This window comes from Equus asinus, chromosome 13 (genome assembly GCF_041296235.1).
Source record: "Equus asinus isolate D_3611 breed Donkey chromosome 13, EquAss-T2T_v2, whole genome shotgun sequence".
Lineage (NCBI taxonomy): Eukaryota > Metazoa > Chordata > Mammalia > Perissodactyla > Equidae > Equus > Equus asinus.
Window position 1 is genome coordinate 14905279 of NC_091802.1, and position 102994 is coordinate 15008272.

Genomic DNA, 102994 nt, shown 5'->3' on the forward strand with positions numbered 1-102994 from the left:
CAACTAGGACCCACAACTAAAAATATACAACTACGTGCCGGGGGGCTTTGGGGAGAAAAAGGAAAAATAAAAAAATCTTAAAAAAAAATAATAAAGAGCTCCATCTTGTGTGTGTCCTGTGTTTTAGCCCCAATTTAAGAAAAACTATGAAGTACTGTACCCCTTCTGTTGGATGCTGTATCTACATATAATCTCATTTAACTGTCACAACAGTTTGGGGCATATTTTCCCATTTTAGTGACGAAGGAACTGAGATTCCAGAGGGTTAAGTGGCTTACCCAAGGTCACATGTGGTGTAAGGGGCAGAGCTAGCCAGCCGGAAACCCAGGTGTGTCTGATGCTGATCATGCTCTCCCTCAGTTTGTAATTACTTCTTCCTCCATGGTCAGAGCTGGTAGGGTCTTGGAGACCCTAACGTCCCACCTACGCTCTCCTCAGATGGGAAGAGAGGCGCAGAAAGGGGCCAGAACTAGCCCAAGGTAACACAGGGAAGAAGGTGCAAAATCAGGACTCAAAGCAAAAACTGACCAGTGGCGCCCACTGGAAGCCTAGAGGACACTCCTGCTCTCCCAGCCAGGCTCTTGTTAGGAATGTCTCCAAGAACCCACGCTCAGGAGTCTGCAGTGGACCGAGCCCTTGGGAGTCAGGAAATTGGGGTTCAAGCTCCGGCCTTTGGGCAGCTCACTACCCTCTTGGAGTCTCAATTTTTGTCTATGTAAAGTGGGTCAATTATTGGGACGCTCGAAAGAGACAAAGGTTGGCAAGGCAAGTACGCTGTAAACCTACAGATTGCCCAGAGGCTCATTCTGGGCTCTGGAGCCAGACCACCTAGGCTCAGATCTAGGTCTTACTCGTTAAACAGGCTGTCACCTGGATAAATTTGTATGCCTCAGTTTCCTCATAATAATAGTACCTACTTCATAGGGTTGTTCTAAGAATTCAACCGCTTGGAACAGTCACTGGCACGTGACGATCGCTCAGTAAAGTTAGTTTTCATAACAGGTCTGCTGCTCGAGTAATAGCTATTTTCAAAGCCCAGACCACACCGATCTCCTTCAGGCTCCGCCCCCTCGAGCAGTCCCCACCCCCATCCCCACTGGGTCCCACCTCCTCACTAGGTCCCTCTCCAGGCGTCCAGGGTTCCTCCGTCCACCAGGGGGCGGCGGCGCTGAAGGGAGCCTCTAGCCGAAGCAGGCGACGCTCTAGGTAGCGGCGGCGGCTGCTCTGTGGCCAGTGGCGGCGGCGCTCTAGCCAGCGGGTGTGCGGGGCGGGGCTCTCAGTGGTGCGGCCGGCGGGCGGCGATGGCGGCCGTACGGGGCCTGCGAGTGTCGGTGAAGGCGGAGGCCCCGGCGGCGCCGGCCTTGGGGCTCCCGTCGCCTGAGGCGGAGTCCGGTTTGGAGCGTGGCGAGCCGGAGCCCATGGAGGTGGAGGAGGGCGAGCTGGAGATCGTGCCGGTGCGGCGCTCGCTGAAGGAACTGATCCCGGTACGGGGGGCGAGGAGGAGGGCGCCGAGGGACTGCCCCGCGCCGGAGCGGCCGGAAGGGGCGGCGGCAGGCGCCCGGGCCGGGGAAAGTCGGGGGAAGGGGGAGAGGCGAGCGAGCGCCCGGGGGCGGGGGCGCCGGGCTTGGGGGGAGGCGGGGAGAGGCAGAAAGGACGCCGGGACGCCCGGAAACGGGTGTTGAGGGGCCGCGGAGGTGGGGGAGAGCTGGGGTGCAGTTGAGGACACCCCCTTCGTTGCGCCCCGGAGCCAATCTGTGCGAGGGGTGAGTGAGGAGGGGCGGGGATGGTCTGGGGCTTGAGATAAAGGGAGAGCCCGGGCGGGAACGGAACCAGGAGCGGCCCCGAAGGAACTAAGGGCAGGCGCCGGCATCCAGGTCCCCTGCGGGTCCGGCGCTGGTGGAGCGGTGGCTGTTAGACATCGCGCGGCTGGTTTCTCTTGGGAGGGCTGGGCTTGTCAGCAGCAGAAGCTCGGTGTTTCCGTTGTCACTTTAGGGTCCTCTTGTCCCCGCGCAGCTGCACTGCTGGGTAGCACCTACGCCGGGGCCCCAGCATCTGACCCTTAATGAAACCAAAACATGAGCGAACCGGCAGTGGTGCTTGGTCCTCACAATGGGATGCTGAGACGTGTTTTGCTTGTGGTTTGGTGGTCCTCTGTCTGGTTCTTAGGGCTGGTCTCAGGCCTGCATGGCTCCTCTCGTATACTTAATTTCTCACCCGACGCGAACGACTTTTTAACCACATGTCAGCAAGTCTTGCTTTTAAACTGAACTTATGGAAAAAGGTGAAGGTAAGATCACAAATGATAGCGAATGATATATAGAGATAGCAAACGATAATGACTCTGTTGACAAAATTAACGTAGTGGCATTTTACCATTTGCTATGTTAGATCATTTAAATGTCACTGCAGTTGTGAAGTAGATATTATCATCTTTTTGTTCATGCAGTTCAACATGTATTTATTGTCTCCTCCACTGTGTGCCAGGCGCAGTCCTCAGCGCTTGATCAAGATCAAACTCCCTCCTGGAGTTTATGTTTCAGATGGGGGACACAAGTAAAGAAATAATTTCTCATAGTGATAAGTGCAATGAAGAAAACAAAGCGTGTTAATAGGATTGAGAGCGTGGAAGTTTGGGAGGGTGTGCAGAGCGGGAAACAGAATGGGGTAGGATGGTCAGGGAAGTCCTCTGAGATAGTGACATTTAAGCTGAACCCTAAATAACAAGCAGGAGCCAGCCATGGGCAGATTTGGAAGAGAGTGGTCCCAGCAGGGGCAACAGTAAGCACAAAGGCTCTGAGTTGGGAACAAGATTGTTTTGTTAGAGAAACAGAAAGTTCTGGAGTGCAAATGGGAACGCAGTAAAAGAAATCAGGAAGGTAGGCAGATACCACGGAGGAAGATTAGGCCCAGAGAGGCCAGGGGAATTGTACAGTGTCATGTAACCAGTGAAGCTTAGAGCTGCCTCTCGAGTCCTGGGCTTCCAAATCCTGTCCTCTTTTCATTGCCCTGTACTGTTTTCCCCAGGAGGTCTAGGAGAGTCTGGACTTTCTGCATTTTGGTGAAGACTTGTGCTCCACCTGGTGGCCCGGCATGATGAATTTGTTAGTCTGGGTGGGGGAGATAAGTGACTGTGCCTCATCCTGGATATTTTTCATGGAAGCCTTTAGATTTTCATTTACATGGACACCTTCAGTAGGTGGAATTACTTAAGGTTTTGGACAGGCTCTGATCTAGAAAAGACTTCTTGTTAGAATGGTTTCCTCATAATAAGGGGTTGTCAGGCTGGGGGAAGGATTGCTGAAAAGATTGACTGTCCAAGAGGAATCAGTTGTTGGGCTGTCTTTTATCATGAGTTTTTCCTCAGTTGTTGTCAGCCTTTCTCACCCTTCCCCTTCGTGTTAGGACACAAGCAGAAGATATGAAAACAAGGCTGGCAGCTTCATCACTGGAATCGATGTCACCTCCAAGGTAAGACAGAGCATGATTTATTCATTTTGATAAGCTGGTGAACTTAATGAACCTGGTCCCTAAGACTTGTAGAACAGCAATTATTCTTTACCTCCTTTTTTCTTTGGTTGCTGGATTTAAAAAATTTTTTTTAATTTAAATTTTTTTATTACACAGTGATGCCTTCACGCATCCTGGAAACATCTGGGCAGCATTGGTATGTTCTCACATCCATGAAAAGATAAAATAACTGTACCTAGATGCCTGTGCTTAACCATATCCAAGCAAAAGTTCTGCACTGGGAATTCCTTTTTATGTTATGTCCGTTCTCTCAAAATGTGTATACTCTTTCCACTTTAAATGAAACAAAACATGAAAAGTGCATGGCACATAGTAGGCCCTTAGTAAATGTCTTTATTCCTCACTAGTTGCAGGCTTACAAAAATAGGATTTCCTGATTGTGTGGCTGTCTAAACTTTGAAGACCAAGTCAGCTGGATTGCTCTCAGTACCTAGGAGTATTGCCTTTATCTAGTGATTGCTGTTACTAGATTACCAGCTGCATTGTAACTCCTCACAGAGCCAAACTGATTATTTTCCTTATTATAAACAGTTAATACATATTTGTTGTTTTAATTGGTGATATTCAACTTAGACACTCTTTTAAATTTTAATATGTGCAGTTAAGTTTGGAACAGAATTTGAATTATAATGCTGAATAATAGTACTATATTAGACGTGTAAAAGCAAAAATAAAAGTAAATATGTCATGCTTGCCTTTTTCATATTTTATCTGGGTCTCAGTCTGTTTCAGATTGCTTAAAGGCTGCAAGAAAGAACTGATCATTTTTTAGACAGACAAGAAAATAGAATAAAGTGAAGATGTTTTCTTCTTGTAATTGGAAAAGAAGTAGACTACTGTTCTGTTTTTTTTTAAAGATTTAAAAAATTTTTCCTTTTTCTCCCCAAAGCCCCCCAGTACATAGCTCTGCATTTTTTAGCTGTGGGTCCTTCTAGTTGGGGCATGTGGGACACCACCTCAGCATGGCTTGTTGAGCAGTGCCATGTCCGTGCCCAGGATTCAAACCGGCGAAACCCTGGGCCGCCGAAGTGGAGCACGTGAAGTCAACCACTCGGCCATGGGCCGGCCCTTCTACTGTTCTTAATCCTGTACAGTTTGCCATTGTATGAAACAAATTTATGGGGGAAGGTAGCCCCGGAATTGGCACTTGTTACTAAAGGAAGGTAGATTAGTTGTTTGCACTGGGAAGACTTCAGTGAAGAAAATTAGCATAACTATTGGGAAATAACAGAAGTGTTGCTGCTTTACCAATCCCCACAAGCTTTCTATAGTTAGACCTTCAATTAGTGTGGCAAAGTCAATATGCAATTAGGGAAGGGTTCCTAAGAGCCATCAAAAACCCACAGTTGGACCTGGATTTATTTTAGCTCTTGGAAAAAAACTTAAGAAGCTGATTACTTTGTTTTTCAGTGAAGTGTCAATGCTTCTTGTCACTTAAAGATGAAAACTGGCAATTCCATGGACACAAGCCTAGAATAGAGGAGAGAGTTTCTTTGCTTCAATGTTATTTTTAAACCAGGAAAAAGCTTTAGGGAGTGGACTGCTCAGGCAGACATAATGTGATAGGTGTGATTATCATGCACACAGACTATGTGAAATGGGGGTGGTGGAGGGGTTCTAGAAATAGCACTGAGATCAGAAGATCTGCCCCCTTACTAGCTGAAGTACCTCCAGCTAACCTTGTAACTTTTTTGTGCCTCAGTTTCTGCACCTGGAAAATTGGGATGTTCACATCATTTAGGTGTAATTTGTCCGCATAAGGTTGCTAATAATAGATGAAATGTTGGAGAACTAAAGCATTATTCATTACTCATTGAATCAATAAATATTCATTGAATTCCTACTATGCCCCAGACACAGTGATAGGCATTGAATCATCATGGAGATTATTGCAAATTATATCAGTATGAGTGTATGCCCTGTTAGTCATTGACCGTGGATAGCCATTTCTCTGCAAAAATTACAAAAGGCCTGATGTTGCTTATTTCTTCCGATTTATTTTAGGGTTGTCACTAATGCATCATGTTGTGTTTGTGATTTAACTTTCCTCCTCCATTCACTTCTTTAACTTCTTCTCTATCTTCTAGGAAGCAATTGAAAAGAAAGAACAGCGAGCCAAGCGCTTCCATTTTCGATCAGAAGTAAATCTTGCCCAAAGAAATGTAGCCTTGGACCGAGACATGATGAAGAAAGGTACAGGGTGTTTTGGGGGAATTTTTCCACATTTCCCCAAAGAATGACTTCCCCGCCATGGCCTTGTGCTTCTGGCCTTGCTTTGCATGTCCAGTCCTCAGCCAAATGCTCCCAAAGGAAGGGACTTGTGAAGGATCTGTTTCTGAGGTGACTTGTTAAAGCTGAGCTGCTGTTAGCTGTGGCTCAGATGTTAGAGCTGCAAAAAGAAGAGATTGTCTTGTCTGATGAGGCCCAGAGAAAGTCACCAGTTAGCAGCAGAGCTGAGATTAGAACCTATGCTTCTGCGGACTCTTACTCATTTTCTGAGTTTATCGTATAAGTGTTAACTTCCCTTTGCCTTTAGACGTGGTGGAAGTATGTCACAGTGAGGCTTTCTTTTAGGAGACTCAGAGCAATATTGAGATTGGTGCAGGAAAGCCATTAATACCTCTGTTGATACAGGCTTGTGATTTTATTTTGTTTTTGTGTTTTATTAGAATACTTTGCTTCCTAGAACTCACCCTGAATTATCAGATATAGTAATCTGCCCTAGTCTTCCAAAGCAATTTATAAATACAAAAGGAAATTATTTTTACTTTTTTAGTGAGTTCACAGCCATATTTATTATCCCACTCTAATAGAAGTCTATGAATTCAAAAGGTCTCCCTCTATTGTGTTTGCACATTTGGGTGTTTGTAAAGGGCTTGATAGTTGGCCCTCTGAATGCATGTTAAAGGTCTCTGCTTTGCTGTGTGAGTTTCTCTAGGCTTGTTTGGTTGATAAAAACATTGAATGAATGAAAGTAGCTACTATTCCTTGAGAACTTGCTCTCTTACCAGGCATTGTGTTAATTAGCAGACTACATATTTATTTCTTATTCATTTCTCGCAACAACCCCATGAGGAATATATTTCTATCGCTATTTTACAAAGAAGGAAACAGGCTCAAAGAAGTTTAGCAAATGCCCAGGGTTATGTAGCTAGCAAAAGTGGAGTCAGGATTTGAACCCAGGTTTATCTGACTCTGAAGCCTTGCTCTTAACTACTTTGCTCTTTTGCCTTATATATGTGATATGATACCATAGACCCAAACCTCCTCAGTCCATCCCGGTGGACAGAGTAGCTTGGATGCAGAGTTGAACTCTGGATGCCGCTTTGCTGTTTTTCTGCATCATGAGTTCAAGTTGGAAATATGACCTTGCTTCCTTTGCAGGCTGGGTTTCCGGGCATCTGCTTGAGTGGATTTCTGTTTCAGGAAAAGTCCTGTGAAGGCCAAGCACAGCTGTGCAGCTTGGCATTCATGTGCCAACACAGTCTGGGCCCAGGTAGACCCCTAAGGCCTCTCTCACAACTCCACCTTGAAAGCACCGTAGTTTTACCACCCTGTTTACTTCTAGTCCTGTGAACATTCCTTGTGATATCTTGCCTCTGATTTTGTTCATGCCTTTCACTCTGCTGATTTGCCCTTTCTTGTCCCCATGCTTTGTCTGGTTCACATGTCTCTTCCTCCAGGAGGCATCGCTAATCAGCTGCTCACGTTTCTGTCTCGCCTCTGTTGGAGCCCTTTAGGGCGCTAAGCCCTCCTGGAATCTAGTTTCAGTTTTTTTGTGAATAAACCTTTTTAGATCTCAGTCTCCTTGTCTGTAAAATGGAATGTGATACCTACCTGAGTAGGATTACTTTTGGAATTAAATTTTAATTAAACAAAAAAATTTTTTTTTTGGAAGAGCAATCTTGGTCTCATAGTTCTAAAGATATTCCTAAAAAGCAATAGATCTGCCTGTGGCAGGTTGCTCATTACAACTTGTTTTTCATCCAAGAGGCACCGTGGCCTAGGATAATGTTTCTGAACTTTGGAGAACCCTGTTGCCTATCCCAGATTAATTTAAATTAGAATAGGGGGGCTAGATAGGTCTCAGCAGTAGTTCTTATTTTTTATATCTCCCCAGGGAGTTCTAATGTACAGTCAGGATTGAGAATCATTGGTGTTGTGGTTAAGAGAATGTGTTCTGGGCCGGCCCAGTGGCACAGTGGTTAAGTTCGCACGTTCTGCTTTGGTGGCCCGGGGTTCACCGGTTTGGATCCCGGGTGTGGACATGGCACTGCTTGGCAAGCCATGCTGTGGTAAGCGTCCCCAATATAAAGTAGAGGAAGCTGGGCACGGATCTTGGCTCAGGGCCAGTCTTCCTCAGCAAAAAGAGGAGAATTGGCAGCAGATGTTAGCTCAGGGCTAATCTTCCTCAAAAAAGAAAAAAAAAAAAGAGCATGCTTTCTGAAGCCTGACTGCCTGTATGTAAATCCTGACCTGTCACTTTCTAGCTCTGCTGACCTTGGGCAAGTTATTTAGCCTCTAAGAACCTCAGTTTTCTCATCTGGAAAGGCAGATAACAATAGTTCTTATAGGGTTGTTGAGAGGCTCTGACAAAATTTTGCAGTTCTCAGAGTGGTGTGTGGCACATAGTAAATTCCCAGTAAATGTTAGTTATTATTTTCATTGTTTGGTGTTCTCCATCTTCCAAGCAGTCATCTAAGTGGCCTAGCCTCTTGGGAGAATGGGGAAATTGGAATAAGCACCTTGACTCGTGCAGCTGTACCAGGTGTCAACTTATTTCTTCTTTTTATTATTAATACCAGCAATAATAAAAGATACCATTGGGTAAATGCTTACTATATGTCATTCACTCTGCTATGTGGTTAACGTATCCTTTCAACAACCCTGTGAGGGGAAAGTGTTCATCATTTCTGTTTTACCAATGAGGAAACTAAGGTGCTGAGAGGTTGAGAAACTCGCCCAGCCACAGCTGGGTAAGTAGCAGGGCCGGGATTTGAAGGCTGATTTGACTGAAGCCTGTGTTCCTAACCTCTCTGCCAGCAGTCAGGGACGTCGTTTGGAATAGGCTGCACTAGACCGTTCTGCATCAACAGTGACTTGCTGCTCTTGAGTGATTCAGTGTCAAAAAGGTTTGGTCTCCTTATCCCCAAGATCAAAGCTGTCATGGTTGGAAGGGACTTTAGAGATCATCTGCACCAACCTCCTGCCCGGTGCTGCAGGCCTTTTGGCAAAGTTCTCAATAGTCTTTTGGTCTCTGCCTGAAGGTTTCCTAGTGATGGCACAAGAATTATTTATGAGGCAGGCAATCTTGTTTTTGGATTCCTCATGTTGAGCAGAATTGCTTTGAGTAATTTCTGTCTGTTAGTTACTGTGTGACTCTGAGAACAACGTCAAGTCCTTTCCTCATTCACACAATAACCCTTCAGGTGAGGGAATGAGCAGCCCGTCCCTAAACTTTATGCGACGTGACTTTCTGGTCTCCCTCCTCTGGCTCCCTCCCACCTCCTTCGTCAGGTGAGGTGTAGATTCCAAATATGGTTGGATACATGCAGAGTATGGCAAGACTATTACTATAGTCTCTATCCTACTCATTTCATAGTGTTATATTCATCTTCTGGTCCACTAAAGGACCCAGGTCTTTTCCCCAGGAGTTGCACTCATCAAAACAGTCTTTCTCATTTTGTACTTGAGGCACTTTAAAGAAATTACTGCTTTTTATTTGTCTCTATTAAATTACATCTTATTGATTTCAAGACTCCATTTCGGCCTGTTGAGTGAATTTTCGTCTTAATTCTACCTTTCAGCATTTTAGCTGTACTACTCACTTTGGTATGCATGGCTCCTGCATCTTCATTCAGTTGTTGGTAAATGTGGAACAGGATAATCCTGTATTATGCCATGAAACATAGATGCATGAATTGTAGGTCTTATTTTCTTATCAGGCCCACGTTTCATTTTGTCATGAGGAACTAGGTTACATGCCTTAATGAACGGAGGGTAGGACACCATCTATGGTAGTCTTTGCATTTCTTGTCCTGGTAATCCCATCAAAACATAAAAGAGGTTTAGTGTGCCTTGCTTCTTAGTGAGCTCATATTGTTTCTTAGGGGAAAGACTTGATCTTAAGGGATCACAGGTTCTGTCTGATAAGCTCTTTCTTTTTAATTCCGGAAAATGACATTAATCTTTTCAATCTGTGGTTTGGGAATTTCTTTTTCCTCTTTTATGAAAATCAGACAGGATTAGTCCTTCTCAAGGCTTTAAGGTACTTCACTCCTTCTTTGCAACTTTTTAGAGACTACCTACCTAATTTCTACTTAATTTTGAAGTCACAGCTGAGTGTTTGAGTCAGTACATTGGGATGTAATTCTGGACTAGAAGATTTAAATCTATTAAAACTAATTCTTATGCTGTTGTCACCTGTCGGGTTTTAGTTCTTAATAATACCTATTCTACTGTCAATTAGTAAAATAGACAGCAAAACAGATCAACAGTTCTGTGTTATCTTCCCAAAACACTGTTGCTCCAAACACTTAAAAAAAAGAAAAGCCATCAGCATTTTTGACGAGCCTGTTTGCTCTGGACTATAACTTTTTCTTAGTTAGAGGTTATACAAACAATTCATGTTCACCAATGAAAATTTGGAAAGTAGAGTAAGAAGAAAAGTCACCCACAGTTCACCATCCAAGCCCAGGCATTGCCAACATTTTGTGTATTTCCTACTAGTTTTTTCTGGGTGTGGACTTTTTATTATTCCCTTTGTAGTCATACTGCTTTTTTCCTTTTCACTTGACAGCCTATCATCAGCATTTTCCATATTGCTGGATAGCCTGATGTTAGTCTTTCAGATTCTTTCATTTCTTTTTTTTTCCCTAAAGATTGGCACCTGGGCTAACAACTGTTGCCAATCTTTTTTTTTTTTTAAGGATTGGCACCTGGGCTAACAACTGATGCCAATCTTTTTTTTTTTTTTCTGCTTTATCTCCCCAAACCCCCCCGTACACAGTTGTATATCTTAGTTGCAGGTCCTTCTAGTTGTGGGATGTGGGACACCGCCTCAACGTAGCCTGATGAGCAGTGCCATGTCCGCGCCCAGGATCCGAACCCTGGGCTGCCGCAGCGGAGCGCGCGAACTTAACCACTTGGCCATGGAGCCGGCCCCAGATTCTTCCATTTCTTACATTCATTCTCTTGCCTTTGTCTAGTAGTTTGTCATTAGTAATTATCTCCCTTATTCATTGGCGAGTTGTGCTCACCTAGGCTTTGCTGCCTTCCCTTTCCTTGAGATCACCTCTCATACTCTGAGTTACTGGATTTAGTGACTGCCCAATTTTATGATCTGAGGCTTTGGGATTGGCTACTTTTTCTCTGAATTTTCAAGAATCTCCTTTCCTAAAGACTTGAGTTTGATGTCCTACCACCTGTCATTCATTGTCTTCTTTCTTGTTAGAAAATACAAGATGACCTTTCCGCCTTCCTTGTAGTCAGCACTCGGTAGATGTCTGGTCCTCCTTCCCAGTGCGGCTGTTCACTGCCACCTCGGCAGTTAGCCTTTCTCATCGGTTGGGCATAAATCTAGACGTCTCCTTTGTTGCTTTGTTTTATTTACTGACATTGTCAGTAAGGTGAGGAAGTATTGAGCGTTCTTCTTTGGCAGTCTTCCATCAGGTCTCGAGCTTAACAAAGTTCCCGTGTCTAGTGGATCTTGCCTCTGTCAGTCAGTTTGGTTCTCTTTTGCGAATGAACCTTTCTCAGTCCTCCAGCTCGTTAAGACTAGTTTATCTCTGCGGTGATACAGCTTTTGCATCTCTTTTTTATGACTTTACTTGCTTCTTTTGAATAAGATTGTACACTGCCCATTTCTAGATGTGTATACCGTTCTCTCTACATTAAAATGTAAACATCTGAGGCAAGTTTTGTTCCATACACTCTTTTCTCTTTTGTCTTTAAGCTATCTCTTCACCTTTTTATTTTTAAAAATTTTGTTGTAATGTTTTATTAGAACAATGCTATGATGCCGTTAATATTTATTTTTGTCATTTCTTTGGTCTTTATTTTCTCTACTTGTCTCATTTATGATTAAATCCTTGTTATCAGATCAGCCAATCTCCTACACGATGTTTTCTCCCTGATCCTCCTCAGTCTGTTCCCTCTGCCATCACCAGGAACTCTCCCTGTTGTTTGTTTCCTTCTTCAGGACCATCTCTTTACTTCCCGTAGGATCTAGTTCTTCCAAAGTCATGGCTTTTAGCTTGAAGAACTGAGAAGGCTCCATGGGCCAAACTGAATTTCCCATCCTGCATGTTAGAGTTACTCTGGGTGTCTATTGGGGACATCCATCTTATTTGGGCCTCTGTTCACTGTTGCACTGCTGGGCACTAATAAGGACTTGCTGGGTTCATAAATCTTGATGGTATCTCTGTCTTCGTCAGTCTGGCTGGCAGAAGGGTGCTCACCTGATTTCATCTGGTCACACCTACGGCTCCCATTGAACCTGTCTTTTACTCTTCAAAATGACAAAATAACTACTAAAAAATTTTTTTTATCTGCAAGTATTCACATGTATTTTAAGTTATTTGTTTTAAATAAGTGAATTACTTGGGAGGAGGGAGCTCGGAGAGAAGGGATGTGGGGCGGTTACACAGGCCCCAGTTTTGTATGTAATGTTTTATTTATTTGCCTCAAATCTTTTAAAGAAATTAGGCATAAAGCTAGGTGGTGGAGATACAGGTATTTAAAAAATTTTTTCTTCTTATTGATCTATTTGCATATTTCACAATTAAAAGGATTAAAGGAGATATCATACTTATTTAGTAAAAAATTAACATGATCCTGGTGATGCTGAAGTTCCTTTTTGACCACAGCGTTCAACCTTTCTTCTTCCCCAGAGGTAACAACTATTAGTCTGTAGTGAATCATAGCAGGCCTTTTTCTAGGTATTTGTGTACACGAATATGTACCCTTAGAAAATGTATGGTGGCGTTTCTATTTTAATATTTTTAGTGTTATCACATTGTATGTATTTTCTGCGTTTTGCTTTTTTCACTCAATAAGGTTTCTTAGAATCTTTCCATGGTATATGATAAATTATTGTTTTTAACTACATAACGTTCTAGAATATGGGTAAACCATGATTTATTTAATATGGATAAACCGTAATTATTACTCTGATAGCTGCTGGGTTGTTAGATAGGGCTGCAGCTAACATCTTTGTGTGAGCTCCTCTGTGAACCCACGTGTGTTTAGGGTGGGTATTGAGGAGTAGAATTCCTGCACCTATAGGGCATGTGGGCTCCATTATGTCTGTAATAGACGCTCCCAGTTTGCAATTCAGAGTGAGTGCCTGCACCAGTTCACACTCCCACCAGCAGAGGGAGTGGCTCCTTCCTCCCACACTGCCAGCAATTGATATTAACAGACATAAATTTAAAAAACAATCTGGTCACTGAAAGTTGGTATCTTGTATTCATGTGCATTTTCCTGATTATTAAGGAGGTCACCCATCTTTTCATGTTTATTGGCCTTCTGTGGTTCCTTTTGTGTGAATTGCCTGCCCATGTCCTTTGCCCTTTTTTTGGGGGGCTGTTATTTTCTTATTGTTTTGTAGGATTTCTTTACTCTAGTTTCATCCTTCGCTTTATATCCAGGGGCACTGTCTCTTCTTCTTTTCAGAATCATCTTGACTATTGCACATTTCTCTTTGACATACATTTAAAAATTTTGGAATCAGCTTGTGAAGTTCAGTGAGTCATCCTGTTGAATTTGATATTGCTTTAATTTACAAATTACTGCAGGCCGATTTGGGGAAAGGTATCGTGTATTTTACCAAAACAGTGTGTTTAATCTTTCTCAGCTTAATATGCTTATTCTGAATTAAATTATTTGTTTCACACTGTTTGTGATAAAAATTATAATAGTTTACCTTACTGCCATCTTTTTCTTTTGAAATAATTGTCATCTCTTTCAGCATATTTCTTCTCTAAATACACTTTATCTGAACCGTTTTAAGGGTAATGGTAGGATGTACAATAGTGGGTAGGAAAATTCTTTTAGAAAATCATCTTTTCTGTGTCTTGTTTTTCTAGCAATCCCCAAAGTGAGACTGGAGACAATCTACATTTGTGGAGTAGATGAGATGAGTACCCAGGATATCTTTTCCTATTTTAAAGAATATCCTCCAGCTCACATTGAATGGTTGGATGATACCTCCTGTAAGTACACTCCAGTTTTTGTTGAATATGCTTTTGTTTATGATTTTAAGAGTTCTTGCCATCTCAGATGGTGAATGATTATGGCTCAGACTGCAGACGGTCCCTGACTTATGACAGTTCGACTTACAATTTTTTGTCCTTAAGATGGTGTGAAAGCGATACGCATTCAGTAAAAACTGTAGTGCTTCGAATTTTGAATTTTGACCTTGTCTGGGGTTAGCGATATGCTGTATGATACTCTGTCGTGATGCTGGGCAGTGGCAGCGAGCCGCAGCTCCCAATCAGCCATGCGTCCATGAAGGTAAACAACCGGTATGCTCACAGCCATTCTGTTTTTCACTTTCAGTGCAGTATTCAATAAATTACACGAGGTGTTCAACACTTTGTAAAAATAGGCTGTGTAGACTTGGGACTGTGTTCTCAAGGCTTTACTTTGCACCTTGCCCTGTAGCTTGCCAGAGCTCTGCTTCTGCCTCAGTGTCTCTGACCTAGAACTAAACCAGAACGTCCTGACACTGTACCATACCTCTCACCGCTGCTTGCTTTGGAACTTCACCTGCTTGCCCTAACATGTGAGCTGTCCGACTTGTGAACTCACTGTAATTTTTAACTTGCCTCCCCACTCCAAGTCTGGCCTGCCCTCTGGTAACCATTCTGCTGGCTTCTTGTCTTGACTCACTTGTAGTCTGGCTTTACTTACTGTCAGCTTTCTGACCTACGAGGTTGTACCCTGATAGTGGCCTGGTTTTCACAACTGTTTTCTTACAGAATGTTGATTCAGGGTTTTCATTGAAAGAAGAAGAAATATGACGAAGTAAAAGATTTTTCTGCTTTTTTCTTTTTACTTAACTTACACCATCCAAATCAGGGGTTGGCAAACCATTTTCTACAAAGCACTAGATAGTAACTATTTTGGGCTTTGTAGGCCATAGAGTCTCTGTCATGTTTACTCAGCTCTGCCATTGTAGCATGGAAGGAGCCACAGACAATACATGATTGAATGAGCCTGGCTGTTTTCCATAGAACTTTATGTACAAAAACATGGTGGATGTGTAGTTCATTGTATATTAATTATACATAAATAAAGCTGGTACAAATATAAATAAACAGACAGGCAAATCAATAAATAACAGCTGGTGGGCTGGATTTGGCCTGCAGGTTGGTTTGCTAACTCCTGATTTAAGTCATTAAAACCGTAACTAAGGGATATGTGAGTCAGAGGGACCCTTAGAATTACCCAGTTCACCTACCTCTCATGGTACATCAGAAACTGAGAAACAGAGAAGGGAAATTGTTTGCCCAAGGCCATGTGGCATGTTAGTAACAAAAGTGAGAATCTTTAGACCTTCATTTCCCAAACTAAGATATAAGGGTAACATAAGTTTGAGAAATGCTGGGGCGTTTTTTTGTTTGTTTGTTTTGTTTTTGGAGGAAGATTAGCCCTGAGCTAACTACTGCCAATCTTCCTCTTTTTGCTGAGGAAGACTGGCCCTGAGCTAACATCCATGCCCATCTTCCTCTACTTTATATGTGGGACACCTACCACAGCATGGCTTTTGCCAAGCAGTGACATGTCCGCACCTGGGATCTGAACCGGGGAACCCTGGGCAGCTGAGAAGCGGAACGTGTGAACTTAACCACTGTGCCACCGGGCTGGCCCAGAAATGCTGTTTTAAATGAGACTTCTCATAAGCTTTTTCTTGCTAAATTCTCTTCCTTAAAGAAGCAAAATTAAATTAGTTGCTACAAAGCCAAGTGGCTGTCATACCTCCATTGTTTATATCCCATGGATACCATCATCATCCATGCTACAGTGGGGAACATCATTTAGCATGTCCAAATGACAAGGAACAGTGGAGGGCTTCCCTGTAGGGGGTAGTAGTATAAAGGATAATCCATATTTATTTGGTAATTATCGTTATCGAGAACTGCTAAGACTACATAGCACTCACTGTATGCCAGGCAATTGTAATATACAGAACTCTTTTTCGTGGCATACTTGACCATTATTTTGTGGAACCCAGTTTGGGAATGCAGCTCTAGGCTAATTTCATCAAAGAGTGTTTAGGACTACTTTCTGTACTTCCTGTCATGAGTTGGTTTGTATGTTTACTGTCATCAGTCTGTAGCTAGATGAGGCTGTAGCAGTGAACATGATGAAGTCTCTGCTCTCAAAAAACTTACCATTGGGATGTGATGTAACGTTTTATTTTAAATTTTATTTTAGGTAATGTGGTTTGGCTGGATGAAATGACAGCCACACGAGCCCTTATCAATATGAGCTCTCTGCCCGCCCTGGATAAGATAAGAAGCAGGGATGCCAATGAGGACAAGTCATCTGAGAAAAGTAAAAAAGGTAACTGAACACAAAGGAGAGACTTTAGGGCTGAAAGTCCTGTTGTTTACACAGTCAGTTTGGGTTTCTGTGCAGAGCATTATGTGACATCTCATCGTCAGTTATTTCTGAAATAAGCTATGATGTGTGTTGGATCAACAGTAAATAGGAGGGGAAAATATTGGACTTTTAAATTATATGAGATGGAGTTATGTTAAGGTTCACCTTGTCCCTCACATTCCATTTTAGACAAGCAGGAAGACAGTTCAGATGATGATGAGGCTGAAGAAGGAGAAGTTGAAGATGAGAACTCAAGTGATGTAGAGGTTAGTAATAGGGCAAAGATACATGTAAGGTTTTACTGTAAAAAACTGCATGCTGTCTTTTTATTTAAGGCTTAAAGACATGGTAGATTTTGTTCTTCCTGTGGCTTTCACCATTAGACCTTCCGAGGATGCACCAGGCTCTTGGCCTTTAAGTTCGTGTGACTGTAATGAATGATTCGTGTTGAGATCTTAGAATAGTACTCACACTTCTGTATCAAAGAAAATGGTTTTTTTGAGAAATACTTTGAAGTGTTATCTAATCAATAAAATTAAGAGAAAACAAGTAATGGCATATTTCCTAATGGAGTATGTACTGTTGTTGGAAATATTAAAATGTATTCATTTAAAAATTATTTATTGAGTGCCTACTGTATACCAAATTCTAGGTACTGGGGATATAGCGTCAAGCAAAACAAAGTCCTTGCCCTCTCGGAGCCTACGTTCTAGTGGGGAAGACAGACAATACACAGATATGCAGATAAGTGATGTCAGGTCAGGAAGTGATGAGTGCTGGGAAGAGAAGTAAAGAGGGGAAAGCGGGTAGAGGACCATGGAGGCTGCTCTTGTAGACAGGCTGTCAGGGGCCACCTCTCACTTAGAAGTTCTGCAGAGGGACTAGTGCTGTGATGCTGACGAGTATTATTAAAGTTAGGACACTTTCTTCATCAAGGGTAACTTTGCTACTGAATAAATATGAAAAAGGCTTTGATTTTTATATTGAAAATGCTCTTTTTTCTTAAGTTGGACACGTTGTCTCAGGTAGAGGAAGAATCTTTGCTAAGAAACGATCTCCGTCCAGCTAACAAACTCGCCAAAGGAAATAGGTTGTTCATGAGATTTGCTACGAAAGGTAAATGTGGTATTTGGAATTGATTTTTACTTTTCATCAAAGTGATTTATTACTGAACGACATCCTTCTCTTTCGGATCAGCAGTTAGATCAAGTAGTCTCAAAGTCCCTTCAACTGTAATGTTCTGTGCTTAAGAAATGATGGCTTGCTGCCTGACTTGAATTTCGGACTTTGAAAGTGAATGTTAGTATTTGTATACTTTTGTGATTTCTGCCTAAAGTATGTTATTTTCTGTTAAATTGGTTTGCCCCATGTGCTTTTCAGCCAATTTGTCATTTGAACTAGGAACACTTTTTAAAATTGTATGTTTTTATTTATTGTAGTAATAATCTCCTAACATTGCCAATAGTGCCATCCAACTCTTGTTCTCTAAGGAATTAAATTAAAAGCCTCTTACAGTTTGTAAGGCTTTTTATGTACGATGATCTTGGTGTGCATTAAAAATATATGTGTGTGTGTGTGTATTGGCTTTTTGAATCATTTGAGAGTTAACTGGAGACAGTAACCATTCACATCTGAATACTTTCAGTATGTATTTTTGAAGAATAAGGTCTTTGTCTTACATATAGTTACCAAAATCGGGAAATTTAACGTTAATACAAGACTATTACCTAATCCGCAGTCCACATTCATGACAGTCTGCAACTGTCATCAGTTGTTCCGATAATCCCCCCGCTCTGTAATTTAAAATTGCCTTGCTCACAGTGAGTGCCGCGTAAGTGTTAGCAGTTCTTGATGATGATGGTGATAGTTATCAAATAGATTTGGATTCTTTATACTACTCCCCCTCTAAACAAGGAACCACTCCAGGACCGAGTATTTAAGTATGCCATGTTTCCTTGGTCTCCCTGAATATGGAACTACTTCTCTCCTTTGTTTTCCTTGACTGAGACATTTTTAAAGAGTATAGGCTCTTGATTTTATAGACTGCTCCTCAGTTTTGGTTTGTCTAATGTCTCCTCCTGATTAAATTTGGGTTGTGCCTTCTAGGCAAGAATACCACAGAAGTGATGTGTCATTTTCAGTGCTCGATATCAGGAAGCACATGGTATTTATTTGTCTCCTTCCCACGGATGTTAACTTTTATCACTTAAGGTGATGATCACTAGGTTTCTCCACTGTAAAGTTACCCTTTTTCCATTTGTAATTTAAAGATTTGTGGGGAGATACTTTGAGGTTATGTAAATAGCCTGTTCCTCATCAAACTTCCATGCAATAGCTTTAGCATCCATTGATGACTTTTTAACTCTATCATTTCTTTATTAGTTGGCAGTCCGCTGTAAGAGCAAGCTTTCCCTTTTTACTCATTTATTTACTTACTTATTTAATCAGTTTATGCTCATGGCGTCGTATTTTATTCAGTTGGTTATCATCCATTACTGTCATTACTTTGGTTCACTCATTGTCTTGGATTTGGGCAGTAGAGCCCCTTCAAGCGGTGTTCTTTTGACGTGCCTCCATGATTCTTTGAGCACTTTCTTACTTTACGGCACAATAAAACATTTTGTTTTTCCAGACTCAACTTGTGCTTTCCCTGCCCAGATCTGGAATCAGCCATTTCTCCAAGGAGCTGCTGGGCATGTTTTTTTGTAGGGTGAACATACTGGTTTGTGCTACTAAGTTCATCTGTAGCACTGGATACATTCGCACTGGTGTTCGTGCTTTGCGGTCAGCGAGTGTCCAAGGATTGTCGAAGACCTTTATGTCACGAAAATATGTGTGATCACTGACCGTCTTTCCTGTCTATTAACTGGCATTTTAACTTCATAAATGGGATCCTTTCTACATTTACTCGTTTGAGTGGCTGTTTGAGTGCATTCTAGATACCTGGTACTCTTTTGTTTTCTTTAAGCCATTTTGAGAAACATCATGATAAACTGGAAAAATGGTTTACCAAATATATGGAATTATGTATAATCTCTTTCTTTAACTCTGATTCTGTGTTGTTGGAGTGTTGTCATTCAGAAATAAATACCATCTTTCAGCGGGCAGTGAAAATGCCATCTCTTCTAGAAGCCTTTTTGATTCCTGAACACCTGTAACGGCTGAAGCTCTCTTGTGCTTCTTGGAACCTTGTGTATTGTATTTTTTTTCTCTTTAGTGTTTTCTCTGTGAAGTTGGTCAATTCCTTAACAGCAGCTTAACCTCATTCCTGTCTGTGTTTGGTCCACCCTCCTCACACTGCTCGGCCTCAGTAGGGACTCAGGGAGGGAGCGTTCATAGTGCATCTTTCCCTCTTGTTGGCAGATGGTGCTGATCTGATCCCAGCTATGGAAAACATTCTTTCTTTTTTATTTAACCATTCAACATTGTCTTCATACCCACAGAAAATCCTAGGTAATTGTTGTAATTAATTTTTAGATGACAAAAAGGAACTTGGAGCAGCCAGAAGAAGTCAGTATTACATGAAATATGGGAATCCAAATTATGGAGGCATGAAAGGAATTCTTAGTAATTCTTGGTGAGTCCAAAACCTTAAAATATAATAGTTTAAATAGTACTTAAGCTTTTCTTAATCCTTCAGTTGATATTCTGCAGTGGAATGTCAACACCATGTGTGGACTCAAAGGAAGACAAGAAGAAAGAATTCAAGATTCTTAACTGTGGTAAATGGTGTGAAAATGCTGAGTTTCAGTTTCATGTAAATGTCTCTGTTTCAGCACCTAACATTGCGTCAGTGCATAGTTGAAATTAATTAGTGGGTTTCAAGGTCCTTCCTGTTGGTTTTTCATTATGCGCTTGTTTTGGCAATGTTGCAGGAAGCGAAGATATCATTCCCGTCGCATTCAGCGGGATGTGATCAAGAAGAGAGCCCTGATTGGGGATGACGTTGGCTTGACGTCCTATAAACACCGACATTCCGGTAGTTGCCTGCTCAGCTCTTGGGTAGACACATGTTTGGCTCCCGAAATCATATTTTTATTCTTAATACAATCTTTTAAGGTTCCAAACTTTATCATCCTCTCTTCCTTGCCCTCACCCTCTGCCAACATATAGGAAAGTAAGTCAAGTCACGATTAATTTTAAATTGCCCATACAAAGAGGTCAAATGATTTTATAAAAGCTATTCTAACAAAAAAGGCCGGATGTGACTTAGGGAAAATTAAAATAAAACTTTTCTTAGGAATATAATGTTTCTACTATTAATATCAAAGGCTGCATGAAAAAAAGTTTTAAAGATTATGTTGTCAGATGAGCTGATTTTATTTTTTCTTTGGTAAAGAAAATAGGCTGCTTGCTATGTCTAGTGTTTACACTTGTTGGCATGTACATGGATGCCTCAGTAACGTGGGGTATCATGACTTGCATTTCATTTCTTCTTTCTTTCTTTCTTTTAATGCTTATTATAAAGAACTATTTTAATTATGTTTTATAAAGATTTGCTTTTATTTTGAACCCAACCTGTGGAATCTTCTACAGGCTTTGTAGAACTAACCAAGTCAGGATACAGACGTGGGAGAACATGCATACACATTCATCATTGTAACAGGGATGGGGAGAGTGAAGTCTATATGTTTTTATTTAATGCATGTATCCAAAATTGTACATTTGAAGTCTGCATCTTAATAATGTACATACTTTTCTGTTACACAGTTAAACTTTTCCAATTTCAGTTACTCTAAGATACTTTTCATCATATAACCTTTATATTCATATTAAATAAATTAAAAAGCAAAGTGCTCCTAATTCTAGCACTCTAATATGACAACTGGTTTCATTTTACATTTTTCCTATTTGTCTTTTCATATTAAATATGATAATTTTTGTGGACATATATTTTATGTTCTGCTTTTACCACTTAGAGGCATTTTTCTGTGAACTTTAAAAGCACAGTTGATTTTCATTATTTGTGGTGGTTATGTTCTATAAAGTCACGATGATCGTTGAAATAGCAAATACTAAACCCTTCAGAGACTCTGGTCATGTCATTTTCATAACTGATGAGTATATATCCTTGTTTGATGGGTGTTTCTGTTTAAAGACACCTTATTTAATACATATTGTTGATTCATTAACATTGGGCTCAGTAGCCAACAGCACTGTAACTTGTGCCTGAATGAAGCTTCTCTAACACACGTATTTTCTCCATAAGGCACATCACAGCCTTCTTGCACTTAGGAACACTAGACAGCTTTGGCAGTACCCTGGGAAGCCATTTTAAAGAGTGAAATCACCAACAAAAGCCGCGAAAATGTGGAAAAGTAGCACTCAATAGACTGCAAAAAGGACGCTTGTTTACAGTATGAGAAATGAAACGAGAAGGCGGAACATTGCTTGTTTGACCTCAGCTGAGAACTTGCATGTCTAGTGACTCAGATTTTTTTCTGCTCTATGCATGTCCACAGTTGACCATGAAAGTGCCATGAGTATTGATTCTGGAGTTACAATAAATTTGGAAAATTCACAAATACAGAATCTGTGAATAATGATGCTTGACTGTGTTTTAGATGAGTTTGTGATAGTGCATCAGGCTGCTGGGTCATTTTACCCAGCCATTCTTCTGTTGTGGGTATCAGAATGGTAACCAGATTAGCACTATAGATAATGCTCCAGTAAAATCTTGGGTGTGGGAACCCCATCTTTTAAAAAAGTTCACCATCATAGAATGGAAAATCAGACTTGTTATAGTGCTTTTCCTAATGTGTTTTGGTTAAATTCCTTAGGACTAGTGAATGTTCCTGAGGAACCTATAGAAGAGGAGGAAGAGGAAGAGGAGGAGGAGGAGGACCAGGACATGGATGCAGATGACAGGGTGGTGGTAGAGTACCATGAGGAACTCCCCGCTCTCAAGCAGACCCGGGAGCGGAGCACGTCTAGGCGGTCCAGTGCCAGCAGCTCAGACTCTGATGAGATGGACTATGATCTAGAACTGAAAATGATTTCCACTCCTTCACCAAAGAAGAGCATGAAAATGACTATGTATGCTGATGAAGTGGAATCTCAGTTGAAAAATATTAGGTAAAATATTTTTTCTTTTTATCAATGCTAGCTTTTAATTTTATTTTTAATACCAATTACTAACTTCTTAATTTTTCTTAATTTTACAGTCACTTTTATCTGATCTAATTTCAGTCTTTTGTAGAATTTAATAAAAGTATCTGATTTTCCCTCTAAATGTACAAGAAGTGATCCTTGTTATAAAAACTATAGACAATATACAAAGTAAAAATCACCTGTAGTCTCATCCTTTCCTAAGATAACGACAGTAGCAATTGGGTGAATAACATTTCTATTTGTTTTATGCACATACATAACACATGGAGAAATTACAGATATATTTGTACAAAAATGAAGTTATGCTATATACATTGTTTTGCATTATGCTTTTTACATTTAATGTAGACATCTGCTATTTTTTCAACTGTGTATAGTCCATTGTTTAGAAGTATTGTGATTTGTTTAACCAATCCCTTGTTGGTGGACGTTTAGGTTTCCATTTTCTTACTGTTGCACTGCTAGATAAATTCGTTGAATTCTAGTTATTACATAAAACAATTGTGCATGTTTTAAAATGTGGTATTGCTAAATTTCCTTCCAGAAAGATTTTACTCACTCACATTACCACTTGTTACCTATATGCTCACCAACCTTAGGTATTATCACTCTTCCTAATTTTCACTAATTTCATGGATAAAAAAATAGTTATTTGTTTATTTTTTAAAGATTTTATTTTTCCTTTTTCTCCCCAAAGCCCCCTGGTACACAGTTGTATATTTTTAGTTGTGAGTCCTAGTTGTGGCATGTGGGATGCTGCCTCAGCATGGCTCGATGAGCAGTGCCATGTCTGCGCCCAGGATCCGAACCGGCGAAACCCTGGGCCACTGAAGCAGAGTGTGTGAACCCAACCACTCAGCCACGGGGCCGGCCCCAAAATAGTTATTTTAATATGCATTTCTTTGGTGGCTAGTGGGGATGAGCAGATTCCTGAGGGCAGATAGCATTTGTACAACTCAAAGGGTTGGGGTCTGGGGATGTTCTCTCTAAGTGTTCTTGGTGGTATGTGTGGGGAAAAGAGAAAAAACATTCAAGCTGGTTTGTTCACATCTGTATTTTTAGTTTTTGGAGAACTTTCTGAAGATGAATGCTACCAGAATAATGCTGGTCCCCAGCATGGTAGCAGATGTCTTTGACAGAGAAGTCTGCCCTTTAAAGAAGGGGGTTGTAGACTGTGTTGTACCTTAACTATAGCCAAATCACAGCCCGGGTGAGCAGAGGCCTGGAGCCCTTTGTGGGCCTCTGCTCAGTGTTTGTCCCAGGAGAAGCAGACACAGTTACGTGCTCTGTGCTAGCTTTCAGATATCATGTCGGCAAACCACTCAGGAAAACTCGGGAACCTGCTTACCCTGACTGCCCTTTTTACAGCAGGCTGATCAGGATTTTTGTAAGCAAATAGTTGCTGATGTGTGGTGTTTGTAAGTGAATGGTGGCCATCTTAGATTGGGTCTCTTAAATTGTTTTCACTAAGATTTATAAGATTGTTCTGTGGGCACTGTCCCACAGTTCAAGTTGATTCACTATGCTCTTTTTTTTTTTTTTAAAGAAACTCTATGAGGGCAGATACTATATCCACAAGCAATATCAAAAACCGAATTGGTAACAAATTGCTGCCTGAGAAATTTGCAGATGTCCGACATTTGTTAGATGAAAAACGTCAGCACACACGTCCGCGGCCACCAGGCAGCAGTGCTAAATCAGGTATTGTTGTTCAGTGGTGTTTCTGGGCTTCATTCTTAGCTCCAGAAAGCAAATTGAGGCAGGGATAGGTTCTTGGATCATGTTGCCATTTGTGGACCTATTTAGTTGTCCTGGCTCATCACTTCTAGATTTTGGGTTAGGCATTGGCACTTGAGGACAAGAGAATTAATCAGACTTTTGCAATACTAACTTTCAATATTTTTGTCCCAAGCAATTTTTACTCTATAAGTCATTGGTATACTTTATACATAAGGATGGTAAAAATTAAGTTGGGTTGTTGTATAAGTGGTTAAGAATTTGAGCTAGATAGTTTACATGTACACAGACACATACAGTGGCTACTTGGCTATGCCTGCTATGTGCCAGGCCCTGGGCTAGGTGCTGGGAGTGTTAGAAGTCTTTGGAGAGGATGCCAAGTCATAGAATTCAGATGGAGAAACATGAGTGCGCACATTCAGATAATTCCACTCCAGAGCAGAATGCAGTAAGTGCTCTGGTAGGTCTGTAAGTGGTGGACTGTGGGTGCAGAGAGGGGAGGGTGGTCTCCTGGGGGAATTGTGGAAGGCTTCTTAAAGAAAGTGGCTTTAGGGCAAGGCCATGGGGAGGGAATAGGATCTCAGTTGGCAGACCTAGTTTTTTGAGGTGATAAGTAACCTGATCTTATATCTGTGTTAGGTGGCAGAGTAGGGTTGGGTAGAGAGTTAAGTAAGGAGGCCTGAACTAGGGTCGGAAACAGTAGAGACAAAATGAATGAGAACATCAAACCTTGTGAAGGAAGAAGACTTGGCAGTGGGAAGTGAGGAAGGAAAGGGAGAAAAGCCAATGGGCCCAGGCCAGAGGGACCGGAAAGATGAGGATGCTTGCTCTCCGGGAGAATGAGCAACAATCTGAGAGTAAGAAAGCCCTAGCACAATGACTTGCTAATAAACATATTTTCCTTGTTGCTGTTAGTGTTAGAAGGAGCGCAAGAGGACAGGCAAGTTTTTGGGGGGATTGGGGAAAAAGCAAAGTTGATTTGAGACATCTTCCCTTGATCCTTTTTTTTTTGCCAATCTCATTACCTTTATTGTTAAATGTAGTAAGTTTATTGAGAACTTAAATGTTCAAAGATTGTGGCTTCTGCCCTCAGGGAACTTGCAGTATTACTTGTCAGCCGAAATGTTTGTAAATTATTTGCTCTGCTCAGTTCTACTGAAAAAACAAAACAGTTGATTCTGCTTCAGAAATTCCTTTCTGGAGCAGTCAGCTGAGATTATTTTGCTCTGAGAACCTCAACGTCTGAATTTTCCTAAGGGATCCAGACTGATTACAGAGAGACAAGGCTTTTAGAAGCCTGATTGTGTCCTCACTAGAGGAGATTTGGCACCAGGTTCTGCAGAGATCTCAGGCTGACAATCCGGATAGCAAAGCACACACACTTGGTCACAGTAGTACTTTCTTTCTTTTTCTAGATATACGCCAGCGATTAGGAAAAAGACCATATTCTCCGGAAAAGGCTTTTAGTAGTAACCCTGTTGTTCGGAGAGAGCCCTTTTCTGATGTACATAGTAGGCTAGGTGTTCCCAGGCAAGACATTAAAGGCCTCTACTCTGATACTCGGGAGAAGAAATCAGGTTGGTAACACTTAAAATTGATGGGGATGGGAATTGGGTAAGAGCAAGGACAATGGGTGTAGCATAGAAATACTTTGTTAGCAGGAGACAGGAAATAGCATATGCCAAAAATAAATTATTTTTCCTCTTCCATTATCATCATCATCATCATGACCACCGTCATGATAACAATATGGAAAATTTAGAAAAGAGAAAGAAAACCACCCCTGGTTCTGTTTAGCACAAATACTTTTTAGTTTCTTGTATGCTATTCCAGTCTTTGTCCATATACATAGCCCACTTTTTTCATATAGCATTTTATCGTAATCATTTTTCCGCTTGTTATATTCCTTATGAATAAAGCTGTTAAGTGCCTTGTAGTGTGGCTATACTATGAAATTCTAAATACATTTCTCTGTTGTTAGGCATTAATGAAGTATATTTTAAAAATTAGTGGATAGTGGGCAGAATCTCTGAAAGTTTACAGTGTAGCAGGCCCTTCAGTTTGCAGAATGTTACAGCTGGGAGTGATCTTGGAATGGCTTGCTCCTGGCAGAATGAAACTACACAGGATGGTGAGTCTCACCAGGGTGGGGCAGGTGGAGCATTGACAGCCTCCCAGATGATTCCTGTATGCCTAGCATGGGGGACATCAGTCCCCTAACTGTTTGAGTCTCCCACTGGATCTAGATCCCTCAGTTTGCAGGCAGGGGACTTCAGCCAAGGAGGTGAGGTTACCTGCCCAAGACTGCACAGTGGTTGCAAGTCCCACAGACCTCCCACTGTCTCCTGCATGTTAGGTGTTGGCAGTGCCCCTGCTTCCTCAGTACTACCCTGTGTCTCAGCATTGACTGCCAAAACTGAAATGCCTTCTCACCCAAACAGGTAGTTTATGGACTCGCTTAGGATCTGCACCCAAGACCAAAGAAAAGAACATGAAGAAAGTGGATCCCAGGGTGCCTGGCACTGAGGAAGATGACTCTGAGCTGCAAAGGGCATGGGGGGCTCTGATTAAGGAGAAAGAACAGTCTCGCCAAAAGAAGAGCCGGTTAGATAACTTACCATCTCTCCAGATTGAAGTTAGTCGGGAAAGCAGCTCTGCTTCAGAGGCAGAGTCCTGATGCCCCTTGGGGCCGATGGCAGCTGCCCTAAAGCCTGACGTTCTTGTGCAGAGTGGGGCGCACAGTAGGACCCTCCCCCTGCAGGAGTTGGCGCCCGTCCTGCTCTTACTCATACAGTCACCCTCAGCTCTTGCTTCTTCAGCAAGACATCTTAAGAATGTGACGTGTTTTGAAGGGCATCTATCTATTTATCTTTTGCTGCAGAGTTATAGTTCTGGGCCCTCAATTCTTTTCCCACCACCCCACAAGCTTTACCCTCTGAGGAAGAGGCAGCCCTCCAGATTTTGTAGACGTTTTTCTTAATATTTTTAACATTGTGTCTTTTAAAAGAAATGTTTTACACAGTTCATCCAAAGAGCAGAGAACTGAACTTCTCACTATTGCCTTGGCCCTGACAGCTGTTACCAGCACCCTTTTCCCAAGAAAAGTCAATTCCCAGGTGCTTATTGGACAGCCTTCGAGGGGGAAGATGAGGGAAGCTGCCAGCTCACCCTTCCAGGACCCTAGTGTGGGGGCCGACTCTCATGGACCTGACCGCAGAGGTGCACCAGTGCTGCCCAGGTAGATAAGAGATGCAGCGTCGATCGTGCTTCTGGTCCTCCCTGGGGATTTCTGTTAGGGGCCTCTTGTTAGTGATCAGCATGAAGTGAAGATCAAGTTCAGTGCTGTGGGATTTTTAGGAACAATAAACTGTGACTTCTGGATTTGGGGTGGATTTTTGTGCTAGGGGCAGGGTCATGGGTTAATGTTAAACAATTTTTAAGTCTGTATTATGTTTAAAAAATATTAATGATTTAAAAGTTTAAATTTTTAATTTTTATATGTGAAAATACTTCCTGTTGGCTACAAGGGAAGCTCAAGTGGTGTCTTCTTATGTGCTGTTAAATATATATTATATACTTTGGAAGAAGGCAAAGAGAGGAGTCTCATTATTTTTAAATGACCCTAATTGTGTAATTTGTCTGTTGTACATAGAGTTCAACTTGCTTTTTGGCCACTGTAGGAAAAAATCCATCTGTCTGAGATGGGGTTATGTTTATTATCACTTTAGAAGTGATACATTGATATTTATTCTTTCTGTCTCCAAGTTCTAGCACCTGAAGACATCCTCAAAACTGGCAAATAAGATAATAGTTTAGAAATTGTAGTTCATTTATTTCTAAACTCTCTTCAGATTATTTTACCATGAAAAGGTGGTAGATCATTTTGTCTTCCTGTCTGATTTTTATTTTGAAGTATTTAATGTTTGTATTCCTCTGCAGGCTTAAAAATAGTGTTTCACTTGAATTCACTAGAACTTAGGCATTAGAGAGAGTAAACATTTGCCCCTATTGTGATGTCACAGATCCTCACCTGTCTGGAGTGTTTCCATACCCAATGCATCCTTGGATTCTAGAGATCTTTACTTGTGGCTGAGCTAATGGTCACATTGATGCTGATTACACTGTGGTGCGATTAAACGCAGGACACTGTTGTTAATAAAGGAAGTAAAGGGCTGCGAGACTTGAGAGCTGCAATAAAAACTGTATTGTCCATACTTTATTGGTTAACCTGCTGGTTTCCCTCCCTTTAAAGAGATTAGAACATATAATTGTATGTTTCAGCTTCCTAATAGGATTCTAGGGAAGGGATGGCTCTGGTTTCTCTGCCACTTCAGACGTAAGGTTTCTGAGGGTTCTTAGCTCTTCTTGCTTTGTGAAGCATGCACCTGAGACCCAGGTTCTTGAGGAGGGTCAGGGTTTGGGAGTTGGTAGAGTGAGAAGTACAGGGGCCTGACAGTCAGGGATCTGGATGCCAACTCCTGGCTCTGCTCCATGAGCCTGGGCCTCAGTTTCCTTATCTAGTAAATGAATGGGCTGGAACCAGAGCTTCTGGCTTTGTTGGTGTATCTTAGTGGTGTTTTACTCTTCCCCAAGCTATGGCTGCAGTGGGCTGGCAAGCCCTAATTTCTGTTGCAGGCCTGGGGTTGGAGATGTGTCAAGGAGACACTGAGGGTGTGCACAAGGTTATGGACAGAGACTTAGCCCCATCCCATTTCTGTGATAGTCTGTAGGTCTACTAGTGGGACAGAGATGTCCTTGTGGTCAGGGTCTCAACTGACATGGTCTCTGAGTGTTCAGAAAATGCCCCTTCTTAGATTTTCCTTTGTTTTTCCCGGTTGTGACCCTTTCCCACCAGTAGTGCAGGCCCTTTTTCCCCATGGCCTTTCAGCTCTTACCAGTCTCCTGCTAGAGATCGGGGTAGACTTTCTGGAAGGGTGGTGGTGTGTAGTCAAAACTGGGTCTTTGATCTAACCAAGAAAAGTGCCCACTTCAGCAGCCTTGCAGTTCCCACAAACACACAGAACCCAGAAAAGTATCTTTAAAGATTTTAAGTGTATTTCCCAAAGCTGTTGGCCTTCTCCTCTCTCGCTCTCCAGCCTACACTCAGATCTTGCAACATCTCATGGGTGCCCTGAATGCCCAGGCCTTTTCTTTGGAGTTTGGGAGCGAAGACAGACAGCTGGGACAGTCCCCTGGTGGGCAGCTCAGCGTGCTTCTATCGTGGGCATTCCTCATGTATGTGGGCAGCAGGCTACACACTTTTCTGTATTCGTCTTGGTCTTTACACATATGAGATTTTAAATGTGTTTCTTGCTGCTTGATGATAATTGCAGATACCTCATTTCAGTTTCCCACTTGGAGAAACTGAAACCTCTTGGAGAGGTACCAGCTACCCAGGAGAACTTGTGGAGCCCACCACAAAATGTAAACTCTCCTCCCCTGGCCTCCTCTCGCCTGATCCCATGAATCCCTCCCCTTAGATGAACACTCTCTTCTCCCAGTCCATCCCTTTAGCAGCCTCTTCCCTGGTCTCTGCCCCATCTCTCCCTCTCCGTTCTGTGCACTGCAGCTGGCATGAACTTTTGTTGCTAGCAGCTTTACTGAGATATAATTTACACTGCATACAGTTCACCCATTTGAAGTGTATACTTCAGTGGCATTTAGTATATTCACAGAGTTGTGCAACTACCACCATAATCAATTTTAGAACATTTTCAAACACCAAAAAGAAACCTTGTACCTATTAGCAGTCACTCCCCGTTCCCTCTTCCCCCGGCAACCACTAACTACTTTCTGTCTATGGATTTGCCTATTCTAAACTTTTCATATAAATGCAGTCGTACACTCTGGGGCTATTTGTGACTGGCTTCTTTCACTAAACATGTTTTTGAGGTTCATCCATGTTGTAGCATATATCAATACTTCATTTTTTTTCATTGCTGAATAATGTTCCATTGTATAGATATACCACATTTTATTTATCCATTCATTAATTAATGGACATTTGCATTGTTTCCAGTTTTTGGCTGTTACGAAGAATGCTGCTATGAACATTCACGTAGAAGTTTTTCTGTGGACATATTTTTTTTTGTTTCTCTTGGGTATATGCCTAGGAGTGAAATTGCTGGGTCTTATGGCAACTTTATCATTAACCTTTGGAGAACTGCCAGACTATTTTCCCAAGTGGAATCATTTTCCATTCTCCCTAGCAATATACGAGAGTTCCAGTTTTTCCACATCCTTGTCAACACTTGTTATTTTCCGATGTGAATGGTATCTCATTGTGGTTTGATTTGCATTTCCCTGATGACTGATGATGTTGGGCATCTTTCCATGTGCTTCAGGATGAACTTTCTGAAGAAAATTATTCCTGTTGTTCCTCTGCTGAAAACCTTTCCAAAGCTTTACTGTTGCCCTTGGAATAAATTCCACATTCCTTTGACAGCTCACAAGGCTGGTCAGGATCCAGCCTCCGGCATGTCCCTGGCTTATTCTCCTGTCCTCCCTGTCCTCTGCTCACTGGTCCCCTGGGCCCATCTGGATCTCACCAGCCTTCCAGACTCTGCTCAGTCTGTTACACACTCTCCTGGTCCTCTCCCGTCCCACCTCAGCCTTGCCTCCTCTTTTCCCTCATCCTCAAGGACTTAGAGACTCCTCCAGGAGTCCACCCTCAACTTCCAGGCCAGGCAGTCAGCCCCTGTATGTGTCCTACTGGCCTGCCATGATGAGTCTTGGCTCATTCTGGGGTTAGGTTATGAAGTCACGCCTAAGATAAAAATGGAATGTAAACAAAATTCCTCCTGGAAACCCTGAGGAAGGTGCCATGTTGAAGACCGGCATCGTGAGGTCCAGTGAAGTTGGTTCCTGCCCATGTGGGAACCGATCATGGTTTTTTTGGTTAAGTACCAAGTGAAGTGGTTGTTGGGCTGTAATTAGGGCCATGTTGTGCAAAACCCACTTATTTTTAGGTGTTAGACTCACAGTCAGATGAGCAGCTCACTTTTGAAAAGGCCCTTGGGAACTGAGAGAGGCCGCAGGAGCAGCAGAGTCACAAGCTTGCCTCAGGCTCTGCCTGTCTGCTCGGTGAGTGGAGAGGCAGGCGGAATGGCCCAAATTACTTAAAATTGGGGAGTTTTTTTCCTTTTTCAAAAAACTTTTTCAGACAAATAACGATTGTGTTTGCCTAAGTGAACTGTGTGTATAATGCCAAATCTCTGTACCCCCCAAGCCAGCACCCCTATGCACTGGATTGTAATTCCCTCTTCCTGCTTGTCTTTGCTAGACTGTAAGCTCCAGGAGAGCAGGGCCCATGTCTGGCTTGTTCAGGGGGGTTTCCCTAGTCCTAGGATCACGCCTGGCACCCAGCAGGTTGTCCGTGAGCAAGTGATGAGTGTGTAAATCCCCCCGCTGCAGGCACAGCTCTGTTCTCCAAGGCCCCAGGGTCCTCGAACAGGCTAGTTCTCGTTTTCCTGCTTGGTACCCTCAACACTTTATTTTCATGTTTTATTTTCCCCACTAGCCTGTGAGCTCATAATGAGCAGGTGTCTTCGTGTTGTTGTCTCTATATCCTCCCACCAGGCCAGTCCAGAGTAGGAAGTACCTAAAAAGTGTTCGGTAAATGAGTAAATTGTGGTAACTCGGCCCAACTCTGGCACCTTTGTCTGCAGGCTAGTCTGCTTCTAGCTGAGACCACCAGATTTCAGAATGAGGAAGATTACTCAGAAGTGCGTAAACTGTACTTACATAAGAAAAAAATCTCATTAATTAGACCTCCATAAAATTCAAATTTCAATGATCTGGCCATATCTGAGCTGAAGCTTACCTAGCTTTATAAGGAATTTGCTAGAGAATCATATAAATAGTCCAGAATATTTTTTAGAAAGCATTCATCTGCCACAGGAGAGCAGGATAGGAAGCTGGCGGGTGAGTGAAAGACCCCAAAGAGGGACTGGTGAGCCAGTCCTCAGCCTCTGGTCCTGTTGGTGTGGAAGGGACGGCAGTGCAAAGAAGGCGAGAAGCAGCAGCTCGTTCCTGGAGCAGCACTTCTGCGTAAAGCAGCATTCCAGCTCTCAGGGAACATGCCTGCAGTTATGGGACGATGCTCACAGGCAGTTTGGATCAAAGTGAACAGCAAATGATGGCTTCACACATTGATTAATTGCTGCACAACTAAGTTTGCTGTGTAAGTATTTGCTTTTAAACCTTACGTAACAAATAAATTAGAAGTTAAGCCTTTTTTTTTCTTTTAAGAACTAAAAGGACAGAATGTTTTTGGTAATCTTGAGAATAGCACACTTGCTTTAAGGCAGATTGTTATTGCATAATCTGACCAACAATAAAACTTTTCTTACATGTTTGTAAAATAAATCTTAGAAGAAAAAACACTGTAGCATTTTGTCAAATGAAATTCTAGGATCTCCTCACAGAACTTTGATGTTCCTTGCACCAATTAGAGGAATGCTGCCTCAGAAGCCTATTTCAAATAGTTGTGAGGCATCAAAGTGGGATTTTGCTGTGCTTTAGATAACACTCTGGAGTATGGGTGGTATTGAACCTGCAAAGTGAGTCCCCTGCGCCAGGGCTCTCACCTCTGTCTGTCTGAGTGGTTCTGAAGGCCCTCTCTGGATGACCAGGGCCTTCAGTAGTTGAGACTTCGTGTTTCCTCAGACTGTCTGTCACCTTGCTCCTGGGCCGGTGCAGGTCAGTGAGGATGAGAGGCCCACATCATGGGCAGGAGAGGAGACAGGGCCTTCTTGTCCCTTCCTGGGGTTGTCATGCTTAATCCTGTGATGTGCCCCCTTTTGTCAGTGGCAAGGATTTCTCGGAGGGCCTGTGAGCAAAAGGCAGCACTTTTAGCTCAGGTGGTGTCTTTTGGGAAGAGTCAAAGAGGATGGTGGCTGGAGCTGGGCATGGAGCGATCTCACATACAAACTGGAAAAGACTGAGCAAGTCTCTTCACCTCTCTGGGCCTCAGTTTCCCTGTCTGTCAAATGAAGCGCTCAACTGGGCTGAGCTCCAGATTTCCTTCTGGTACTAATGTCAGTTCTAGGGTCTTTGCCATACTTTCCCAAGGAGCATGGGGGTGTAGCTGGACACGAAGGAGGTGGGGGCAAGCAAGAGGCCTAAGCCCTTGGACCTTTGGTTCCGTGACCCAGCGTAGCACCTCCCTCCCCAGCCCTTGAGGTAGGAAAGGACAAGAGGATCCTCTCCCTTGCTCTGTCCCCACTAAGTCCCCCTCCCCCAACACACACACAGATACCATTCAGTGTTTTATTTGGGAGATTTTTTACGAGGTAGCCCAGTGTATTAGTCAGCGTGGACTACCACAACAAAATACTGTAGACTAGGTGGTTTAAGCAACAGAATTTACGTTCTCAGTCTGGAGGCTAGAAGTCCAAGGTCCGGGTACCAGCATAGTTGGGTTCTGGTGAGGCCTCTTCCGGGCTTGCAGACCTCGCTGTGTGCTCACATGGCCTTTCTTTGGTGCATACACGTGGAGTGAGAGAGATCTCTGTTCTCTTCTAAGACCACCAAGCCTATTGGATGAGGGCCCTACTTTTATGACCTTAATTATCTCCTAAAGGCCCTATCTCTAAAGATAGTCACCCTGGGGGTTGTGGCTTCAACATATGGATTTGGGGGGACACAGTTCAGTCCATGCACCCAGTCATTGCCAGGATCCCAGTGTGTGTTTGTGAAATGAGGTCCCTGCTTTTTAAAAGCTCAGGAACTGGGAGGGATTTAGGCCCATGGGTCTGAAGGCAGTGGGGTTTAGAGTGGTTCAGAGTCCTGGTTCAGGAGGAGACAGACCTCTTGCAGTCCTCATTCTGCCACTTACTGGCCACTGGCCTTCGGCAAGGTACTTAACCTCTCTTTGAGCCAACATCCTCGTCTATGAAATCGGGACAACCGAATCGGGTGTCTGTGAGGATCAGATGAGGGCTTTGCGTGGACGGCCCTCGGCCCTGAGTCTGGCTCTCCCTCCTGAGCTCTCAGTCAAGGGTAGTGGTTACTACTGCTCTTCAATCTCCACAGCTCCTCTTTGCCCACTCTGTCCTCCACTGCTGTCCTCGCCTCTAGTCTCAGTAAAGTCCTCGCTTTTCCACATTTTCTCCCCCCAGCTTCCTAGGACTCGGGCAAGTGAGTAATTAGGAACATTTCCTGCCTCTTCAGGCTGTGAGGCAGGACTGTGGGAACAGCGCCCACCTGCTGGTGAGTGCAGACATCAGTGCTTTGGACTCACTCTCAGGACGGAACAGTTAATCCTTTACCTCATGCTGAATGTGTCTCCTCCATCCTGTAATTTTTATAACTTTTCATTTTGAAATAATTTCAAAATTACAGAACAGTTTTAAGGGTAGAAGAAAGAACATTTTGCCATGTTTTATCATTCTTTCCCTCCCCTCCCACCCCGAACCATGAACTATTTGAGAGTTACTTGCATACATCTTGTCCCTTTACCCGCTAAACATTGTACATTTCCTAAGAACAAGGACTTTCTCTCATATGACCATAGTATAGTTATCAAATTCAGGAAATGTATAATTTTATCTAGTCAGTACAGTAGGATCGAATCTGTAGTTCATGTTTCAATTTTGCCAACTGTTCCGATAATGTTTTTTAAAGCAGTTTTTCTTCTGGTCTAGGATCCAATCCAGAATCATGCACTGCATTTGGTATCCTCTCTTTAGTCTCCTTTAATCTGGAACAATTCCTTAGCCTTTCTTTGTCTTTTAGGATATTGACATTGTTGAAGAGTCCCGTCCGGTTATGTTGTAGCATGTCCCTCATGTTGGTCCCTTAACATTTGTTTAAAGTAAAATGAGTTAGGAAGCCACTTTCACATTCCTTTTGGATACGCGTGTACTTCCTGAACACCCAACCTTGTACTAGATGCTGTGAGGGGGAGCATTACAACACAGCCTGGTCTGCCCTTGGGATCTTAAGTTTGGGTTCGTGGGCACAGCAGTTACTGTCAGGTGTCAGGGGCTTGAAGGGCCCCTATGCATACTCATGATTAGGAGTCTGCCATGCTGGCACCAACAAGCTTGGGTAAATACATCCTGGATGGATGCAGCATGAATCAGCATTCTAGGTCTCCAAAGATGCAGAAAATGGCCCTGCACCCACTTCAGCATCCAGTCATCAGCTTTGCCTGGCCTTCTGAGGTGTCCTGAAGTTCACAGTCCAAAAGCGAAGTCCTGCTTCTCAGCAGTCTCGAGCAAGCTGTGTCCTGGGTTCTAGGCTGTCTCCGCTGGCCATCTGTTCTGTGGCCTGAGGCTACTCTCTTCACCTTCTGGACCAGTGGTGGGGAGAGGAGCCCCTCTGGCTCTGCCAAGTGCCCCTGGCACTCCAAACAGCTGTGGGGAGAGGAGAGTCACAGCCCTGGAAAGATGGGCAGACAGGCCAGGACTCCCACCTGTGACTCAGGATGGGCCTCCTCGTAGTCTGGCAGGCGAAGCATCAGACCTGGAGCTTCGCTTTTTCAGCTGTTTACCTTCTCTGTTGGGTGGTACAGTGTGAAAAATGGTGAATTATAATTTCTACTCAAACAACCTTGTCAGGTCAGGGCACTCTCATACTAGTTATAGGTATTTTGTCAGACCAAAGCAGACACGCAAAAGTGTTTTAGGTGTCATTGATCTTTACTAAACTTTGGCCAAGCAAGGTTTCAGTGTGAGAAACAATGAAGTTGATTTTCATCTAGTCATTAATTCAACACCATTGTCTGCTATGTTTTAACACTTATATTAACACATCAAAGTGCTCTCTCCCTGGGGATGCAGATAGTCCTGTGAGAGAGACTAGAGTCCCCTGCCTTTTTGAATGTAAATTAATTAAAATTAAATGAAATGTAAAATTCAGTTCCTCATTTCACTGGTGACATTTCAAGGGCTCAGTAGCCACACGTGGCCAGGGGCTGCCGTATTGCACAGTGCTGAGCTAGAACCTCATCGCAGAGTCCTGTTGGTCAGCACTGCTGTGCACGTCCGACAATCTGGCATGCAGGGGTGCAGGAGAAACTATCTTCTGTGACAGATGGTCATACAGGGAAAATTTGAGAAATCAGGAAGTTAGCGTTTAAATATGACTGCAGCCTGTTGGCAGTATATCCCCTGGGATGCTGGGTTGGGTCAGAGGTATGCCAAAAGATTTATGGAACTTCTTCCATTTTTCTGGTAGCTCGGAGCTCTGTTAGATTAGTTCCAGCATCGTGGTACTGTAGCCAGGTTTTAAAGAGAATGCAGCCAAAGCTGAGTTGAGGCAGTGATTCCAGTCAATACATTGGGTCTTTCCACTCACCTGCCCTCTGCAGCCTCGGGACCGTGAGTGCTCCGGCCAGGTGTAGGAGCCCAGTTTCTAGCTGTGAGGACACCTCCTGTAGGGGGAGACCCCATTCTCCCCGCTGAGGTGACCTCTGCCAAGGACCCCCGGGCTGGGTGCTGGGCTTGTGTCTGGTGGGGATCCTGGAGCAGGGCCGGGGACTGGGCTTCACTCACGGATGATAAACAACAGCCGGATTAGAACTGCTCCTGCACCTCCAACGTCTGCTGCCGAGGACATCCAGAGCTGTTCCCAGGCCAGACCCCAGCTCACTGTTTCATGAAAGTGTGGGTGATGGAGCAGGGCTGACATGTGTCTCTAAGCTCCCAGGACCCAGCCCACAGCTGCTGAGGAAGCCACGCAGCCAGCTGTGTACGAGTGGGAGCGTCTTTGAATACTTGAAAGTGCCTGTGGGCCCTTGCCTGTGTGCGTGCCTCTGTCCCCGCCTCCTGGCCGCTGAGCTGAGGGGAAGCTGAACAGGCCGAGGCTCACACCGCTGCCTCTGCTCCAGCTAGGATGTGGCTCTTCCACAGTCTGCTCTACATGACCAGTAAGTCAGCCTCACCCCGTGCCCCGAGGCACTGCTGTACCCTGAGCGCAGCCTTGCCCGTCTGTCTCTCTGATGGGGCTCAGTCAGAGCCAGAGGTCAGAGAAAGTGTGGGAACTTCCCCAGGGGGATGCTCTTGCTCAGTGGGTCAGATCCCCAGGCTTGCTCGGAAGGGCTTTTGAGGCTCTGTCGACACTGCTGACAGACAGCCTGTGGCTTCAGATTCCAGAGCTCTACCACCCTGCTCCTCCTCCAGCTGCCTCCCCTTCCCCACCCTGGGCCCTCTCCCCACAGCACCCACTCTGGGAGGTGCTGGGGTCTGTGCCAAGTTTGTCCTCAGAGCGTGGAGGCCGATGATGCCCACCCTGGCTGGCAGAGCACCCTTCTGTTACAGCGCAGGGGTTCAGCTGATGAGGGTGAGGACTGTGAGAAGGTGAGCCTTGGTAGGAACTGTGGGGGCTGTGTCTGTGTGGTAGAGGGCGAATGCACTGGGGGAGCCTGCTTCCTGTTCCTGACGTTAGGGCCAGTACGAGAACCTGTGTGTGGGGAGAGGGGGCACTTTCTCTTCCCGTCACCTGAGGGGTCCCATTCTGGCCTTAAACCTCCCATGGAAGCCACTTGGGGCAAGCCAAGCCATGAGTCTTGCCTGCCCCCAAGGCCCCAGGGATGAGATTGAGCACTTCAGTGAGCCCCTGGAGGCTGCTCAGATCAAGCCTGAGGCCGGGGTGGTCCTGCCTAGTGATCTGGGCAGGCTTCCCGGGGATCTCCTGCACTGGTCAGAAGCTGACAGAAGAGTGACATGAACCTCAGGCAGATGTGTTTCAAGGCTCCTGGAGCCTGAGTTCTCCCTGAAGGATGGGTGGGGGCCGGCAGGTGAGTGCCAGTGTCTGAGAGAGCTGAGTCCATGCTGGGAGGGAACTCAGAATTAGCATCCACCATGAGGCCTGACCACCCAGGAGGCAGGCCAGACCTGCGTAGAGCACCAGCAAAGCATATGTTTTGGGACACATTTTAATATTTGATATTTCAAAAATATCAAAATAGTCATCATGGAAAGGTCAGCAGTTTGTTGAACTTCCTTTTCCTTATTTTACAGTTTAGACTTACCTGTATTTTCAGTTACGTGGTGGGGGTGGAGTGGAGAGGGTCTCACGCTTTTTTATGGCTTAAGGCTTTGATCCCCCATCACCAAGAATGTCCAGAGAAGAGTCTTAGACTAGACTCTGGTCCCCCCCTCCCGGCACTGAGGAGGTGACTGAGGCCCAGAGAGGGGCAGTGACTGTCCAGGGTTACAAGCAAGAACCAGTAGAAACGGGACTCCAGCCCAGGCCTCCCTCTTGCCTTCAGCTCTACAATACCCCACGGCCTGGGACACTAACCCCGGCATCACTCTGGGCTCCTGATCATGTGTCTCCTGTGGCCTCTGGAATGACCAGCCATCGCCCCAGCACCTTTTTCAGCAGGTGACATTTATCTGACGCCTTCTGAGGCCTGGGCACTCTGCAGGCTGGTGGACAGCAGACAGCAGGATGAAGACAGGCTTGCAAGGAGGTCTCTTAGCCTGCAGCTTGGCTAAGCTACGGGAAGAGGGTGAGAGCAGGGCCCAGCAGCTCCAGTCTGAATGGGAGAAAGGAAGCTGTGGCAGTTCTGCTCCAAGCTGTGGGGTCCTGAGACTTAGGGAGGGACCAATCCTAAAGAGCTTCCTGGAGGAGGTGAGACTGGCACTGAGTCTTAAGGGCTGGGGAGAGTCTGAGAAAGTGACAAGAAGATGGCGGGGAGGGTAGGAGGAACCCCTCAGACTGTGACGCCAGGCCCTCGGCTCTGATTCCTGTGCCTGGCTGGGCCTCCCTAGGCTGGAGAGACTCCTGGCCTGCCCCTGACCTTCCACCCTTCCCAAGCCACCCCCTGTAGTGATGTCCACTTCTCATCCGTGGGAGCAGATGAGAGAACTCCAGATGTCAGAGAAGTCTTGAGTCAGGGGCAGACACACTGAAACCCTGCAGCTGCCCATAGCCCCGCCCCTAGCCGCGTATCCTACAGCCTGTGGTCCCAGGTCAGTCTTCACCATCCTGTGACCACAGCCGCTCACTTCTCCCTACCGGGTCTCAGAGGTTGAGTCTGCATCCCTCGTGTGAGGAAGGAAACTGTGCTATCAGCTTATGAAAGCTTACAGTGGTGAAGGAGCCAGAAGTCCAGGTCCTGCTCTGCTGTTGCCCCAACTTCAGTCTGAGGCCTGTGGCCCTGCTGGGGGAGTAGGGAGGTGGCAGACCCTCCTCTGCCAGGGGCACAACCCCAGACCGGTGTGCAAGTGTGTGACAGAAAACCTTCGTCCCTGGGAATAGGAGACTGAAGTGTCTGAGGTGGCTCTGAGGATGGGGAATGTCTTTAGGAAGCACAGACTTGGGGGGGCTGGGGGAGACTTTCTGTGCAGGAGAAACATTATGGATGAAGATGTGGGGTCTGAGGAGTCTGTTCAGGAAGATGCAGGCTGAGGATTGAGTGGGAGCAGAAGGCTCTCTGCTCTGACTTGCCTGTCCCCCACAACCAGGACATGCTGGGCCCTGGGGGTGAGGGCGCACTGTCCGTGTCCTTGGGCCCCCGTGTGAAGAGAAAGCAGGTCACACACATTCAGTGATACCTCTAGCCCCAGCCCGAGGGGCCACTGTGGATGCCTTCATGTCTCGCACCCGGGGTTGGGGAAAGGGTGCTCCAGGCAGAGGTACGATGCCAGAGAAGTGCAGTGTTCAGGGGCAAGCCTTATGGAGCATGGCCATGGGGGAACCAACGTTTCCAACCTTCTCTGGGTGGCTGGTTCGTACGCTGTGTATGGGGGGATGCGTGGGCAGTCAGGCTGGAGAGGTCCAGGGTGCCAGGCCGAGGGAGCTCGGACCTCACCCTGAAGGTGGTGGGAAGCCACAGCAGGTGTGGAGCAGGCAGTGACAATAAGACTTACATGCTGCATGGAAGGAGGAGTCCTGGAGAAAGGGGAGGCAGAGAGGCCAGAGAGGAGGCTTCTGCGGTGGTCCTGTCCGGGGGTGTTGGGGTAGGTGGGCTTGGGGAGGAGGAGCCACTCCTGAGAAATATTTAGGAGGAAGATCCACAAGTGCCTGGGGCAGTGCTCAAGACCTGTGGGCCATTGTTATTGGGTTGACTGTGGAGGGGGCGGGAGGGGAGGGCTTGGGTGACGAGGTTGGGGTAGACGATAAGGCTCCTGTGTGGAAGGCTGAGGTGGGTGGGCCACCGCAAGGGACAGGCACCCGACAGATGCCTCTGAAGCCTGGCCTCTGCCTGGCCTTTCCAAGTGCTCTGGGCCAGGCATCACGACGCCCGAGTCTGGGCCCAGCTCTACAGCCGGCTCCTGGTGTAAATTGGGGCACCGTGCCCCCTGGGCCTCTGTTGGCTGTGAGAACGTGCATTTAAAATGCCCAGTGTGCTGGGTGAGATGGGGTTGAGCGGGGAGGTGGCGGTGGCTGACAGGATGGAGGGAGGGTCAGGGTCTGACTCCGTCAGCACATGACTGGGGACAGCTTGGGGAGGCGGCCCTGTGGTTAGTGTAGTCACATGCTGGTTCAGCGGGGCTCTCGTGTCTGACAGCACACAACGGGGGCTTGAGAAGGAGGGCAGGGCTGTCGGAGAGAATGTGACAGGCCTCCCTTGTGGTTATGACACTAATGTCAGCACCCACATACTGCGCCTCCAAGGTGTCAGATGCTGGGCTGGGCATTGCCCCATTTGATCTGCACAGCACGATGTCACAGATGGGGAAACTGGGGTGAGGTGACAGCCCGAGGTCTTTCAGTGACTCTGTGGCAAAGCAAGGATTTGAACTCAGGACTGTCTCCCTCTGAGGCCCATGCTGTTTTCTCTGAGTCTCGGTGGGAAGTGGGAAGGGAAGGGGTTGCCCGATCTAGGGGCAGCCCAGGCAAAGGTAAATGTGAGGGGCCTAGAGGGCGTCTGCTGGAGCAGGGTGACCCACGCCTGGCAGATCCCAGGCGCGAGCTGGCTCTCAGCGGTGCTGCGGGTAACTGGGAAAGCTCAGCGAGTACTGTGACCCCTCACACCTCTCTGCTGCCACAGGAGGTTCTCGCTGACCTAGTCACCAGTTCTAACCCAGAACTCTGCCCCAGCTCAGGGAGCTGCTGGCACAACGGGAGCCGTGCCCAGCTTCTGCAGACCATTTGTGGCCCTGCCCTCTCTCTGTTTACCAACCCCTCCGTGCCTCCAGTTTTTACTAAAGGCTTTGGAATTAGGCAGACCTGGCCCCAGGCACAATTATTCAGTTTGCTGATGGGCCACGAGCAAATCACTCGCCCTCTCTGAGCCTCAGCACCTGGCATGGTGCCTGGAGGACAGCGGGTGCTCCAGGAGGGTAGATGTGATTGTCTCTCTGCTCATCTCCTCTCTTCCCCCTTAGGGATCTCACACCAAGATGAACAAAGTGAAATGGGGATGGGGGGTGGGTGGGGAACAGGAGTCTCTGGCCCCCTCTGACATTTCCAGGGTACCTCTTCTGGGCCTGGCCCTGTGCTGAGCTGGGCTTTGCTGTTGGGGGGTATCGCGGATGACTCAGATCAGATCACAGCTTGGGGTAGACAGACTTAATCACAGATCACTCTGACCCAGACAGGGTTTAGTCAGAGCCAGACAGAGACACCACAGGATGTTGGGGACAAGTGAGTTACTCTGGCTGAGAATCTCGCTTGGCTCCTGGGGCAAGGAGTGCCTAAGCAGGGCCCTAAAGGATGGGGCAGAGTAGAAGAGTGGTGAGGAAGTCATGCTGGGCAGAGAGTACTGCTTGTGCAAAGGCCCAGGGGTGGGAAGGGTGCAGAATTCAGGGAGTGTGGTGTAGAGGAGCTCCACATGGCTGAAGAGCAGACCTAGCAGATGGGGCATCGGGCTGGGCAGGGAGGTGCTACTGATGCCCAGTGAGGAGACGGGACTTATCTCAGGGGTTTCAAATCATGTCTGTCAGTTACATGTGGAAAGGGGGAAAGGAGGCCTTCCAAACACCCCGTGTAAGAAGCTGGTGGTCCTCATGTTTTAGTTCTCTCCTGGTCAGTTCACTGACATCCTCTCTTTTTTGTTTTTGAGGAAGACTGGCCCTGAGTTAACATCCACCTCCAATCCTCCCCTTCTTTTTTGCTAAGGAAGATTGGCCCTGAGCTAACATCCATGCCCATCTTCCTCTATTTTATATGTGGGATGCCTGCCACAGCATGGCTTGTTAAGTGGTGCGTAGGTCCGCACCAGGGATCCGGACTGGCAAACTCTAGGCCACCATAGCAGAATGTGCGAACTTAACCACTGCGCCACCGGGCTGGCCCCTCGATGATGTCCACTCTTACCCAGCCTGGCTGAGCAGGAAATACAGGGCTCAGCATGAACTGGACCAAGGAGCCTGAGTCCAAACTCCCTGTCAGTTATCCTTTATCTGAGCTCTGTGTTCATGAAGGACAGTGCTCCCCACTCCCCAGCTGGGGTCTTGATCTGGAGCCCTTGGGGGCCCATGGGCTGTCCACAGGAGTCTATGAGCCCCCTTGCCCATCCAGCACCTACCAAGTGTGGCCGCTGCACCAGGCCCTGGGGTGACGCGGTGAACTAGCAGACACACACAGTCTTTGCCCTGGGGGGGCTCACCAGTGGGCAGACAGTCACCGGCAATAAGCAAAGAAGGAGATGAGCAAGGTCATTTCAGATTGTGGTAAGAGGCTGTCGGGGTACGGAGTGCCCAGGAGGGGGTTCAGCACTTCAGGGAGAGTAAGATTTGTGTAAATGTGCTCTTGGGGGGTTGGGGAGAGTTCTGACGCTGTCATCAGATTCGCAGAGGCATCCATGGCCCCCAGACAGGGAAGAGCTCATGGTCTGGAGGCATTGTCTGCATTTTACTTTGGGGTGACGGCAGGGAGGACACAACTGACAGCGCTGTCAAAACTGGGGTGCAAGTTTGTTCATTCTATTTCGTTGTTGTTTGTTTTTTACCCCACCCTGCCCCCATTCTTCTAGTGTTCTTGCTAAGAGAACCCTCAGGGAAACTTTTTTCTGGTTTTCTGTTTTTTTTCTGCTTCATCAACATAGTTTTTTCCCAATTTTGTGGACACTGTGAATGGTATAACCAATTGTTTTCATCCTTATATTGGCTTCAAGAGAATTCATTCATTTATTTATTTATTCGGCAAATAATTTTATTAAGTGCCAGTGCTGTGTTCAGAGACTAAAGTGGGACCCATCATAGAAACTACTTGTTGATAGACAAGATAGCTGAGCCTCCTTCTTGGTTTACTCTGAACCCTTCCTTTTTTTCAGCCGTCTTTTTTTTTTTTTTTTTTTTTTTTTGAGGAAGATTAGCCCTGAGCTAACATCTGCTGCCAATCCTCCTCTTTTTGCTGAGGAAGACTGGCCCTCAGATAACATCGGTGCCCATCTTCCTCTACTTCATATGTGGGACACCTACCACAGCATGGCTTGCCAAGTGGTGCCATGTCTGCACCCGGGATCCGAGCCAGCGAACCCCAGGCCACTGAAGCAGAACGTGTGCACTTAACGGCTAAGCCACTGGGCCAGGCCCCTCACCCGTCTTTTTCTAACTATTATTTTCCTTCTGTCCTTTTTTTTTTTGCCTGCCCCAGTATTTTAAAACAAGTTTTACCTCAGTGTATTGTGTATTTTTATGCATCACCACAAATCATTGTGGGAAGGCAGAGGTGTGGAGGGAGGCGAATGGAGTACAGAGCCAGCTGTGGGCCAGGCACAGGGAGAGGCACTGGGAATGCAGAGATGGGGGAGTAGACACTGCCCCCGAGCCCCCTCACAGTCCACCTCCTCCTTGAGCCTGTGGAAGGGTGGTTTTTGGTAACAAAATTTTAAGCATGTACAAAAGTAGAGAAAATAACAATAATCAACCCAATACACCCATCACCCAGATGACACGATTATCAGGATTTGCCACGCTTGCTGCAGTTATTTCACTGTCCCTTCCTGTTTCCTTTGCCAACACATTTTAAATCCTTGCTGCTCAGAATTTTCTCAGGGGACCAGCAGCATGGCCCCATTTAGGAGCTTGTCAGACTAGATCTCAGCCCCGCTGCCTCACCTACTGAATGGAAGTCTGCATTCTAAGAAGACTCTTGGGAGATTGGTTTGCATGCTAATGTTTCAGAAGCATTATTTTATTTTTTTAACTAATTAATTTATTTAGTTATATTTTTTTGCTGAGGAAGATTCGCCCTGAGCTAACGTCTGCCGCCCATCTTCCTCTTTTCGTCTGTGAGCTGCTACCACATCATGGCCACTGACAGACGAGTGGTGTAGGTCCACACCCAGGAACGAAACCTGGGCTGCTGAAGCGGAGTGCACCAAACTTAACCACTAGACCACCAGAGCTGGCCCCAAAGCATTATTTTTAAAAAAACCCACACATCGTGGAATTTTCATCAGAGTCATTTCACCCCTAAATGCTTCAGTAGGCATTGAAGTACACGGGTTTTACTTGCAGGGCTGCAATGTTCTTATCACCTAACAAAATTAACAATAATTCTTTGGTATCATCTAATACCCAGTTCATATCCTTTTCTTCCTGATGGTCTCCAAATGTCTATTTTTTAACAGTTGGTGTGTTCATATCAAGATTCAGATAAGGTCCACACGTTCCCTTTGGTTGTAATGCCTCTTAGTCCAGAGTGGCCCCCTCACCCATTTTTGGGATTGTGTGTTTTTGAGTCTCTGCTTTATTGCAGAACTTGGTCGCTTGTCTTATAGAACATTGTCATTCAGGATTTGTGTGTTTGCTTCCTCTTGGTGTGATTTTTCTTTCTATCTCCTGAATTTCCCAAAACCTGGAAGTTAGTGCTAAGGCCTTTGTTAAATTCAGGTCTAACTTTTTTGGGGAGCATAGTCTAAGCCATGATGAGGATTTTGCCATGCTTCCTGCATTTATCTCACTCCCCCTTTTTGGTTCCTTGGCTGAAGTATTTTAAAGACTTGCTACTCAAAATCTGGTCTGAGGACAGCAGCATGGGCATCACGTGGGAACTTGTTAGAAATGCAGAGTCTTAGGCCCCCGTATCCTTCCCAGGGCCTCACACCAGGAGGTGCATGTGCCTGGGACCCCTCTTGGGGATGCTAAGCTTAACTGGTGGGCTCAGGGGGTGTCAGCCTAAGGGTAAACTTCTCTATCAAACTTCCATCTAGTAGTTTCATCCATCGATGATCATGGCCTGAATTAATTAGTGTTCCTTTATGGCTTGCAAAATTGTGTTTTTGTGCTTCTATTATTCCTCCCACATTCATTAGTACTAATTCTTCTGTAAAGAACTTTTTCTCATCAACTAGGACTATTTGGTGACCCTGAAATGCAGTTTATGTATGAAATGCAAGAAAAGTCCTTCTCACCTTCCCTTTACTAGTCAGTTTTCAGAATAAGGGGATGGTGCCCTTGTTACTTTCAATGGCGGCCAATGCAGTGTTCTGATTCCTTTTGTTTTTATTTTTTTCTCTTTCTTTCTTTTAAATATCATTATGAACTCATGGAATTTTATATATTCAATGTGTCTCAAACACTTGCAATTATTATTTTTTAATGTAAATGTTTTTTAAAGTACGACATACAGAAAAACGGACAAATTCAGATCAGTGAATTCTCAAATTAAATCAAATCCGTGTCACTAGTACCCGTTTCAAGAAACAGAACATTACCAGCACCCCAGAAGTATCCTCTGTCATCCCCTCCAGTCACTACCTTACCCCCAAGGTAACCACTTTCCTGACCTATAATACCATAGATGAGTTTGCCTGTTTTAAATTTTATATAAATGGAATTAACAGTATATTCTATTTTATTCCTGGTGTGTTTCACTCAACACTGTGTTTATGAGGTCCATCCACCTTATTGTAGATTATTTTCTTTGCTGTAGAGTATTCCATTGGTAACTATACCACAACTTATTTATCCTTGCTATTGTTGGTGGGTATTTGGGTTGTTCCAGTTCAGGGTTATTATGAATAGTGAGGCTATGAACATTCTTGTACATGTCATTTTGTGGACATATAAACACATTTCTGTTGGGTATATGCCTAAGAGTGGAATTGCTGGGCCATGAGTTATGCATATTCTCAGCTTTAATCGACACCAGCAAATGGTTTTTAAAGGAGTTGTACAAGTTTACACTCCTACCAGCAGTAGTTGAGAGTTCTAGTTGTTCCACATCATTGTCAAAACTTAGTATCGTCTTTTTCATTTTAGCCATTCTGGTGGTTGTGTAATGGTGTCACGTCTTGGTTTTAATTTGCCTTTCTCTGAAGTCTAGCGAGTGCCTTCTCATGTGATTATTTGCCATTTGGATCATCTCTTTTGTGAAATGTCATTTTTCTGTGGGCTTGCATACCTTTTTTCTTATTGATCTATAAGAATTCTTTACATGTCCTGATATAAATCTTTCATCAGATGTTTGCATTGCAAATATCTTCACTCACTCTGTGGCTTGCCTTTTCACTGTCTTGATGGTTTCTTTTGATAAACAGAAGTTCTTAAGTTTAACGAAGTTCGGTTTATCAATTCTTTCCTTTACGGTTAGTGTTTTTTGTGTCCTGTTTAAAAAATATTTGTCTGCTCCAAAGTCCTCTGTCTTCTCTTAAAAGCTTTATTGTTTTATTTTCCATGTTTGGATGTACAATCCATCTAAATCCACTTTAAATCTTCACTCCATCTGGAACTGATTTTTTGCATACGATGTGAGAGAAGAGTCAAGAGTAATTTTTTTTCACTGTTGATATCCAAGTGACCCAGCACCACTTATTAACAAGATCATCTTTCCTCCCTGTTCTTCACTGTCACCTTTGACATAAATCAGGTGACCATATGCTTTTGGACTCTTTTGTTCCTTTGGTCTATTTGTCTAAGCTTGTGCCAGTATACTTCTGTCTTAATGACTATGACTTTATAATAAGTCTTGGTAAATGATAGTGTAAGTCCTACAGGTTTGTTATTCTTCAAGAGTGCCTTGACTATTCTTGCTCTCTGCATTTTCATATAAATTTTTAAATCGACCTGTTAACATCCCCTCCCCTCCAATAATTTGCTGGGGTTTTGATTGGGCTGTTATTGAAGCTATAGATCAATATAGTGATAATCGATAACAATATTGAGTCTTCTAATTCATCAGCACGATCTGTTTCTCTATTTAGATTTTCTTTAATTTCTCCCAATATTCTACAGTTTTAAATGTAGAGGTTTTGTATATCATTAGTTATATTTATTTTTGGGTGTTTGATTTCTTTATATCTTTTGTTAATGGCATGTTTTAAAATTTTTCATCCTTTATTTTATCATTGATGGTCTATAGAAGTCCAGTGGTTCTTTGTATGTTGCCTCTTTATCCAGTGACCTGGTAAAGGCACTTATTAATTCTCAATGTTTGTGGATCTGTTGGATTTTTCAATCTACCCAATGATGTTATCTGCAAATAATGACAGTTTTTTTCCTTTTTAATCTTTATGCCCTATGTTTTTTTTCTTTTCTTACTGCTTTAAGACCTCCAGTAGGGGCTGGCCCAGTGGCACAGCAGTTAAGTGCACATATTCCACTTTGGCGGCCTGGGGTTCACTTGTTCAGATCCCGGAAGCGGACATGGCACCGCGTGGCAAGCCATGCTGTGGTAGGCATCCCACATAGAAAGTAGAGGAAGATGGGCATGGATGTTAGCTCAGGGCCAGTCTTCCTTAGCAAAAAGAGGAGGATTGGCGGCAGCTGTTAGCTCAGGGCTAATCTTCCTCGGGGCGGGGGGGGGAAAAGACCTCCAGTAAAATGTTGAATAGAAGTGGTAGGATTGGGCATCCTTGTGCTCATGCCTGATTTTAAGGGAAAAGCTCAGGGCCGGCCTGGTGGCAAAGTGGTTAAGTGCACACATTCTGCTTCGGTGGCCTGGGGTTTGCAGGTTCGGATCCTGGGTGCAGACATGGCACTACTTGGTTTGGATCCCGGGTGCGGACATGGCACCGCTTGGCACGCCATGCTGTGGTAGGCTAATCTTCCTCAAAAAAAAAAAAAAGTGGGGGAAAGCTTTCAATAACTCAACATTAAGAATGATGTTTGTTGAAGGACTTTTGTGGATATTCTTGATCAGATTAAAGAAATTCCCTTCTATTCTTAGCTTGCTATGAATTTTTGTCACAAATCAGTATTAAACAGTTTGTATAAGATCAATATTTCTTCTTTAAATGTTTGGAACAGTTCATCAGTGAAGCCCTCTGGCTTGGAATTCCTCCTAAAGTTTTTATTTATTTATTTTTTGAGGAAGATTAGCCCTGAGCTAACAGCTGCCGCCAATCCTCCTCTTTTTGCTGAGGAAGACTGGCCCTGAGCTAACGTCCGTGCCCATCTTCCTCTACTTTCTATGTGGGACTCCTGCCACAGCATGGCTTGCCAAGCGGTGCCATGTCTGCACCTGGGATCCAGGTCACTGGACCCCGGGCCGCGGAAGTGGAATGTGTGCACTTAACTGCTTCACAACCGGGCCGACCCCTAAGGTTTTTATTTTAATAATGGATTAAATTTCTTTTATATGGGATTATTCAGATTACATTTCTTTTGTCAATTTTCGTAAATATTTATTTCAAGGAATTTGTCCATTTCACTTAAATTGTCACAGCTTACTGGTATAAAGTTGTACATACTATCCTCTTATTACTTCTTAGGATCTATTCTGATGGCCTCTTTTTCATTCATATTGGTAATTTGTGTGGTTTCTTTATTTTTTTCTTGATCAGTTGCTAGAAGTTTATCAGTTTTATTATTGTTTTTAAAAAACAAACTTTAGCTTTGTTGATTTTCTCTGCCATAGGTTAGTTTTCTGTCTCACTGATATATGCTCATATTTTCATTCCTTCCTGTACTTTCTTTGGGTTTGATTTGCTATTGTTTTAGCTTTTTGAGTTGGAAGCTTAGCTTCAGCCTTCCTCCTTTTTTAACATATGCACTAAGGCGGTATGTTTCTCCTAAGCACTGCTTTAACTGTATCCACAGTTTTCGATTTGTCATATCTTTAATTCTCATTCAGTTCAAAGTATTTAAAAATTTCCATTGTATTTCACCTTTGACCCTAGGTTGCTTAGAAGTGCATTACTTAATTTCCAAGAAGTTCAGATTTTTCTAGTTTTCTTTCGTTATTGATTTCTAGTTTAATTCCACTTTCGTCGGAGAACATAGTCTGAACCATTTCACTCCACTGGAATTTATTGAGGCTTGCTTTATGACTCAGCCGTACGGTCAATTTTGGTAAATGCTTCATGTGCTCTTGAAAAAATGTTTATTTTACCATTGTTGGGTACTGTGTTCTGTTAGTTAATTAGATCAAGCTTGTTAATTGTGTTGTTCAGACCTTCTATATCTTTACTGATTTTTTTGGTCTGCTTTTATAACTAATGTGAAAGGTTTGTTAAAGCATTAACGTCTCCCACTTTGGTTGTGGATGTTTGCATTTTTCCTCTTAATTCAGTCAATTTTTGCTTTCTATATTTTGAAGTGATGTTATTGGATACATACAGACTTAAAATTGCTATATCTCCCTGGTGAATGAAGAACAACACTTTTGTCTGTGTGTATTTCCTTCTCTTCCTCATAGAGAAGATAAAATAGTCTGTAAACCTATCCTTTGCCTAATGATTTAAATTTATTCCTAAAATTTCTACAGCTAAGTGAAAAAAAATTAACTGGAAAAAAATATTTCCATCAATTTCAATGGAAAAATTGTGATGCATTCCATCCAACCCAATACCCACACAATTTTTACTGATGGAAAATTTACTGATTGACCAATGAAAAAAGTTTACATTAAAAAAAATAATTTGAGGGGCTGGCCCCGTGGCCGAGTGGTTGGGTTCGCGCGCTCCGCTGCAGGCGGCCCAGTGTTTCGTTGGTTCGAATCCTGGGCGCGGACATGGCGCTGCTCATCGGACCACGCTGGGCCAGCGTCCCACATGCCACAACTAGAAGAACCCACAATGAAGAATACACAACTATGTACTGGGGGGCTTTGGGGAGAAAAAGGAAAAAATAAAATCTTTAAAAAAATAATAATAATTTGAATATAAAAATACAGTTTACAGGTAGAGCTTATTGTAATGAAGGTTTATTGTCCTCCTTAAAGGAGAAATTGAAGAGTTCATGGTGGGTAGTGGAGGGTGGGTGTGAGGGAGTCATTCTTGGGAAGGTTCATTTTTCTTTCTGCACTGTTTTGTCCTTGCTTTTCAACCTTTTGGAGACTCATGTCTATCTTGCACTCAAACTACCTTTAAAAATAAAGTTATAGCACAGAAAAATACCTTGAGGACAAAACAAATACAAACCCTGAAAGCACTTCAAAACACGTGGAAATAACTTGTGCACTCAAAGATTGCGAATCAGAAAATACTGTGTCTTCAGCCCCCTCAGTTGGCATGCATTTGCAAAACAAAGCATTTTGGGTTTATCCAAACATGGTAAGCAATGCGCATTTGTTTTGTACGATATTGTTGGGCTAGAAACTGTTGTATAAAGTAAGTTGACGAATGTGTTTTTGCCTGAAAGCGTGATCAGAATATCATTGCATCTTTGTTTGTTATATTCAGGGATTAAAAAGTCATTATACCATCGGAAAAAAGGAGAGTTATCCAAAAACTGGTATAGCTTTTCAAGAGCCATTATGGCAGAAAGTTGTTAATTGAACAGTAATTGAACAGATAAGTCTGTGGACTGAACATCTGCTTGCCTTTTTTGTGTGTAAATATACATTAGAATTTTAAGCAGTGGAGTAACATGATCAGACCATGCTTTTAAAAATTCTTCTGGCAGCTGGTATGGAGAGGAGGTATCCAGAGGGACAAGTCTTGGAAGAGAAAGATCAGGAGACTAATGAACATGTCCAAGCAAGAGGTGACTAGGTCAGTGGAGCAGAACTGAGTCGTGACAGAGACCCAAATGCATATGAAAATTTTGAGAATGATGAAGGTGGTATTTCAAATCTATGGGGATAATATACGCTCTTCAAGAAATAATGCTGAGACAATTTCATTTGGGGGAAGAAAAAATAAAGCTGGATCCCTATTTCACTCCACATGCAAAAATAAAGTCTAGATGAATCACAGATTCAAACATAAGAAATGGAACAAACAAAATATTGAAGGAAACATGAATGAATTAAAAAACATAATCTCTTAATGGTGAAACATAATACAAAACTCAAGAGTCATAACGGAAAAATAATTTGACTACATACAGAACACAGACCTGGGAAGAAAATATCATATGCAAGCCAAATACACAGCTAAATTGGAAACAATATCTGTAACACATTGACAATTTCTTATGGATACAAAAAGCTCTTACAAATGAATAAGAAAAAAAATAGCTCATAAAATGGTTAATGTATATGAATAGTCAGGAAACAAACTTGTAATAAGAGGCTTGATCTCACTCATAATTGAAAAACAATTTTGGAACAAAAAAACAAGGATGAGGGGCTGGTCCTGTGGCTGAGTGGTTAAGTTCGCGCGCTCCGCTTTAGTGGCCCAGGGTTTCGCCAGCGTGGATCCTGGGTGTGGACGTGGCACTGCTGGTCAGGCCATGCTGAGGTGGCGTCCCAATGCTACAACCAGAAGGACCCACAACTAAAATATACAACTATGTACTGGGGGGATTTGGGGAGAAAAAGCAGAAAAAAAAAATAGAAGATTGGCAACAGTTGTTAGCTCAGGTGTCAATTCTTTAAAAAAAAACAAACCAAGGATGAAAAGGTCTGCACACAGTCAGTTCAAGCAGTGCTGCAAGGAACAGACCTTCTCCTCTTCTGTTGTTGGAATGTGAATTGGCACAGCCTCCATGGGGGGCAATCTGTCAGTATTTCCAAAAGAATTTTTAATGAAAAATTTCAAGCATATAGAAAAGTTGAAAAAATTGTACAGTGGACAATCACATACCACACTTAGATTTTACAATTGTCCACATTCTGTTACATTTGCATTATCATGTACCTATTTTATATATATATAATACGTATTTACATATATGTTATATATTTTATATATACAAAAATATATATGTCCATCTACATGTATCTATCCATATATGTCCATCACTATATATCCATCTCTCCATCCATTAAGACGTCTTATATTTTGATGCATTGCAAAGTGAATTGCAGGCATCAGTAACTTCATCCCTGTACATTTTTTTTTTAGGTAAAACTTGCATTCAGTGAAATTCACCCATTTTATTTGGACCATTCAATGTGTTTTTGACAAATGGGCACACCTTTGTGATCCAACCTCCTATCAGGATACAAGCTATTTCCATCACCCCAGGAAGTAACTTCCTGTCCCATCTCATTTAATCCCCCTCCCCAGGCAGTATTTCTTACTATAGATTAGCTTTGCTGGTTCTAGAACATTGTATATGGAATTACACAGTAGATACTCTTTTAGGTAAGACTTCTTCCACTCGGCATAATGATTTTTGTGATTCACCCATCTTGTTGTGTGTGTTGCTTGTTCCTTCCTTTCTCCTCCCGAGTAGTATTCCATTGTCTGAATATACCACAGTGAGTTTCTCCCTTTCCCAGTTGATGGGTATTTGGGTTATTTCCAGTTCAGGACTATTACAAATAAAGGTGCTATAAACATTCTCGTGTTGGTATTTTTGAGGACATAGGTTTTCTCTTGGGTCATTTGATGGAGGGTACATGCATAGAATATATGCAGAGCCTATCCCTGGGCCTCATAGTCTAGTCTAACTTTGGTACAAGACACAGTGATGGGTGTGTGCTACGGGACAGGTACAGAAAGTGCACAGAGGGAGGTGTGATAAGGTGGGAAGTGCTTCTGGGGGAGAACCAGGGAAGGCCTCCTGGAGGAGGGGGGTCTCAGTGCTGACACAGCTTGGTTTAGTAAGAAAATCAGGGGCTGTGGGTGAGATAACACCTGCATTCCAGTCGTATTCCCATGGAAAAAAGATCCTTGGGAGTCTCACTTTTCTCATCTGTAAAATGCGGATGATGACTGCAGGATTTGATGGAATAATGGGCATAAAAGGCCCAACCACGGCCTCAACAGGTGACTTTGTTAAATATTCCTCTTCTCTCCACAGGCCTGGCTCCCCTGGAGGCCTTCAATGTGGATGTGGCCTGGGCCTGGGTGACTCCCGAGGGAGGCGCGCCTTACGTGCTCAGCTCCCTTCTGCACCAAGACACCAGCACCAACCAGACCTGGTGAGTGGGGCCCGGCAGACGAGTGCGTGAGAATTGAGGGGGCCTGCAGGGAGCCTGAGAAAGCCCCAGAGAAGGCCTTAGGACCCCACCCCCACAGTCTGGGGAGAATCTCCTTTCACTTTCAGAAGGGCGCGCAGGAGAGAGAGAGAAGAGAGAGAGAGGTGGTGAGCACCAGGCCAGTCCACCAAGCCCCGGGCCCTCTCCCCACCCTGGCCTCTCCTGTCACTGCCAGGGGTGGGGACCACTGAAAAAACTACTTTAAAATAAAGTTTAGTAAGGCTCTTTTGCCCCTTATAAAATAACACATGCTCAATACGGAAGTTTTGGACAGTGACAAAAAATACCAAAGAAGAGATGGAAACTCTGAGGCAGGAGGGAGAAGTAGTGGTTGAGAGGCAGGCTGCGGGTCTGTAGCCACGGTTCAGAGACAGCGTCACTCTGTATTTATAGCAAGGCGCTCAACCCCCAGCCTCAGTTTCTCATCCCTGTGATGGGGCTGCTGGTTTACCTCACGGGGTTGGTGCAAAGACTGTTTGAGTTAAGGCACATAAGGGTTTACCACAGTTTGTGGGCAAATTAAAGCTCAATAAACATCACCTTATATTTTAAAAATATCATCTGTATGCACCCATTTGATCAGCAGAAAACGTTAAATCTGCCAACATTCTGCTGGTAAGGATGTGGTGAAACAGGAGCTTGTGGGGGTGTAAATTTGTAGAAGCACCTCGGAGAATAGCGTTGCCATATCAGGTAAAGCTGCGCATGCACGTGGCCTCTGACTCAGCAGTTCCACTCCCAGACGCCAGGCACGTGGACAGACGTTTCTTGTGTCATTGTTTGGAATAGTGAAAGACTGGAGATGGTGACCATTAGCAACGTGCAAGAAGTGAGAGATGAATCATCTGATGCAATACTAAGAGCAGGTAAAATGAATGAATTGTGTGCAGTGGTTATTACCCTGCATCAGTCTTGGAACATATTAATGTGAAAAAGGCAGGCTGTGGAGTTATGGGTACAGCGGTCATTCACTCAGCAAATATGCACATGGAGCACCTGCTATGTGCCGGGTCCTGAGGACACAGCAGTGAGCAAAGCACACAACAGTCCTGATGCTCGGGGAGACAGAAGACAGGCCAGGAAAATGTGTCTCATGTCAGATAGTGATCGTGGTGTGCTGATGTGGAAGCTTGTCCTTAGTTTTAGGGGAAGTGCTGGAGTGAAGGGTCACGATATCCAACACGCAGTCCAATTTCCCGTGTTGTCACCAACATGACTTTAGAACTTCTTTCTTTGGAAGTCAGGATCCAGTCAAGGTTCATTTGTTACATGTTGTTGGTGTGTCTCTTTAGTCTCTCTTATTCTAGAACAGTCTCTCTTCTCCTTGTTTTGTTCATCATGGTCACAGGGCTTTTTCTGTGCTTGTCTGTGACCAGCCTCGCTCAGGCCCTGACCCAGGCTGGTTCCCTCCCTGTCCCCACCCCTGCTGCTTTCCTTCTGGTCAGTGGTCAGGGGTTTCCTTCATACAGAGCACACCAGAGCCATGAGCCCAGGGTCCGGACAGACTTTAGGACAGAGCCAGGTGAGCCACTCAGTGTTCCTGGCTGAGTGGAGCTCCGCATCTCCCGGAACTGAGCAGAGCAAGCTCTGTTTGTGGAGGATGAGTGGGCAGTGGTGGCTCCTGAGGCAGCTTCATAGCCCTGGGCCTTGGGCTGTGACTCTGCCAGCCAAGCAAGCTTGGAGCCCTTCCTGGACTGTGGTGTCCTTATCTGTACAGTGAAGAGGCTGGTAACCATTAGATTAAAACGGTGAGGGCAGGGCCAATTCATTCATTCATGTACTTACAGAGCATCCACTGAGTGCCAGGCAAAGTTTGGGGGATAAGACAGGGAAGAGGACTCAGTTCTTGCCCTTGTGGAACTCCCAGGCTCATGAGGGAAACAGACAAGTCAGGTGGTGACAAGAGGAGTGATGACTACTCTGGTAGGGACATCTAGGGTGCTTTGAGGACGTAGAGGCAGGTGTGTCCTTCAGCCAGAGGATGTGTATCCACTCTGGACTTGGGGGGATGAGCAGGAATTAGGAGGGGGAAGTCCTGGCTGAGAACAGCTTGGTCAGAGCCTGGAAGCTGGCCTGAGCACGGTCAAGGAACTGAGAAAATGTTGGGTGGCTGAAGCTGAGCGTGGTGAGAAAGAACATGGGGGAGGTGGGTGTTGCCTAGTCACCCAGGCACAAGGGTTAAGGGGGCCAGAAGGATCTGAAGCAGGGAGGGGTGGTGAGAAGGTTGTTGGGGAGTTTTTGGCTGCAAGAAGATAATTTAAAGGTCGGTGTTTGTTGTTTTCTTCTGTTTTGGTAAAATTTCATTAACATGTATCATATAGAAAAATGCACAGATCATAAGCATGCAGCTCAGTGAATGTTTACAAAGTGAACCACCTGTATAAGCAGCATCCAGATGAAGAAGCAGAGTATTACCAGCTCGCATAAGCCCCCTCCAGGCTGTGTGCTCCCTTCCAGGCACACTCCCTGGCAAGAATTAACCCCTGCCCCCACCTCCCTCTCCAAGGATTAGTCTCGCCTGTTCTTGAACTTGTGATGATCGAAGCATACAGTATGTGCTCTGTTGCATGAGGCGCCTCTCCCTCAGCGTCCAGTCTGTGAGTTTCATCCATGGGGTCGCCTGAGGCAATGATGCTCCTTCTGTTACTAGAGTTTTCCACGGGTGAAGGTTCTGATGATGGGTGTTGGGCAGTTTCCTTGGGCTCTTGTGAATAGCACTGCCCTGCACTTCCTTTTGATGGACCAGAGCTTCCTTTATCAGGCATGTGCCCAGCAGTGGAACTGTTGGATCATGGTTTATGTGTTGGGTTAGCCTTCGGTTTCCAAATTTCGCAGTGCACGAGCGTTCTGATTGCTCCACGTGCTTGTAAAGGCCGGGTTTCAGTCCGAGTTATTCGTGACCATCTCCTGTCCAGTCCCCACCCCCAACACACGTCCCAATTTCCCCTTTTGTCATCAAAATGACTTTTAGAAGTGCCTCTCTCCTCCAGAAGCCAGGCCGAAAGGCCACGATAGATGACGGGAGTTTGAAGCTCTGAGCCTGTCGAGGGGTGGGAGGAAGAGCCCAGCTGGGCTCCTGAGAAGCTCCCCCAGTACCTGCTGAAGCAGAGGGGGGCTCACAGGAGGATGTGGTGGGAGGCACTGCCGAGTTCCTACCGCAAATGATGGAGCCCGAGCCCACGGAACCCAGGGGCCTGCGGGCCTGCTGCACGGGGCAGGAAATGGGCTACTAGCCTCCCGGGGCCGCAGAGAGAGGAACAGACCACTCTCCCTGTGCCAGGATGATGTGCCCCCCACTCTCTCATGTTGTTTCTCCCCAAGATCTAACAGCCAGGGCGGGCAGCATCCTGGCTTTGGCTGCTGCAGGAGGAATGGAGTGGAACATAAAGAAGGCCTTCTCCCCCAGGGAGGGTTGAGAATAGACCCTGAGAACAGAGACAAGTTAGAGCTGGTTAAGGCAGGAGACGGGCTGTACCCAGCCCGGGGTATAATAGGGTTCCTGGGTCTGTGAGCTGATGGTGAAATGTTCAGTTGTTTAGTTAGTTTGTCAGTCACTCAGTCAACAAACCTCGCGATCAAGAGACCACCCACCAGGGGGGAGGGTGTTAAGGAGGTGGGGAGCAGAGGCAGCTCAGACTGTGCTCCAGGCCATGGCACTGTGTGACTGTGATATGAATGGTAATCTTGGGTTCTGCAGTGCACAGCCTGTGCAGCTATATGTGGTAATCTCTTGGGAATTTACAGTCTAGGTGGGAACAAAGGCCAGGGATGGGGTGGGTTCCAGTAGTCAGGGCCACCTGGAGGGCTTGGAGGGGTCAAGTTGCTCCCTCTTTTGGAAAGGCTTCCTGAGGAGCTGGTGTTTGACTGTTCTGCAGGAAAAGGAAGAGAAAGGCACTGCAGGCAGAAGAAGGAGCTTGGGCAAAGACCTGAAGGAGGAAGGGGAGCTGAGGCTATTCCAGGCCTGCACCCACCCCAATCGGGGCTCTGGGGTGGAGCCCAGTTCTGAGCCTACCTTCATAGGGGAGCAGGGAATGAGGTGCTGGGCCTGGGGCTGAGGCCCAGGCTGGGAGGGGTCTGAGGAGAGAGGCAGCATTGCTGAGCAGATGACCTAATTTAGGGGCTCAGCTGCAGAGTCCACAGAGCTCAGCTGCACCTGCTCTCTGCCCCTCAGCCCTGCCCCAGTTTAGCCCCCTCACCTGCTGCCTGGACTGTTGTTCAGTCATCGTTCAACAAATATTTACTCAGTCCCGCTCTGTGCCAGGCGCTGTTCCAGGCTCTGGGAATAACCTGGTGGACAAGATAGACACGATCCTTGGGGAACTTACAGTCTGGGGAGAGATGATAATCAGCACATAAACACGTACACAGGATACTATCAGATGTGACAAGTTCTGAGAAGGAAATAAAACAGGGTAACGCGAAGCAGAGTAACTGGGTTGTGAGGTGGGGCTGGTTGGAGAGAGCACTTATGAGGAGGTGACAGTTAAGCGAGGCCTGGGAATGAGAAGGAGCTGGCCTAGGGGAGAGTGGGAGGCGAGGGTTCCAGGCAGCGGGCACGGCAAGGCGCAGGGCCCAAGGAAGGTAGGAGCTGGAGGGTGTCTAGGAGCAGAAGCCAGCCAGTGTGGGGCTGGAGCTCAGAGAGCAGAGGAGCAGCAGGGGCGTCTCAGAGGCAGGGAGGTGCTAGATCGTGCAAGGCCCCGTGGGCTGCAGTAGAGGGTACGACTTTTCTTCTTAGTGCGTGGGAGGCTGCTGCAGCAGGGGAGTGACATGGTGTAAATTACAAGAGTAAATTGAAAAACCAAAAAATAACAGAGAGGAGGCTATTGCTATAGACCAGGCAAGATGATGGCGGCCAGGATGGCGGCAGGGAAAATGGAGAGAAGAGATGCTCTCTAGGTATATGTTGGAGGAAGACCCAACAGGCTTTACCGGTGGACTTGATCTGGGTGATGAGTGAAAAGGTGAAGCAAGGATGCCCCCAGGCTCCGGCTTTAGAACGCCCTGGTTGGTGGCGCCCTATGTTGCTGGGAAGAGGGAAAGGCGCAGGCATGGGAGGACAAGACCACAGCTTCCGTTTGGATGGTCTAAATTTGCGATGCCTCTTAGTCAATGGGCAGTTGGTTATTGTATTAGTTTCCTGTTGCTGCTGTAACAAATTACCAAAAGTTTAGTGGCTTAAAACAACACAAATGTATTATCTTCTGGAGGTCAGAAGTCTCCAGAATGGGTCTTACTGGACTAAAATCAGTGTCAGCAGAGCTGTGTTCCTTCTGGAGGCTCGAGGGGAGAATCTTTCCTCGCCTTTTTCAGCTTCCAGGGGCTACCTGCATTCCTTGGCTTGTGGCCGCTTCCTCCGTCTTTAAAGCCAGGAGTGTAGCATCTTTAAATCTTGCTCTGACTCTGATCCTCCTGTCTCTTTCTTATAAGGACCCTCATGATTACATTGCCCCTCTCCCTGCCCCTGGTAATCCAGGATAATCTCCTCATCTCAAGATCCTTAACTTAAATCTACAAAAACCCTTTTGCCATAAAAAGTAGCATATTCATAGGTTCTGGGGATGAGGACATGGATATCTCTGGGGGACCATTATTCTGCTTTCTACAGCTATGCTGGTCTAACTTCTGGTGGAGGGGTCCTAGGGCCGCAGATGTAAAGGTAGGAATTTCAGCATTTATGGGTGTATTGAAGCTGTGGAACTGGAGGGGATCACTAGGGGGAGTGTGCTGGCAAGGAAAACAAGGACCTGGCCCCAGGACTCCAGGGACATTTTTAGAGGTCAGACAGTGAAGGAGCCAGCAAAGAAGTCTGAGAAGGAGTAAGGAGAGAGGTAGGAGAAAATCAAGAAGAAAGTGTTTCAAGGAGGAGGTGGTCGCTTATGTCCAGAGCTGCTGAGAGGTGGAGGAAGATGAGGACAGAGAGGTGTCTGTTGGATTTGACAACATGGGGACCACTGGTGACCTTGACAGGAGCTGTATCAGAGGGTGGGAAGTCAGCCGAGTGGGGCACACACACAGGTATAGACTTTATTCTTATTCTGCAAACATTGGAGATAAAGTGAATGATGTATTTCATAATTTTAGAAGATGTAGAGGGATGGGAGGTGAGGAAGTGGAGACAGTGTCTCGTTCCTGCCCCGACTCCCAACCCACCACAGCCGCATCATGACCTTTGGAAAGCAGACTAATCGTGTGCTTCCCCTTTATAAAAGTCCTCTGTGGCTTTCTACTGCCCTCAGCATAAAGACCTTGGACTTGGTTCACTGTTACCAAGCCCAGACTCAGGGCCTTTTCCCCAATACCCCCTACTCATAGCCCTCAGGACAGGGAGCTCCCTCCCTGTCTCTCGGCAGCCCAGTCCTCCCTGGGCAGCGTGGGCAGTGAGAATGTCCAGGCTGACACTGGACTCTGCTGTCTCCATGGGCTGGGCTTGGGGCGGGGGGCAGAGTTTGCCATTGGAAATCACATCTCCTGGGGCTGCCTTAATCAGGCTGAGGCACCCACCCCGGAAACCTCCGGTTCTGACTGACTCAGGAGAGGGGCACCGGTGTCACTGAGGCCAGTGGGGCAGGCCCCCTGGCGGCCACTAGGAAAACAGCACTGTCTCCAGCAGAACCAGCTGTGCTGCTGGTGGCTTCCTGGTTCCCTCCACAACACCAAAGTGCAGAGAGTCTTTATTTACCACCAGTGTCACCCCATCTCTGGGAGGCTGGGCCAGGAGGCAAAGAGGGGTTGCATTTCACCATTTCCTGCTGGAGCTGTCAAAGATAGAGGTTGAGCAAATGCCTTCTGCATAATGCATGGTCTGCCTGCCTTTCCCAGGCCTGGGCCTTCTCCACAGTTTTCCAGACAGGGAGCCTGTGAGTCTGTGGGCCTGGAATGGGAAGACGGTGCCTGGGCAGGCAGAGAGGAGAAGGGAATCATCAACCAGCTCAACTGTGCTGTCTACCCTCCCACTCAGGCTCCTGGTCACCAGCCCTAGAACAAACAGGACAGCAGAGCCCCTGCATCGATGTTCCCTCACCCAGGACGAGCTCTTTTGCCAACCAGTAGGTGAGTCAGCCCCAGCTCCAGGGAATGCTCCCAGGACCTCCTTTCTAGGATCCCGCTCATCTGGCCCAAACCATTCCAACCCCGGCCCCACCTCATCTGTCCCTCTTCCCTAGTCTCCACCACCATCCATAGCAGGCTGTCAATCCCAGTGCCCGGCCCCATCCCAACCCAACCCTAATCCCCAGCCCGCCTTTCCCGACCCAATGCTAAAACAACACCTAAAATGTAATGTGTGCTCACCATGTGCCCGGCACTCCGCTAAGTGCTTCTTCATCCACTTTTAACCCTCAAAACCACACCGTTTTACAGAAGAGGAAGCTATCATTCAGAGAAGTCCTGGGGTTGCCAGTATGACTAAGGTCACGCATCTAGTATTGGCGGCACCACAGATGCAAACACAGCTCCACCTGATTCCAGAACCCAGCCCATCCCAACTCCCCACACCTCAATGGAGTCCAACTCTACCCCTCCCAATCTAACCGTGGCTATCCTAGTGTCTATGGGGCCTGGCATATACTGGGCGCTCAATAAATGCTGTTTGAATGAGCGAATGAACAAATGAATGGACCTAATTCACTTGTTAACCAAACTCTACCCATCCCACCCGATCTGACTGCAGGCACACATTTGCTGATGACCCCTTGGCTATGCAAGCCAGAATCCTTGTCTCTGTGAGGCACTGTGTTGAACAGCCTCAGAAGGGGATATGGTCCAGCAGGGTGACTGGGTGATTTTGTGGCTCAAAAATGGAGTCTCCTGAGGCCTATACTGGGAGGGAGAGGAAGGAGCTACCACTTCTGCCCCCAGGGTTGTAGGGCAGTAAGATTCCCCAGAGATGGGTCTTTGATGGGTCCATACAGCCAGTCCCTCAGCATCTTGCACACCTCCCCAGTGCTGCACACACCCACCAGCTAGTGTTTCTCTACTCACCTGCCCCACAAGACCAGGAGCCCCTGGAGGAAAAGCAGCAGGTCTCAGTTACTTCGAGATCCCCATCACCATCTGGCACAAGGCTGGGTACAGAGCAGACATCACCGGGCGTGTGTTGAATGAGTCAGTGAATGAGCCTAGGGGATAGGCACTTCACCCTGGGTGTGTCCAGACCTGTTCTCGAAGGCCCCCATCCAGGTTCTAGAGGCCGCTCTGAGTGGCCAACAGTTCCTCATGGGGCCCTGACCAGGTGGCCATGTGCCCTCTGACCTTGGCTCCAGGGTTGCCTCCCAGTGTCCCTCCCTCCTTACGTGGACTTAACGTATTTTTCAGAGCATGTCCCCATCCCCAAGGGGAGGCACCGGGGAGTGACAGTTGTCGGAAACCACCACGGCGTTTTGGTGAGTGTGCATGGGGTGGAAGGGTGGAGGGCATCGGGGAGGCTGGTGCTAGCCCCTGTGGTTGACTGGTGTTGACAGCACTCCTGACTGGCATGTCATCCTCATGGCTGAGCCCAGCAGTTTCCCTGGTACCAACCCCAGGGCTGACCGTGGCTCTGATCCGGGCACTCCATGTGACCCAGCACACTGCTCCCAGCACTGACTCCTACCCCTGCAGAGGGTGAGCAAGCTGTTCCTGCATACCCTGTCTGGCTGAGGCACTTGGTTCTAGGATGGGGGTGATGGTGTGGTTGTGAGCAGGGAGGCTGGGCTGGGGGTGACCCAGGCTTCCCCCTCCCTTTTTCCCTCTGTCCCCCAGATCTGCATCCAAGTGCTGGCTCGGCAACCCCACAGCCTCAGCTTGGAACTCACAGGCACCTGCAGCCTACTGGCCCCTGACCTCCGTCCCCAGGCCCAGGTCTCCTTCTCCGACCTTGGTAAGGATTGGACATTCGCTGGCCTTGGACAGCTCTAAAGAGGTCTCTCAGGCCTCCAAAGAGAGGCACCAGCCCACGGCAGATGTAGCAGGACACAGAGGCCCAGAGAGGGCAAGGCAGGCCTAGGCCTCCCGTGAAGGGAATCAGGGCAGAGCTAAGTGTGGGCTTGCCTGGAGGGGAACAAGGAGGCCGTCTGACTCTGAGCTCTTCCATGTATATTTTTTAAAGAAAATCTCCTGGATCCTGAAGCACATGTGGATGCTGGAGACTGCTACAGGAGCAAAAAAGGCAGCACAGAGAACACAGCCAGGCGACGCCGGGCTCTGAAGCCAGATGACGAGGAGGAGGAAGAGGAGGAAGCAGCTGGTGAGAAGAGGCAGATCTGGGTTGCTCGCAGAGACTGTCAGAGCTGACCCCTAGGCTGGCTGGTGACCTCTAGGGGTGAGGTGCGCCCAGGTCTGGGAGATGGGGAGCAGTGGCCGGATTCTCCAGGCCTGGCCAGTCCCAGTTCTGCCTGCCATCACCCTACAGATGGGGAAACTGAGGCCCAGAGAGTGGGAGTGATGGGAGTGACTCACACGGCAAGTCAAAGCAGGAGCAGGTTCTGGCTGTCTCCCTGCCTCTGAGACAAAGGCTTCACCCTTGGGAGCTTCACCGACTTCCTCCCAGAACTGAGCCCTCGGGGCTTGACTGCAGTGGGTGCTCACAGGGCAGGACATACTGCCCTCACTCCTACCCAAAATTCCATGCCCACTCCTGACCTGCTCCCTCTTGGCCCAGGCACTGAGATCGCCATCATCCTGGATGGCTCGGGAAGCATTGATCCCCCCGACTTCCAGAGAGCCAAGGACTTCATCTCCAACATGATGAGGAACTTCTATGAGAAGTGCTTTGAGGTGGGCTTCCCTTAGAGCTGGACTCACACAGTCCATCACTTATCTATTGCTGTGAGCAAACTTTCTCGAAACAACCACCATTTATCTGCTCACCGTTCTGTGGGTCAGCTACTTGGGCTGGATTCAGCTGGGTGGTTCTGCTGCTGGTCTTGCTTGGAGTGACTCTCGCAGCTGCAGTTGCCTGTTTGCTTGACTGGGACTGGACGGCCTAAGATGGCCTCACTTGTCCAGGCCATGTGTCTCTAGCAGGCCAGCCCAACTTTGTCATGGCAGCAACATTCCAAGAGGGCAAGACCCAATGTGGGCAAGCACTTTTCAAGTCTCTGATTGTATCACATTTGCTGATGTCCCATTGGCCAAAGCAAGTCACATGGCCAATCCTATGGGGACTGTCGGGGAGGGAGATACACAGGGACGTAGATTAAGGGAGAAGTCTGAGATTCACCAGGAGCCATTACTGTCATACCTTCCTCTACCCCTACCTGCTTAGAGATTTCCCTCAGCCTTAGCATCTCCTCCTGCCTGGAGACAGGAGGGCTGAGAGGATTCTCCCACTACTTCCAGAGGGAGCTATCCAAGGGGCATGGGTGGCCTTGGGCATGGTGACTCTGCCAACCTCCTCCCCACCTCGACTGACCCCTCCCCTACAGTGCAGCTTTGCCCTGGTCCAGTACGGCGAAGTGATCCAGACTGAGTTTGACCTTCAGGACAGCCAGGATGTGATGGCCTCCCTGGCCAGAGTCCAGAACATCACTCAAGTGGGGAATGTCACCAAGACTGCCTCTGCCATGCAGCATGTCCTGTGAGTGTGAGAGCAGCATGTCCTGAGCACCTCCCAGGCGCCGGCCCATGGCCCTGCCCAGAGGCTCTGAGACACCCTGCCTGGAGAGGGTAGCTGGACAGAACTGCGAGGAGGAAAGGACCAGGGTTCTAGCTCTTCCTTGGCTGAGAGGGGAATGCGAGGTCTTTCAATCCAGCCTTGGCTGATGGATGACACCCCAAGACTGTCCTCCATAAATTCTTCCAAAGACTTCTCTTGTGAGTGGCGGGAGAGCACAGTGCTTACAGGGATGGGCTCAGGGGCAGGCTGCCTGGGTCCGCATCTCAGCTCCAGTTTGTACTTGTGAGACCTTGGGCAAATTGCCTAATCTCTCTGTGCTTCAATTTCCTCACTTTTAAAATGAGAATAATAACAGTACTTGCTTTCTAGGATTTTGCGAGGATTAAATGGGTTAAACTATGTATAGTGTTTATAACAGTGCCTGGCACATGGTGCTTTGTAAGTATTAGCCATGGTTATTAATATTATTCCTATGCATACACATAAGGAATAGACTCAAGTGCTGTCCAGCACCTTTCTCTTAGGAGCAGGTGCGGGGCAAGAACACCTCTGTTGCAGCCCTGCCTCCACCCGCCATCACCACTCATCTTTGGGCCTTTATTCCCCATTTGGGAGGGCTCCTTTATTCTCGCCAATTCGAAACAGGTCAGGGAATAAAATCTCCTAGAGCTCGGTCATCCCACTGGCAAAGTTCTCCTCTTCATTTACTCTCCCCTACTTAGAGACCACATCTTCACGCCAAGCCACAGCTCCAGAAAAAAGGCATCCAAGATCATGGTGGTGCTCACTGATGGGGACATATTCGGAGACCCCCTCAACCTCATGACTGTCATCAACTCCCCAAAGATGCAAGGTGTTGAGCGCTTTGCCATTGGGGTAAGAGCCAGGAGCAGGGGGCACCTCCTGACCCTGTATGGCCTGGGTGGGGAAGAGCAAGGTTCTTGATAGGGGCTTCTGTAAGCGGCTCCCCCAAACCCTGCTCTGTTCACGCTCACTCACCACTTCTCCTCCCAGCCAGACCCCTGCAGTGGGTCTCCCCACAGAGGGCTCATTTCCCAATGGTGGTCACAGCTCACCTGCCCAGCAGTGATGGGAGAGCAGTGGACACTTGGGGAGCCCACAGGAAGGACATCAGGGAGGGGTCCTGGATGTCCAAGGGGGAGATGGTGCTGGACCGATTCTTGGGGGACAAACAGGAGGAGCTGACCTAGGGCACAGGGGAGGTGGGACAGGCTCTGCAGTCAGAGGGAACAGGAAGAAGGAGGCAGGTGACAGAAGATCCTGAAGGCCAGGCAGAGGGGCTTAGCCCTCTCCCTGGGCCTGGAAGGCCCTCAGGGCTTGGGAACTGGCCAGCTCTCACAGTGCTGACCCATTGCCCTCTGTGCAGGTGGGAGAAGCATTTCAGAAGGCTAAGACTGACAAGGAACTGAAGCTGATCGCCTCGGACCCCGATGAGACCCATGCCTTCAAGGTGACCAACTACGCAGCACTGGATGGGCTGCTGAGCAAACTGCAGCAGAACATCATTCCCATGGAAGGTGAGGGCTCCTGGGCCCTGGCCACCCTGTGGCAGCCCCTCGGCATTCGGCAGAGGGCCCGAGCCCTGGGCTCCAGCCCCACCCTCTCCTACGTCCATGTGGCACTCTGGGCAACTCCCGTCACCTCTCTGAGCCTCAGCTGTTCCATCTCTAAAAAGGCAACAATCTCCCAGCCCTCCTCACTTCCCTGAAATTCCATGAAGCTCTGATGAGAAGCTCTTTCTGGTGCCAGAGAAAGAGGCATGATTCCTGCTCCCAGAGCTCACAGATGAGGAAACTGAGGCCCAGAAACATGCCCAGCTATTCTGCCAGTACTTAAGCAGGACCCAGGTCTCTACTCCCAGCCTGGTGCTCCTCCCATCACACCAGACATGGTTTCCTCTGGGGGGCAGGTGAAGTGGACCCTTCCCTGGCTTGGCTTCTCCCTTCACCTGGCCCCATAGCAGTGTCCCTCTGGGCTTCTTGGCTTCCAGGCACGGTCGGAGATGCCTTCCACTACCAGCTGGCACAGATCGGGTTCAGTGCACAGATCCTGGATGAGGTACGTGGCTGACTCAGCACCAGGCAGGCTTGCCACTGAGGCGGGGTCCCCGAGACACCCAGGGACTCAGGGATCCCTGGCTCACAGTGCAGGGCTCTGCCCTCCTGTTGTGGTGCCATTGAAGGAGCCATTTGAGATAAAGGAAACACTTCTGCTTGCTCGCCCAATCTGGACCTTTGAGGAAGACAAAAGAGTGGCCCATATTTATTCCAGGAAGTCGTTTTGTTCTTTGTGCTCAAGGACTGAGCAGTTTCCCTTAATACAGACTAAACACAGGCTTTGTCTTGGGTCAGCTTGCCAACCAAATTGAGGACTTCTCCCTAGTGGAGGCAGTGTTGCCCACAGATGGGGAGAGATCCAGGACGGTGAGGACATGGTCCTTTGCGTGGTGGAAGCATGGTTAGCACCATCATGCAACACAGGTGGGCCGGTGTGCCAGGCCCCGACTGGGCAACCTGCAGCGAAGGAGATGAGCACCGTCTTGTTCGATCATACTTTTTAAATGCTCAGTATCTGGGCCCTGGGTCGGCTTTCTGCTCTGGGGGTGGTTGGTACTGGAGGGACAGCTGTCCTGACAGGGTAATGCATATCAGGCGGGAACCCAGTGTTTGCCATCTCATCTTCCTCCTGCATCTCTGGCTGGGTGGGCTCAGGGCCACTGAACGCCCCCCCAAGGTCCCTGTGCTGGTTGGTAGACCCGCGCCCATTGTGGCTGGCCCCTCTGATGGCCTCCAACCCTGGTTCCCTGCAGGGGCAGCTGCTGCTGGGTGCCGTTGGGGCCTTTAACTGGTCAGGGGGCGCACTGCTCTATGACATGCATGGTCTCCAGGGCCGCTTCCTGAACCAGACAGCGGCAGACGCCAACGCTGCGCCATTCAGCTACCTGGGTAAGGGCGGGGCCTGGAGGCTACCTGGGTGGGGGCGGGGCCTGATGGCTACCTGGGTGGGGGCAGGGCCTAGACAGGGACACTGAGGCTGTGCATTGGGCTGCACTAGGCTTCCTAGTCTAGGCAGGCCTTGGTCGGTCACATGGAGTGAGGGATGGGTCCTAGTAAGGGTCCCCAAGGCTGATAATTAGGCCTCCTGGGTGGCGACAGGGACTGCTCGGTACTTGAAGGGATGGGTGGCCCTGGTTACCTGGTTACCTGCCTAGGGAAGGGGGGGCCTCGCCATTAATAATAGTGGTGGATGACCCTTCGCCCCTCACCTCTGTCCTCATATGCTGCGTGTGTGATGAATGTGGGTGGTGAATGTATGTGAATGAGGGTATTTTGAGCGAAGCTGTAGGTATGATAATGTGTATATATCACATCTGTGTGATGGGGCACTTGTGTGTGTGACCGGCAAGAGTGGGTAGGTGGGAGCACTCACTGATGCCGATTTTTAAAAGAATGAGAAAGACAGTCTCTCCTATTTTGCCCTGTGCCCAGGCCACCTGGAAACCGTGGCTGGGAAGGTGGGGGCCAAAGGATTGGCCAGGTGGGCGCTCTTGTTCACAACCGTACCACCCCCGCCCCAGGTTACTCTGTGGCTGTTCTGCACAAGGCCTGTGGCCTCTCCTATGTGGCGGGGGCTCCACGGCACAAGCAGCGAGGGGCCGTGTTTGAGCTCCAGAAGGAGGGCAGCGAGACCAACTTCATGCCAGTGCTAGAAGGAGAGCAGGTACCTGCAGGGAAGGTCCCTCCCCCCCTGCTTTAGTACAGATCAGGGATCTGGAGGCCTCAGAGGGAAAGGGATGGGCCCAGGGCTCGCAGTGGGTTGGGGACCCAGCCTGGGCAGAATTTAGGCAGAACTCAGTGGCTCTGCCTTGCTCTGCATGTCTGATCACCAGCTGGTTTCCTCTGTCGTGGGGGATCAGGCTGCTCACCCAGCCCCCTGCCTTGATCTGGAATGACCCAAATTTGGTGGTCCAGGAAGAGCAAGAGCAGGCATCTAGCCTTGCTGAGGGGTGGTGGAGGGGGCCTCCCCAGCAATCTTGTGAGCTGAGTTCCTCCTGGGCTGTAGATGGGGTCCTATTTTGGCTCTGAGCTGTGCCCTGTGGACATTAACATGGATGGGACCACGGACTTCTTGCTGGTGGCTGCTCCGTTTTACCACGTTCATGGAGAGGAAGGCAGAGTCTATGTGTACCGTCTGAATGAGCAGGTGGGAGAGTCTCCATCTTTGCAAGCTTGCTGAGGCTGTGGCTCCTCAGCCTGGTGCAGAAGTGACAGAGGCTGGGAGCGCCCTGGCCCTGCCTTGCACAGGAGGGCAGGGATGGGAGGTGCCCTGGGTGGATGGCGGCCTGGTGGGGCAGCTGCTCCACGCCCTCTCCCACCTCGCTTGCTCACTTTCCCCACCCCATCATCTCATGCTGATGATGATAATACCCGAAATAGCTGTACAGTTGACAAAGCACATTTGGTCTGTGATCTCACTGTTTCTCACAGTGACTATGGGAAGTAGCCGTCACTCCCATTTTGCAGATGAGGAAGCTAAGGCTCAGTGACGTTGAGGCTTGCCCAAGTTTACATAGCAAGTGTGTGGTAGAGCCACTACTAGAACCCAGGCCTCCCAATTGCCAGTTCAGTACCCACAACTGTGGGAGCAGAGTGGGGTGGGCTCTGGGTCCTGAACTGCAAGGTAGGAGGACCCCAACTTTACCACTGGCTCGCCGTGAGATCTTGGGAAGGTCCATTGCCTTTTCTGAGCCTCAGCCTCCCTGCTGGAGAATCAGAATCAGCAAGTCCAGTGAGCATGCGTCCTGGGGTGGCAATGGGGTAGGCCCTCTGCATCCCTGTCTTCAGGGCTGAGCTGCCTGTTTGCTTTTCAGGATGGTTCCTTCTCCTTGGCATGCATGCTGAGTGGGTACTCCGGGTTCACTGAGGCCCGATTTGGCTTTGCCATGGCGACAGTGGGGGATATCAATCAGGATGAGCTCACCGATGTGGCCATCGGGGCCCCCCTGGAGGGTTTGGGGTCAGATGGTGGCACTAGCTTCGGCAGCGTGTACATCTACAATGGACATCGGGATGGCCTCTCCACCAGCCCCTCACAGGTGACCTGCAGGGCTCACTCCTACTTCTCCTCTGGGGCTCCGACCTCCCCCTAATGTGATGGCCTGAGCCCCGAGTCAGCTCCCATCCTAAGTGCCAGGCAGGTCCCAGGGGGTTGGGAGTGCCCAATGAAGGACAGAAGCCACTCGGGCCCATGGGAAGTTCCAGGCCAGGGCCTCACCCCAGACCCTTCAGGAGCAGGGAGAGGTTGTGGCAATATCCGTCTGCTCCGCTGACCCATGGCTCCCTCCCTCTTTGGCATTCCTGACCATGGACCTGCCTCAGGTCCCCTCTTCCTCTCTTTCTGTCCCTTCCCTGACTCCTGTCCCCTACCAACCCCTCCATGCCTGAACTGTCATCCCGCAGGGCCCCACTGCCAGCCTCTCATGCTGCATTTTTTGCGGGCACTTTCACCCACTCCAACTACAGTTTCTCTCCTAAGCTTCAGTCCTGTATGTCCAGCAGCCTCCTGAGCACCTCACCTGGATGGCTCCCAGGCATCTCGCTCACACTGCCCAACCGACAGCTTCCTCTCCCCTAGACCTGCTGCTCCTGTGGGCCCCATCCCCTCATTCCTCACACCAGAGACCCAGGGTAATCCCAGACACGGGACACCCGGCAGCCTGTCAGCCATCACGTCCTAATGATTCTAGCTCTCTCCCAATCCAGCCCCTCCCCTCCATACCCGCCACCCCTGCCCCAGCTCCCGCCTCCTCCTCTTCTTCCACCCAGCATCTTTAAAAGGCGTCTGTAAACTGTAATTCTGACTAGACACTCCCACCCCTACACTCCAGCCCCACATCAGGCCTCCTTGTCCCCAAATCCCTCCAGTTCCCACCGCACTGGCCCCTGGCTGCTTCCTCAGCTGACCGTGTTCTTCCCCACCCGCTGCTGTCCTCACTTGCCTCTGTCAAGTCCCGCCTGCCCTTCCAGGCTCCATTCAAGTGTCACTTCCCCTGGGAGAACTTGCCCTTCTCTTTGCAGTTCCTAGATTGAGGGCTCCCTGGGGTGGGGACTGTGGTTGATCTGCTGATTAGAATAAAACCCAAAGGACTCCCCTTTTCCTCCCCGACGGCGTGTGTTTCTCCCTGCACAGCGGATCAGAGCCTCGGCGGTGGCTGCAGGACTCCACTACTTCGGCATGTCCATGGCAGGTGGCTTAGATTTCAGTGGCGACGGGCTTGCTGACATCACCGTGGGTGCTCTGGGCCGGGCGGCCGTGTTCCGGTAGGGGTCTGCATTGCCTTCTTGGGTCCCAGGCCTTGGCCTCACCCAGGTGCCCTGCCCTAAATGACCCCATGAAGACACTGATGAGAGGGAGAAAGCGTGGTGGTTAAGGGCACAGTTTCTGGAGTCTGCCTGTCTGGGTTTGAACCTCAGCTCTCACTGAACGGTGTGCCCTCGGGCAGGTTATTGAATTCTAAGTCCCAATATTCTCATCTATAACTGGGAATAATAATAGCACCTACCTCACAGAGTTATAAGGAGTAATTGAGAGACTATATGCGAAGTGTTAGACAGTGCTCAGTGACGGCTATCATTATTATTATTAATATCAGAGCTTCTGTGCTCTGTCCTCAGTGAATTATCAAGTCCTGTGGCTTTAAATGAGCTGGCGGAGCACCTGTCTGCCGTGTGCTCTCCGCTAAGCTCCAGACTTGGCTGTCTCCTCAACGCCCCTCTTGGCTGTTGCTCACGGGCATCTCAAAGTTAACGTGTCTAAAAATGGACTTTTTATTCTCACCTCGATCCCATTCTTCCCCAACCTGCCCCTCCCCAGGCTTCCCATCTCAGCAGATGGTGCCATTTGTTCTGGACAAAACCCAGGAGTCATCCTTGATAACTCTTTTCCCTCCTCCTGCCACAACAACAAGTTATTGTTGGCTCTGCTGCAAAATACCTCCCAAGATAAGGCACTGTCATCCCTCGTCTGGACCACTGCCATGGCATTCTTCCCTGCGTCCGCTCCTGGTGCTCTGCTCCCCACACAGCAGCGGTGATCCCTCATTCTGCTGCTTCAAACCCCTCCGTGGCTCCCACTTAAAGTCCAAATCCCTTATCATGGCCCACCCTCCCCGTGCCCAGCCCCACCACCCCTCCATCCCCATCTTCTGTTACTACCCTCTGTCTCACTAACTGTGCTCCAGTCATGCTGACCTTTGTGTTCCTCAAACAAACAAGCTCATCCCTCCCACGGGCCCTGTGCTCTAGCTGTGCTTTCTGCCTGGAACGTGGTTCCCCGAGATCTCCACATGGCTGGCTCTGTCCTCTTAACAGATCTCAACTTAAATGTCTCTTCATCAGTGAGGCCGTCCCTGACCGCCCAACCTAAGTAGCCCCTAGACTCTATTACCTTCTCCTATTTTATATTTATCATAGCGTTACCAGTACATAGCATTTTCCTGTTTCTTCTTGTTTATTTGCTTGTTGTCCCATTAGAGCAGGGACTTCTCTTTCCCTACCGTATCCTGAGGACTCAGAATAGCCCTTGGCATATTGGAGATGTTCAGTAAATATTCATTGAATGAATGAATCAGCCAAGCGCTGACCTGGAAGTCCTATGGTCACTTCTCACGGTCTTCTTTGCTGTCTTGTTTAGCTCAAGACCTGTGGTTCGCCTGAAGGTGTCCATGACCTTCACCCCCGAGGCACTGCCCATTGGCTTCAACAGTAGCGTGAATGTGTGTTTGTGTTTTGAAATCAGCTCTGTGACCACAGCTGCTGAGTCAGGTAACAGGCAGCCTCGCCGACCCACCCTGTGCTGTGGTCGTTCCTTGTTGGCTTCAGTAGGGGGCAGGGAAACAGGGCTGGGGCGGGGGCAGTTGTTATGAGGCCCTGGTGGTTGAAATCCCTCTGTTAGAGCTTCGCTCCTTTGACATTAGGTTCCGTTTAATGGGAACTGCCCCGGAAGAGGGTGGCTACTGTTAAGTCCACGCTCTGAAGGGGTTTATCTGACCCTGTTGGGAAGAGGGGCATTGGATCCCTTCCTCAGGGTTGAGTTTCTGAAAGAAGACTCAGAAAAAGGCAGCCGTTTCTCCATCTCCACCTACTGTGCCCTCACATGAACATATGTGGAGGGGCTCCTGAGAAGGGCCCTTCCTGTTTCTCTCTGATTTACATCATCTCTGCTTCCCTCCTCACTGTCTCCTGGTCCAGGTGGGATTGGATGACCTGCCAGAGGCCTGGTCTCTCTTCCCATTCCCTTACCTGCCACTGGGGGGAGAGTTTCCAGAAGGCAGAGGGTGGGCATGGCTTTCACAGCTCAGGTAATTACTGCCAACCCAACAGCTCCCCTCCAGAATAATCTCTCAGCAACAGTCCCCAAGGTTTAATCTCTGAGATGTCTGCTTCCCTCAGGGCAGAAAGCACTCTCCCAGGTGGGGTGGTTTTACTGCATAAGGAGGCCATTATCACGTCTGGGGGGAGAAAATGATAGGCCTATCAGTTCCAGTTGTATAGGCTAAAAGATTCAGGCTACAGAGCCAGCTGCTGAATGGCTGTGTGACACTGGGCGGGTGTCTTACACTCTCTGAGCCCTGATTTCTGTTATGTACAGTAAGGAAGTTGGCCCAGGTAGTCTACAAGGTGCTTCCAGCTCTGCTATCCTCAGGTTTTACTCCTTGATTTCTCTCTCCATTCCCTGTATTATTTCTCCTCCTTCTCATTTTCTCTCTCCGTCCCAGCGTCTTCCCTGAGCCCTCCTCACCCTTAAGGAAAACTGACTCAGCCCTGGGCATGTGCTGCTCTGGGTTTGGGGCTGGGGCACTGAGGGACCCTAGTCAGGTGCCAGAAGATCATGGGAGAAGTACCTTTGAAATGAAGAAACTCAGGAGTCCAGCCCCAGGGAAGGGCCTGCATGGGGACACCGCTCGGGGGGGCTCATAAGGAATCTCAGGCAGGCTGCAGGGCCCTCAGTCTGGGGCTTGCCCATCCCAACCTCATCAGGGAGATCCCGTCTTCATTCCCAGGCCTCAGAGAATCATCTCTGAACTTCACGTTGGACGTGGACGTGGTGAAGCAGAGGAAGAGGCTGCAGTGTCCAGACAGGAGAACTTGTCAGAGCTACCTTAGGAAGTGGAACAGCGAGTCCCGTCTTTGTGAGCCCCTCCTGCTCATCCCCACAGAGGGAGAGGTAAGTGGAGGAGTTTTGAAGAGAGTCCAGAGGGGCCTGTGTTGTTGAGAAAAGATTTGAGGTGTGTGCAATGAAGACACATACGCATACATGCAAATTATGCAATTCAGATTGTTGTAATAGATCAGGAGCCACATAATGGCATGGGAGATGGTTAATTATACCAGAAATCCAAATTAAAAAAACCTACTGAAATTGAACACTAGCTATATCTCTGAGCTTCCTAGAAGCTGGACAAAAAGGGAAATGCTCTAATTGCTGACATTTTTCTTGGTAATAAATTGGAAATAAGAAGGGTCCCTCCCACATGCCATCTAACCTCACCAGATAATAACAGTGGGGCTGAGGGCCCTTTTGTGAATTGAATCAACATCAGAAAAATCGAATGAGAGAAAGTAGAAATAGAAAGACAAGTTATCACTGACAAAGGTTTATTCCTGACAAAGGTGCCTAGAGACATGAAAAACTGTATTTGTCAGGACTCAGAGCCTGACAGGACCTAGAACTTTGGCCCTATAAGGATTGTTTATTCCAATAAACTCATAAATTATGCCTCTGGCTACACGTCTTTCCTGATTGTTAACTGGGTTAAGAAAGCGTTTCCAGCAAGTATATGGCTTCCTCAAATAAAAGCGTCACTACACTCCCCCCCCCCCCCCCCCCCCCCCCCCCCCCCCCCCCCCCCGGGAATCATGCTCATCTGCTCTCCTGTGCTCAGAGCTCCTACCGTGGCTGAAAGGCTCGCTGAACAGAGAGAATGCTAATGGCATCCCAACAGTCTCCTTCTCTGCAGCGTTTACCTCTCGAGTGTGTCCTCCATGCTGCTTTGGGAAAGATCTTCGTAAACACAGATGTGACTGTGACTCTTCCCTTCCATGGCTCCCATCTGCCCTCTGAATAAAGGCCATGTCTGTTTTTAACTCCTGGTGGCCAGAATCCCTTTGTGATTGGGGGAACCATAAGGAGCTATGCCATCTGAGCCCATGGCAGATCACGGGAGATGTTTCCACAGCCTTGGCAGCTTGGTTAAAGGAAGTTTCCCTCCAGCCTGGCTGATTTGGAAGATGCTTAAGACTTGCGGCTCACCATTTTCATTTTTCGCTTCTTACTATGGCTACATCAAAGTTAAAGTATTCTCCTTGTCATTTTCTCCCCCATGTCCACCTCCAACCCTGCATCCCTTGGTGACTCCGCAGCTGTGTGAGGAGGACTGCTTCTCCAACATCAGTGTCAAGGTCAGCTACCAACTCCAGACCCCCGAGGGCCGGAGGGACCATCCCCACCCTGTTCTGGACCTCTACACTGAGCCCTCTGCCATCTTCCAGGTGATTCTACCCACACCTGTGTCCAGACCCTCCTGGGAGCCATCCCTGGAGAGCACCTGCTCCCCTAACTTCAAAGAATGTTAGAGTTGGGAGGGTCTTCCGACAGCGTTTGGCCCTCTCACTGTACCAACAGGGGAAATGAGTTCCTGAGATAGCACTAATTTGCCTGTGGCCTCATTGGTGGGTAATACAGGTCTCCAAACCACCCCCAAGGCTAGTTCCTTTATGTTTAGAAAAAGTGCTTGCTGCATATTTAATGAATCATATGAATACTTTCCTCAGCTTGGGAAAGGTCTCTGATGACAGTGTGGTGGGGGTCCTGTGTGAGGACTGGACTGGAGCCCACCTGCCCCATGCTGCAGAGAGGATGCCCTTTGGCACACCTGTCTACCCAGGTCCTGCCCAGGGCCCACCAAACCTGCACCCTAATAGCCGTGCAGTGTCACAAGAAACTTTTCTCATAATTAAGGGAAATCAGAGGGAGAAAATAAACAGTGAAATTTCCTGATTCTTTGATATCTAAGGTGATATTGTTCCCACCCAGGCCCTCACCCTGAAGATATTCTGTCAGTCTTCATTTACAGAGTCTGATGGGATATAGAAAAATCAGCAGGATCAAAGAAGTGACAACATGAGCATTAAAGAGTAATAATTACAGTCAGTAGGAATGAATTGAGTGTCCAGAAATAAACATAGAAAGCCAAAGTAATTCATGCTGACCCAGAAAAGCTTCAGGTAACATAAGTATATTTCCAGGTAATCATAGGACACTCCCAACTGTCCAATATTTTTACAAAAATGCTCTATATTAAATTTTATAAAACTTTAACTCCAGTTATGGTCAATACCCAATGTATCCATCACAAATAGTGAACAGAAATAAGAGAGCAACATAATCAGGGGGACTGTTTCCATTGCTCATCTGCCCAGGAAGAGAGCAGATCGGGTTCCCTATGAGCAAAGATTGTCACCTTAATTTTTTAGGCAAGAGACTTGTTTTTTTTTTAAAGATTTTATTTTATTTTCTTTTTTTTCTCCCCAAAGCCCCCACTACGTAGTTGTATATTCTTTGTTGTGGGTCCTTCTAGTTGTGGCATGTGGGACGCTGCCTCAGCGTGGTTTGATGAGCAGTGCCATGTCCGCGCCCAGGATTCGAACCAACGAAACACTGGGTCGCCTGCAGCAGAGCGCGCGAACTTAACCACTCGGCCACGGGGCCAGCCCCTAGGCAAGAGACTTTATTTTAAATTTATAACACTATATTTATTTTGTAAATAATTTTTAAAAATTTGGTATTGACAGCAAGTTAGCTGATTCAGAAAAGACTGGGAGAACTAATGTAATGAAGTTTGTCAATAAGTAGATTATCACTAATTATATACTGTTTTTTTAAAACTTTACTTTGAAATATTTGACTTACTAAAAAGGTCTAAGAGTGGTCCAAAGAAATTCCCATGCATTCTTTTTCTAGATTCCCCAAATGTAACATTTTCAAATTTTATCACATATGCTTTATCTCTCTCTCTCTCCATATACATAATACACACATACACACACACTTATATTTCTGAACCATTTGAGAGTAAGTTATAGATATGATGCCTCTTTGTCCCCTAATACTTCAGTGTGTATTTCCTAATAACTAAGACATTCCTACATAGCCATAGTACCATGATCAAAATCAGGAAATTACCAATGGTAAAATACTATTGTCTCATCTACAAACTTTATTAAAATATCACCAGTTGGCTTATTAATGTTCTTGATAGCAAAAGAAAAAAATTTTTTTTCTGGTCCAAGACCATTTATTGCATTTGTCGTCATTTATCTTTAGTCTCCTTTAATCTGGAACAGTTTCTCGGTCTTTGTTTGTCTTTAATGACCTTAACGTTTTTGAAGCGGACAGGCCAGTTATTTTGTAGAATGTTCCTCAACTTGAATTTGTGTGGTTTCCTCATGACTAGATTCAGTTATGCATTTTTGGCAGGAATGTCATAGAAGTGAAGTTGTGTCCTTCTACGTGCATCATATCAGGGGGCACATCACGTTGATTTGTCCCACTACTGGTGCTATTTCCTTTTGTAATTAATAAGTATCTTATGGGGAGGTGCCTAGAGATTATGTATGTATCCTATTTAACATCCATTCATGATTCTTACCTTAATCAATTATTATTATTTTGATGGTTTGATAAAGAAATTAAAAAAAAAATTCCACTGATAAAATGGGTGAGGAGAAATGATTTGGTGTTAGGTTAGATGCACAGATGTTTCCAGAGTGTGAGTTCTAGCTGGGAGCTTAGGTGGCTTAATCCTGCTCTCTTACTGGGTTCGCTATATTAACAACAAAACTAAGAAAATCTGCTGCAAACTGTTGACCCATTCAGACAGAGCTCCAAGCACTGACGTCTGCAGACTGCATCTCCCTTCTCCAGGAAGTAGGAGGTTTCCTCTCTAGCTCTGGGCTCCCATCCCACCGCCAGGCCATGGTAACAGTCCTTGCGTGAAGTTGCCCAGGGGGTCGCAGGCTGCTGGGGAGATAAAGGCAGAGAGTCTCCAGTTAAGGAGCTGGCTGTGTTTCCATCATAATAAAAAATAGACCCAGCTCCTTTAGAAAATTCGATTTTTCAACCCAAACTGGGGCTTTTCAACCTTGATGGGGTCTTTAGGACCCAATGGGACTTCCTGAATTCGTTTGTTTTAGTGTAGGCAAGATTGCAAGGGGAACATTTAACCCACAGAGGAGACCAGCCATGGAAACAAAGACCTTGCAGGGCTGGACCTTGACAATATTTGGCTAGGTGTCCCCATTCCTGCCCCTGCTGTTCCTGCCTCTGCTTGAAAGCAAGCTTTTCTTCACATAGATTTTCCTCCCCCAAATGTTCTAAGTAGTGAGTTGTGAATGTTGCTGCTTAATTCTCATGATATGAATGTGATGGGCACTCCCACCATTCCACGGTCAGAGGCCTGACTCCTGGTGTACCTATGCTGTAGGGCCAAGCACACCCCGCCCCTGACTGTCTTCACAGGACAGATCAAGGAATGTCGCAGTCACAGCTCTCTCCGCCGGCCGTGTGGACACAACCCCAGCCTGTCAGCCTTCTCCTCCCTGTAACTGCACTTCTCAGAGTCAGCAGGAAGGACAGGCGTGTCCTGAGGAGAAGATCCTACGGGAAGGCTGCCGGGGATGGCGTCCCTGGGCTGACCCTGCCCCTCTGTCTGGTTGCAGCTGCCCTATGAGAAGGCCTGCAGGAATAAGCTGTTTTGCATCGCTGAGCTACAGTTGGCCATCACCACCTCTCAGTGAGTTGGATGCAGTCATCATGGTTTCTTCAATTATCCTCCTCCTGAAGGCTTACCGGGGCAAACCCTTCATCAGGACTGATTGCTCACCTCTTCCCCCTTCCCTCAGGGCCCACGAAGGGCTTTTGCATTTACTATCTCAGTGTCCTCAGCCACCCTATGAGGGAGGCAAGACAGATTTGTATTCCCATTTTATAGATTAGGAAATAGACTCAGTGGTTCAGGGCCCCCGTGGGGTCACAGTGGTCGTTTGGTGGATGTGGACCCAGGTCTCTTGACATCATGGACAATGCTATTTTCATAACCCAGTGTCTCTCGCTCTCAGGACTGTCTCAGTTAGAGGGAACTTCTTCCCTGGCTCACCTCTTAGCCAAATTAATTAATTCACTAAATATATATATGGAGCATCTACTCTGTGCCAAGCACCGTAGGTGCTGGAGATTCATCAGTGAACAACATAGACAAAAAATCCTGCCCTCCTGGTGCTTTTAGCAGGAGAAGGTGATGAGTAAATTCTATGTTGAGATGTACTATGAAGAAAAATGAGGCAGGGAAGGTGGGAGGGTGTGCTGGGTGGGGGTGGGGCTGCAGTTTTAAATAGAGTGGTCAGGGAAGGACACAGTGGGACGGTGACATGTTGGTACACACAGGAGGAGATTGAGGAATGAACTGTGTGGGTGTCTGAGAGAAGAGTAACTGCCAGTGCCCCAGGTGGGAGTGTGCCTGGGGTTGGGGGATGGCCAGGACATCAGAGTGGCTGCAGTAGAGGGAGGGAGGGGGATGGTCATATGGGGCTCCAGGGGCCCTCCACAGGGCTTTTACTGTGAGCTGGGAAGCCAGAGGAATGACATGATCTTGCATTTTAACACGGTCATTCTTGCGGCTGTGTTGAGAATAGGCTGTGGGGGCAAAGGTGAAAGCAGGGAGATAGTAAGGAGCTACTGTAATAACTCGGGTGAGAAGTGATGGGGACTTGGGCCAGGCTGTTAGCAATGAAGGTGGTTATATTTTGAAGTCAGAGCCCACAGGATTTGATGACAGATTGGATGTGGGGAGTGAGAGAAAGAGAGGGGTCTAAGGAGTCTTCCAAGGTTTCAGCCTGAGCATCTAGAACTGTGCTGTCCAATAGTAGCCACTAGTCACATTTGGCTGTTTAAATTTAAGTTAATTAAAATTAAATAAAACTACATTTTTGGTTCCTCAGTTGTACTAACCACATTTCGAGTGCTCAGTACCCACATATGGCTAGTGATATTGAACAGCACAGATACAGACCATTTCCATTACTGCAGAAGTTCTGTTGGACCACAATGAATTCTAGCATGGTGGTGAGGCCAAGAACTAAATTGGGAAAGCCTTTGGAATAACGGTTTTGGAAGGCAGGTGGGAAGAGATCATGAGTTTGCTTTTGAACATGTGGTGAAAATGCCCTCCCTGGCTTCTAGCGCTGTGTGTGTAACACGGTACTGATGGCCAGTTGGCCGGAGTTGGCATCTATGGGGAAGGATGTTGCTCCCTGAGTCCTGGTAAGCCCTCTCATAGACATTTGCAGACTTGTGTTTCAGATGTGGGTGGCTTAGCGCTGATCATCTAAATCACTAAGGATCCAATTCAAGACTTTCGAGTGCTTTGGAATCCAGCCTAACCAGCAGATGCAGCTGCTTCCAACAGGGAATTAATTACAGCCAAGAACCACCCTCCCAGCCAACTCCTTGTGAAAGAGATACAGCACACACAGCTGGCCCTACATCACCCCCTAGTGTACAGAGCAGGCAGCCTCTTCTTTTTTCAAAAGTAGTATTCAGTCTAATTGTTAGCATCCAAATGTCTCAGTGGTTTTCGACCTTTTTGTGGACATGGATGTTCTAAAGAATCTCAGGCGAACTGCAGCCCTTTGTCCCTGGAAGACCACATGTGCATACATCAGTGTTTGCATTCCAGGCCCTCTGAAACTGTCCCTGGCCCTCAGGTTAAGAACCCCTGTTAAATAGCCCAATGACTCTTAGATCTCTCTCCTGGGCTCTAGAACAGTATATCCAACTGACATTTCAACATCTCTCCTTGTCATCCTATGGGCACCTTTCAGCCTGTCCCAGACTGAACTCACCTGGTCAGCTCCCACCCTCTAGCCTTCCTCCTGTGTTCTCTCCCTCCTGAAGAGCACCACTCGGTCATCCAAGGTGGAAACACAGGACTCATCCTTGACTCCTCTTTTTTGCTCTGCTTGCATTATGGCCTTACTATCTTTGGTTTCTAGCCCTTCTCTCCATCCCCACTACACTCTCTTCTTTCAGAAATGTGCCATCTCTCAGATGGATTTCCACAGGCTCTGTCTCTGTCCTCTCTCCCCCTCCAATCAATCTTTTTCTCAACTGATCAAAACAAACTGAAATCTCACATTGATGTAAACTATTATGAACTCAATTAAAAAAAAATACAACAACAAAACACACGTCACATTACTTCCCAGAGCTGCATGTTCCATCTTTGAACATTTCAGATGGTTAGATGGTCATCTTCGTATCAATATGTTTTTCTGTAGATCTCAATTGCTGATAGAGGTTCTGTACTCTGGGGCCCCACAGTACCTCAGCGGACGGACGGCAGGAAGCTCTCACGAATCCCCCAGTCTCCTCTTCTCCAGGCTGAACAGACCCCTGTTTTAAACCACAGTCTTTAGATTGGAAGGGCCTGAATGATTTTGTGGGTGGGAAAGCTGAGGCCAAGAAAGGGGCAGGGACAGTGTATGTCTCACTGATCCCCAGTGCTGAGCAGCATAGCTGACACAGGGAAAGTGCTCCATAAATATATGTGAAATGAATGAATTTGTGTAGTGAAGTACCTTGCCTAGGGTCACAGTGAATCGGTGGTAGAAAGAGGATTTAGATTCCAGCTCCCAACTCCCTTTTGAGACTGCTAGACCTCGGCAAATTAGTTAGCCTCTCCTGGCTTGTCTCCTTCTCTGTGAAATGCAGAGTAACTGTACTCTTTCAGAGGGTTGTTATGAGGGGTAACTGAGCATGTGAAGCATTTAGCACAGTCCATGTCACATGGTGCGCACTAAGGAAATATTTGGTAGCCATGACCGTCTCACACAGCGGCTGAGGTGGGTATGGCAGTCCAGGTGTTTGCTTATGTTCAGGGGAAGGAAATCTAGACCAAATGTATCCTCTGGGCAGTTTATCTAAGAAGTTAGTTAAGAATGTGCTATTGTATTTACAGCTGAAATAAACTGGTAACACTTATCTATTTTCCTACCCTGTGCAGGCAGGAATTGGTGGTGGGTCTCACAGAGGAGCTGACCATGAACATTAGCCTGATTAACTCTGGGGAAGATTCCTACATGACAAGCATGGCTTTGAATTACCCCAGAAACTTACACTTTAAGAGGATACAAAAGGTAACTATGACGGCAGTTTTGGAAACATGCCACTCCTGGCATTCCCTCCCTGCATAGCTGCTTTTCTATGGCAACCTCCTAACTGGTCTTCTTGCCTCAGCCTCATCCTGGCCTGTCCAATAAACGATTATTAACTAGATGAGTCCCCTCCAATCCAACTACATGCCATGGATCCAGTCATGCCATTCTACGCCTTCAAAACCTTCAGGGCTGCTGTTCTGCTACCCAATCACCCCTCCCTGCCTGCGGCCTCTCTTCACCACGGTTCTGGAAGAGAAATCATCTCTAATAAAGTAACTTGGACTAGGAAAGTAAGAGTCTGCCCTGCCATTCATCAGCCTGGGATCACAGACACAAAGTCAGCTGCAAGAGAGTAGGAAACAGTATTTCTCCCAAGGACATCCTGCAGCTGCAAAGTATCATACCACTGAGAAATTTTCTTCTCTAAAATCAGAAGTAATCGGAAACTGCTGTTTGGAGTTACATCTGTAATTATGAAACCATCTCACTCTTGACTGGAGACGCTGAGTCACTTTGACAAAGAGAAGTCGTCTCAATTTCCATCTGAAGTGTGGAGCTTCAGATGAAGCATTTCTGGACACAACTTTCTACATCCATCTTAACTTAGTAGTTTGCAGGGAAAGGGGTCCCTGGGTCCAGACCTGATGTTGAGTGACCCTTTTACACACAGCCCGGCTTTACTTTGAGCCTATCCCAACACTGCTTCATTTACATTTCACTGGAACTGCACCCTTCCCCAGAATCCTTTCATATCTCTGTCTTTTCTTTTCTTTGGTGACACACCACAGTGCAGTTTTCCTCATTGTAAGGAGTCAGTACACCTGGCTTTGTCAAACTGCAGCTTTGTCCGTGGTGGTCTCAGGCCGTTTGGGCTAGGACAGCATCCATTATATGAAAAGAACGAAACTGTCTCCTAAGCATCTAGAATGGAACTAGTGGTGCACTATCCTTGGGAGAATTAAGAAAACAGTCACTCAAATAAATTTCTGTATTCAGTGGGCCAGAAGAGGAACCATGGTTGAGAAAGCCTGCATGGCAGAACTTGGATTTATGCTGGCCTTCCAGCCCATCCCAGTAGGTTAAATTGGCAGCGGTCTGAGCCCCAGTTCGAATGTCTCCTTCCCCAGGAAGAGTCCCCCTAGTTGGAATTCACCTCTTTCTCTACTGCTTTTCTCTGTACCTCTCACAGAACCACTCCTTAAGCCTTGTATTTAAATTCCTCAACTGTTTACTACTGAGCCTGTCTGCCCACCTCAGAGGAAGACAGGAACCAAGTCTGATTGATTTGTGTCCCCAGCTCCGGGCAGGGTGTCTGGCACATGGAAAATCAGTGAGTGTTTGTTGAATTCGTGTGAGGAAACTGCTCCCTTTTTTGACCTTTAAGAACAGTGTCTTCTGTGTTAACAGCCTCCTTCTCCAAACATTCAGTGTGATGACCCCCGGCCAGCTGCTTCTGTCCTGGTCATGAACTGCAGGATCGGTCAGCCTGTCCTCAAGAGGGCGTCTGTGAGTCTGGTTTGATTGGTGGACTCGTCTCTACCCTGGAGTTGGAACCTTCTTCCCGGTCTCATCTGAATCTCAGCTGTGGTCCCCACACTTCCCTTTACTGTACAACCCATAGCAGTGCTTAGAACTGCCAGGTTTGCTCTGAAAGTAGGGGGTCGGGGGTGGGGGATACGGCCTCGACAAACCGTTGGCTCACCCCAGTATGGCAGAGTGAAGCTGGGGGTAGGATGGAAGGAACATCAGGCTTAAAGTTACTAGTCCTGAGGCGAGTCCCTGATCTGCCACTGACCGTCTCTGTGCTGTGGGAAATTTCTGGAGTGGCTTCCTCACCTGTAAAATGGGAATAATGCTATCTTCCCTGCTTACTCCGTATTGATATCGTGAGGCTTACGTGGAGTAGTGGACGTGGAAGGATGCTGTGCTACAAAAATATGGGGAATATGAATTTTGCTTCCCACGCCCGTTTAGTTAGCAGGAAGCGTTGGAATTGTGAGAGGTATAGAGAGGAATCACATGACCTTCTTTTTTTTTAATAGGCAAACTTTTCAGTAGTTTGGCAGCTAGAGGAGAATGCCTTTCCAAACAGGACAGCCAACATCACTGTGACAGTCACCAAGTAAGTAGTGCCCATGTCACAGCAGGTCCAGGCTGTGGCCCTGGAAGAAATCTGCCTCCCATGAGCATGTGCAAGAGCTATGGCTCCCTCACTGCCCAGGAAGAGGAACCTCGGTGAGCCCACAGAAGTCATCTGTGCCCTGGCACTGACTTGGCTTTCACTTCTTCTTTTTTGGAGGAAGATTAGCCCTGAGCTAACATCTGCTGCCAATCTTCCTCTTTTTGCTGAGGAAGCCTGGCCCTGAGCTAACATCTGTGCCCACCTTCCTCTACTTTATATGTGGGACGCCTACCACAGCATGGTGTGCCAAGTGGTGCCATGTCCGCACCTGGGATCCGAACCGGCAAACCCCAGGCCGCCAAAGCGGAACGTGTGAACTTAACTACTGCGCCACCAGGCCGGCCCCGGCTTTCACTTCTTGTTAGCAAGGATATTTAAAACATTCTTTTATTGACACACAAAGTAAAACTATGGCATTGTCTGATAGAATGAGCCTTGGACTAGAGTTCTAATTCTGGTTCATTTAACTTTGGAGAAGCTCTGTCATCTGCAAAACTTCTGCTTGGGGGTAGGGTGGGGTATGGTGTTGGGAAAGGGTTCGCAAATGGGAGTGACTGTGCCCCCAGGGGCAATGCCTGGAGACATTTTTGATTGCCACAACTTAGGGGGGCTGCTACTGGGATCTAGTGGGTAGAGGTCAGGAATGCTACTAAACGTCAGACAGTATACAGGACAGCCTCTCACAAGGAATTATCTGGCCCCAAATTTCAATATCATCAACGCTGAGAAACCCCTTTAAAATGAATGTGTCTCTGACTCTTCTAGCGAGTCTTCTGCACTCTAATTGCTTATCTCCAAGAGTCTTTTCTTATCTGACCCTCAATGACCCTGGGAAGCCAAGGGACAGAAGCAGCTGTATGTACAAAGCAGGTGTGCTGTCAACTGATATTCTTATTTCCTAGTTCCAATGAAAGAAGGTCCTTGGTCAGAGAGACCCACAGCCTTCAATTCAGGCATGCCTTCATTGCAGTTCTTCCCAAGTAAGTACTTCCAAGGGGCCAACCCCTGCGGGACAGCTTCAGGCATTCTCTCTTATGGATGGAACTGGTGGTCAGAGTGGATGTGGGTATTGCCCTTCCCTGAGAGGAGGCTGCTTAGAACCCAGTCTCCCACTGATCTCTAGGGCATGAACAGTTGGGTCCTGTTAGTAATCAAAGGAGGAGCAGGGCCAACTGGTCTTGCTACAAAAGGGTACTGACGTGATGCTAAGGAGGGAAGAGAGACTGCGGGACTGGGAAGAAAGGAAGGAGAAAAGTAAGGCCACTCTGAAGAATGATAGACACAGAACCAGCCCAAATATACAGAATCCAAATATTCCACCTGATCCCAACTGCCCTACCACCACTTTACATTTTGATATTCAGCTTTGACTCCTCTTAAGGATCTCGTGCCCTGTCCTAGTGTATCCAGTTGGTAGCATTCAGGTTCATTTAAACCGACAAAGGGCCCTTGAGGCCTAACGCATCTTCTCAATTGCAGACCATCAGTGATGTACATGAACACAAGCCGGGGACTTTCTGACCACAAAGAATTCCTCTTCAATGTAAGTGCTTAGTGCTTATCACTGTAAAGCCACAGGTGGCAAAGCCACATCAGCTTTGACTTCCCAGTCTCTGATTTTATTTTGCAGATACATGGGGAAAATCGTTTTGGAGCCAAATTTCAGCTGCAAATTTGTGTTCCCATCAAATTACAAGGTATCCAGCTTGTAAGAGTGAAGAACGTGACAAAGACTCAGGTACTTAGAGGCAGTTCTTTACTCTATAAAGATCACATCTCTTTCCAGAGGGACTATGGATTCTCAAAGGCATAAAAACTGGAGTTCTAGAAAAGGAGTAAAAACAAGATTAGTTAACGTGGGAACACTTTAGGAGTAAATCACCAAAGTCACATTCAGAAAAAAATATCAACCACTCAGCTCTTAATGCAACATTTCAATTTTCCTTCCCTTGATGAAAAATAGGCAAAAATTCAAACCTTTTCAGTAGCCATGGAGACATTTATTTTCCCTTTGGAAATCAACCAATTCTGCTTCTCTTTGTGATTGGCAAATGAATTTGATAAGCATGTGGCCTTTCCTGTACTTCTCCCTATAAACTGTCTACCGTCTTTCTTTCCTCTCTCCCTCCAGTCTGTCTCTCTTGGTCTCTGTTTGCTAACAGCCTCTTTGCTCTCAGTTGACTCCTCATCTGTAGTGTGGTTCCCAAAGCCAGCCTCATGGTCCCTACAGCAACAGGCTCTCAACAGTACGACAGCTGAGGCCTTGGGCTTTCCTGAATCTTTTCTTTGTTGCTCAGGCTGCATAAAGTGTCAAGGCTCAAAATGAAAATATAGAAAGGAATTTACAGAACAGACTGACAGTTAGAAAGAGGGCTTATAAGTTGTAAGCACTTGTTCTCGTGTGTAGTTTATTTTTTAAGAATATTTGTTAAGTTTAAACATTTCAAGAAACATTTCAGTTTCCACTTGGAAACAAAATTCTTGTTTGAAAAGCTGATTGGAAACATGTAAGAATGGGAATCCCACCCCGCTCTGGGGATGGAGATTGGAAACAGCCCCAGGGGCTTCCAGACCAGTACCTTCTCAGTTTGGGCCAGTGAGGCCCCTTCGGCTTACTTAAATAGACTGTGTTGGCAGAGCAGGTCAGTGGCAGAGCTGAAGTCCAGCATCGTCCTGTGGAAATGCTGGATCTTTTTCCTTATTTGCTTCATGGCAGGGGTGTTACGCTTCGTCTTGAAGGTCATTTGATTCAGAATCTTATCTGTGAGGTAATGCAGCCAGAGTACATTATTATAAGGGTGGTACTCACCCCAGCAGTTGTTGTTCTCCTTTCTCATTAGCCTGTAGATCTCAAACTGGTAGTCACCTTCACCTGTAAATAGGTCCTCATCCATGGAAATGTCACAGAAAACCACGATCCCATCCCGCTCCAGGCGTGACAGGGTGTAGTCAATGATGCTCACTTGCAGCCCACAGGTGGGGATAGCGCTTGTCTTCCCGTTGAGGGTGTAATGGAGCTCTTTGAGGCTGGTTTTCTTTAAGAGCACGTTCCCCCAGTGTAAGTCCCGGTGCTCAAAGTGCAGTGAGGCCTCTGCCACTGCGAGGGAGGCAGTGATCTGGTGTAGAATGCTCTTTGCAGTAGCCAAGGAGGACAGCTTCTTTCTCATTTGCTCTAAGTCAATCCCTCCAAACTCAAATTCCAGCACAATGAAGAGCTGGTCTTCCTCAAAAAAGTCAGGCCGGTCATTTGCAGACCCTTTGGTTGAGTTATAGTGATCCCAGGCTCTGAGGAGCAAGGGAGGGTAAGATCCTTGAACACAGTGCACCGAGTTCAACCCAATGAAGCCTTCTGTGCGGTTGCATACCTCATCCGACAAGAGGCTCAACTCTTTGGAGATGATGATCTCTGGCAGGATTTCCTCGAAAGTTTTCTGATGGGCTCCATTGACTAAATCCGGTCCTTCGATGGCAATGATTTTTAGGGCTACAGGTGTGTTGTTAGCAGTTGTTTGAAACACTTCGCCAAACACCCCTTCCCCAATCTTCTCACAGCATTCCAATTTTTCTGAGGAAAGGCAATAGCTAAAGGGGAGAGGGCCTTCCTGATTGCATTCCCCATAAACCTTTTCAGCATCAGATGCCTTTTTGTCTGCGACAGGTAGTGTCTTTAAGGGGGTTAGCAAATACATGGAAGAGGAGTGCCAAGGGGACAGAACACTGTTCGTTTTGTTTGTGACAGGAGGGTTTGAATATTCTGATATGAGGGACCCAGAGAGAGAGCTGGCAGTGGTGTAGCTGCTGCACACTTCTGACACAGCAGTCACGATCTTCTTCTTGTGCAAACTGAGGGAAGCCCTGGCTTTGGTCCAAGCGCTTGCATCCTGTAAATGAGTCAGGTCCTGGGTGAAGAATGAATCTTTTTCTCTCTTTTGGCCCCCTTTAAACTGCTGGTAATGGAGGAGGGAGGTGTTCATTGTCTCCTGATGTTTCCTTTTCCGGCTTGGCCGAGTTCTCTCAGGCCTGTTGAATGCCCCAGGTCCAATACAGCCCTTGTCACCATTGGCCTCGTCGTATTCTATGTGGACAGTCCCTTGAGACCCAATCTCTTGACAAGAGTCCTGGTCTGTGGCACTCTTTTCGCTGATGCTTGATAAGCCCGGGCCCTCCAGCCTCTTGCCGACCAGTTCCCTTTCATGGCAGGTCTCCCTCATATTCTTCCCATCTGCCCCGAACTCAGAATTCTCAGGGTTTCCTGAGTCCACAAGGCTAAAGAGAGCTGACCTGAGGCTGGCACGGGCTTGGTGGGTCAACCTGGTGAACCTGCGTCCTGGTGCTGCCTCCGGGGAGCAGGGGAGAGGTGCGTGGTCCAGGGAGGCTGCTGGGGGGTGGAGGCCGCTCGCGACTTCAGAGGCTGCGTCCGGAGAGGCGGAGGGGCCGGTACTGATGACACTGTCTCCTGGCTCTGGGGACCCAGGGCCGGGGCCGGGAGAGGCCGGAGAGCTGTACAGGGAGGCGCTGATGCCCAGCTCGCCGCCGTGCCCGGGCGGGCTGCACGCACTGAGGTCCGGGCTCAGGCGGCCCGGGTTGCCGCTGGGGAAGGGCGGCGGCCGGAGCGGGCCGCAGGGGGTGCTGCACTTCTGCGGGGGCCGAGCTCGCAGCCTCAGGCGGCGCGGGGTCGCGATCGGGCTCGGGCCGTCCGTGCAGGTTCGCCGGCCAGCGCGCCTCCGCCGCGGGCCCACCGGGCTGCCGGGGAAGTCGGGGTCGTCCGGGTCGTCGGAGGCCACAGACCGCGAGCGGCCGCCGCCGCTGGTGTCGGTGCTGCTGCCGCTGCTGCTGAAGAAACGCTTGCGGTCTTGCGGAGGGAACCACTGCGCGGCTGCCCGGCCCGGCTGCCGCCGCGGACCCCCGCCGCCGCCGCCGGCAGCCCCATACGTTCGGAAGAGCCGACCCCCGGGTCGCGGGAGTGACGCCGCCATGGCCGGCACCCGCCAAGCAGTTCAAATGCAAACATCGCGAGACTTCCTCGAGACCCGGACGCGCCCGCTGGCCCGCCTGCCCGCCTGGTCCTAGCGCCCGGCCTCGCGCATGCGCATCGCCACTAGGCTCCCGGGGACCTGGGAAAGGGCCGTTAACCGGGCGACTGGGTTTCCTCATTGTGTCCTGGGCATGCCTCTCGTTTCAGGCTTACACTGTGTGCAGCCAGAGTCAGCAGGGCGCTTGTGGGAGCGATCCGGTTCAGGTGAGCGCGGCCGTCCAGAGAGGCCGAGTGAGAGAGAAGGGTCTGTAGCGGGTGACACGAGACGCCCCGGTACCACTCTCTGAGGTTTCCCCTGAAAGCACGTGCGGGGCGGCACCCAGGCCCCTCCTTAGCCTCTTCACTGGGTCACGTTTGTCAAGGTTGCGGTGTCGCTTGAGCCAGGGTGAGCGCTGAAACCGCTCACACCCTCTGTTCTGGGACCTTAAGCTGCTCTGTGTGCTAAGTGGTAAACTTTCTAGCTTTTCGCGTTAAGGCGCAAAGGATGTGATCGGCCAGCTGCAAGACAAAGGCCATCCGTCAAGAGGCAAGACGGTAGTAGAGAAAGGGCTTTTACTCAGCAATGAGCTAGCTGATGAGCCAGCTGATAGGAAGCTAGCATCCTAAAGAACCATCTTAATGGGGTACAGAATCTTGAAGCAGTGATATAGGGCTAGTGGGCTATAGAGGAGGGCTCAGGAATGTTGACTGCCTGGCATTGCAGACGGGGAGTCACCACACCAGACCTTTCAGCTGTCATCAATGATGGATACCAGTATAGAATCTCTGTCCGGAGGTCCTTATGTTCCTAAGGAACTCAAAAGAACAAAGTTATTGTCTTACTGCAACTGGAAGGTACACACCAGGGGCCATAAAATCTACAGAGCATGTATGTCTCCTGGAGGGTACATATCCAACTGGGTTAGTTAATCAGAGGTCATTCAAAGTTACAATGTAGCTTCCTTTCTATAACATGGCTTCCCTTATGTCAACCTTGTATTGAGCCAGTATCAAAGGTGTTGTGCTAACTAGACTTTCCTTTTCCAGAGTGTGGAGGAATGGCATTCAGTAAGCTGTGCCATCACTTCGGATAAAGAAAATGTCACTGTGGCTGCAGAGCTCTTCTTGAGTCAATCCGAGCAGGTACTTGAGACTGAAATACTCCAGATTTGATTGTCCTGCTGCTCACAGGCTTCTTCTCTAGAAAAGGTGATAACATCTCAAATAGAGCAGTGCAAAACAGGTCTCTTGATCCACCTTCATCCCCAGCCTGTTCCTTACCTAGTTACTCAGGGTAACTTACTCCAGTTACTTACTAGGAATTCTAGGAATTACTTGTAACTCCTCCCTTTCCTACTTCCTCCTATCTATTCCAGCAGCAAGCTCCGTCATTCCACTCCCAAAATATATCCTAATCCATTCCGTCTCCACCGCTCCTGTTGTAGTTTGGGCCACCACCTTTTGTCTGGGCTGTTACAGTAAACTTCTGGCTGCTCTTCCTGCCTCTGATCTTGCCATGCCCTCTACAAACATTCTTCACATAACATCTGTCTTTTAAAAGCAAACATTATGCCACTCCTCTGCTTAAAGAAAAAAAAAGTGGTTCTTGAATACACTTAAACTAAAATCCGTCCTTTTTCAATGGCCTGCAAGGCACTGTGTGATCTAGTCTGTGCTTCCTCAACTTCATTCCTGGTACTCTCCTCTTCCCCGATTCTTATACTCCAGCTATTCGGTCCTTTCTGTCACTCCAGCTTGTCAATATTATTCTGGCTACATGACCTTTGTACTTGGTGTTTCTTCTTCAGGACACTGCTCTTCCCCCAGATATTCCTGTGTGGTTTCTTCTTATCTTGAACTCAGATGTTACTTTCATAGAGAGGCCTTTCCTGATCACTCATTGGACAGTGGGAACTGTGATCTAGGTTAATGCCTTGCAGGTCCAGGTGACAATGAGGAGCTCTGAACTGAAGAAGTAGCAATGAGGATGGAGAAAAAGGAACAGGTGCAAGAGGGACCTAAAAATAAAAAGAATTGTCAAGAACTGACTTGGGGCCGGAAGCTGGGTGGGGGGTGACACGAGGTAAAGGGTAAGGGGAAAGAAGTTGGGGAGTGACTGCAGGTTTCTTGCCTGGGTAACTTTGTGGTTGCTGATGCCATAAACTAGGCTGAGGAAGACAGGAGAAGGAGGATGCTAAAGGGATAGCTGGTGAGCGCTGTCCAAAAACAGTAAGTCTATGTCTAAAGTCTGTTTTGTTTTCCCCTTCATCTTACAGTTACTAAGAGATGTAACTGAACTGCAGATCCTCGGTGAACTATCTTTCGACAAATCTCTATATGAGGGGCTGAGTGCAGAGAACCACAGAACTAAGGTAGTCCCTGGCTGTTTTCTGGTTTTCTGGGTAGTGTCCTGGGAAAACTGTGCCTAGGCTTCGAGCCCCTGTTTGGGCACTCTGCTGCTGCCCTCTTCTGTTTTCAGGCTTATCCCCTCTAATCTAATCTTAACTCTGCCACCGACTGCCTCTGTGACCTGCTGCCTCAATTTTTCCATCTGGGAAATGAGGCAATTGAATAAGAGGCCTAAGCTGAGGAAGTCTAAGCTGAAATAACTAGGCTGGGATCAACAGCTATATAGCCTTTGATTTAAAAATGTATGGTTTTTAAAAAATTTCCTAGGTGAGAAATAATTTTTTTGTATACATTAACTCTCTTCCTAGTGTGTAGTGTCAGTGTTTAGTTACAGTATTAAACAGTTACAATACTCAGCAATGCATAATTCTTTTATAAGTCTCAGACTAAGTATTAGGACTCTTGGGATCCTTTTTTCAGAAGTATGACCACAAGCCAAACTGGCATCTGTGATCTATGGGCTAAATGCTGCGTGTGCTACCCTGAGTTGTCATTCTTGTTGACACTCGCCTAGGCCTGCTGCTGGCTTCAGAGATGACCCATCTGTGAGCTCTTGAGTGAGGCATGATCATTGCTGGAGGGAATGTCAAGAATGTGAGACTGGATTGGTAAATATTAGGTCCTCTGATTTCCTCCCTGGAGGAGGAGAAGGGAGCAGTTCTCTAGACATGTTGGAAATAACATTTCCTTTTATTTTTAAGTATTTCTAAGACAGAAAATAATATGGAAGAAAGAGAAATGCCCCATTATCCCACTGCCTAGATTTTTTTTAAATAGAAGTAATAGCAAGAAAACCTAAGCCTTACAGAAAGATACCAAATGAAAAATTATGGTTCCTTCACTCCCTTCTTCTCCTGCTCCCAATTCCCTCTCCCCAAAGGGAGTTACTGTTAGCAGTTTCTTATATGCACATTCTTCTTTTTTTTTTTTGAGGAAGATTAGCCCTGAGCTAACATTTGCTGCCAATCCTCCTCTTTTTGCTGAGGAAGACTGGCCCTGAGCTAACATCTGTGCCCATCTTTCTCTACTTTACATGTGCGAGACCTGCCACAGCATGGCTTGCCAAGCGGTGCCATGTCCGCACCCAGCATCCAAACTGGCGAACCCTAGCAGCCGATGTGGAATGTGTGCAACTAACTGCTGCGCCACTGGGTCGGCCCCTGTGCACATTCTTAAATGACTTATGTATTTCCCCCTCTTACTTACCAGTGCTTTTATTTCTGTAGCATAGATTCCCCATAATTATTTTTCTCTCTTTAAATTCAATACCTTCAGTAAAGTGATAAGTAGTTTCTGGCAATAAGCACCTGACTTACAATGAACCTGTGAGTGTAAATAGCTGTGTATCCAAGCAATTTCAGCTGCAAGAAAGGACAAACTCCCGCTGCTGTACCATAGAGACGTCTGTTGTTTATCCAGTGAGGGGGGCGGACCAGGGCCCACGGCCTGGCCCCTTTGAATCTTGCGCTCTGCCCTCTGGGTGTTGGTGATGCCTTCCCTCGTGGCCAGCACAAAGTTGCCACCTCTCCCAGTGCTACCTCTTCACGTGGCAGAATACAAAATAGGAAGCAAGAGGTCAGTAGCAAAAGGATTTTTTCTTCATGTGCCTTCCCTGTTCAGGAAGGAAAATTTTCCTAAAAACTCCTGACAGATATCTCCTTACATCCTACAGGTGAGACCTGGATCCCCTGTCCCTCACTGGCAAAGGAGGGTAGCTTTGTCATGAGGAGCTTAGAGCGGTCGGGTTGCTGACCCGAATCTCAAAGGGGAGAACGGCTGTTGGGTAGGCCACCACAGTGTCTGCCACAGGCAGTAGTGTCCTGTGTCCTGCTTCTCCCTTCACCTCTCCCAGGGCAGCTTTGGGCACTTTTGGAATCTGTGGGTTTAGAAGAGGAAAAAGGGAAGAAGCTTTGAGAAATAGGAGCATTTTGTCTACTCAGATCTGGCCTGTTACACCAGTGTCACCTTGAGACTTCCTTTCATCACTTTCTGAAACCCAGGATCTCGAGTCCTTTTTTTTCCCCCTACTTCACTCCTCCATAGAAGAAAAAACCAGCTCTCTTCCTGTTCTTCCTCCCTTTCTCTTGCTTTGCTCCCTCCCTGTTCTCAAGGTCAGGAACTTACTCCTACTAAAGTTTAGCTAGTATAAGTTCAATAGTTTCCAGAGGGTCAACCCAAGGAAGTAACCAGCATTTATAACTTCATTGGAAGAGGCCTTAAAGGTAAATTTGCCCAGCATCCCACCCTATACAGAAATTCTCCCCAAAGCATCCTTGACCTTGGTGCTTAAACACTTGCATGGAGAGAACTCAGTGTTTTGTGCAGGCAGAGAGGTCTCCATGGCCCTCTGCCCTTGCTTAAGTCCTGGAACATCTCTGGCCATGGTCTGTGTGCTGGCCACAGCTTGGGAGGGTCATATCTGGGTCTCACTTGGCAAGCCTGTCCCCTGAGCCTTCCAGCTGCGTCCTGTCAGTGAGAAGAGAGATTAGACTCCTGAAATTGAGAGAGCCTGTAGACAGCAATGCTGGGGCTGGCTTCTAATGGAAGAGCTCCACAGGTGGTACACATGGATGCCATTTTGCATTTATTGTGTTTCTGAGGTAACATACACATTAGTCTGGTATAAGAGCAGACCAGTATCTTTATCATATATTTCATGTGGGAAAAATGTGTTATCAGACTTCAGGGCTTTGTGCAAGATCATAAAGAGCTGTCAGAACAGAGTTGGAAAGGACTTAGAGACCATTTAAAATGGGTCATCATTTTGAAGATGCTGAGCCTGGGGCTCAAGGACATATAGTGGCATAGCTGGATGTAGAATCTTGATTTTTCCGTCTCTCTCTGTTCTTTAAACCCTGGAGATCTGGGCTGGCCCATGGCCGAGTAGTTAAGTTCACGTGCTCCTCTTCGGCAGCCCAGGATTTCACTGGTTCAGATCCTGGGCGCGGACATGGCACCGCTCGTCGGGCCACACTGAGGTGGCATCCCACATGCCACAACTAGAAGGACCCAAAGCTAAAAATATACAACTATGTTCTGGGGGGCTTTGGGGAGAAAAAGGAAAAATAAAATCTTAACAAAAACCTAGAGATCTTAATTCCTTGGGACCCTGTGTTACTGTCAGAGAATCTTTAACAGAAGGTCACAATCTCCTGACAGGCTTAGCTCTTCCAGATAAGAGACCAAAATAGTTTCTGTGAAGTATTTTGGTCACTAGATAATTTTGTCGTGCTCTGGTTTTTGGGTTTTTTTCCAGTTTTTGTTCTCTCTGCTTTTTGAGGATTCTATTGATATATCTAGCTCAGAGACTCTCTCCTCAGTCCTGTCCAGTCTACTGAGGAGCCCATGGATGGCATTCTTCATTTCTCTTACAGCGTTTTTGATCTCTTGCGTTTCTTTTGGTTTCTTTCTTAGGATTTCCATCGCTCCACTTACATTGGCCATCTGTTGTTGCATGCTGTCTACTTTATCCATTAGAGCCCTTAGCATATTCATCATAGTTGTTTTAAATTCCCAATCTAATAATTCTAACATCCTTGCCATTCTGGTTCTGATGCTTACTCTGTCTCGTCAAACAGTGTTTTTTGCCTTTTGGTATGCCTGGTAATTTTTTCTTGATAGCTGGACATAATGTACCAGGTAAAAGGAACTGCTGTAAATAGACATTTAGTAATGTGGTGAGGTGGGGGGAGGGGAAGTGTTCTCTTATCCTGTGATTAGGTCTCAGTCTTTTTTTTTTTTTCTTTTTCTCCCCAAGCCCCCCCAGTACATAGTTGCATATTCTTCATTGTGGGTCCTTCTAGTTGTGGCATGTGGGACGCTGCCTCAGCGTGGTTTGATGAGCAGTGCCATGTCCGCGCCCAGGATTCGAACCAACGAAACACTGGGCCACCTGCAGCGGAGCGCGCGAACTTAACCACTTGGCCACGGGGCCAGCCCCTCTTTTTTTTTTGAGGAAGGTTAGCCCTGAGCTAACATCCGTGGCCAGTCCTCCTTTTCGCTGAGGAGGACTGGCCCTGAGCTAACATCCGTGGTCAGTCCTCCTTTTTGCTGAGGAGGACTGGCCCTGAGCTAACAACCATGCCCATCTTCCTCTATTTTTTTTATGTGGGACGCCTACCACAGCATGGCTTGATAAGCGGTGTGTAGGTCCACGCCCAGGACCTGAATTGGCGAACCTCAGGCCACTGAAGCAGGTGCACGAACTTAACCACTGCGCCATGGGGCTGGCCCCAGGCCTCAGCCTTTTAAAGAGCCTATGCCTCTGTTCTGTGAACTTCACAACTGTTTCTCAATTTTTTTCAACCCCTTAGGTGGGACAGGATGGCTGGAGTGGGCTCAAGTTGGGTGTTTCCCTTCCCCCAGGTCAGTTAGGCTCTGATAACACCCCAGCAGGTTAGGCTCTGGTTAACTAGTTCCTTCTGAGGGCAGGCCTTGTTAGGAAGAACAGCGTGCTCTGGTTTACTTCAGAATGGTTTGTCTTCCCCTCCCCCTGCCCTAAGCATGAGGGCATTCTTCTCCAGGGTTTACTGTGGGAGCCTGGCGGAGCTCCTGAGGTAAATCTCGCAGTGATGTGGGGGCCCGAATGACGGGGTTGCCTGGAACCCTGGAATTCTCAGTCAACACTGAACTTCCAGCAGTTCCTCAGTCACGGTTCAGGTCTCCTACCCCGCACTGGCGAGCCTCTGCTCTCTGTGTCCATCCGTCTTTCTCTCTGCACTGGCGAGCCTCTGCTCTCTGTGTCCGCCCGTCTGTCTCTCCAGTCTAGGGGGAAGCGGTTTGGAGGGTCCTGCCATCTCATAGGCATCCAAGAAGAGTTGATTTTTGCTGTCTGTTTAGCTTGATACTTGTTAGCACAGAGTGGTGCCTTCTAGGCTCCTTACACATGGAACCGGGAACTGGAAGTCTCATTAGATAATTTTAGATGATGCATCCGGAAATGTTCAGCTTTTTGCATTACTGTCATCAGTCTTGATCAATACACAGAATGTCGCCAAGTTCTCATATTTTCCTCCTTAAAATAACATGTGGCGTTTTTTTCTCCTTTGCCTTACCCGTCTTACTGGATGATCTCTTTGTCCTGTTCTAGATCACTGTCATCTTCCTGAAAGATGAGGAGTATTACTCCTTGCCTGTTGTCATCGGAAGCAGTGTTGGTGGCCTTCTGGTTTTGATTGTGATTATAGTCGTCCTATTCAAGGTCAGTTCTCAAGTTCCTAAAGGCTCTGGTGTTGGGCACGGTGCTCCCTGGGACAGACAGCTGCTGATGTAGAGCGGCCACCCGGCCCTGTGGCCACTTTTCCCTCTTCCTTCAACCACACACTTGTTTAGGCAAATGAATAGTCAGTTTCTGTTTGAAAAAGGTAAAAATCTAATTGAAGTATTGGAGTACAGAGAAATTTTCATAAACGGATCTGATCGTCATTCCCCTGTTTAAATCCTTTACTTTCCTTGCCCTGTTTTAATGTTCAAACTCTTTCACTGCTGTTCAAGACCCTCCGGTCTCTGCCTCACCCCTCTCCGCCCTTAGTCTTGCTTTTTCTCCAGACATGTTGAACACAATAGGTTTGCGTCTCTGTGCTTGCAGTTAGGCTGTCCACAACCCCCCCGCCCTTCTGGCTTTTTCCCCTTGCTCACACTCTTCCCTTGAAACTCATCCCAGAGATTCCTGAGTCCTCTGAGCTGAGTTACGTGCTTTTCCTGTGAGCCGCCTCCAGGAAGCCCTTCCAAGTGTCACTGGTCACACTGCATTGTAATTCTTTCTCTTCCTACTAGATGTGAGTTTCTTGATGTAGGAGGCCGTGCTAGATGTCTTTCTGTCCTCAGCATAGCAGGTCAAAGTGCTTTGGGGATTCAGAGGGAGGTGGAAGAGCTCTTCTGACTGGGGAAGGAACACCGGGAAAGGCAGCCGTCAGGACGGTTCTTGAAGGCCTGGATTATCAGGGAGAGATTCAGAGGAGGCGCGAGAAGCAGAGTACAGGGCCTATTTTGATAACAGCTAGATAAATGGTTTTCTAAAACAGATGAATATCTTAGGTCTGTAATTGGGCTTCCTCTCCATTTGTTTTAGTGTGGCTTTTTTAAAAGAAAATACCAACAACTGAACTTGGACAGCATAAGGAAGGCCCAGCTGGAATCAGAGAATCTGCGCACAGAAGAACGTTAGGACCAGCTTTCTCATCCATTGGGAGACAGTGTCAGCCAGTCCTTGATCTAGACACGTGGTGTGGTGTTGATTACTTTTTCCTTTAGGATCATCTAGAGCAGAATCTAACAAAATGTTTGTGGAATATTGATTTTTAACTATACGTTGTCCCAAAGGTGTCTGTATATTATGCAAAAAATAAACTTGGGAAACATTTGGTGTTAAGTAGCGTTAAACTGTTTTCTTTGCAGAAGCGCCTTTAATGTGCAAATATAATATACGTTGTGATATTTTTTTCCCCAAGAGGAGGTTATATAGCATTTCCCAACCTTATTTGCTTAAGAATGCTTTTTTATTGGCATTTCTATTAACGTCTCCCGAAATAGTGTTCTATGAAATACATCTTGGTTGAAAGTGATTCCTAGTCTGGCATTTTCAAGATCCTAAGATGTTGCCTATTATTTCAAATCAGGCCACAAGAAAGCACCCCGACAACAAATGTAAAAAGTAGAAAAACAAAGGTTGCTGAAGCAGAAACTAGGGAGGAGAGAAGACCAGGACTTTGTTCTGTTTTTCAGTTCCGTTGCACGTGTGAACATGTCTATTTAATATGCAGCGCTGACCTTACTTGGCTTCCTGTGTGGTGAATTGCTCAGGGAGACTTTTGTTCCTTAGTAGATACCGTCACCAGGAGAGAGCGCTCGTCCGTCCGCAAGAGGAGATGGAACCTGGCCTGGGAGTTGGGGGCACAGAGATTAGGGCCTAGTTAGAGGCTGGCTTTGCTCTTCGTATCTTATTTTATGTTTGTGCCCCATGCTGTTAAAACTTGACCATGTCTCCCCACTGCCAGCCCTACCATGGAACAATCCTTGTTTTCACGGATTATAAAAGTCACTGCAAAAAATTCAGTGCTGCAGAAGTATATAATGTAGAAAGTAATCCTTGCCACCCCTCCGTCTTCTTTATCTAATTTGGATGCTTTCATTATTGTTTCTTAGAAATTTTAACTTTTTCTGAAATTTGTGTGGGTATAAGGTGTGAATTAGGGAATTTCCCCTGGGTTTTTTCTAGACGCATGACTCATTTTCACAGCACTACTTGTTGAGATGCTTAACCACCTGCTCTGCTTATCCACGCTCTCCTATATCTCAGGGGCTGAAAGGCTTTAAGCATTTCCCAGACTCCCTTGCAGTGGGCTTCGCGTTTAGGTTTTGCTAGTGAGAGGCACTTGCATGAGGCTGGAAGGGGGGCAGGTGGGAGAAGCCTCTCTGCTGCTTCTCGCGGTGGTGGTGGCAGCAGTTGAGTGCAGGCCCCTGAGCAGCAGAATGACAGTGTGGCCTCCAGCAATGGTGGCAGCTTCCTGCAACTCCTGACCTCTGGGTGACACCAACTGCTGTTTTTATTTTCTAGCCCTTTCAGCAAATTTGAAACTTAACTCTGTATTCAATCCCTTTCTCTTGAAATACCCAGAGTGATTTCTGTTTTCTTGATGACCTTGAGTCTAACTATATTATTTTTAAAGGAATCCAGTTGTCTCTCTATCATTTATTGAAATGCTCATTGATGATTTGAAATTCTGTTGTTACCACTTATGAAATTCATGAATATGTGTGTGTGCGTGTGTGTGTATATATATATATATATATATATATATATATATGTATAAATTCTGGAATTGAGTTTTGTTTCCCTGATCTGTTTTTTCCTTCCAAGCACCACAGTTGAAGAAACATTTTTTCTTTTTAGCCTTATGCAAATGGTAAATTCACAACAGCACAGAGGTATCTAAAAAATGAAAAAATGTGTCTCCTCTCCTCTTCCCCCACTAATCTCTCTTTCCAAAAGGCTCGCCAGTGCAGAGAGACAGACGGACGGACACAGAGAGCAGAGGCTCGCCAGTGCGGGGTAGGAGACCTGAACCGTGACTGAGGAACTGCTGGAAGTTCAGTGTTGACTGAGAATTCCAGGGTTCCAGGCAACCCCGTCATTCGGGCCCCCACATCACTGCGAGATTTACCTCAGGAGCTCCGCCAGGCTCCCACAGTAAACCCTGGAGAAGAATGCCCTCATGCTTAGGGCAGGGGGAGGGGAAGACAAACCATTCTGAAGTAAACCAGAGCACGCTGTTCTTCCTAACAAGGCCTGCCCTCAGAAGGAACTAGTTAACCAGAGCCTAACCTGCTGGGGTGTTATCAGAGCCTAACTGACCTGGGGGAAGGGAAACACCCAACTTGAGCCCACTCCAGCCATCCTGTCCCACCTAAGGGGTTGAAAAAAATTGAGAAACAGTTGTGAAGTTCACAGAACAGAGGCATAGGCTCTTTAAAAGGCTGAGGCCTGGGGCCAGCCCCATGGCGCAGTGGTTAAGTTCCTGCTTCAGTGGCCTGAGGTTCGCCAATTCAGGTCCTGGGCGTGGATCTACACACCGCTTATCAAGCCATGCTGCGGTAGGCATCCCATATAAAAATAGAGGAAGATGGGCATGGTTATTAGCTCAGGGCCAGTCTTCCTCAGCAAAATAATAGTTAATAGTTTTCAGATATTCTTTCAGGATGTCCCTGTGCACATACCAGCATCAACTTCTCTACATGTGGATCAGATTGCATGTGGTCCCCTCCTTGCTTTTTCATCTGAGACTTCAGAGGTCTTTTAGTACCACATGTGCAGGTCTCCCCCATTCTTTTTAACAGCCCTGTCATATGCTGTGTTATATTTACTTAACAAGTCCCCACAGGTGGATATTTAGGTGGTTGCCGTTTCTTTTCTTTCTTTATTAGAAAGAAGAGGTGTGGTGAACATCTTTAAACATGGATCCTTCCTGGCGTGCTTTTCAAGTGTGCTCTTGGTTAAGTTCTGAGCACAATTACTGGGCCAAAGGTTAGTGCATGTAAAATTTTGATAGACAATGGCAGCTCAACCTCCAAAAAGTTTTTCCCAGTTTACATTCCACTTAGAATATATGGAAGTGCCGCTGCTTGCCCTCGTCACCACTGGGCATCATCAAATTTTAACTGTTCTGCTAACCTGGTCAGTGTGAAAAATGCTATGCTGTTTTTGATACCAGTTTTCATTGTAACTTTGCAGTAAATTTTGATATCTGATAGGTCATTTGCATTCTTATTAAAAAATATTTATTGTATTCTTTCAGGTAGTTCTTAGTTTTTCAAATTCCCAAAGGAAACCCTGTGGGGTTTTAATTTAAATGTACAGATTAAGTTGGGGACAATTGTTTTCTTTACAGTATTGTCTTCCTACTCAGAAATGTGACGTTTCTCCACTTGCTGAGATTTTAAAAACACCCTACAGCAAGGGTTTATAATTCTCTTCAGAGGTCTTAATTAATGAAGACTTTTATTTTCACCCGTATTGTATATTTATTACTGCTACTGTGAAAAATATCTTTTCTCCCCCTGACTGATTATAGAGTTTGTATTTAGAACAATTGGTTATTTTGAATGTTATCCTTCTCTGGCCATCTCACTGAACTCTTTGTTTTTTAGTAACTTTTGTTTGATTCTCCTGGAATTTCTAAGGAGAAAATCCTATCTGCAAATAGTGGTAATTTGGAGTCTTTCTGATATTTAGACTTTTTTCCCACCTTTATTTCTTTTACCAGAACTGGTGGAGCTCTGAGAAGGTACCTCTGTGCCTGATGTCACTGGGATTGCCCTGCGTGCTCTCTGCTGCAGCTGCACGCCTGCCCGTGGTCCTGCCCTGCCACCCTGCTTTGGGCAGTGTCTGGGGCTTGGTTGGAGAGCCCGTCCTTGTCTCCTGGAGTCCCTCATGTACCTCTGTTAAATTCCCAGGCTGCTTGGCGTGACCAGCTTTCCCCTTGATCTGATTGCATCTGCTTCATTTCTTTCAGGAATTCCTTTGTAAATTTGGTTCTGTTTCCAGGGCTGACACAGGCTTTCTCCCGCTTTCTGTTTCTTGGGTTGTCTCAGTGGGATGTGTTTTTGAAGGAAAAGAAAGAGGTAAGTTTGCTTAGCTCTTTCCCTGCTGTTGGGCTCAGGAGTTGTGTCCAAGTTTTCAATGTTACAGGTGACGTGGAGCCCCTGTTTTTATACTTTTTTATTGCAAATAAGACCCCACTCCCATTCTAACAGTCAGGGCTTATGTTGAGCACCTGTGAGCATCTGGCTGACTAAGCAGTGCTGATCTGACTGGCATTGGACCCGCACAGCAGCAGTCAGGAGACTACAGATGGGAGCGGTTGGCGAGGAGGCAGAGCCTTGAAATGGAGACCAAGTCGCCTGCTGTGGCTTGGGCCAAGGCCTTCTCTTTCTTCTAAAAGATGCCTTTCTAGTGCTAGGCCTTTCCCGTTTGCTGTCACCCTCCTCTTCCTGGGAACAGGAAGTGTCAAAGCTTGCATAGATCCAGAACAGTGGGTCATGGCCACTGTCCTGGTGAGAGAAGGACCACGATGGGGCCAGCTGGGCACTAGTATTGGGATAAAAGCCCCTGTGGTTTCTGTTTTCCTTTCTCCTGTTACACGTAGGCTGGTGAGTGCAGATTTCAGCAACTTTTTCTCTTGTGATCACATCTGAACTCTGGGGTTTGGTTGTTGGAGGGGTGAAATCAAGCAGATGTGAAGACCTAAGTCTGTCAAACTTTGCAGGCCTAATTAGATTTTGAGAAAGGGGTACTTCCTGTGGCTGAGCCCAGGAGGCTTATGATCTGCACTGGTGTATTATTCTATGCACATCTTCTCTAATACCCTTACGAGGAGGGGTATTTGGTTAAGATCAGGGTTTAGGTATTTTTGGGTCTCCTAACCATGCTTATAACCTTGTAATAGTGCCAGAATTGTACCATTCCTTTAAGAACAGATTTAGGAAACTGAGTCAAGGAAACAGTTAATCTCTTCAGGAAGAGTAGTTGTTCTAACATCAGAGCTCAGGAGGTAGCTGGATGCACCTCAATAGACAATTCCCAACTTCAGTTGACTTGATTTTTTTTTTGATTAGTGGGAGAACATTTTGAAAAGTACATAAGTAATACATGGATACACTCATAGTAAAATCAGAGTAAAAGGGGAGAATTTGCCTTTGTTACAACCTTGCCCCACCCTGTGCCCCCCTTAGAAGCTGGGTGAACTGATTCAGCATGTACTCTTCCAGGCCGCCATATTCTGTGCCCTTGTAAATCTTCACGTGTACAAATACAGTATATAGATTTTAAGGTTTTGTTTGTTTTACATAAATAGCATCATATATTCTTCCATTTGTAATAATTGGTGACCATTTTCAAGAAACTAGTGTCAGAGACAAATGCTGCTGCCAAATGCAGGGTATGTGGGGGTGGAGACGACACCTTGGGTCAACATGTCTTTGGGGAGTTAATAAATTTGTATAGCTTTTTACAATTTGTCAAGATGCCCTTTCAGCTTTTTCCAAAAGTGGAATTAAAGGCATTTTTGTAATTGTCGTACCATGCCAAATAGCTTTCCAGAAGGACTGAGCCACGTTACGTGGTTATCAGCAACATGAATGTATCCTGGGGTCTCCATCTTTAGTTAGCTTGTTTCCTTGCTGGGTACATAATGATACCTTTAGTTTACTTTTCCTTGATTGTTGGCAAGACGATGTATTCTCCTATGAAACAAGATGACATTTTTCCCCCTCTATGCTTTATTTTTTCTTTCTTGTCCAGTTAAAATGCGGCCCTGGCATTTTCTCATTAGCCCTTTCTGAACTGCACCAGCTTCTGGGATAGAAATAAGAGGTTCATTTCTCCCTCTGAACTTCGGAGCCTCTGGGTGAATAAGGGTGATTTGACCCAGAATTAGAGAGCAGTGTGCCCTCCGGAATAGGGGAACTAAGTGGTGCTGATCTGCTGGTGGGCGATAGGAGGCAGTAGTCATTGTTAGTGGCCTGTCTAATGGAGGAGCTCCATCTGAGTGCTACAGAGAAGCCAGGACCACAGCATCAGCCCCCAGGAGAGAGAGCTGGAGGCTCTGCGTCTCCCTCTCCCCTCTCCCTGAGGGAGGATTCTGGGTCTGGTTGGTCAACTCCTAGGACCCTCTTGCTGGTTGCAAGAAGTCCAGGGCGGAGTGATGGGGCTGCAGGTAGGCAGGGGCAGGTTGAAGGTGTGGCCTCCGTGGATGCCTCCTCTTCTGTCCAGGGCCTGGGAAGGAGCCTGGACCAGCCCTGCCACAGCACTGGCAGGTATTCTTGGACTCTTGGCCTTGGTTTCCCGGGTTTGACTAGTG

At 46.8% G+C, this 102994-nt stretch overlaps 3 protein-coding genes across 11 annotated transcripts; 2 read left to right on the forward strand and 1 right to left on the reverse strand.

Moving 5' to 3' along the window:
* The first annotated feature begins 1237 nt into the window (after positions 1-1237).
* NCBP3 (nuclear cap binding subunit 3) lies at positions 1238-28197 on the forward strand. 2 transcript variants are annotated; one of them, XM_014832646.3, is made up of 14 exons: positions 1238-1484; positions 3403-3468; positions 5616-5721; positions 13617-13742; positions 15970-16098; positions 16327-16403; positions 17145-17253; positions 19615-19714; positions 20013-20116; positions 21918-22212; positions 23795-23949; positions 25401-25562; positions 26427-26589; positions 27061-28197. In XM_014832646.3, exons 1-14 carry the CDS (start codon positions 1302-1304, stop codon positions 27167-27169), a joined length of 1884 nt encoding a protein of 627 aa, XP_014688132.1. In that variant the 5' UTR covers positions 1238-1301; the 3' UTR covers positions 27170-28197. The 2 variants fall into 2 exon arrangements, with proteins under 2 accessions (XP_014688132.1, XP_070338665.1); XM_070482564.1 differs by lacking the exon at positions 1238-1484 and adding an exon at positions 1631-1763.
* Positions 28198-36702: 8505 nt separating this feature from the next.
* Positions 36703-102144, forward strand: ITGAE (integrin subunit alpha E). 8 transcript variants are annotated; one of them, XR_011493624.1, is made up of 34 exons: positions 36704-36859; positions 52968-53088; positions 60104-60195; positions 61459-61526; positions 61885-62002; positions 62231-62368; positions 62783-62898; positions 63549-63700; positions 64462-64615; positions 65127-65277; positions 65751-65818; positions 66570-66705; positions 67338-67480; positions 67823-67963; positions 68631-68855; positions 69950-70080; positions 71453-71583; positions 72822-72985; positions 74182-74310; positions 77539-77612; positions 80880-81012; positions 82441-82539; positions 83076-83155; positions 84118-84195; positions 84695-84758; positions 84846-84953; positions 88398-88454; positions 89277-89372; positions 90506-90601; positions 91153-91246; positions 92058-92213; positions 92311-92421; positions 95728-95838; positions 96709-97008. XR_011493624.1 is itself a non-coding variant. In XM_014832678.3 (31 exons), the coding sequence occupies exons 1-31, from the start codon at positions 36826-36828 to the stop codon at positions 96802-96804; spliced, it is 3504 nt and encodes a 1167-aa protein (XP_014688164.1). In that variant the 5' UTR covers positions 36704-36825; the 3' UTR covers positions 96805-97008. The 8 variants fall into 8 exon arrangements, 3 of the variants coding, with proteins under 3 accessions (XP_014688164.1, XP_014688165.1, XP_044600599.1); XR_006512241.2 differs by lacking the exons at positions 92058-92213; positions 92311-92421; XR_011493627.1 differs by lacking the exons at positions 91153-91246; positions 92058-92213; positions 92311-92421 and having other exon boundaries at positions 36703-36859; positions 89277-89438.
* HASPIN (histone H3 associated protein kinase) lies at positions 84949-88242 on the reverse strand. Its single transcript, XM_014832680.3, has 2 exons — positions 85795-88242; positions 84949-85039 (listed from the first exon to the last, which is right to left on the reverse strand). The coding sequence occupies exon 1, from the start codon at positions 88189-88191 to the stop codon at positions 85828-85830; it is 2364 nt and encodes a 787-aa protein (XP_014688166.1). The 5' UTR covers positions 88192-88242; the 3' UTR covers positions 84949-85039; positions 85795-85827.
* Positions 102145-102994: the final 850 nt, after the last annotated feature.

Bases quoted from the DNA above. Each gene is read 5' to 3' on its own strand.
- NCBP3 (XM_014832646.3), top strand. From the start codon at position 1,302: ATGGCGGCCGTACGGGGCCTGCGAGTGTCGGTGAAGGCGGAGGCCCCG. The intron at 1,485-3,402 runs GTACGGGGGGCG...CCTTCGTGTTAG, and splicing joins CGCTGAAGGAACTGATCCCG to GACACAAGCAGAAGATATGA. The intron at 19,715-20,012 runs GTGAGTCCAAAA...GCAATGTTGCAG, and splicing joins GGAATTCTTAGTAATTCTTG to GAAGCGAAGATATCATTCCC.
- ITGAE (XM_014832678.3), top strand. From the start codon at position 36,826: ATGTGGCTCTTCCACAGTCTGCTCTACATGACCA. The intron at 72,986-74,181 runs GTAAGTGGAGGA...GTGACTCCGCAG, and splicing joins TCATCCCCACAGAGGGAGAG to CTGTGTGAGGAGGACTGCTT. The intron at 89,373-90,505 runs GTACTTGAGACT...TTCATCTTACAG, and splicing joins TCTTGAGTCAATCCGAGCAG to TTACTAAGAGATGTAACTGA.
- HASPIN (XM_014832680.3), bottom strand. From the start codon at position 88,191: ATGGCGGCGTCACTCCCGCGACCCGGGGGTCGGCTCTTCCGAACGTAT.